Source organism: Gopherus evgoodei, chromosome 3, assembly GCF_007399415.2.
Source record: "Gopherus evgoodei ecotype Sinaloan lineage chromosome 3, rGopEvg1_v1.p, whole genome shotgun sequence".
NCBI classification, from domain to species: Eukaryota; Metazoa; Chordata; order Testudines; family Testudinidae; genus Gopherus; species Gopherus evgoodei.
In genome coordinates, this window is record NC_044324.1 from 54,530,043 (window position 1) to 54,674,221 (window position 144,179).

Here is a 144,179-nt window from a genome sequence, read left to right on the forward strand (position 1 = left end):
TGTATCTGAACAGTTTAATGGATAAATTATCCTGTGCTAATTGCCATGGTATTTAGGAGAAGAAAGTTAAGCCTATTTGTTTTCTCAGGCCAAAAGGCTGCAGGAAATGCATAAGAACCTTGGGATGCGATCCTTCTTGATCTCAGATCTGCTTTGTGTTTCAAAAGGAGGAACCTTAAACCATAAGGATAGAGATTCCCCAGTCACTGACTGGAGTCACCCTGAATATGGACATTGGACTATAACTCATAGATAGACTTTAGACTTTAGGGTCAGAAGGGACCAATATGATCATCGGGTTTGACCTCCTGCACAAAGCAGGCCACAGAATCCTACCCATCCACTTCTATAACAAACCTCTAACCTATGTCTAAGTTACTGAAGTCTTCAAATTGTGGTTTGAAAACCTCAAGCTGCAGAGAATCCACCAGCAAGTGACCCATGCCCCACGCTGCAGAGGAAGGCGAAAAACCTCCAGGGCCCCTGCCAATCTGCCCCGGAGGAAAATTCCTTCCTGACCCCAAATATGGCGATCAGCTAAACCCTGAGCATGTGGGTAAGACTCACCAGCCAGCACTCAGGAAAGAATTCTCTGCAGTAACTCAGATCCCATCCCATCTAACATCCTATCACAAACCACTGGGCATACTTACCTGCTGATAATCAAAGATCAGTTGCCAAAATTAAGCTATCCCATCATACCATCCCTTCCATAAATTTATCAAGCTTAGTCTTAAAGCCAGATATGTCTTTTGCCCCCACTACTCCCCTTGGAAGGCAGTTCCAGAACTTCACTCCTCTAATGGTTAGAAACTTCCGTCTAATTTCAAGTCTAAACTTCCTAGTGTCCAGTTTATACCCATTTGTTCTTGTGTCCACATTGGTACTAAGCTTAAATAATTCCTTTCCCTCCCTAATATTAATCCCTCTGAGATATTTATAAAGAGCAAGCATATCACCCCTCAACCTTCTTTTGGTTAGGCTAAACAAGCCCAGCTCTTTGAGTCTCCTTTCATAAGACAGGTTTTCCATTCCTCGGATCATCCTAGTAGCCTGTCTCTGAATCTGTTCCAGTTTGAATTCATCCTTCTTAAACATGGGAGACCAGAACTGCACACAGTATTCCAGATGAGGTCTCACCAGTGCCTTATATAACGGTACTAACACCTCCTTATCTTTGCTGGAAATACCTCGCCTGATGCATCCTAAAACCGTATTAGCTTTTTTAACGGCCATATCACATTGGTGGCTCATAGTCATCCTGTGATCAACCAATACTCCAAGGTCCTTCTCCTCCTCTGTTGCTTCCAACTGATGTGTCCCCAATATATATCTAAAATTCTTATTATTAATCCCTAAATGCATGACCGTGCACTTTTCACTATTAAATTTCATCCTATTACTATTACTCCAGTTTACAAGGTCATCCAGATCTTCCTGTATGATATCCCAGTTCTTCTCCGTGTTAGCAATACCTCCCAGCTTTGCGTCATCCGCAAACTTTATTAGCACATTCCCACTTTTTGTGCCAAGGTCAGTAATAAAAAGGTTAAATAAGATTGGTCCCAAAACTGATCCTTGAGGAACTCCACTAGTAACCTCCTCCCAGCCTGACAGTTCACCCTTCAGTACGACCCGTTGTAGTCTCCCCTTTAACCAGTTCCTTATCCACCTTTCAATTTTTATATTGATCCCCATCTTTTCCAATTTAACTAATAATTCCCCATGTGGAACTGTGTCAAATGCCTTACTGAAATTGAGGTAAATTAGATCTACTGCATTTCCTTTGTCTAAATAATCTGTCACCTTCTCAAAGAAGGAGAACAGGTTGGTTTGGCACGATCTACCTTTTGTAAAACTATGTTGTAATTTGTCCCAATTACCATTGACCTCGATGTCCTTCAAATTTTTTTACGAGACCTTACATACAACAGATGTCAAACTAACAGGCCTATAGTTACTTGGATCACTTTTTTCCCCTTTCTTAAAGATAGGAACTATGTTAGCAATTCTCCAGTCGTACGGTACAACCCCTGAGTTTACCGATTCATTTAAAATTCTTGCTAATAGGCTTGCAATTTCATGTGCCAGTTCATTTAATATTCGTGGATGAAGATTATCTGGGCCCTCTGATTTTGTTCCATTAAGCTGTTCAAGTTTGGCTTCTACCTCAGATGTGGTAATATCCACCTCCATATCCTCATTCCCATTTGTTATCCTTCCATTATCCCGAAGCTCCTCATTAGCCTTATATAACCTATGGACTAGATCTAAAAGGACTTTTGGCAACTACAACCTCATCTCTGGTATGGATCTGAACCTCAAGAACTGAATTCAAGTCCGTATGTATATTGATCTTTTAACCAACAATCTCTTTTTTAATAAATTTTAGTTTAGTTAATAAGAATTAGCTATAAGCCTGTATTTTGGGTAAGATCTAAGTTATAACTGGACCTGGGTGGGTGGCTTTTGGGGTTGGAAGAACCTTTTCTTTTATATGAGATAAGATTTTCAGTAATTATCATCATCTGACTTGTGTGTCTGGATGGAGGCCTGAGGCTAGGCATTTTAAGGGAACTGCATTGTTTGGACTTCTTTAATACTGGAGCTGTTTTGTGCTGGCTCGGTAAATCTAAGTATTGGAATATCCACCAGGTTTTGGGGTTTGTCTGCCCCGTTTTGTTTGCAGTTCACCCTAATTGAGTGACCTCAGCTGGCTCTCAGGGCAGAATCGTCACAGGGGAACCTTAAAATGCCTATCCGCTGACATACAACAAAAGGAAACATTTCCAAGTAGCATTTCAGTATCATTCTTTGTAAGTTGGCTGCACCTCTGACCTTCCACTCCTCCCTGCCATTTTTCTGATTTTATTCTTTCCCTTTGTGATGCTGTATGATTGAATAGCGGTATTTATATAATTGATATTACCACCACTGTTATATACAATTGCAACAAAACTTGTACAAAGTATGTCATAAGGTGTCAACGAAAAAGTAACAATTTGGTAAGTATGATTATCCTGTTTATATACACATATCATCTTTGTATCTAAAGTTATGAACATTGGCCACAGACTTCTATCTTATACATATGTTGTATTACTGGGTAACACCCACCAGGTAAGATTTCCATTAAGGCCAGATGGCTGTATGTTAATGGCCCATTAGGGGCACTTCACTCTAACAATGGGCCACAGAGGAAACTCATCTCACCCAGTAAGCCTTCCTGTGGATGCCTCAGCAAGAATGGGCAATGCAATGGTTGCACCTGTAAGTCAAAGCACATAAGGACATGTGATATGCTCACGTGACCCTGGACTCCATCTTGAGCCAGTAACTTTCCACAAACAAAGGCTGTGAGGTTTGAGACAGTACATTTTCAGGCACTCAGAGTAGGCCAAAAGCCTAATGGGAAGAAATTGTCTCAAGCAAAATTGTAATCCATTATGCTAGCTTTGAAATTAGTACAATAAAAACAGCATATTGCCTTATCCCCTTTTAAAAGATTCCATGTGCTTCCTATAAGCAAAACAATGGCAAAGGATATAAAAGACCCCTGAGATACCTCCATTTTACCTTTCCTGTCCTGATTCACATCAAAAAGGAGCATTTTGAACTATGGACTTTAGACCTTCCAATCTTTTGGAAGTTACTAGAGAGACTTTATAATCCTGAAGTCTATTCCATCACTGCTACAAACCTGATATAAGGACTTTGCAATTATTTGCATGTATATGATCTAATAACCACTGTTAACTCATTACTTTATTATTAAACCTTAAGTTATTAAAGGATTGGCACCAGTGTGATTATTAGGTCAATATATAACCCCAATTTTACCCAAGTGGCTGATCTCTTGAGATTAGAAGGACCCTTTTTGATTAAATAGGGTTTCAGTAACCACTCAGACAGTCTGGAATCTGGGTGGTGAGCTAAGAGCTGGAATGACTAAGGAAATAGCTTTTTTGTCTTCTTGTTAAGGGGGTGCTTGAACAATTTGTATGGGGGGGGGTACTTAGAGCCACTGAACCAAAATGTAACCCCTGTACATAATGGAAACTACTTCAAGCCAGGGAGTGCAGCAGCACCCCCAACACTTCTAGTTCCAGCACCTATGCTTGTTAACCAGTGTGATGAGTCAGAAGTTCACGTTTGTTACTGGTATAATCTAACGGTAGAATAATCACTAGATTAGGGTGAGTCTGCCCTACTTCTCAGCACTTTGTCCTGCATTTGGCACTCTCAGCTGTGACCCACTTGAGGCACGGTGACACCCCTCCAAGGGTGACACTAGTGTTGCTCTGTGTCTTCCCCGTCCCCCCGTTGTCTCATAAAACAAGGATCAAACTACATTTTACAGAACACAAAAATAGTTCGTCCAGCCTCAAAGCTAGAGGCGGAGACTGATTTGCTTTTATATGTAGAAAGGGCAAACTGCATTTAAACACCCACTTTTCCGGACAAGGAGAGTCGCAATAATCCAAGCCCACTAAAACGAAAGGGATTTGCAACGCAGTCCTAATAGCGTGCAAGCACCAGCTGCACAGAGCAATCGACCTGCACCTAACGAAAGGATCGTGCACCACTCCCCGCAAATGCTTCAGCAAGCTGAAGTGACCCAGACTCGCCAGCAGCTATTGCCCCGAACCAAACCCAGCCCCACACAAGCTACAAGGGGTGACACATAAAAGCAGGACTAGCTCCCCCGCCCTCCAGAGGGGTGGGGCGCAAAACCCTTAATCAGGACCAGCAGCAGCATCGCTGAGCGCCCAGAACTGCAGCTACCAGCTCGGGTCCCACGCACTAACCCGCCCTCCTCACGGTTTGCAACACCAGTGGGCGGGGGCAAGCGGGGAGAACCGCCAGTAGAGAGGATGGTAATTTGCAAATGTTGCAAAGGCTTATGGGAGAGAAATTTAGTGCAAACATTTGGGGCTGTCTTTGGATAGGATCGCTTTTCACCAGTCCTGGTCTGTTGCACACTAAAGTGCACTAGCTGTACTTAATTGGGCCCATAAGCGCCAGCTAGCTGGTTCACCGTAACTGAGAAATAATCATAGTATCAAGCTGTATATACCGAGCTAGCCCCAGCTTACTTTGGATGTGAGGGCGATCTGGCTGCGACATCTGTCACCCCATTGATCGCCAGGGTTGATTCGGCTGATCTGGCTGGCTAGGCGGGTGTCCCCTTCCTCCCTCACCGCTCCATGTGCGTCCCTCCCGAAGCTGCGCGCTCGGTCGAAGAGGACGACCTCCCAGATAGAGGAGTACCGTTCTTCGGTCAAGGGTTTACGGTAGCTGCGCTCCCCTGCTAGAACCTCCAAACAAGCTCAAGGTCCATTTGTAGGAGAACGTAGGGTAGTCAAGCTTCCAAGACTCCAGACACATCCAAGTGAGGCGCTGCATGTGGCAGTCTGCCTTTCTTTTTCTTCTGTTTCCAACCCACGAAATAATGCTGCCCATTTCTCAGTAGCACTTTACTTGGAAAGTACAACGGTTAATGAATTTGATCAGAATTGGCTTTTAGTTGATGCTATATGTGCAAGAAAAATGCAGGTCTTTTCTATAGTAATTTTACCATGGGGGACCTGAGGCAGAAATTGTGATTTGCCCCATGTCACACAATAAGCATGAAGTACTGCAGTAACAGAAATACAGATGGAATAATAGAGAAATAGTGAGTCTGCTGATATGTGGGTTACCTACATTTGCCTTGTAGTTCTATAGATAGCTGTTTAAAATGCATATGAAGATAGGGGATGTTAAAAGGTACATGGCCAACTTTACATGTCATTTCCTGACTTGAGTGTTTAATCAGGACACGTTAACATTCTGCTGATGTATTTTTTCCCCAGATGGAACAGTTATAATCTCTATTAGTAAAATAATTCTAGGATGTTTTATTTCACCATCCAATTATTAAAAATATGTTGCATTAGACAATTTTAGATGTAAACATTAAAAAACAAAAACAAAACAAGGAGGGGAGCCAAACAGCTCTAGATGTCCTAAAAAGTAACCAAACTTGCAGTAACAATGACCACCAGCAGCATTGAATGCTCAGCATTAACATTGAGCAGATGAGCAACTCAAAACCAGAAAAGCTTTTTCCTCTCTCCCAGGAACAAGCCTTTCAACCTTCCTCACAATCTCTCTCAGCTACATGGCTTTGGCACCATACCTAGAAGGAAATTAGATTCCGGCTGTGAACCAAAGGGTGGAAGGAGGTGGGAAGTAAGTTCCAGCAACCTGTGACTCTTTGAGTATCCCCCATCAACAGTCTCCTTTGCTTTCATAAGAAGGCAGATCCAACTGGAGTATCTCAATTGACCACAGCTGTGACAGTGCATCACAGGTAATCTCATATACGCAGGTCTCAGGCCATTTAGAGCTTTGTAAATCACGATGAACATCTTAGAAACTATCTAGGCAGGAGCACTGGTACCATATACTGCCAATGGTATACCTTGTTTAATAAGGATTCTGTACCAGCTTCAGTCTTTGAATGGTTTTAAGGCCAAGTCTCATGCTACATGCTTAAAGAGGCCATGGGGTGGGAGAGCTAGCTCACCCCATACACAAGACACAGCAGTGGCTCCTGAGATCGGCTCCATACTTTGGGCATTGCTTCTGCGTGGTTCAAGTTGCAGAGCCACTGAGGTTCGGCCCAGCCATCAATCTCTAACTCTCCAACACCTGTCCTCTTGGCTTTAATGGAGCAGATCCCTATGTTTAACTGTAAGGGACAGAAGCTTACAAAATGTCACATATTTGGATGAAGATCATAACCTGGAACTTGCAGGCAAGATCTTTGGTAGAAGCAAAATATTTAATGCAAAATTCAAAAGGGATTAAATGCAAGGGTTAGTTAATTATTTAAAAATATAAATTAATAATCCTTAGATATTAGCATCTGAATGAAAAACATAACACTTAAGTCAGTGTCTCTTCAAGAGTAACTTTATTCTGGGCAGGAGGCTCTTTACACAGAAGGAATTAAACAGTTTAAACATCCACCCTCCAACAAACATACCACCACCACCTACACCCAGAAAAACAAAACAAAAAACAAAAAAGAAAATCATCTGGGTTTTCATTTCTTTCAATAAATATTTTTCTCCCCATTTTATGGCATGTACTTCCACTAAAGCATTTCTAATTAATCTGTAAACAGGATGGGGAGGGTTTCAGTACTAATTTCATTTTATTTCTCTGTACATAACTTAAGAAAATCAAGATAATACAGATTAATATGCCAACCCAAGGTCTGACTCCTTCATATTAAGGTCATATTATTACACAGGGGTATGAGAAACTGTACATTGTAAAATAATTCTAAAAATAAAAATCATATACTTGGCATAAAAATGCTGCAGAACCTGCTAAGAGATAGGTAATATTTTGCATGAGATATGTTTTCTTACAAATATATTGCTTTTGGTCAGGTTTTCAATGTAATATACAGCCTCTACTTTTTTCCATCTAAATGGCACAAATCAGAGAAAAAACATTAAAAAACAAAACAAACAAACGATATAGCCCAACCTGCAGTCCTTATTCAAGCAAAAAACTCTCATTGAACTCAGTGTGAGTTTGCTTGAGTAAAGACGGCAGGATTGTTCCCAGGATACATTTGCTACTGAGTGAATCTGTACATTGTACCTGTTTAATTTAAAACTAGAGTAGACAATTTTTGAATGTGAGCTGTTTAGGTTTGACAAATAAAGGCCCCACATTTGCAAACGGGTTTGAATGCAGATCCTTATTCCTGCACCGAGTAACCTTACAACCCTTCTTGTGGATCCCTTTGCAGGACTAGCCAGGATTCTGAACCTTTTACTCAGGCAAATTACTTGCTTACCTGAGTAAGGGTTGCAGGATTGGGCTCTCTATTCTGACAATGATAGGAACTACAACCATTAGTGAGAATTAGGGTCATACGGTCACAGCAGAATAGACTATTTATAAACAGCTAGTTAGATATTTGTATAGGTCCAAACATCTCCCTTGTCCGTGTCAGTTCATTCATTATAAATAAATTAAAAATCTCTAAATATAAATGCAGATTTTGATTTCCAGAAAGGAAACAGTCAGTTCTTATTCTATATGATTTTAAGAAATGTAAATACACAGTTTTGTCCTTTTCCACTTGGCAAACACTTCTCCTCCCACCCCACCCCACCTTTTCTCACAAGTACATGCATCTAGTGCTGCATAATTCAAAATGGCTCTTTTACTTCCTTGTGTGTATACCAACATCACAGCTCTGTTAGCAAGTACCTATAGGTTTGAAATGAGTGTTTGTTAGTTAACTGGTAACAAAGCCTGGGTGGTGAAGGTTAGAGAGCCATGATGCGGTTCTGTGAAGGTCCTACGTACATATTAATTTTTAAATAATGCAGATCATTTTGCTCCTTCACTGCATCATGTGGAGAGCAGCATATGCTGCCTACCTGGTCACAGTGCACAAAACAAAGGCACTGGACTCTATCCATCATGCTCTCTCCGACAGCTGAGTCAGCAGCTGCTGCTCTCTCTCTCTACACATGAGTAAATCATATTTGATGCTCTGACTTCAAAAGGGGACTGGCAGAGAAATTGCTCTAGGGTATACTCTTCACCCAAAATTAAGTGGTTTTTGTAGGGAAGTCTAGCAGAAATTAGTCCACAGAATTACCTTCCAATCCAGCTGCTGCCCTTTGGAAGAGGAGGCAGCGTGTAGTTAGACTGGGGAATCCCATGAGCAATGCAGCTCCTAGGATAGCTCAAGGGAAAAGGGTCTTGGAAAGAGTGCAAAGAAAGAGGCACTCTGCATGGATATGCTGGGGTTGGTCCCAGGCCTACCTGTAGATTGTCAGGCTCCATATGAATACGAGGCCATTCCTAAGCCTAAAGAGAGATCAGGAAGGGTTTTCTGTGTGGTGAAATACACAGATGAATTTTTTTCTTGTGCACATTTTTGCTAGGAAATGGAGGTGGCCTTTTCCAGTGCACTTTGATAAGCTAAGCATTTAGAATGGAGAGAACAATCCCCACTCAGTTTTGTATCTGTGCTATTTGGCTGCTTTCCTCTGTCAGTAACCCTTGTAACTTCTCTACCATGTTACTTTTTCCCTCCTCCACAAGTCAAATCCCGGTCTCAATGAAATCAACTGAGATTTCACCATGGACATCACTGGGACCAGAATTTGATCCTAAATGCTTACTATAACAAAATAACCAATAAGACCTCGTTTATGGAAACCGATCTATATTTAACAATATGGGAAAGTGAGCTAAATCAGCACTGTAACTGTTAATTGAAGTTTACTTATTTATGAAAACTGAATCTGGATATATTAAGGGAATCAGGCTGGAAAACAAAGCAACTGAAATTAAATCAGCTGCATATATAGTTTCTTAAACTTCGCTGCTGGTGCATCATTAATACTGTGTTACTGTGCCTGTGAACCAGCTTTGTCATATTCAATATTGCCTCAAATATTTCTCCAGCTCCTACTTGCCCTATGAAAACAGGGCCTGACTTTGCTTCATGGAAGTCTTTAGGAAAGTTATAACTGACTAATAGGAGCAGCCCCCTATGCAGCATGTTTTATTTTCACTCTGAAAGACAACAACAGTTAAGGACAGACGAGGAAAACCCACAGAATACTTATTGAACGGAGATAGCATTACAAACAGGCAGAATGTAGTCAAACTAGCAGCCTGATCCTGCTGGTCTCATTCAGGCCAAACTCACAGTGTGGTTAGTGGGGATTTGGCCTTGGGATTGCAGGATCAACCCCAGGACTGAAAAACTGACAGGCAGCACAAACAGTGTGAAGACAAATTTACAAACACCAGCCAAAGCTAAAAAACACCCTTGATTAAGCCTGTGATTGATTTAGGGCCCAATCCACCTGCCATTGACCTCAAGGTGAGCAAGTTCAGGTCCTTAGTCTTTCATGTTAAGTCAGCCCCAAGCAGGTGAAAGACTGACAATCGCATCCAGCTGGTGCAGCATGGCACTAAAATAAGGCTGGGTTATTCAGTTTGATTGACCGCCTTGCCTCAATATATCCCATTCAGAGCATAACAATCACAAAACAATATTTGGTGAATGCCTCTTTCTTACAATTGCATCTCTTTTGCAATACTGCCTCAGTCTGCTACATTTTATTTACTTATATAAAATATTTGAACCTGACAAAGGAAATATTAATTTTGTATCAAGTTCATTACAAAGTTTATCGTATAAAATGCCAAAAACTTCAAGCCATATATACAAAGTGTATTGGTTTTAAGAAAAATAATTGGACCTGATCATATAACAAAACAATTTTATACAAAAAGGTATAAGATTGCATTCAAATCAATACAAATAAAACTAAAAAAGTCTTGAAATGTCTTGCTCAAAGAAGATAGGGTATTTTTTAAATCACAGGCTTATAAAGTCATGGCAAATGGTCTAACATTGGTCACCATTTCATGAGAAATGTGCACTGATTCAACAGAAAGTGCTTTCTGCAAGTCACCGGTGAGCTCCGTACTTCGAAGACCAGTCAGTGCGTCCATGGATGGGCTGAATTGGCGGTGGACGTGGCATTAATGCTGGTGTGCTTTTTGAAGGTGTATTAAATGATGGCCGCCCAATATGAGGTCTGACAGACTTCAGAGAAGCGTAATCTACAAATGAGAAGAAGAAAAGCCATTAGATAAAGTTTCAATGACTGTGTGACAGGGTGCTGGGCTGGAACCCCAGAGCCTGGCCTCTGTCACACCAGCCCCAATCCAGGAAGGTGAATTGGAGTTGGCTAGAGAAACCTGTGTCTCACTTGCAAAGGGGAAACAGCTGCCAATCTAATTAGCCATGGCTATACACAGGCCCAGAGCAGGGGAGGCAGAGAGTGGAAGGACAGGGGTAACTCTTCCCTCCTGGCTGAAACCTGCAAGCTGTATGTGGTGAGAAAGTGGTGGGATTGCACCCTGTAAATAAACTGCACTGGTGACTGCTGAGCCAGAAGGTCTCTGAGTGTTTTTTGGAACACAGCAGAGGCAGGAGCAAAGAAGGCCCTGCTACACCCTGTTACAGACTGGCTCAGCTGGAGGAGTAGCTCCTTTAAAAAGCCACTGGATACAGAATCTGGATACTCTCTCTGTTAGAAGCTGCAACTTTAGAGCCAATCTGTATTTAAAAAAATAAAGTAAAAAATTAGGATAATACAGCGAGCCATTTGCCAAGATCCCTACACAGGCCAGATTCTCTACTGTGCCTGGTATCTGCTGGATACAGCAAGAGATGGGTTGCAAAGGAACCAATTTGCAGATTTTGGGGCCAGTTCTATGCCTCACCCTAGCATACTTTAGAGCAGCCTCAAGGCTACCTAGTAGCAGAGAATAACTGGAGTAGACCTTTCACTGGAGGCTGCAATGGAGAAATGGTTAGAAGTGGACTACTCAGGTTTTGTGCCAGCAGTAAAGTCCCCATGCAAGGGAATCCCAAGCTGAGGAGATATGGTTATTCTCCAGCCCCTTTGCGTTGCCAAAAGGGGTACAGGAGGGATGGAGCAGAGTGTGAATCTGTGCCCCAGTGTTTACTCTGTCCTTACTCAAGTGAAAAATCAATTCAATTTCCTATAATGAATAGACAGTTTAGTGTGGGGGTTTTTGAGACGTGCTCCTAAATCACTAAGGTGATTCTGAAAATCCCACTGTGATGGGGCGTTGACCCACACTGGCAGAGAAGGGGTTAAAAGCAGCCTAGGGAGGCTGCACAGGGAGCAGCCAATCTGGGCCCAGCAGCCTTATATTAAAAAAGCCATAAGGCAGAGCAGAGTCAGCCTCCAACCTGGAGCTTATGAGGTGAAGTCTGTCTCTCTAGCAGGTGGAGAGACCTGTGGCACCTTGGACAAAGCAACTGCTGGGGGGGACTGGAGGAGCAAGAGGAGCCCCTGGCTGGCTGCTGAGACTAGGTAATTGCAGGCCCTGGTGAAGAGTGAAGATGGTGCAGGGGCTATAGAGAAGTGGCCCAGGGAGACATAGCAGTGGTGAGTGATGTACTCCGTGACACTCACCCTTGGTGGTAATAATAGCTGTGCATTCTGGGACGGCTGTGTTGTGGAGTACAGAATATATGTTTGTTTAACTGGTAAAACTGATGTTTTATAATAGTTTAAAGAAGTCAGACTAGACTTAATCCTGCAACCCTTGTAACAGGAGTAAGCGTTGCAGGATCAGGACCTATAGTTCTAGTGACTCACTTCTTTACAATACTGTCAAATATAAAAACTGAGAATTACAGCAGCTACAGACAGTAACTACAGACACTATTGTTGACTAATATGATGGCTAGCATGTATCATAGCTTATCAGGGATGGAAGGGACCTCAAGAGGTCATCTAGTTCAACCCCCTGCTCAAAGCAGGGCCAATCCCCAACTAAATCATCCCAGCCAGGGCTTTGTCAAGCCTAAACTTAAAAACCTCTAAGGAAGGAGATTCCACCACCTCGCTAGGTAACCCATTCCAGTGCTTCACCACCCTCCTAGTGAAAAAGTTTTTCCTAATATCCAACCTAAACCTCCCCCACTGCAATTTGAGACCATTACTCCTTGTTCTGTCATCTGGTACCACCGAGAACAGTTTAGATCCATCTCTTTGGAACCCCCTTTTAGGAAGCTGAATGCAGCTATCAAATCCTCCCTCATTCTTCTCTTCTGCAGACTAAACAATCCCAGTTCCCTCAGCCTCTCCTTATAAGTCATGTGCTCCAGCCCCTAACCATGTATCATAATATGCATTATCCTCACCATATATTAGTATACATTAAACACAAATATTGTAACAGTGATATAGCCTAAACTGTCCCATATCACAATCCTGTTCACTTATGCTAAGTATTTGATAACACCTTGCATTAGCTGAGGTAAGCTTTGGCTTAAGTAGATAGGAAAACTGTCAGTATCAGGAAATATAATTGTTTCCTCATAGCCACAGAAAGGGAGTTACCCTCAGACCTATTTATCTTGGTACAGGCCTAGGAGGGGGCCTTCACATCCCTTAGTACCTGGAATGCATGCACACAGAACAAAGATAAGGGTGCATCCTGACCTGGAAAGTGTGTGTTCAGAATAAAAGATAAAAAGGGTACCTCTTGGTACCAGAAACAAGGTAAAAAAGCTAATTAATTGAATCTAGTTTCAGGTGACATATGTAGTACCTTTTTTTTGGTAAACAAGCACAGTATAAGAAGATGGCTTTCGGAATGCAATTTTGAGGAGCAACCTTCTGTGTAAGGTGACTGTAATGTCGCTGCACAGGACTGCTCTTTGGAGACTGGAATCATATAGAACCTGTCTCCTGCATCATATTAATAAACCTGACTGACAGTGGTTATTTGGTCTCTTGAGTATACTCCATAATGAAATAAAGTGTGGTCAAGCAATTTTGACTATACAGTTTATCAACAGACAGCATTATTGCCCAAACAGGCAAACAACCAAGCTCAGAGTTATACTTACTAGAAGATGGATCTGCAATTGGTGCTAACTGAACCCTCTGCCCAGCAGAGCCTAGTTCCTTTTTCAGAAATGAAGGGATATAATCACTGGTCAACCTGCTCGATCCTGAGTGCCCTAAAAGAATTTGTAAATGGATGAGAAACACTTGAAATCAGTGTGAAATGGAACACACCCCCACATCCCACCTTCCTGCAGATCTTGTGAAAGTATTTCATAAATGGTGCATTGGTGGGGCACACCGAAGACTGGACCAAATTTTTACCTGGTGTAAGTCAGTTAACGGAGCTATGCTGATTCACACCAGCTGCGGATCTGGCCTGTTACGTACTTATCTGGAAGGCTGGCACCATCACACTGCATGAAACACTAAGCCCTGGTCTCACTTGGAAGTGAGGTTGACCCAACTACAGGCTGAGCGCCACACCTATACCGACCTAACCGCCAGCATAGACGCAGCTAGCTACCACTGCTTGGGGAGGTGTAGTTCCTATAGCAATAGAAACACCCCCCCACCCCCATCTGTCACTGTAGGAAATGTCTGCACTATGGCACTTCAGCAGTGTAACTATAGTGCTGTACTCTGCTGCTATAGCACCAGTTGTGTAGACATGGCCTCACAGAGAAGAGACATAGCTGAGGGGGCCCAGTTCCTGCAGTCTTTCCTTACAGCTGATCTTAAATGCGCTGAGCATCTACAATAGGGGCCTTTTATTACAGTGTAAGATTAGGCTCTTTGTTGCTAGGCAAAATTCTCATTGAAATCTGTGAGTTACACAGGAACATGTCCCAAAACAGAGTTGGGTGAACAACAGATTTTTTGCTTTGCTGTTTAAGAATAATAACGTTTGTTTCAACCTGAAACATGTTTTGTAATTTTTCAGCAAATTAAAGTTTAAAAAAAAAGAGTGTTAATATTTCAGTAATATAATCACCAACTTTTTCAGGCATTCGGACACAAACAGGCAGAGGATTTGTTGTGGTTACAGCTCCTGGATAAGCTTTGGCCTAGGGCACTCACTTCAGATGTGAGACACCTGGCTTCAATTCCCACTTCTGCTTGATGTGGAGAAAGGATTTTAACCTGGTTCTCTCCCATTGCAGGACAGTGTCCTTGCCAGTGGGCCATGGGATAGTTCAATGTGAGGCCTTTGCAGGCTCCTCTTGAAAGGATTCCACTTTTTATAAATAGTAATTGGAGCAGGAACTTGAACTGTGGTGATTACCCTGTCTATCAAACTGCAGAGTCATGCTCATTCTCTTTCCCAGTGACTATCATTTAGAGTGGTAATTCATAGTAATTGTTTAAATTAAAAAAAAAAAAAAAAAGGAAAGAACTCCCTCATTATTTACTACAAATCAACACCAGCATTGAAAGAAAAAAAAACACCATGATTTTTAAAGATTTTTTTTAAAAGGGACACTGAATTTATTGCTTATTAAAACAAACAATCTATAACGCACTAACAGATTCCCCACCTGCCTCTTTCATCTCTGACTGAAGGGATGTTAACAGGCCACTTCTTGAATAGTCCCTTGTTTAGCATAAGAGGTTGGCAGATATTTCAATCTGTTCCAGCTTGTATTTAGCTGTGATACTCTGAGGGCTTGTGTACACTTACAGCACTGCATCTGTGCCACTCTAGCCCTCAGAAGATGCTACCTACAGGGGTGGCAGGTTTGTATAATTTTTGGTGGTGCCCAGAATGGGTCTAAGTCCTGCCCCTGTCTCCCACACCTGCCTTATAAGCAGATATTATATATATATATATATATATATTTTAAATAATGTAAAAATGGACTGGAAACAGTATGCGTTTAACAGTTTCCCTATATTGCACAACATCACTATTGTAAGAAAAATGTATTTAAGTAAGACTATCAACTTTATTAATACTCTTTTGAATACAGAAACAACCAAGCACTCTTGTATCAATAATCCTCAAAAACAAATGCTTTCTAAAATTAAAACAAATTGTAGCCCCTTCCTTTGTGATATTCTTCAGTAGGCAGCAAACACTTTTTGTCATTGTTTGATTCTTGAAATGAAGTCATCCAGGAGACTTGTAATGTCCAATTCAGAGGTAGAGTTCTTATGAATGTGCAGAAATGCCAAGTGATTTAGACATTCTTGGCTCATTGTCATTCGCAAATAATTTTTCAGTCTGCACAGGCAACTGAATGATCGCTCAGCCGTGCAGGTTGTAGTCAGAATTGTGTAGAATAATTTCAGGAGAATTATAACTTTTGACATATTACTCAAGCCTTTGTTTTGTTTCAGAAATTGCTTCACTTTGCTCACTGAATTAAGCTGGCAATTTCTCGATCTGCAAATATCACTCAACATTTCTAAATGAAGAGATAGCCTCTCCGTGTTAATGTCACCATGGAAAGCTTCACTTACTGGGACAATGTCCTGTTTTGAGTCATTTGCTGCATCAGTTATACACTTATCCAATTTTATTGTGAATGTAAAGCTTTCCATTGAAAACCTCTGTTAAATGGCAACTTCTCAAGCATCAATGATCCCAACATGTATTTGATGAAAAGACTTTCTGGGGTCACTGAAGGTGTGAGGAAGGCTTCCATTGATCTCAATGGCTTACATTTTCTCAGGAGTGTGGGATCATCTAATTAAAAAGATTTCTTGCCTTATCTACTGTTGTTTCCCAGAAGTGACTGTATGATGATTCAGTGTGCATCCTGCACCTCTTGCAGCAACAGGCCAACTTTCTTCGTAACGCTTGCCAATGACACGTTTGGGCTTTGAATTTTTGCATTAGCTTCTTCTACAGGACCCATGGATTTCACAAGAACTGTCAGTGTAAAGTACATTGAAAGACTGAAGTTGATTCAAGAATCCACTACATTTTGAGCTAAATTCATCTGAAGAGTGACTAAATTCATCCAGGCAGTTCATCGGCATCGTAGTTTTGGAGCAGTGATTTAATGCTGCTGATCCTTTGTGCCCAACAAGATGGACATTATGGTCATAAAGAAGGCTCCCCTTCACCCTGAAACTCTCTGAATGCTGCTATACACTTCTGTGACTCCCTAAAGGCATTGATTAGATCTTTCACCATCAAAAACCTATTACAACATTCTGGAATATTATCCAGGGCATCCTGAGTGGCAAGGTTAAGGGAATTGTAGCACAGTGCACAAATTCCACTCTTGACTCTCAATCCTTCACTGTGGCTTGGACCACAGCAACTTTATCGGACGTGTTACTGGCTCTGTTGTAACACGGCCCCTGGCAATCAGAAAAGGGCAAATCACACCTGAGAAGTGGTATCTTCCACAATTTTGAAAAGAGAAGCAGCATCCATTGTGTCAGTTTGCTAAAACCCAGTACACTCCTCATAAATCTCCCAATCTTCACTAGAAAAGAACCTTAAGGAAAAACTTGCTTGTTCTTTTCTTGACAAATCAGTAGTCTCATCCATTATGATGCCGTAAAACTTAGAAGCCTTATCTTTTGCACAATTTGTCTTAGCACATCATTTCAATTATTTCCTTAATAACCTCATGTGACAGCCACTTGTATTTTGTGCAACTAAGCCACTGTCTCAGTTCCTCTGAATCTGTACTGCATAGCAACAAGAGCTGCATCAAATTTGAATCATTCTCATGATGTCCATGTAATGTTATTCCTTGTTGACCTAGGTACTGAACACTGGTAAAAATTTTGTGCAGTACATTCCTAGCTGATTGTGATTCTTTTCTGTAGCTGGCCGACAGTAGTGCAGAAACATTTACCTGTGACTGTAGAGCAGCTTACTTCATTACTGCTCCCTTGTGACAGGAGGATTTTTTGTTTGATGTAAAACCATGGATTGTGTGTCTCCAATCTTGAAATCTGGATGAAATAAACCTTGGTTTGGCCTTCGTAGAAAATATTAAGACCTTCTTGTCACAACAGTTTTTGCAGACAGAGCGAAAAGCTTTGTCTAATTCACTACTGGACTCCACCCATGTAAATCTTGATAGCCAAGATTGCTGAAAACTCCTTTTCTTATCTTGTAGATTTGTCGTATTTTTCTTTTTGTATAACTTTAGTTTGCAAGCTGGGTGTCGAACTCAGGCCATCACTTGATGAATTACCCTTTACTTTTTCTCTGGGTAACTTTATTAAGAATTTATCCATTGTTGATTATTACTACTGGTCCCACAAATCAAGATTTGTTGCTGAGATAAAATGAAGCTACAGTGCGCTGGTGTCACAAGATTACAAGGGCCAATTAAAAGTGGAAAGTAAGAAGCAACACTCACCTGCTTCAATACATTAAATTTTGTTGCATGCTTATAAAACCAATTATATACTTTAAAGAGTATAAAATAATCAAGTATTGTGCTAAACATGATCATACTCCAAACTGACTGCCGAATTTAAGTTGTGTGTTTTTTCCCTTCAGGCACTCACAGTATATGGCTGGGTTCCCTCTAATTTTTCCTCACTCATGTGAAATGAATCTTATGTGCACCAATACGGAGGTGATGTGTAACAAATCACCTCCATATTAGTGCATATTACAAAATTAATGGGGTGGGGCTGAGGGTTTGGAGTGTGAGAGGGGGTTCAGCACTGGGGCACAGGGTTCAGATGTGGGAGGGATGAGGGCTGCGGAGTGGGACCAGGGATGAGGATTTCGTAGTGCAGGAGGGGGTGGTGAGTGCTCTGGCTGTGGATGAGGGGTTTGAGAGAGGCTCAGAGCTAGGGCAGAGGGCTGTGGGGGTGGGGCTGGGAATGAGGCGTTCATGGTGCAGGAGGGGGCTCAGGGCTGGGGCAGAGGCTTGGAGGTGCAGGGGGGTGAGGGCTCTGGCTGGGGGTACAGGCTCTGGGGTGGGGGTGGGGCAGGGCTGGGGATGAGGAGTTTGGGCAGGCTGCCCTGGGGCTTGGGCTACAGAGGAGGATCCCACAGAGTCTCCCCAGCCTTCTCCCTGCCGCCAGCAGCGAGCTCTGGTGAAGGGCTCCCCTCTCCCCCTAGCAGAACACTCACCCAGCACCACCACTGCATGTGCTCCTAGAAGCTGGGCCCCCTCTCAGGTCTAGGAAGCCCCCACGCATTCCCTGTGGTGGATGTCAGGGAGGTAGGGGGGAGAAGGGCTGCCATCACGTGTGCGCCTCCTCCCTCCGCAGCTGCCACCTCAGCCTGCCGCCGGCATTGCTCCCTTTAGGTGGCAGTAGCCAGTGAAGGAGCACAGCGCTGAGCAGGGCAGCAGCCTGCTGTCCTGGGAGCGCAGGTGGGCGATGCTCCGGGGGGAGGCACACAGGGCATCAGGTCGGGCTGGGGGAGAGAGATGGCCCCAAACATTGGAGGAGTCAGGCTCCTGTGCCCTGAATTTCCTGGAGCATAGGCACATAGCTTGGTCTACACTACAAACTTAATGTCAGCATAATTAAGTCGCTCAGGGGTGTGGAAAATCCACATTCCTGAGCAATGCACTTAAATTGACCAAACTCCCAGTGTAGACAGCATTATGTTTATGGGAGGGCTTCTCCTGTCAACGTAGTTACGGCTCTCAGGGAGGCAGAGTCCCTGCACTGATGGGAGAAACTCTCCGTTGGCATGCATGGCATCTTCAGAAAGTGCTACAGTGCTGTCAGTATAGACAAACCCTGTTTTCCAGACCTGAAGAAGAGCTCTGTGTAAGCTTGAAAACTTGTCTCTCTCGCCAACAGAACCTTGTCCATAAAATATTACCTCACCCACCTTGTCTCTCTAACCACCAACTTAAAATCATGCTTCCCTCTGTATTTTTCTTTTTAGCTACAATTGTTCAATAGCATCTAATATACTAAAAGAGGATCAGTGAGAAAAACTGTTTGATTACTTTATGTATTTGACATCACTTTGTACAGTTTAATTCATTCTTCTATACAGTCAGCTCTCCCCATTTGTGCGACTTGTTTATATGGCAACAGGGAATAGGGAAAAATTGGAAATAAGAAAATGATTTCACAAAAACTGGCCCGGGAACTCAGGGAGTGGTGTAGTATGTGAAAAGATATTAAACTGATTAGATTTCAAGCTGTCAGTCAAGCTAAACATTGGATAGATCAACTTGGATTTTGGGAGCCTAAGACCCAACGTGGATTGGAGTAACTGGGAGGCCATTACAAAAATTCTCACCCTGTCCCATTCACAGTTCTCTTAGAATGTCTGAATACCACTTCTTACCTGAATTCATTCCATTGACCCCGCCTCCCACACCTGAAGCTTTTCCAGGCAAACTAGAAGTGGGCCATGGATTAGACGTAATAGAATCCTTGCTTGAACTGGAGACTATGCTTTTCCTTGTGCTTATCCCTGTTGGGAAAAGAAAGAGAATTAACCATTAAGAAATCCTTGTCAGATACAATTATTACGCAGCTTTGCACCTGCATATAAATGGAGCAAGTGTTTGCCCCAGTGACCTTAGCCAAAAATCTCTCCATATTCTACTATTCAGCATCTACTATACCTAGGTTACTTCGTATCCTCTCACACCAGTGGCTTATCACTGGTATTACATGGTCCCTCTTCCTGCAGAGATAACCACGTGTTTAGGCCCTCGCTACTGTACTGAGTCCCACTGAAGTCAGTGAGTCTATATCAGAATAAGGATCCAGGTATTTACATACTTGTCCTAATCGTACAAGGGGATCTAGAGTGCTTTGGTATCCTGGTGGGTGAACAATGCTACATGAAATGTAGATGATTCTTATTAAATACAGCATTTTATGCTAATATCTGGTTACCATTTTAAGCACTCAAATTAGAAAAGGCAATTTAATGTTTTCACAATACCCTATTCTATACCATATTCTACTTTGCTATCTGTGTAGTTTACACTGAAGTCAGTGAGAGTTGTGCATTGTAGGGTCTCTGAGACAGGGTCCATGTATTTTTTTTTAAAATTATTATTTCATGTGGAGTGCCTAATGCACATTTGGGCATGATACAATCAATTCTATAGGATAGAAGGTTTGGTCTGATTGAGTTTTAAGATCTACATCTAGAATCCTAACTAGTAATTCAAAAAATACCATTAAAACACCGAGTAATCAAAACTGTAACCTTCATCTTACAATTACATGCACATTTGTATTTAAGGGAAGAAAAAGAATAATTAAGACCCAGTCTGCCACCATCAAAATTAGAGCTGCACAAAGTTTCAGCCTTTTTTTTTTAGAACACCGAAACAATTCACAAATTCAGGTTAAATTTGGCAAATAGTTTCAACCACAAAGCCAAAAATTTCTGAAATGCAGAAGTGATTTGTTTAGAATAAAAACGGAAATGATATTCCATGTCAAACATAAAGCTCTACCAACTCAACATTCAAAACATTCTATTTCGACCCAAACAAGTTTTGTTGAGGGAAAAAACTGAATCAGTTGTGGTCTGAAACAAACTGAATATTTTTTGTTTGGCCTCCAAACTGAAAAATCAATTACTCATCTCAAAGCCGAACACAGTCGCTTTGCCCCCAGCATTCATGTGGAGTCCCACTGACTACCTGTTACGCTGATCTCTCTACTTGTTGCACTGTGTTCTGCCAGAGGCACATAGCTGAAATCTTGTAACTGTGGAATTCCACACTGAAACTCAGTTAAAATAAATTCAGTAAAAACAGCAAAGAATCCTGTGGCACCTTATAGACTAACAGACGTTTTGGAGCATGAGCTTTCGTGGGTGAATACCCACTTCCTCAGATGCATCTGAGGAAGTGGGTATTCACCCACGAAAGCTCATGCTCCAAAACGTCTGTTAGTCTATAAGGTGCCACAGGATTCTTTGCTGCTTTTACAGATCCAGACTAACACGGCTACCCTCTGATCAGTAAAAACAGGACATCATGAGCTGCTTATTTTCCTGCTGAATGCTCACAAACACATGCCTGAGGTTCCTAGAACCAGAGCTTCATTTGTACCAGTTCCTGCCAGGGCTGAGCCCTGGCACCTCTAGGCTTGGCAGTTCATTGCCTCAGCACTTCTAGGCTTGCTGCATCAGTTATGAAAGTAAAAAAATTGCTTGAGCCCTGGCACCTCTTTCATTACAAAGTAAGCACTGCCTAGAACCTTGTGACATGAATGGACAAAAGAGGGCCCAGTCTTAGAGTGACACAAAGAGGGACATCTTGTTCCCAGTGAAGCTTATGCCTCAGGAGAATTGTGTGCGCGCACATGCACACGATTCTCCTGAGGCATAGCCTTCACTGGGAACAAGATGTCCCTTGAGAATCGTGTGTGTGCACATGTACACACACTTATATTCTGCCTCATTGCTGGTGCCACTCACACAGAGGATGAGCAGACACACATGCAAGTGACTCCTCTGCATAAGAGTGAGCTTTGATTCCACACATTGGGCTGCTTTAATACACTGCAAGGGCACTTAGTTCCTGCCCTGGGCAACAGAAAAGTTAATGCCAACCTGCTATCACCTAGCATTTACTGCTGCTAGTACTAGTATTATATATTCACTAGTCAGCCTGGGGGTATGCGCCGCCTCCTCTGCCACTCTTGGGAACATAAGGCAGAGCTGGCGCATCAGCTGGACACATTTCCTAGCATAGTCTTGTGTGCTAAAGAGCTATTCTGCATAACTTCTCATGGTGCACGGGAAAGCTGCTCCTGACACCTTACCCCTTTCTAGCATACCAATGGGCAGAATGTATCTCAGTTTCTGGCATGCTAGAACCTTCTCTCTTTGTTGTAAGCCTCTTTCTGTTAACAAGTTAGCCCCTTCCCATTCCAATGTTCTCTGTTTTCTTTAAAGCAATAACCCTTCCTCGGAGTCAAAGACAAGGCCCAAAGTATCCATTACCATTTCCCACCACTATTAAAAGGTCAAGAAAATATTTCCTACTAACCAGGTAAATACCTAGAATGTTTCAAGTAATGCTGCTTGGCTGCAGAAACTCGCAAGGTGGGTGTGTCCTGACGTGGAAAGGATGCATGGGAAGGGGCACTGTTGCCAGAACCTAGATTGTCTGAAAGCTTCAGATCCAAAATGCTTTCAAACCTGTACCAAGAGAAATCACCATGCTTAGCCCCAAGCTCAAAGCTTACACTTCATCCACACAGTGTTCCTTTCACCTCATCTCCACAAATTATTTGTTCAAAATGGGTTTGGTGCTGTACAGATAAAGGAAGACATTGCATACCCTTAGGCACTTTGCTGATGGTATGTTTATGTTGCATTGTAAACCTGGGTCTGAGAGACCCAGGCTTGCGGACTCAGTGTTCCGAAAGCTGACCTTCAGCATTCATGCTGTTTTGTAAACCTGGGCTTGCACCAGCTGGACAAAGAGCACCCAGACATACTAACACTTCTGTACTGCACTATGCAGATCTTCGGTATGTGGCCTGAGATGCATACGCACTGCAGAATGACAAGGCTTGGATCAAAGTCCCAGTGGGTCTCTGGTTGACCCTCTCCTTCCTCTCCAGCAGAATCCTAGGACACAGGTCCTGCATACTTGTTGACACACGTCAGACTGATGAATGAGTGCGGATGTATGTACAGACGGGGGCTTGGGCTCAGTGTGCAATGTAGACATACCTTAGGTCACGTCTACACTACAGAGCTGTAATTGGTATAATTACATCACTCAGGGGTGTGAAAAAGTGACAGTTAACCCCCGCCCTCATGTAGACAGCGCTATGTTGATAGAAGAAGCTCTTCTGTCAGTATAGGACAGTAGGCCTCAAAATTTTTGCCTCATACCCCCCTTATGCCTGTCCGTGCCCTCCTCCCTGGAGCTGGGCTACAGCTCTGGAAAGCGGGGGATGTGGACAAGGTAAGGGGGCTGAGGCTGGGGCCACAGCTGGAGGTGGGGGCAGAGCTGGGAGCAGAGCCTTGGCCAGCAGGTGCAAGGCCAGTAGTTAGGGGCTGGCGCCAGGAGTGGAGCTGGGTGACGCTACCTCCCTGCCCCCTGTGGGGGCTGGTCCAGGCCCCATCACTGTCCCCCTGAATGTTCCTCTGCATCCCCATAGGGGGGCATGCCCCACTGTTTGAGGGCCTCTGATATAGGAGCATCTTCACTTAAATGCTACAGCTACATTGGTGCAACTGTGCCAATGTAGTGCTTTAAATGTAGACCTGCCTTTAGGGTGCTAAGTTTTCCCCATTGACTCTGATCCAAGGAAACTGGAAGCCTAATTCAGATACACATGATACAGCTCATAATACGTTACACACTAAGATGGATCAAACATGAACTGGTAAAGATACTGAAAGACTTCACAAACTAAGCATGTTTGTCAGAGAGAATATCAAACAGAAGGGTAGGACCCTAGTGCAAGAAATCAAAGAGGCCGTTCTAAGCATAAGGGACAGCATGGAAGAATCAAAAAGTCAGGAACCAAGAGGGAGTACAAACACAGAGGATCAGTTACCAGTACTATAGCTAGGCAGAGAGAGCACAGGAAGAAAGTGCTAAGGAGCAAAAAATGTAGGAGGAAATGAAAACAAATATCTAGCTGGGATGGGGTGAGAAGACGAGACAACAACTTACCTACAAAGAGCTTCATCGCTCTGTCGCCTCTTGTTTTTCAGATCACTTCTGGTGAGGGAAGAGCTAAAATCAAAGTCTTCCAAGTCATCCCACTCTTCAGAACCTTTCATTGTTCTAATAATGTGTCCCCATCTTCGCCTAGTCTTTGGTTTAAGTTCACCATTCGTGTTCTCTGTCCCAACTGATATTTTCTGTTATTATGAAGAAGAAAACCAAAACATTTGCAATACAGAGCTATGGAATAATGAGGAGGGAAATCAAAACAGTTTTTCCTTCACAAAGCAAGTGGTGATCTTGCTGTAGCAGCATAAATCCCCAATAGCTCCACTAATATACTGAGGACCCGCTCTGTGACACACAGGTGTTCATACTATCTTCTGCATCTCTTCCTGCCTTGATAGAGTCCTGCACTGGCAGAAGAATGGAGCTCTTAAGTCTCTTTCATCTCTAATTTCCATACTTCTTTCAATGTACAGGCTACAAAAAGTGATCAGCTTATGTTAATTTTTAGCCCCGGACTCCACTTGCAGGTGCATAACTACATGCACGTTCATGTGCCTGCACTTCAGCTGCCGGTGCCTGCATTAAAATTTGTGCCAGCAAAACCTATTTGTCTTAACAGATTCTGCAGCCACAAATTCTGACATTTGTGTCCTTGCAGCAGTTAAGGTGCATATGCATGTTTGAACTTTTGCAATTCTGCATATGCACAAGGTGAAAGTCACGTATAGGTTCTGCTGAAGGCTTGGCTCTTAGTTTCCATACTCGTGGGCCCAATTCTCTTCTACCTTGGGCCTGAGTCTCATTTACACCAAGACCACTTTACATCACTCTGGCAGTGTAAAATGGCTTGAAGTAAGCTACGGTTCCATCCTCTTTAAGGCCATTTTACAATACCAGAACACCATAAAGTGGTCTTGGAGTAAGTGAGAATTGGGCCCACCAGAAAACTCCACCAACTTCAGTGGAGCTGCTTTCACTTTACACCAGCATGAGATAAGAGCCAAACTAGTCTTTGTACCTTTTAATAAAAAGGAGAGAAATGGGAATAAAGATGACACTGTTGGTTTAAGGTACCAAAAAAAAAAAATCCAATTAAGGAAAAATGCACAAAGTCATCAGCAGGTTTAGCAGTTATCCCAGATTCCTCCTCACCTGCTGAGGAACTTGACTACAAAGTGCTGGCAGAAGCACCTGAGTGGGTTCATCCTCTCTTAACTGGATCCCGTGGTCAGTCACCAAGGAGTCTGCTTTATACGGGTACATGAGGTACTGGGAAGACTGGCTTTGCTGGAATGGTCTAGATGAGAGATGGGCATGGGGTTTTGGAGGGGGTTGTGCAGGAGGGACCGGTTTAACATGGTGCAGTGCAGCTTTATCATGGAGTTCTTTCGGCTGCTTGCCCAGTTCCTGAATGCAGAGAGAGGTGCCCAGTGTGTGCCCAACCTGGAAGTAGGGATATCGAAGTGCCTAAAACACAATAAAAGGCATCAGTATTCAACAGGGGAAGCCAGAGTTGCTGACTTAGCTTAGTCATATGGGACAGCTCCCACGTTACTTTACCCTCTTACCTTTCCCATGCGTTAGACTATCGCGATAGGACTCTGTACAACACATCCTACTGCTTCAGGTTAGAGTAAGTTCTAGTGACGGCTTAACCTCTATGCAAAAGCTTGTCCGTGTAATGCAAAAGCAGTTAAAAAACAGTTTCCATACTAGCCTTTTTTGGTACAGAGGCAATATACTATTATTTATGATGTAGTGCAATAGCGTGCAAAGGCCCAGTCAGGATCAGGCACTGCACAGGAAGCAAGAGAAATAACATCCTCCAGAACTGAAGACTTTTAAATGTGTAACTGTAATCAACAAATAATTGTCCCTACGTGCTAGCAGATTTTTTCAATCAATCACATGCCTAACTTGTATTGGATTCTGGGAGATACCAGCATTCCCAATTCTTGAAAGATATATCATGTAGCTATGACAATCTTGCTCCGCTTTACAGGTAATTAAGTAGTTGCTGCTGGGGGGTGCAATAGTGGTCTTCTCCCTAGCTTCTGCCAACTAGAACAGGCTTTCAACATCTCTCTTCCTCACAGATTCCCAACCACATTACAGTCTTGTCTCATTTGTTTCACAAGAAGTGCTATTTGCTTGTAATTATTACTACTAAATCATCTGAAAACAATTTAGCTTGTCCTTCCCTTCAAGTTTCCCCTCTTCCTCAATTTTACTTTGTAACTGAATTATTTAAGTCTACATACAGATTTTTTGAATGAAAGACTTCATGCAAAATAAGCGCCCAATCCTGCTCTCACTGAACTCCCTGGGAGCTCTGACCTAAGGTTGGGTCTATCCATCAAATGCTTGTTTCATTATGCAGGGACCTATCATGCACAGCACTGAATTCCCTTAATTGTCATTGAAGTCAGTGGACTAATATTGATTATGTAAAGCCCACCATTCAAACTGCTGAGCATCCTCAGCTTTTTCTGATTTGCAAAATCAAGCCCTTTCTAAGATTAATAGGTTGATCACAAAGCTTTTTTCAGGCTTTATAATCATCTAGGCCATAGGTCTTCCCTGAATTAATTCCTGTTTGAACTAGAGCACATATCTTTTAGAAAGACATCTAAATGCGATTTAAAAATTGCCAGTGACTGAGAATCCACTACAACCCTTTGTAAATTGTGCCAATGTTTAATTACTCTCATCATTAAAAAAGTTTAAACCTTATTTCCAGCCTGAATTTCTCTAGCCACAATTTCCAGCCTTTGGACCTTGTTATATCTTGGTGCTCTAGACCAAAGATCCTGGTATTACATTTCTGTTTCCTGTTCAGACTGATCAAGTCATCCCTTAATTTTCTCTTCGTTAAGCTAAACAGATTGGGCTCCTTGAGTCTTATTAGGCATGTTTTCTAAACCTTTAATCATTCCTGTGGCTCATCTCCACCCTCTCCAATTTACAGCCACAAGGGTAATTAATGACAGTCAGGGCAAAGACAGAGTGCTGTTGACCTCACAGATAATGCAACTATCAGTTGCACAAAAAGACATAGTAAAGAAAACGGAAAACAAACCTGACTAGCTGTTGGTCGCTTTTTGGGGTCCCATTGTAGCATGTCTCGCATGAGCTGAACAGCCTCACTGCCAGCATTTGGAATTAGGGTCTTTAAGTTGTTAGGTACACACTGGGGCCAGCGAAAATTCATGGTACCTGCAAGTTGGTAGCCTTCAGGCCAGTCATTCTGAAAGAATCAGTATTTTGATCACTGAAAAGCCCAACAATTAAGAGCTCTGATGTTTAAGTACCAATACTGTTCACTTTCAGCACCTCTCATCAACCATTTTAGAGTTCTTTACAGGCTTAATGAATTAACCTCAAAGCACTGCTGTAACAATTTTATTTTTTTTAAAAAGACACCAGGAAACCTGCTGTACAGGATCACACATCAAGTCAACGGCAGAAATGGGAGTGGAAGAGATTGTCCATCCCCCAGTTGTCCTGGCCACTGAACCAGAACAGACATGTGGACCCAACTGTAAATGAGGCTAATTTCATAGAAAGGGCCTAAGGACATTGGAAATTTCAAAGAATTGTTATCCGATAAAATTCTTCCTTTCTGGACAGGTCTTTTTTAATGTCACAATTTTCAAGGATACAGATTTTAACTGCTGACCTCACAGATAATGCAATTTTTATTATTTCACCTCTGAGATCAGTACTGGACTATGGCAACAAGAAGTATGAAGAGGATAAAGTAACATTCTATCTTATATCCTGGGCCAGAGATAGGCAAACATTTTGGCCTGAGGGCCACATCGGGGAATAGAAATTGTATGGCGGGCCATGAATGCTCACAAAATTGGGGTTAGGGTGCGGGAGGGGGTGAGGGCTCTGGTTCGGGCTGCGGGCTCTGGGGTGGGGTGGGGAATGAGGAGTTTGGGTTGTAGGAGGATGCTTTGGGCTGGGACTGAGGGTTCAGATGACAGAAAGGGGATCAGGGCTGGGACAGGGGTGCGGGAAGGGGTGCAGGTTCCAGCTAGGGGTGCAGGCTTTGGGTGGGGCTGGGGATGAGAGGTTGGGGTGCAGGAGGGTGCTCCATGCTGGGATCGAGGGATTTGGAGATTGGGAGGGGGATCAGGGCTGGGGCGAGGAGTTGGGGCATGGGGAGAGGCTCAGGGGTGCAGGTGCTTACCTCAAGCAATGGCACGTCCCTTCTCTAGTTCCCACATGAGTGGCCCCCAACCCGCAGAGTGGGGCCATGCCGCAGCTTCAGGGAGCCATGTGGTGTGGCTCCCGAGCTGGCACCCTGGCTGGAGCTCACAGACTGGCTTAAAATGGCTTTTGGGCCGTAGCTTGCCCACCCCTGTCCTAGGCGTAGTATCATCAATGCACGAAGCAATACACATTGAAAACGTGGATCTCACTTAGCTACCTTTTTCGGTGTCCCCAGTACTTGGCAAATCTTGAATATAGTATCGATTTCACTGGCACCAGGGAAGAGAGGCCTTAATGTGTAAACCTCTGCCATTATACAGCCGACAGCCCAGATGTCAATGGGAGAGCTATAACTGGTGGACCTCAGAAGAACTTCAGGAGCCCTATACCTATAAAAATAAGTTTATAGCATTCACAAATCAAACAAGTACTGCAGAACACGGTTACCTCAAGTGGGCCAGCCTGTGATTTTTCATTCTCTGCCTCGCTGGAGACAGAATGCATCCTTTAAAGGATTCCCAGCAACCCCCACCCAAGGCACAAGACTATCTTTTTTAGAGTCAGGGTTTGAAGTCACATGATATTCCCAGAATGCCCCATCACATCCTTCCATTATTTCTTAGACAGTGCACATCATGAAGCACTTTAAGAGCTGAAGGCCCGAACCTGTGAGGTAATGCTCAGCACTCCTCCTCCCATCAAGTCAATGAGAGTAGAGAGGGCCAAGCACTTTGCAGAATTGGGCCTTATGCACAAAGTAGAGATTTATTCTCAGCAACTGAAGTTGTGTGGCAATTTTCCTCCCACTTTCATTGCTTCTTATAAAGTTGATTTTCAGTGAGAACATTTGAGAAAAAAAAGTGGACTTAACACAAGCTGTGCTGAAGATTTTGGTCATCCGTGACAAGGTCCTAACCCTGCTTATCATGAAAAAACTCAGTTTTTGCCTATGGTTCTTTGTCTCAGATTCAAATTTATTTCAAAGTTCAGAGATGTGTTTGGCCAACTTCTCTTTGCTGAAGCAAGATCTGCAGTTTTGCCTCAGCCACCCACATGGGCTGATGAAGGAAGCTGACAAAGTATGGACGCTTTTGGTTTAAGATTAGAAGGATGAGTGGGGGGGGGGTCATCTGTTAGTATTAGGTGGACAGATGGCAGGAATCATTGATTAAACTGGGTTATTGTGTCTTCCTTTTCCCTGCTTGCTTTTATAGTAACTCTCCTCACCCCCAAATGCTATTTCTTAGTGCCAGTCAGAAGAGCACAGTGCTCTAACAGCCTTTTCAGTTGCTCTATAGTGATTGTGGTGGGCTCGGAGCACTGCTCGTTCTGGAGACTATTCTTCATATTCACAGTAGGTTAAGCAGTATCTATACATTTCAGCTATGCTACTGCCATTTGTTTGTACATCCACTGTCTTACACATTTTGAAGCCTTTTAATTATGCTAAATTAAAAATGTGATGCACTGGGTTTTATGGACCAACAATGACATTATCCTTAGCTTAAAGTTTTGTCTTATCTAAAGGCATGACTTCTAGACATACAATTTCATAAAACAGCCAAACATTTACATTGCATTTACCATCTTGTAGATACATAGTCTGTATAAGGAGGCCTAGATCGGATTTCTCGGGCTAAGCCAAAGTCCGCTATTTTCACAAGTTCTGGTCCCATGCAAAGGAGGTTTTCAGGTTTCAAGTCTCTGTGAAAGAACCCTGCAATTCAAATTAAACATCAGTCTGCACTGCAGTTTTACACCCATTTGTAGCCTTTATTTTTTTCCTACCTAGATGTCTTCACTTCAGTTGCTGCTATTGCAGGTCCAACAGCAGGTCACAACTGTCTAAAATAATCTTAACCGTGCTAGTCTACATATTTTAGTCAGCCCATGAGGGTAAGAACACAGATGTTGAGATTTTCAAAGCCGTGTGGCCAACTCCCTGCCCATCTTCCTTTAATGTTAATGGAAGATGTTAATTTTATTTTGTTTTAATAGGCAAGCGCCTAAATAGCAAAATCTCCCCCTAGTTTAATTTAAGCAAAATTCTGTGGGGGAAAAAAAAAAAAGAAGAACGATTCTTTATATTTCTAGTTCCTTCCATCTAAGGATCTCTAAACACTTTACAAAAGTTTGTCTTCCCAGCCATGGTGGAAAGTGGCAGGTGCACTTGAGCTACAGTGGATACAAATGAGGGAGTTGCTAGAAAAGTGCTCACCATAAGGAGTCTTTCACTATAGAATTTGCTTCCCTTCTTGTGCTGCCAAAGCCTGGACTTCTTAAACTTCCGGGCATGCTGGAAAGCCTGTCTTTTCTTGCAGGCATTAGGGGAAATGTGTGTGGGGGAGTGGGGCTGGGCTGTCATCTCAGACATGCAGTGACTGTAGGTTGAAGGAGGATTTAGGTAGGATTTTTGTGTTATGGTTGGATGGAATGGCTTAGGAGACAGCCTATTCACTAGCAAACTCGTAGCTAGAACAACTGAATAAAGTTCACTATTGAAAATTTTGGTTTGTGAGTTTTAAGTTTTGGAAGATGTTTAGGTATCTGGGTAAGCACCAAAGAAACTGGAAAAAAAAATCAATATACTTGTTTTACTGTGATGTAAAAATATCAAGTATGTGTGTGTTTTACAGTTGGTGAAAACAGAGACAGAGTTTGTGACTTGTTTCTCTGTTGCAGAAATACAAAGAGAACCCAGGTCTCAGGACCTGCAGTCTTATGCAATTAGCTACAAGACCATATTGCCTCTGGTGTGGCAAAATCTTCCAACTCTTCCTTGTGACTGTGATTCACAACATCTTAGTAGAAATCATTTACAATCCAGAGTGCAGGAGATCAACGTAACAATTCAGTGGTTTGTCAAGGACTGATTAGTTACATTTTGTACAGCAAGAATATGCAGGACAGAGATACAAAACATCCTGAATGCTTGTGCTTTCTTTGCTAGGTTGTACCAGTGAGGACTTAAGAGATTTGTCCACAGCTCATTTTACATTAATGTTTTAAAACATTTGATTTTCTGTAGTTGTGACAGGCAGAGATTTCTTGTTCCCTTTAAGTATGTCTAAGGCCAGCGGTGGGCAAACTACAGGCCTGAGGGACCATCCTGCCCAGCCCCCCCGAGCTCCTGGCCCAAGAAGCTAGCCCCCAGCCCCTCCTATCCCCCCCAGCCTCAGCTCGCTCGCTCCACCGCCGCCCAGAGCGTTGGGCCGGCAAGGCTGCGAGCTCCTGGGGCAGCATAGCTGCAGCACCCTACCTGACCCGGTGCTCTGTGGTGGTGAAAGCAGCGGCGGCACGGCCTGGCTCCAGCTGGGCGGTGCAGTTTTAGTGCCGCCAGCCACTGGTGCTCCAGGCAGCGAGGTAAGGGGGCAGGGAGGGTTGGACAGAGGGCAGGGGAGTTCGCGGTGGTGGTCAGGGGGCATGGATGCTGGTTGGGGGGAAAAACGGGTTTGAATGGGGGCAGGGGTCCCTGGGGGGCTGTCAGGAATGAGAGGAGGTTGGATGGGGCAGTGGGGGTCTGGGGGCCCTCAGGGAAGGGGGGGGATGGTTGGATGGGGCAGGGGTCCCGGGGTGGGGGACTGCAGATAGGGAGGGGGTTGTGGCCCAGCCCCCACCTCCTATCGCCCCCATACAAAATTTTCAAAATCCGACATGGCCCTCAGGCCAAAAAAAAAAAAAAAAAAAAGTTTGCCCACCCCTGTCTTAGGCTCACTAATGTGAATGGAGGAGAATAAGGCCATTAGCAGGAACACATCTTATAAAAGTAAAATCTAAAGCATGTGAAGTAATTTTCAGATTCCAAGGCCAGAAGGGACCATTGTGATCATCTAGTCTGACCTCCTGTATAACACAAGCCAGAGAACTTCTCCAATGTAGTTCCTAGAGTATATTCTAGCATTCCTAAAGATGGAGAAAAAAAAATTGTTCTATTGTCTCTTGTCCTGCCTCTGTGGCAAGAGGTTCAAATTACAACACAGCAGATTTAGATGAAATCTGAGGAAAAACTTCCGAACTGTATGAAAAGTTGGACAATAGAGCAAATTGCCTCAGGAAGTCATGGAAACTTCTTCACTGGAGGTTTTTAACAGGAATCTGGATAGGCATCAGTCTTGGATGATCCTGCATCTTGGCGGGGTTTACACTAGACAACCCTCAAGGTCCCTTCTAATCCTATGGTTCTATGATCTTTTTAAATCAAGACCAGATATTTTCCTAAAATAGTCAGTGATGGAGCATCTACCCTTTGTAACTTGTTCCAATGATTAATTATTCTCACCTTTAAAGTGTATGCCTTATTTCCTGTCTGAATTTGTCTAGCTCCAATTTCCAGCCATTGGATTGTGTTATATATTTATCTGCTCGATTGAAGAGCCCATTATTAAATATTTTGTTCCCCAAACAGACTGTACTCAGTTCATGCCTTAACCATCTCAGCACTATAAACCATGTTTTCTAATCCTTTAATCATTCATGTGGCTCTTTTCAGAACCTTCTCCAACTTATCGACACCCTTCTTGAATTGTGGACACCAGACCCGGACATAGCTTTCTATCATCAGTGACCAGTATTGAGGTAAAATAACCCTTTACTCCTACCTGAGATTCCCCTTTTTATGCATCCCAGGCCTGCCTTAGCAGTTCTGATCACATCATCACACTGGGAGTTCATGTTCAGCTGATTATGCACTATGATCTCCAAATCTTTGTCAGAGTCACTTCTTCCCAGGTTAGAATCCCCCCTCCTGTAAGTATGGCCAACATTCTTTGTTCCTAAAGGTGTACATTTATGTTTAGCCATATTAAAATGCATATTGTTTGCTTAAGACCAGTTTATCAAGTGATTCAGATCACTCTGAATCAGTGACCAGTCCTCTTAATTATTTACCACTCTCCCAATTTTTGGATCATCTGTAAACTTTATCAGTGATGATTTTGTGTTTTCTTCCATTGGGACGGTGTTCCTGTAAGCCCACCACCCACAGAGCTCCACTGATGGTGTTCTGCCTATGGAGGGTTTGCGGGACTGGAATCCACTGCTGTAAGTATATTAAAATTACAAGACAGTATTGCAATGCATAGGGAACACTAAGAGTAAACTCTAAATTTAAAAAGAAATAATTGCTTGATTCAAACATTGGTCTTATTAGTGCTGGCTGGCCAAGAAAGTCAGTTCTTATTGTTATCGTAAGACTATCAAAGCTATTTACCACAGGGATATTTTACCATAAGTGTAATAATGTATGAATATGTTTCACACATACACACTACATAATTGAAGTCATGAGAAGTGCCAAGTTATAAATTCTAGAGGTGGAAACCCTCATTTGTCCAGAGAACAGGTACAGCATAGATAGCACCAGTGCAAATCTTATCACACTGTCCCACCAAGACGCCTTAACCCTCACCTGAACTGACTGCCTGGAGAGGCTTTAGTCTCCATGCCCAATCTTTGGTGTCTTTTCTAGGATGGTCAACAAAGATGCCCATTAGTGCCAGTTGTGTTGGTAGTTTTGTGATGTGGAATCTTATGCATTAGGAACTAGACAAGCTGCCAGATTAGTTGAACATCACAGGCTACCAAGCAGATAATTATTTGTGGTCACTGGCAACCGTGTCCAACTTGGAATCAGTGACCTGAAAGTGAACAGCCCATCTCCTATTAATAGCACCCATGACTCCATTTAACAGAAGAATTTTATTATTTATTTTAAAACTAACATGCAGACACTATCATGCTCCAGTTAAAAATATTTAGAGCCAAAATACAGCCTACCATGTTTATGGATAAATGCAAGCCCTTGCAGGATCTGATACATAATATTCCTAATTGTAGATTCAGGAAACAGTTTGTTTCTGTAGGGTAAAAAGAAAAGAAAAAAGTTACTGATGCAGTGACAGAGGGGTTATCTTTGCTCTGTTGTATTCTTTAGAGCCTGGAGTGGTTGAACTGGCCTATGGACACACTGTAAAGGGGATCTGGGTTCCCAATCCCCTGAGACCACTCACCTTTTGCCTCATGGAGAACAGCAGTGGACTACTTTGAGGGCAGGAGGATTATTTTGTTGGCCTGTTTCATTTGGACTGCTTTATGCCCCCAGAAGAGGGTGCAGTCTATAAAATACACAGCTGGAGGACCACCCCCAAACCAGTTCTACTGATATGTCAGCATTCAGGAAAGGACATCAGTGGGAGACGCCTAAGGGAGTAGCCTATGACAGTATTGTATAATAAGTACTCATTTTCTTGAGGTACAGAACTTCATATAATAAAGGTCTAAAACACATTTGTCCATCTGATTTAGTGTACCTGACCACACCTGGGTATGCATATTGCTCACACGTGCAACCAAAATGTCATTTTAGTTTCTAAATATCCATTTGCGTATGCACAAATGCCTAGTTTGTGTATGCAATTGCAGTACCTGTACATTCACGGCAACAAATACATTCTAGACCTTTGTCTTCAATTTATGAAAGCCTGGTCTATCAGTTGAACTCTATTAAGGGCATGTCCACATTAGGGAGTTTTACTCTGGTTTTGCTATACCGATGAAAGCCGTAGTACATCCCTGAGCTGCATCCCTATGAAGAGGGGCTTGTACCAATATAACTTGCTTTGCTTTACACTGATGCAACGTGAGCACACTGGGAGGGTTGCATCAGATATAGTTATACTAGTGCAAAAATCCTTGATGTAGCTAGGCCCTTAAATAGAGCAAGGGCCACATTTTCTACTGTAATATACAACTTTAAACTAAGATTGTGTTTAGAGACTAAATATAACTGCAACCTTTAAAAGATATGGATGTCAAAGACAGCTCAGAAACATGAACTCATTACTGTTATAGTTAAGTTTGTATCAGGAATGTGTTTGTGATGTAATTTACATACCTTTCTTTCATCAATTGGTAAAGATTTTCCTTCATGTATTCAAACACAAAATAAAGATGATCATTTTCCCTGATAACTTCTTTCAGTTTTACTATATTGGCATGGTTTAATTTCTTCAAAGACTAGAAGCATAAAATACAAAAGGATGTCACACACATTGTTATAAAGAAGAATTCCATTTCACTTACCTTGAAGCCCTTGTTGCATAAGCTAAACTGAAATGCTGTTTAATTGTTTAAGTAGCAGGTAGCTACAGATTTAAAGACCAGATTTCCTAAGAAAGCAACTGACATATACATTTGCAAGTGCTCTGAGTTATATGTGCAGGCTGATTTGTGCAAACATATTGGCTTTTAATTGTGCTAAGCTTGCCAGCTAGACACACCCAACTGACTCACTGTTACACATCTGATTGGCTGTGTCTTCTCCCAACACAACTTCTCGCTGGAGGATCTTCCACTCTACTTGTGCACCTATGCTGCCAGATCAGATTTTGGAGTGAACGCAGTCCTTAATTCACCCTGTAGGTCTTTTCCCTCTAAAATGTCTCACCTTTTTTGATAACCAGTGGTAGAAACAGCATAGATAAATCCTGTTTTAAGCAGGGTTAGAGGAGATGTGATTAAAGTTTTCTACACTTGTGCTCCCACTGACACCACTGCTGTTGGAGCTGCATTATTTGTGCCTCTGGTCTAATTATCCAGGAACAGGACTACCCTGCATGGAAAGGAGTGTATGCACAGATACTGTTGGTAATGAAGAGCATATAAACCTTAAAATCCATACTGCAATGCTATTCCCAGCTCCTGTTAGAATTCTTGCAGTGCAGCCCTGCCATAGGAACAGCTAGAATTTAGATGGCTATCTTCTCCCTTGGGCAGCTGCTGCTGATTGCAGGTTTGCTGGCAGGAGCCTGCTCCCCACCAGCTACAATCTGGCACCAGCTGTCTACAATCAATAGTTTTTAGCATTACTACAAACAGCATGTGATAGTTTTAAGGAAGAATGAGGAAATGGCAAAGCTACCACAAACATACTCCACAGCTCTTACTGCAGGGACTGCTAATGAGGCTCTTCACAGAGCTAGAATGGGTCTATGTTACCTAGAAACACCAGGGAGAACTGTTCTAATGTAAAAGGCCATGTAAATGTTGGGTTGAAAAGTAACCATCCTTGGAATTAACAAGTACCTTAACCTCTCGAAGATTCATGCATTCCTCCCAAGAGTAGAACTTTCTCTTCATCCTGGGGGGGGAGAAGAGAAACAACAGTCAGTGCCATTACAAATCTGAACTCCATAAGTCTCTGCACCTCAGTTTCCCCATCTGTCAAAGCACTTTACATCTCTAGATGAAAGGTGCTATATGGGAGTTAGTATACAAAATAATACAATGCTGTAGAAGAAGTTTTTTGTTTTAAATAGCATTAAGAAAACACCCTACAATTCAAGGTAAGTGACTTTGGTCCCCACTTCCTTTCCCGAGCTAAAAGAAGTAAGCTGTTTACAAACAAACAATCAAGCTCTAACACTTATATCAGATTCAAAATGAACAAAAGTCAGTCTTTTATTTTAAAATAAACAAACACACACCCCTCCACACTTTTATAACAAGGTCTATTTTTGTTCCTTCTTTCCCTCCCTATTTCCTCCTTTTCTGCACCTTGATTTCTTCTTGTGCCCTCTATGCCTTTCCTCCTCTTCTATTCCTCAATACCTGCACTTTTCAGTGTGCAGGTTTCCCCACCCTTTTTAATTGCCCCCTCCCCCAAAAAGATTCTCTTCCCGACTAACTTCACCAAGATCTGTTTTCCTGTCCACTTTGGCCTCTTGCCCCAACCTACTAAACACAGCCAGTTTCATAGAGATGGTTCACTCTTTACTTCCAACCTGTAATAGAATTTACCATGTTACTTACTGTGTAAACATAGTGTGTTATGCGCCACCTAAGTAAAGCATGCTCATTTCTTTAAAATGCAGTTCATTTCCATAGTAGACAGTGTGTGTGCATAGAAGAGCTTTGTCACCTCAGTACAGAATCACTAACTGTTACTGTAGGCATTTTTCAACTTGGGGAAAGCACCCTGGTATTTTGATTTAAAAAATAACAACAAAAAAATCATTCCAAGTGGCTTGGTTTGTTTGGCAGTGACTGCGCTGTGCCTGAAGATGCCATGCTTTTGGCTATCACTTCTTCCACTGTGCTGGTTTGTTCCACAGATTCAGTTTGGCATTATGATGAAGCCTCAAAAGGAAGTAGTTGCTTTTTGCTATCCAAAGCCTTGCTAGCACACTGCACAAGTAGGAAACCATGCTACAGCTGTGGTGGCTACAACAATGGTGGACAATAGCTGTCCAACATTGCTTCTAACTCCTATAAAAGTAAAGTAATCTGTGTTATACTATAGCAAAGACAAGACAGTTGTAGTTTTAACCCACATTAGCAGGTTGAGGTAAAACCCTAGGTAGAGCTACCATGTGCCTTCACTAGAATGTAAAATGGGTTAGTTTAAACACATAAAATACACCTTTTTTCGCCTAGCGAAAACACAGCTTCAGCAGTCTTTAACATGGCTAGATAAGCACTGTCTATGCTAAAACAGGCTGTGTCTATGCTAAAACACCCTTTTTGTTATATAAAGTAGTGGATTGGATTGTTACACGGGGTTCTCAACCTTTTTCTTTCCGAGCCCCCCACCCTACATGCTATAAAAACTGCAGGGCCCAGCAGGGGCCATGGGGCAGGACTTTGGGCATAAGGTGTAGTTTGACTTCTATTTTGGGGGAGAGGGCAGGGGCCAGTGAGGCCTGAGCCAGTTCCGCACGGTGGTGTCCGCAGAGGGAATGCAGCCTCCACCTCCTGATTCACCTCAGGAAGTCACCCAGCCTGTCTGGGTTGGGGAAGGAGGGGGGTGTGTGCAACCAAAAAAAATAATAAATCATAACTCAAAAGGTGGTGGGCTTCGCACAAATTCTCAAAGTCAATAGGAGCTTTGTGAACACGGGGCCAAATTCTGCCCTCAGTTACCAGACATACACCAGTGTGTCAATATAGACTAACTCCATTGTCAAAAAACAGTTACTTCATGGTTATATCAAGAATTTGGCGCAGGGAGTCTATATTATTGGATCATTCTGCTATGAAAACGGTAAGAAATGTTTTCCAGATGAATAGTCTTAACAACCAAGGAGCAACAATAAGGGCTAATGTTCAGGACAGAATGTTTTCATCTGTTACAGAGAGAACACACTTAACTCTTGAAACAGGAAACAATGCATTTATGGTATTGGGAGATGGTGGTGGTTGTGGGGGTTTGAGGTAAATTCATTTGAGTCTTACCCTTTCAAGGGTTTGTGTACACCTGACTTTGCCAATTCACCTGAGGAAACAAGGCTTGCCTTACACTTAAAAGTTAGGTTGACTTAGCCACTTGGGTTTGGTGTATCAAGGTTTCTTCCCCACTCTGAACTTTAGGGTACAGATGTGGGGACCTGCATGGACACTTCTAAGCTTAATTACCAGCTTAGATCTGGTATTGCTGCTACCACTCACAAGCACTACTTTTCTTCCCGGGGTAGTCTTGAGAGACTTCACCAATTTCCTGGTGAACACAGATCCAAATCCCTTGGATCTTAAAACAAGGAGAAATTAACCATACCCCCCTCCTTTCTCCCACCAACTCCTGGTGGATCCAGACCCAACCCCCTTGGATCTAAAAACAAGGAAAAAAAAATCAATCAGGTATTAAGAAAAAGGTTTTTAATTAAAGAAAAGAAAGGTAAAAAAAAACCCTCTGGGAGAGATTAGCATACTAGCTACTCTCACAGACAACAGATTCAAAACACAGAGGATGTTCCCCTGGGCAAAAATCTTAATACACACAAGAATACCCAAATTTGATAATTCCCTTAATGGTACCAAGACAAGTTACAAAGAAAATAAACAAAAACCTATTTATCTCTTTCTAAAAGTTTACTACTCTGATAAGAGGCTGGTTCCTTGATCTTTTTCACTCCTCCTGAAACTGAAACTCTCAACAAAGGAAAACTTCCCTCCTTCCTTTTGAAACATCTTGTTCCCCCATTGGTTCCTCTGGTCAGGTGTCAGCTAGGCTAGGTGAACTTCTTAACCCTTTACAGGTAAAAGAGGCATTAATCCTTAACTATCTGTTTATGACAGGGTGTATGAAAAATATACACCTGACTGAACATAGCTATGCCAACCTACCCCCCTAGTGTAGACACAGCTACGTTGAGGCAGAATACATCCACTAGCATAGCTACCGTTGTTCAGGGAGGTGGTATTCCTACACTGAAGGCACAAACCCTACCATCAGTATAGGTTGTGTCAACATTAAGGAATTATACTGACATAGTTACACCAACATAGTTATGCAACTGTAGTCTCCGTAGTGTAGACATACTCTAATACATTAGTAAAGGCTAGTTTTGACTGGCGGAAACATTTGGGGAGTGTTCACAGTGCCATTTCACTCCACATAGAAAATGTAATCTATTAGCAAACCGTGCGTAGGCATAACTTCAAATACCTGATTTAATCACAAGATAATCTTTTTGCCTGTATCTATTCCCATGACAGATTTGCAGTAGTAACTTTGCCTTTCGCTAGCATGAATCTTTGCTCACAAACCCTGCAATGGCCATGAGAATACACAGCTGACCTGCTAGGCTACTGTAGTGTAGACACTTCCTATGGCAATGGAAGGGGGTTTTCCCATCACTCTAGGTAATCCACCTTGCTGAGCCATGGTAGCTAGACTGATGGAAGCATTCTTTCGTCATCCTAACTGCATCTACACCAAGGGTTAGGTTGGCATACCTCTGGCACTCGGGGGTGTTGATTTTACACACTCAGAAGCAACACAGCTACGTCAATTTACATTTTAAATGTAGATCAGGCCTTAGACAGGTGGGCCATTTAAAAACTCACTAAGAGGTCTCTGAAGCAATTAAGTGAGACACTGAAAATTAAATAGGCCTCAAACAATTTGGACTGTGTATTACAATTGGACATAAGTAACAGACAAAAGGTGACATACCATTCATTTTATGTTCCATATTTAGTGGCTGAGAATTAAGATGCAGAATTGTATATTGTAGATTCTCAGACCTTGTTGCAAAACCAATTGAACACATGATATATATTAGTTGGTTACATACCAGTGTAATACTATTACATTAAGGAATAAAGTGACTCACTTTTTAATGGCAATTAGCTCTCCAGAATCAATGCTTCTCCCTAGGAGGACGGAGCCATATGTCCCATCGCCAAGCTGTTTGATAGTAGTGTATCTATTCATGATGTGGATCCTTTGGCTGCAAATTCATTTCAGTCCTTAGTACATGCTTCCCTGCAGCTGACGTGTTTCTCCTCTGAGTGTAACCAGTTCTTTCTGTGGCAGCATAAATACAGAGTACTCAGGACTACACGAAGAGCCACAAGAGTCATGTTTTCAAGGCTCAGCCTCTGGTCTGAAATACAGAACACAATCCAGTGGATTTGGGTTATTTGCATTTTTCAAAGTTGTCTTGTTTCAAGCCTCCTTTCGTCCCAAAGACATCCAGGAGCACAAACAGGCATTTTTCCTGGTTGTCCAAAATGAAAGAGCCAGATTGGGTCTGGCCTTAAATAGGCATGTACACAAGGAGACCTCGCACTCCTTTACACGCTCCCATCCCAGCTGCCATTGCAGGGCCTGTAATTAGCATCAGACGTGACGGCAACCCCAATGGGTAGCAATAAGCAACACTACAGTTACCAAAAGCACAGAATGAGTTCTCATGGCCTGGAAATAGCAGCCCCAGCAAGGGAACTGAGCATCTCTAATTACGTGGCAGGGTATCTGTTTTAGCAAAACTATCTAGTCATATTGCAATCAGTGCAGAGCTCTGACAAACCAGCTTTCCTAACTTTCCAAGATGTCCCTCTGCATGAGGGGTAGAGTCATACCTATCCTTTAAAGGGAAAAGATACTCAAACCAGACAAGACCACGTTTATCTCAGGGTTCTTAGGGATAAAGTCGGGCTCCAGGAATACTTTATATACCCAAATTACCTACCAGACCCATCACCCGGGCACAGTGCAAATAAAAGAATAATAGAAAATAAAGATGAATAGTGCTTATTAGCTTCTCCAGTCCAACCCCTGACAATGATTCCTTAATGCTTAAATCAACTTATTACAAAATGGAACAAAATGTGACCTATACTATGTAAAGTAGTCAGACCTTTGAAATTAAGCTAAATAGTGGGAACAAGAATCACATCTGCAAGCTTGTCTGTGTTATGGTCAGTTCCATGCCTTCTTACTCCTCTTATTAAGAAACTTAATATCATCTCTGAGCAGAAGAGCAGTGGCTTTTTCCTTTGTAAGCTGTTTGTGTAGCCTGAATTACATGTCAACAGATTTGCTGCAGTACCCTTATGTCAGTACCCTTACCACATGCTCCCTGTGCTGCCTTAACTGGGAAAATATAGGAGTGTTTTAGTGATGGAGCGAGCTGCAAATAAATCTCCTGCATCCTCTTTTCCCAACAACAGGACAGGTTGCCCAACCACTGTCAATGTCACCAGTACATAAATACCTACTCTTGCAATGATGCTGGCAGCAACAGGGGTGTTTTACAGTAAGTTGGAATGGTCCGATTGAATTAAGATGTTAGCATTTTTTCCCCTTTTTCTTAGCAGTTAAGCCCTGCCTGAAATAGGCTGCTTCTGCATCCCACTGGGATCTGTAAACCTATTGCACTGATGTGGGAAAGAAATCCATTAATGTCAAAACAGCTTTTGTCAGTTTATGTATCATGTACGGAGGGGACAACCACTTTCCCTACCTAGAAGGCACTTAGACTCCACAATTCATCAGAATTTGCCTCAAAATCCACACTTTGCTGAACAATTGTTCTGCATCAAAGCTACCCTTAAACTTTTTTTAACCCTGAAACGGAAACAATGCAGATGGGCTGCACAGCCAGAACCAATGTTTCCGAGAGGTGTGAACTGCCCATTCATCCCAATAGATTACTAACTGAAACCTGAAGATAGCAATTTAATTGTCAACAGGGTATTTCACTCTATAATTTTAGAAGAACTATCCAGTAAATGTGTATAGCTCACAATCCCAGCCTCCCTCAAAAATTGGAAGTGTAAGATATATTTAAAACAAAATAAAAAAGGAGGGGCTACTGTACTGATTAATGTTAACCTAAAAATGAATAATACAAATACTGTAGGTTGGTCCATAATTTAAATGAAGGTGCCATAGAATTCCCAGCCTGCCATACCAGAATACTGCACAGTCAAGGGACATCGTCAAAGAATTTAGGTCCGTTATGCTTGACAACTTGCCATGGAACAGGCAAGACCTGGTCCATAGCAGCAGCACTTTGGGGAGCTCTGGAGAACCACTTGCTTGTTGGCCACTTTATTGGGTATTCAGGCGTGAAAGTTTTGGCTTAAGTGATTTAAACCAAGTCTGAGGAGTCGGTGGCAGACCAAGGATTTTAACTCTAACTCCTTGTTCCCAGACCTGTGATCGGACCAATAATTCAGGTCTCTCAATATCAAATTTAGACAACAAAGCAAGACTCCTTGTGTTTTTCCATCAATGAAAAGGTAATAAATAATAATGGCACAAGAAATGAATCTGTACAATTTTGAACTAAACATGTAAAATCTGGCAGACCGTAGAAGTCTCAGCAAATACTTTCCTCATGAAAGGGGCACAATGCATTAGTCAGGGTCATAATGCATTAGTCTACATAATGGAACAAATATTTAATGACAGGCTCTTCAATCTAGCAGCCTGTCATTGTGTAGAGCAGCCCTAGTCAGTTTCACTTTTATGTATAATCCGATTTATAATCTATGCAGAAAGTAAAAACTACAGGAAGTTTTTTTAAATGTTGAGCGTGGGGGTTTGGGGTTGGCTTGAAATTTAACAAAATAGTGGTTTTGTTGTAATAATAATAAATAATAATAAAAAAAAAGCCTAGCAATTTTCAGTTTTGTATAAGTTTTTTAAAAAAAAATCAAAATAAACCATAAATTTTGGGCCTAAATCAAAAGAAGAGTCCCATAAAACACACAAACAAAAACTTTATTATTGCGCATCACCCTGAAAACAAAGCGTTAATTATTATTTAAGGGCACTGTGAACTGAAATTCAGACCAACATCTTTTTTGTAAATTCAATAAAAATTATTCATTTTTGAGATTTTGTCATTGAGATTGTATTTGCTTAAATACTTATTCCCTTCTAATGTTTGAAAGACAAAGAATACAGCACTGAGAATCCAAAAGTGAAACTGATTATAAAACAAATTGAAACTGACTTCATTAATTTTCATTGTAAAAAATAAAGAGAAATGCAAAAAAAACAAACAACCCAGCATAAACAGTGACAAGTCAATTTTAAAAATTCTTTCAGTTGTGATAATCTAATTTGTTGTCAGTAATCTCTGCAAATAAATCTGTTGGTTTAGAATATATTGTTTTAAATTAACACTGTCTAGCTTTGTATCTGTAAAGCATTTTGAAATACAATATAAAGAACATTATATAAACTAGCTTGAAATAATCTCTTAAGAATGAAAAGCCCCCATTGACAATTTCATAAGTATGAGTCACATCATCTAAACTCATCTATATGCCTTTTGGCTACCACAGTGCCAAAAGCATCCAGCAACTGGTAGCCTCCTCACCCTTACCATCGCCCCCACAGAACGGACAAGAACTGATTCAGAGTGCCATCCTACAAACACGTATGCAGGTGAGTAATCCTACTGAAATCACCGACTTCAATAGCACTACTCATGCGTAAATTTACCCACATGCACAAGTGCTTGGAAGGTCAGGCTGTTAGAAAGAGTAGGGAAATTTTACAAACATGTATGATATTGAGCTGGATTCAAGTGATGATGGTATGTATCGATGGATTTTTCTTTTCTGTTTAACAAAAGTTACTTCTAAAAAAAAATTCTAAAGCAAACAAGACAGTGCTAATGCCTGTGACCGAGTTTCAATTTTATTATTTGTTTTTAAACCCTGCAAGGATGGAGGCAATAGCACTGTATTTATGAAATTCTAGCTCTCTGTAAAGAAGTTTATCTGAAATCTGGTAACTAGCCATAGAGCTAGCAGCATCCTAACTAACAGCACTTTCCATGAATACACACGTCATTTATTAGTAAAAATCAAAACTATTTACCTTTGATGAATCCAGCCCATTCTATGGTAGTCACTTGGTATTACGCAACTGTAGCAAAAGAATAATTAAACTCCATTATAAAAGAGTTTTCTGTACTGTTGTCTATACAGAGAACAAATTTAACATTTACCTTATGATTTCTGTAGGAACAGTCAAACTATCATTTTCAAAGCAAGAACAAAAGACAAATTTGAATTAATTTAACTGGTCATATTTGTAGGCCACAAGGCATGTTCCCCATAGAATAATTTTCATATACACTTACATAAATGAAGTCATACTAAATCAAAACACCATCTGAAAAATAAATGAAAAATGGTTGCTACTAAACAAGAAATTTGTATCTTGAAGTCCCTCCCATGCAGGCCTAGTCAGAAAACTTTCCCGTATAGCTCTACTTGAGATGTCAAAAGAAAAGGCCTTAAAACCATGGTGTGGGGAGGGGGATAGACAAATGATGTTAAAGAACCACAATGTAAACACCAATCCAAAGCAGCTGATATTCTCCATTTAAACCCAACTATTAGAATCAGGGTGAGAGCCACACGACTGCGGATAGAAAAAACTGAGGATTAACCACATTTTTGGGTGCCTCCAAATCTGTCATCATGTCTAGGGACATTTATATTACAACCTACTAATACTGCTCTAAAAGACAATTTGTAATTGCTCGTAGAGCCCTTAAAGAGGATTTCTAGCAATTTGAAAGTAATAGAAAAGCTGTTAAGAGGAGCAGTCAAACAGTTTGTACAACATACTGTCTACATGAGGAGAAAACTGCACTAATAAATCACAACATACACAGTACAAACCCAGCTACAAGAAACCATGCGGCAAGTCCATCTGAGGGAAGCCAGTGCTGATCTAGCTGGGAGAGGATCATTGCACTGAGGCCGAGAAGAAAAGGAGTTTTCCGCTCACCAGTCAGGAGAAAAACAAACAAAAGACAATGTGGCTACTAATCAAGGACAACCAGGAGCTTTCCCTGGTGAAAGCTGCGCAGCAGCTCCCCTCTCTGGCCTTTCCTTTGCACTGTGCTATCTCTCCACAGCATGGGATTCATTTACTATATAGACAGGGTTAGGTTTTTTTTTCCATTAAAAACAATCTCCACGTGAGATAATCTAGTAACTTTTTAAGACAAATGTAAATATAAAAAAATAACAAGCCAATGCAAAAAATAAACCATTAATAAATTGTTACTGAGCTCATATTCAGCCAGTAAGTGTAAATATCTTATAACGAGATCCTACAGTGAGCTGCCCAAAGATTCATCAACACAGAGCAGCTGAGATCAAGGCCTACAAATCAGAAGGGCCTGATCCTTCATTCCTTGTGCACTCAAAGCTCCCACTGACTTTAACATAGGGCTGAATTAAGAACTGGGAAGTGGAGGAGAATAATCAATTGGGCACCAAGTACTTAAGCACCAACACCTTTGCCAGGAGAGGATGTCTTCTCTCTCTCCCTTCTCCTCCACCTCAATTTATACTTTTTTTAAAAATGGGGAAACTAAAGCACATCTATTCCCCTCCCCCTCCCACCAACCATACAGGGTAATATCTGAGGGGGGCTTAGAACTCAGGAATGCCACCTGCTCAGACTTTCACTGTTACCTAACAATATATTCTGCACTGGAATACATACATTTTAAAAGCTTGACTTTATATAACTCCGTGACATGGAGTAATAGTTATTTCACAGTGGCTTTCTCAAATGACCTTAATTTGAAAGTGCGATAGAACTTCCAGAAATGTGCTTTAAGATCTGAGAAGTTAGATTTTATCCCAGACACAGATTTCAATAGATCTTGACCTTTGCAGCATTTAACTTTATTTTTTTTATTTAAAACAAAAAATGAAGGGTCAAATTCTGCCTGCATAGAAGCATACATAATTCTTAGTGAAGCCAATAGGAGTAGTGTATGCTTATTGAAGGGAAGAATCTGGCATTAAATCATTATTGTAATGTCTCACAACTATGTATATACATGTATGCCCCAGTTTTACAAAATTCTACTAGCCTATTCACTCGGGGTAATCTGTAAAAAAAGAATATTAGAATATAATTGTTTTCAGATTTATTATTGAGAAGGACACAAGTATATTTTGTTTGTGGGATGATGTATGTTCATGACAATTCTGAAAAGCTGTCATTTGCTCCTCAGTTATCCAAAACTCTCAGCTGTCTAAAACAGGGTCATATCCACTGAGGTCTATTTATATTTACTCTGAAAATTTCCACAGCTATTAGAAACTTCTGTTATCCAAATTCACTCATTTTGACATTTGGCTAATTGAGGCACCACTACATTTATTATTTTTAAATAACAGGTGACCTGGAGAGTTTTGCTGAATTTTTTTTTTAAAGTTCTTGAGAAAATCCATATAAAGCTTGGCTATTACTAAACATACTTAGCACTAAAAAAAATTAGGCCCGGATTCTGCAATTTGTTCCACATGGATACATCCTGGGGCCCATATGGAGCCCAAGAGAAGTCAGTGGGGCTATGTGTGGTTATAAGGGTCATCCTCCATGAAAAATGTTACATGATCAGAGCCTTAGAAATAATCTTTAGGGTCTCAGTCATATTCCTACTGAGGATTTTGGAGTTTTGCTGTTGACTTAGAGGGAAGCAGGATAGGATTCCAAGTCAGAGCTAAAGACAAGACTTTCTGTTTTGCCAGCCGGAGTAATGATATAATGACCTAAGTGGATTTCAAAGAATTTACACTGTAAGAAGCAAGCTTTGCCCTAAGATGCATTAGTGCAACAAAGGGCAAAATTTAGTTCTAGAACCCTGGATCCTGTGCAAGTCAATGGGAGTTTTGCAATTGATTGCAATTGAAGGATGATCAGGTTCAAAATTCATGTTTTCACTTGCTCATAACTTTTTATAACATTTTCCTTTAAAGTGGAAACTTCTCATTCTTATTCTTGGACCACAAGTGAGGAGAGAGAGAGAGGGTGTGTGTGTGCGGGTGTTTTCAATTCTACCTCCCTAGGATTCCCTATGCTACTTAAAGTGGAAGTCCACAAGTCTGCTTGGCCACGATCCTGCATCAAACTCTATTAGAAAACAGAGACTCCTGCTCCTGTTCACAATTCAAGAGTTCACGTGATCCAGATATCTGGGCTATCTGATACCAATTTAGGAGTGGGATCCTACACTGCTGAGTAGCATTGTCAGAGAGGTGCCTATTTCACTCCAGAGATGGCTGCATGTCAGTGGTGGATGAAGCGATTCACATACAATTATAAAGTTTGTTAGATCCATTGGATTCGATTGGCTGAAAATGGTGCTGTATTACTAGGCTATTATACGTTGTTCTTTGGTCCACACTGAGTAATTCTACGTATGGTCTTCAAACACACTGTCATACACCGTGGAGCAGCAAGCAGCAGCCCACGTCCTTAGCGCCCTACCTGCAGGGGTACGTACAACCCGCAGGAACTACAGGTCCCAGCAGCCACTGCTCCCATCTCTAGTTGAATAGCCCATGAGACTACACTTCCTAGCAGCCTGTGCTTCCTTTCCATTTGATTGGCCTGTTAAAAACAATTTAATTCCCAGCATGCACTGCTTCTCCTCGAGCGGAGTGGCCCACGGAGACTGCATTGCCCAGGAGGCAACGCTCCCTCTTGATCCAAGCGGGGAACCAGGCAGAATGCTGTGTTGCATGCTGGGACTTGCAGTCTTCATGCCGACGCTGCGTAGTTAAGCGGCCCGCGCGTCGGGAGGGCGACGCTCTGTCCTTTCTCTCAGTGCTCGTGGGGTCTGTCTGGGCCAGGGTCTCGGCTGCTCCCGGTCCTCCTGCCCCTCACTCTCCGGGAAGATGGCTGCCGTACGCAGGGCTCGCAGTTACTCCCGCTGCGTGGTGCGCTTCTCCGACCGAGAACTCTGTTAAGTCACCCTGCGGGGAGGAGACACGGACCGAGCAGGGGGCAAGGACCCCCGGACAGCGCCGCCTGACCGACCGCAGCATGGTGAGCAGCGCCCGGCCCGGCCGTGCCTGCTCCCTGCTGCTGCTGCAGTGGGGCCCTGGCGCGGGAGGGGGCTAGGGGCAGGGCGCGGGCCCGAGGCGGCGGCTGTCATTGGCTGCCGGAGGGGAGCGGGCTGGGGGCAGGGCGCGGGCCCGAGGCGGCGGCTGTCATTGGCTGCCGGAGGGGAGCGGGCTGGGGGCAGGGCGCAGGGCGCGGGCCCGAGGCGGCGGCTGTCATTGGCTGCTGGAGGGGAGGGGGCGTCCCCGGCAACCGTCAACGGTGGGTGTGCGGATGTTTACCGCTGAAGCCCGGCCCTGCTCCCCGCTGGGGCCCTTCCCCGCTCCGGTGTGGGACGGACCCTGCCTCCCCCTGAGGCCGTAACGCGGAGTGTGTCTCGGGCTTGCGCTGCACTGATCTCTCCCCTCAGCGCCTGGTCCGAGTGGGGCGTGTCCTGTCGGACGAGCTGCCTGGGACCAGACGTACCTGGAGTGGGGAGATCCCAGTGCCAGGTACTGGAGACTGGTGGTGTCGTGGCACCACGTTGTGCCCCAGGACAGCAGTGCGGCATCAGGTGGTTGCGCCTGCCACAAGGCAGCAGAGGAGCGGCCCTGCAAGCCCAGTTCGAAGCAGGACAGTCCCTCTCCCCCACACTCATTGGAATTATACATCGCTGTGTATATGACCATATCAATAAAACATATTACAGAGACTATGAAGGCTCAGGGCTGTTTTGAAGAGCCTAGTAGACCAGGCTTCTGCTTGGTGGAACTATTTGCTGCAGAGGTCAAGACCACTGCTGGCTCTGTGCAAAGCAATGGATACAGGGACTGTTTTCCTGAGGGCTGCACCTCCCTGTGAATGTCTAAGACACCAATCATCAAGATTATCTGGACACAGCCCTTTGTGCTGATAGTAGCAATCAAAATATCTCAAAATATCTCAAAAGACTTTACCCCAGCAACTAAGCTTTTATATTTCTGCAGCACAGAGAAGATTATTCCCCTTTAAGTGGAAACAGATAGAATCATAGAACAGCAGGGTTGAAAGGGACCTCAGGTGGTCATTTAGTCCAACCCTTTCTGAAAGCAGGACCAATTGCCAGACAGATTTTTGCCCCAGATCCCTAAATGGGCCCCTCAGGGATTGAGCGCACAGTGCTAGGTTTAGCAGACCAATGCTCAAACCACTGAGCTATCCCTCCCGGGCAAGGTTTTATTGTCTTATGTTGCCGAAAAGAACCCACTCACACTTGGCTTTTAGTTCTGTGCTTTAATCTCATCTTTGGATGGCTAGAGTCTACACTAATTTATGCACATTTCCCATGTACTTTTTAGCTGGGCACGGTATAGATGCCCTTTGGCTGGACCTGATCTGAGGTCTAGGTTTTTTTGTCCAATATTTAGGGAGAGAAAATATTTGTGCATAACAGATCTTATCTGTAAGGAACTATCCTGTGAAAAGTCCTTAATCTTCCCAGAGCTCTTCCGAAGTAGACCCAAATTATAATGCTCATTAGATACATGGAGAAAGGTAAAAATATTAACCAGAGGAAATAATAGGGCAAAGTCAAAGACTTTCCTGTCTCTAAGTCTGTAACATTGTAGGTGGAGGAAAAAATTTCTGCCAGCTCTGGTCTGAAGACTAATGATGTCATTTTTGCCTAAAGTCTGTGTAAACCCAAAGATGGTATGTTAGCTATGGAAAGATGTGAAGTGTGACTTTTTTGTTTTAGATTAGTTGAGCACATTAGCACCTGCTGAGTCAGGGAGGCTCACTTTGCACTGTTAATACTGGTTCTGTGAAGGTCTTTGTTCAGACCTTGGCTACAGTGAAACTTCAATGGAGTTTCCTCAGTAATTGGTAGTCTGCTGTATTGTCTCAGAAATTCACTGTATAGTGCTGGTTTGCAGGACAGTGATAACCAAGCTCTGCAAATAACAAGCTTTTGGAATGTGGCAAGTTCTTTGTAAACAAATGTGAATTAAACTGACCTAGCTGTTTTTAGATTTTGACATGTACAGCCAGTAACAAATTGACACTGTTTCCCTTTGTGGCTGTTTATTTCAGTGTTAAGGGAAATGGAAGATTAATGTAAACTCTGTATGTCTTAGTTATTAGTGCATGTTGAAGTGATTAAAGGTGAAAATACCTTTAAAGCAGCAGGGTGAAGTCTTTCACTGACATTACTTTACTTTCTTGTTTGTGTGGTGATGTAGTATAACCGAATGTGTGATAATGTGAAGCTAGTAGAGGAAAGATTGCTTGTGTAGAGAAGCAGAATAACTTCTCTCATTGGGTCAGTGTAAGTGTTAAGTGGCCATTAAAACAGTATTTGAGTGAACTTCACAAAAATACAGATCTTTACTGATTACACAATTAATTGGACTTTCAAATCAGTAGGAGAAACTTAAATTTACAGATTAGAAGTGACTTGTGTTCTAACATTGTACTGAGTGCAGACAAAAGAGAGACCAATGGAATTCAGAACTCACAGTTTATAACCGCAGCTTGAAGACTCAGCAGTTCTGACAGTTGGTTTTGGGCAGGACCTTGAAGTTCAGACAGAATGGCAGTCTTGCTTGCTTGGATTGAAGATGAGCAGTTATAGGACTCTCTCTTCTGTAAAGACTTCCTGAACTGCATTGAATTGCGCTCTGAAAGGCTACTTGCCAGAGTAAAATCTTAGTGGCAAAGCGAGGAGTTGTGTTCTTGGCACAAAGGAGAGTCAAAGTTGGCTCAGACACAAGCTTGGAGGAAAAATGATGATTCCACCAAAGACATCTTGTAGTAGGTTACTTAACACAGATTAGATCTAAAGTTAGATATTTTGTTCCAGACAATTGTCAATTTTAAGATTTAAAAGATCACCATTTTGTCTAGTCAAACAGGTAGTCACTTTTTAAGTTTTACTGGGATCATGCCCTCACTTCCTAGAAGATATCCGGGTTTTTTGGGTTTACAGAACACGACTAGATACTGAGATGCTACAGTGATGGGACACTGTAGACCAGTACACAATGTCTACCAGGAAGTAAGGGCAGAGTCCCATTATAATCCAAATTTAAGAAGCAGTGTTGCCAGCAGAGTGAAACGTGCATTCCAAGATGAATGTCTGGTTCAGACTAGGGTTTTATATTTGAGTGCTTTAGATAACCTGATTACTAGTACAGTAGTAGAGGAAGCAAGATTAAGAAATTAAAAACAAGTGCAGTTTTAAGATAAGATCACAGACTGCAGAAACAGACGTAGTATTATCTACTCACTCTGCCATGCTGCAGGTTGTGCAGTCTGCTATGCAAATCCTGAAAGATATCAGAGCAATCCTGGGACAGATCATTCAAATATTGATTAAAATCAATGCATATATGGATAACAAGCCAGCCCAGCTAACTTGTAGTAATTTGGGACAGAAGATACCCAAGTGGGACTCCAGAAAACAAAAAGGATCTTCTGGCCGTCCTTTCATCCATCATGTAAAACAAATATAGTCTTGGCATATTTCATTTAAATGGAGAACTGCAATGTGATGTAATTTACTTATCATAGTACTTTCAGTTGGAATAATCTGGTGATGCAAGTTCATGGAGACCTGAATTTTTGCATTTGTACTGTGAAGGAAATTAAATCTATACTGAAGAAGCCTACAGTATTTCCTTTAGGGCTGTCAATTAATAGCAATTAACTCACAATTAACTAACCCCCCCCCCAATTAATCGCAGTTTTAGTCACACTGCTAAACAATAGAATATCAATTGAAATTTATTAAATATTTTTGGATGTTTTTCTACATTTTCAAATATATTGATTTCAGTTACAACAGAATAAAGTGTGCCTTGTTCACTTTATATTGTTATTTTGATTACAAATATTTGCACTGTAAAAATGATAAACAAGATACAGTATTTTTCAGTTAACCTCATACAAGTACTGTAGTGTGATCTCTTTATTGTGAAAGTGCAACTTACAAATGTGTTTTGTTACATACCTGCACTCAAAAACAAAACAATATAAAACTTCAGAGCCTACATGTCCTCTAAGTCCTACTTCTTGTTCAGCCAACTGCTAAGAGAAGCAAGTTTGTTTACATTTGCAGGAGATAATGCTGCCTGCTTCTTATTTACAATGTCACCTGAAACAGAGAACAGTTATTCACATGGAACTTTTGTAGCCAGTGTTGCAAGGTATTTATGCGCCAGATATGCTAAAAATTCGTATGCCTCTTCCATGGTTCGGCCATCATTCCAGATGACACTTCCATGTGGATGAGGCTCATTAAAAAAAAAAAAAAAAAAAGTGTTAATTACTTCGTGACTGAACTCCTTTGGGGAGAATTGTATGTCTCCTGCTCTGTTTTACCTGCATACTGCCATATACACTTCTACCCCGATATAACACGACCTGATATAACATGAATTCGGATATAACGCGGTAAAGCAGTGCTCTGGGGGGATGGGACTGCGTGCTCCGGCGAATCAAAGCAAGTTCGATATAAAGCAGTTTCATCTATAATGCAGTAGCTCAGTGGTTTGAGCATTGGCCTGCTAAACCCAGGGTTGTGAGTTCAGTCCTTGAGGGGACCATTTGGGGATTGGTCCCCCTTTGAGCAGGGGGTTGGACTAGATGATCTCCTGAGGTCCCTTCCAAACCTGACATTCTATGATTCTAAGATTTTTTGTCTCCTGAGGACTGCATTATATCGGGATAGAGGTGATCTCATGTTCTAGCAGTCTCGGATGATGAACCATCGTTCGATTTAAGAACAGTTTCACTGCATATATGACAAAATACAAAGATACCAATGTGAAGTTTCTAACAATAGCTACAGCACTCAACCCGGGGTTTAAGAATCTAAAGTGCCTTCCAAAATCTGAGAGGGACAAGGTGTGGCGCATGCTTTCAAAAGTCTTAAAAGAGCAACACTCTGATGCAGAAACTGCAGAACCCGAACTACCAAAAAAGAAAATCAGCCGTCTGCAGGTGGCATCTGACTCAGATGATGAAAATGAACATGCATCAGTCTGCACTGCTATGGATCTTTATCAAGCAGAACCCATCATCAGCATGGATGTATGTCCTTTAGAATAGTAGTTGAAGCATAAAGGGACATGCGAGTCTTCAGTGCATATGGCACATAAATACCTTGCAATGCCGGCTACAAAAGTGTCATGCAAATGCTTGTTCTCTGTTTCAGGTGACATTGTAAATAAGAAGCGGGCAGCATTATCTCCCATAAATGTAAACAAACTTGTTTCTCTTAGCAATTGGTTGAACAAGAAGTAGGACTGAGTGGACTTGTGGGCTATAAAGTCTTAAATTGTTTAGTTTTTAAATGCAGATGTTTTTGTCCATAATTCTACATTTGTAAGTTCAACTTTCATGATAAAGAGATAGCAGTACAGTACTTATTTTAAGTGAATTGAAAAATACTATTTTTGTTTTTTACGCTGCAAATATTTGCAATAAAAATAAAGTGAGCACTGTACACTTTGTATTCTGTATTGTAATTGAAAATGTAGAAGACATCCAAAAATATTTAAATAAATGGTAGTCCACTGTTGAATCATGAGATTAAACAGAGTAATCACACAATTTTTCCCCTTACTTTCCTTTAAGACTGCCGAGAATCCCACTAAGAAGTACAAAAAATGTAATGCTAAGTCTCTTTGGCATGACAGAATTCTAGCAACATCTAGGGGAGACCTACTGTGCAATGAAAAAATGCTGAATTCCACATCTTTCCCTCCCCCAAAATCAGTTTAAAACTCAAGTTAAAAGGTGAAGTTTCATCCTATCAAACAGGCTTTTGCAGAACTATACATTTAAACAGCTCTTGTAATCCCTCTAATCTTAATCAGAGTGGAGTACAATTTCTGGGATACTTCACCTGCAACAGCAGCTTTTAGACAAGACCAAATCTGCTGCTTTCTCAGGCAGTCAGACTTATCACTGAGTGACAAGTCCGTTTGTGTGCTGTGCTACATGATTTGTAGAAATTTGTCATATTGGTATTCAAACTTAAACAAGACAGAAGTTTATTAGAATAGCTTGTTTACAGTCCTCTGTTCTAGAATTGGCTCTCTTGGGGGCCGGGGGGGGAGGTTGTTCAGCTTTGTTCAATTCCATTCATGCTCCTTAAATATAAAATATTGTAAATAAGACTTTCATTTTAAAGTTACGGGCAGCTCCCGTTCCTTATCTTTTTATCATCAGCAAAGGTTGTAAATCTGTATTAAACATTGTCTTCCAAGTTTTCTCACGTTATCCACATAAGTGAGGCTGTTATAGTTTACACCTTATAACTCTAAGCAATAGTCTCTCTTAATGTGCAGTATATAAAAAATATTCAAACTACAGTCTAAAAAAACCACAAGTTTATTTTTAAATATAGCAGTTAATGTAACTCTAAGGGCATTTTAAAATCGCACTGTGTTCATGAAGCAGAGGCTGCACTTCATGTTTCTTTTGGCTCTGCTTGTATGCTTTGATTTAATAAAGATCCATGTGCTTAATTCAGTAATAGTAAATAGAATGTTTACAGAAAGCTTTACTACAGAGGACTGCATGATGGCACAGACTTTCAATCTAGAAAAAATAAGACTAGACTGAAAACTTGTTGCATAAGTTTATGTCTAGATCAGGGGGACACTACCATAACTCTACGAAAATCCTAGATTCGCGTGTAAAAGACTGTAAAGTTTCTATTTTGATTAGCTGTGTTTAAATACCCCACCCTCCACAAATCAACTTACATGGTGAATATCTGGTTTTACCAGTACTTAAACAAAATTGACTCTTGAAAGGTTTGCAACCTTTCAAACTTATTCTTAGTATGGCTGCTCCTGTCTGTTTCCAGTAAGAAGGTCAGCCAACAAGATCAGATGTGGCTCTTAACTAAGTCTCAACTTTAAATGTATCTTAATACATGACAGAGGAGACAAATAGCCACTTCATCTCATGATGTTAACTACAATATGAACAACAAGATAGTAGGCAGAGTAAACGCTAGCATTTCAGTGTTCTGATTCCAGCAGGACCTCTTTTCTTTCCCTGTCTAAATATTCCAGCAAGTATCATAGTAACTTTGGGACATTATCTTATCCTGTTGAACAATGTTGTAGATCAAAACTATAGCTTCTGTGACTCAGATATTGAAACATCTTTAGGGTGTAACCGCCGTAGCTTAGCTATCAGCTTCATACAGTAGAACCTCAGAGTTACAAATTGACCAGTCAACCACCACCACCTCATCTGGAACTGGAAGTACACAAGCAGGTGGCAGCAGAGACAAAAAACCAAACAAACAAGTACAGTACTGTGTTAAACATAAACTACTAAAAAAAAAAAATGGAAAGCAGCATTTTTCTTCTATGTAGTAAAGTTTCAAAGATGTATTGAGTCAATGTTCAGTTCTAAACTTTTGAAAGACCATAACGTTTGTTCAGAGTTGCGAACAACCTCCATTTCCAAGGTGTTCGTAACTCTGAGGTTCTACTGTAGTTGTAGCATCACAATACCTCTAGCATTGCTGCTAGTACTATCTTAGAGTAAAACTAATTTAACCTGCTTAGTGACCACAGAAAATGTGTGACTGATATGTATCTTAGGGACTAGCAGATTTCCTTTAGTGAACATTTTGCTTGCTGCAATAAGTCTTAAAGTATGTTGCTGTTAGTGTGACCATATATTATATTGGAATATTTACTATAATTTTGAGGTACATATCAGTGTTTTTATAACTACATCATGTTTGAAATCTGCTTAAGTTTTCCATCCAAGTTCTGAAGAATTCTGCAAACTCTCTCAAACGTTAAAGGGACAGATTTCAGTATAAATAAGTAGGCCTAGTCCATTGAGATCAGTAGAGCAACATCAGAGCTGTATTTGGTTCCAGCTTTTTCTGTTTGGCATGGTTGCTTCAAATGCAAACTGGTAGACTGTGGTGTTCATTTGCAGCCCAAACTGGAATAGCCCCAAGAGATACATACTAGCTGCATTTGTTAAGCTTCAGAGTTAATATTATTTATCACTTCACGGCTGAATGATGTACCAGTTATATTCAGCAAAGACATCGTGGCTGAAAATCCCCTTTAATATAGAAGCTGCTTCTGTAACACCTTTCAGCAACAAAAGTTTAAATAAGAAGTGGCACCATTACAACAAACTCCTGATTTTACCTGGGAGAAGACAGTATAAGGTGCAGTCAGTTGTCTAAAATATGTTTTTATAAGTGAAATTTCAAAGTCCTCTTTTTATGGAGTTAGGTTCCCCTACAGTGTTTTCAGTCCAGACATTGCAGCAGTGCACTGATGCATGTAAAATGGCAAATGACATCTAGCTGGACTCCGCATTACCGAGTTTAAGTGAAATACAAAATGCTTATTTCATTATCAGTTTCGATAGCGTGGTGTAACAGGTAATGCCACTAAACTTAATTTAGCCAAATGTTAAGTTGATGTCAACAGGGACATTATTTTGAGGGGGAACATTTTTTTTTGTAATGAGTTTGTGCATTTTGCACACATCAGAGTAATGTATGTACATATACAGACTATATATTCATGTCTAACTGTTCTCTTTTAGGCAGAAGCTGAAGAAGATTGTCACTCTGATCTGATAAGAGCTGATGACAATGAAAGGCCTGGTGCCGCAAATCTTCAGGTATGTCTAAAGTTATGTTATTTTGAAATGAAGTTCAGTTGGCTTTTTTTTCTGTAGTAGAAATCTGATATGGTGCAGTTAAGCCATCTCATAAGTAAAAGCACATTCTGTGATATGATACTTTTTCCTATGGTACTTGTTGCCATATATTAATACAAAAAAACCTTGGCATTAAGGTTAAAATATACTTTCAAATATACACTGAAGGCAAACTTCAATGAGGGAAGCGTCATATGGTGACTTCACCTTTGTTTTATACCACATTACCCTCCCCATTAAAAAAAAAACAAACAAACCCACACAACCAAACTATAAATTCAAGTTATTACCTTGATTGTATTTAGGGCTGTCAAGCGATTGAAAAAAATTCATCGAGCTGTTAAACGTTAACAGAATACCATATATTAAATTTTTTAGATGTTTTCTACATTTTCAAGTATATTGATTTCAATTACAACACAGAATACAAAGTGTACAGTGCTCACTTTCTATTTTTTTGATTACAAGTATTTGCTCTGTAAAAAAACAAAAGAAATTGTATTTTCAGGTCACCTAATATAAACACTGTAGTGCACTCTCTATCATGGAAATTGAACTTGCAAATGTCAAATTATGTTCAAAAATAACCGCATTCAAAAATAAGAATGTAAAACTTTAGAGCCTAGAAGTCAACTCAGTCCTACTTCAGCCAATTGCTCAAACAAACAAGTTTGGTTACATTTGCAGGAGATAATGCTGCCTGCTTCTTGTTTAAAATGTCACCTGAAAGTGAGAAAAGGCGTTCACATAGCACTGTTGTAACTGACGTCACAAGATATTTACTTGCCAGATGCGGTTAAAGATTCATATGTCCCTTCATTCTTCAGCATCCATTCCAGAGGATATGCATCCATGCTGATGATGGGTTCTGCTCAATAATAATCCAAAGCGGAGCAGACCAATGCATGTTCATTTTCATCATCGGAGTCAGATGCCACCAGCAGAAGGTTGACTTTCTTTTTTGGTGGTTCGGGTTCTGTAGTTTCCGCATCTGAGTGCTGTTCTTTTAAGACTTCTGAAAGTACGCTCCACACCTCATCCCTCGATTTTGAAAGGCAGTTCAGATTCTTAAACCTTGATTCAGGTGCTGGAGCTATTTTTAGAAATCTCACATTGGTATCTTCTTTGCATTTTGTCAAATCTGCAATGACAGTGTTTGTAAATCAAACAACATGTGCTGGGTCATCATCCGAGACTGCTATAACATGAAACATATGGCAGAATGCGGTTAAAACAGAGCAGGGGACAGACAATTCTCCCCCCAGAAGATCAGTCACAAACTTAATTAACGCACTTTTTTTAAAACGATCATCAGCAGCATGGAAGCATGTCCTCCGGAATGGTGGCTGAAGCATGAAGCAGCATACGAACGTTGAGCATATCGGGCACGTAAATACCTTGCAATGCCGGCTACAAAAATAGTGCAATGTGAACTCCTGTTCTCACTTTCAGGTGACATTGTAAATAGGCAGTAATATCTCATATAAAGTAAACAAACTTTTTTGTCTTAGTGATTGGCTGAACAAGAAGTAGGACTGAGTAGACTTGTAGGCTCTGAAGTTTTACATTGTTTTGTTTTTGAGTGCAGTTATGTAACCAAAACAAAACAAAAAGTCTACATTTGTAAGTTACACCTTCAGGATAGAGATTGCACTACAGTACTTGTATGAGGTAAATTGAAAAATACTATTTCTTTACACTGCAAATATTTGTAATTAAAAATATAAAGTGAGCACTGTCACTTTGTATTCTGTGTTGTAACAGAAATCAATATATTTGAAAATGTAGAAAAACATCCAAAAATATTTAATAAATTTCAATTGGTATTCTATTGTTTAACAGTACGATTAATCACAATTAATTTTTTGAATTAATCACATGGGTTAACTGCTATTAATCGACAGACCTAATTGTAATCAAAACTAATTTACAATAATGTATTCACAAGTGTAATAAACCAATTTTTCTATATAAAATTGAAATTAATTTAAAACATTTTGAGCTGACATTTTCTTAAACTGAATATGAATGAGCAAGTAGACATATTCTAATATCTTCAGAAAGAAGACAGTGAGATTATTTCCATGAATTTAGGCCAGTATTAACTATATCAAGATCACTTCTTGCTACAACCTAAATTTTCTTCTGCATACTGAATCGTCCAAACAGAGGTAATTGCATTGTTGGAACTAAATTGTCCATAAGCCATAGCATTTTCTTGTGTGATTTTTTCTGGGAATTCCACTGTAAGTGAAGCTAGAGAAAATGCCAATTCTAATCTGAACCTGAGTTTGCTAAATAAAGTCCCTATATTTATCATTGTATAGCTAGTATTGTATGTGCAATGTATATTCAAAGTTCTTATTTGTAGATTGGACCTGTAGAGCTGTGTAATCTCTTGTACAGGAGATGTACTATCTGCCCAGAAGTTGCTAAATCAAAGCCTATTAGGAGTTAATGTTTCTGCATTTTTAGGCAGAGCTCCAGATGTTTCGAGCTCAGTGGATTTTTGAACTTGCCCCAGGCATGAGTTCTGGTGGTTTGGAAACTGTGCCACGTGCAAGAGGCCCTGGAGTAAAGGTTATAGATACCAAAGGAAAGCAGGAGCTAGCAAAAGAGGAGAAGGTAGGAAAGAGATCACTTATTTTACTAATGGGCTGTCTTTGTTAGCATTCCATTAGCTTTTAACATTGAATGTTTAGGTTCTGGTTAAACCGGAAGGAGATCAGGCAGATAACTTCCTCTCTGTATGCTAGATTCACAAAGGGATGGTGTGGTGCCTAACTTTTAGGAGCCTAGAGATTTGGGTTTCACAACTGAGTTAGATGCTCAAGCTCCCTATGTAGTGCATAGGGGAGATAGGTACCTAAGGCTACATAGAGTACAAGCACTACATGTGTAACCACTTGCTACAGAAAAAGGCAGGCTGCATCCACACTTGGCACTGTGGTGTGAGCTATATGCTTCAATGAAGGACTGTGGCAGAGGGGAGCTGTTGGAGTCTTTCAGTGCAGTAGGGAAAGCCTCTGGCAGTGGGACACTACACTGCTAAAAATAGCATTGTAGATGTAGGAGGCACTACTCAGTTGTGTAGAGAGCCCTCATAGGTTGCATACCCGGGGAGGGGGTGGGGTTCAGGTGTGAAGGGCATTTTCCTCACAAACTGTACCCAGTCTACGGTGCTATTTATACTCATGTTTGCTGGGTGTGTGGTGTCTGTACTCTGCTTAAGTGTATTCATATGCTAAGAATGGGATTTCGAAAAGTCAGCATATTGAGTGAGGAGCTGCCTTAGCTAACCATTGGGAGATGCCAAGGACAGGGTGTGTCCTAAGTCTCACTCCTTCCAAGGAATTAGGGTCTTACATCTGGGCTGCAGGAATGTGCTGCTTTCTGCTTGGGATTCTGCACTGTGAAGCGTCTCCTGCATATGATAGAGAGACTATAGTTTGGTTAAGGTTCTCACCTGGAAGGAGGGAGACCCAGGTTCCAGTACCTTTGCTCCAATGACCAGTTATACAAAGTGCAGCAGCTTCATCAGGAGAGACTGAGGGCATTTTCTTCCTTCAGCCTGAGGGGAGAATTGAACCAAGGTCTCCCACATCCTAGGTGAGTGCTTTAACCACTAAAGTTATAAGGTGGGCACTACTGCTACCACCTCCTCTCTGGCCAAATTTTGAATGGGCCCAGGTCCGGTAAGTGAATTCCAAGTTCAGCCTACTGGATTGGGCTCTGCAGCTGAGAAAGGCAGAAGAACTCCTATCTTCCCCTGCTTTGTGGATTTTGCTGGGGTTTAAGTGTTCATATGCTTAGTGAGACATCGGTATGTGTGCATAGAGGCAGAAACTTAGGCACCCAGAGAACGTTTACTACAAAAATGTAGGGGCAGTTTAGTCACTTACAGGTTTAGGTGGTAGCCGAGCAGTGATTGTGAATGCCAGTGGTGCCAAACTGTTGAAGTTGGGTATATAAGTCCCTTTGTGAATCTAGCCCTGTGTTCCTTACCTTTTGCCACCTTCCCTTATGCGTGGCTTTGCCTCCTTCACCAAATATAGGTATTGTGAAGTGATAGTGGTCTACCTCCTTTAACCCGGTGGGTGTTATGTATGTGTGTGTTCCAGCTGAATGAAGTCACAGCGGTAAAATGATGAAGTTTGTCAATCATATCTTCTTGTAGTGGATATGGACAAACAATAAGAAAGCTAAAGAGCTTCTGAACTAGGTCAATCACTAATGTGTTCTGGTTAAGTTCAACTGGCATTTTCTCTCCCAGTTAAAGAAAAGGAAACAGCAAGAGCTCTCCTGCCTTCCTTCCCCTGCCTCTCCTGACTTCTTGCACACGTTTCCATTTTTGCTCTGGCGATTCACCTGCATTTGTGAAAGTTCTTTCCAACCATAGTGTAGCAGTATGGGCTCCACAATACTCTTGACTTTTTGGATCACTTAGTACTCTTTTGCAGATTCGACTGTTCTTTATTGTTGCAGACTGGATTTGCAATTGATATGCTTTTGTTCCTGTAGGTCAACTCTGTGGATTTGACCCTTTAATATCAGCCAGATGCTTTCTGTATCACTTCCTGAGCATTGCTTTCACAAGTGCTGTGCACAACACTTCCAGAATTGCCCCCCCCTTTTTTCTTTTTTTTTTTAAGAAAACAAAACCGAGTTAGAGCCAAAGTGTCTCTAGGTAAAAGTGTGATATTGGAAATAAATTGAAGATCTTCACTCCCCTGCTAATTTTGGTGACATGGACATATCAATCCTTCTTTGCAAAGCAATAAAATTTAGAAAGCTTGTTCATTCCTGAGATAAGCTTCCATTCAAATGGTAAGTTCAATATGGCACAGTTAGACTCCTTTTAAAACACAAAGGAATTACTAGTTTAGAAACCTATGAAAATAGGTTTATCATGTGAGTGCTATATCAGCCATGGCTATAGTGGTGCTAGAAGTTATGCAATTTCTTGTTTATAAAGGCTTAATGCCCTGATTTAATTAAAACTGGTGTAAGCAAGATTTAGGATCAGGTTCTATGTTGGCTCAGAAGTTCAGTTAGTTAGTAGAACCTGAACATCACCTCCATGTTGTTATATGCAATTGTGCTTTTACTGTTTTCCTTACCACCTCATAGTATAGAGTTGTCAACTTGGATGAAAATTCTGGTAACTGGATTTGCTTGGGTGCTTGTAACACATTTTTTAAATGTTCTGTGTAATTTATTGTACAGGCAAGAGAATTGTTCCTGAAGGCTGTGGAACAAGAACAAAATGGGGCTCTTTATGAAGGTAACATGCAGTTCTGAGATTACAAATCTAGTGCCTAGAAAAATTATACGGTTGATCAGGAGCCATTTTTTATTAGTTCCTACTGAAATGGTGAGAGCTGTGCGCTTCTAAGTAATAGCTGAAGAATTATAAGTAGGAATTTGAGAACTGGAGTCCTTGGGTCACTCAAGCACTCCCAAGACTAAACTAACCTAAGAAAGGACAGACTATAATGCTAAAGAAGCTCATTACTATAGTTAAGATTAAGCAAAATTATGAATGCAAGGCAGACTAAAAACAACCCAGAGTCTTCCTGTCTTTGGGCAAGGAAATGTTTTGCCATCTTTAGCAGTATCCACACCAGTTTCAGTAGACTGAAATTTGTCTGGAGCAATTTTTCCAGGGCCCTGGACAGCTTCTTTAATAGGAAGGAGCAATTCTTAATTATTTTCTTTGCTGTGCAGTTACACCTTCAGTTTAACTGTAAACTAGCTTCTGTTTTTTTAAAACAAACTGTCACATTTAACACGTTCACAGCTTTCTAGTAGATACCTTCTTAGAAGTGTTAAATGGTTGACACTTAAATCTGATAATCTTTAATTTGTCAGGATTGCCCCCCAGATTGAAAATTCCTATGTAATGAAAGATTAAAGACCACCTTTAGACAGCCTTCCTTGCTGTTCTTGCCCCTATTGGCACACTTCTGGAAGTAGAGGTTCAGAATAGTTGGAGGGGAAAAAGAGGTTTACCTAAGCCCCAATTAAACAAGGTACTTAATCATGTGCCTATCTTTAAACACATGGATAATCCCACTATAGTCAGTGGAACTACTCATACTTAAAGGTAAGCACCTGATTAAGTACCTTGCTCAACTATGGTGTCAGAACTTGAGTCAGGGTTTCCTACATTATGGGTCACCACTTCTGAGATCATGCAGTGGCTTAGGGCAAAGGGACCTCACAGGTGGCAAGATAGTAAAACTTCGCAAAAATGTTATTTAGTATGCTTAAAGGATAAACCCTTAGGCTTGAACAGATAAGTACTTATTTTGGTATAACTTAAATTGCTCAGGGGAGTGGAAAAGCCACCCCTCTGAGCAACATAAGTTACATAGACTTAATCACCAGTGTGGACAGCGCCATGTTGGTGGGAGAGGTTCTCCCGCTGACATAGCTACTTCTTCTTGGGTAGGTGGAGTAATTATGCTGATGAGAGAGTTTTCTCCTGTTGGCATAAAGCATCTGCACTGGCAGCACTACAGCGACATCAGTACAACTGCACTGCGAGTAGTGATTCTATTGTAGACTCCCCCTTAGTGATATCCTTTAAGACACAATATTACTATAATCTGAGAACTCCAATTAGCAATTTAGTCTAGTGCAGTATGAGTGAGCAGGAGACTGCTCAACTCTCTGTTCCCAACAGTATTATAACCTATACTTGTGTGCCTGCATTCTGCTGCATCTAAGCTGTGCATGCAGACAGCCTGTTAGCTGTAATTGCTGAGACCCAAGGACACTGAACCTCACTTTACTGTTACATCTGTATAGGTAAATTCTGGCTAACAAGCAAATTAAAGATAGTTTCATGAAGGACAGCAAATTATTCTAATCATAAAACTGGAAGGGATCTTGAGAGGTCATCTAGTCCAATCCCCTGCACTTGTGGCAGGACTCAGTATTATCTAGACCATTCCTGACAGGTGTTTGTCTAACCTGCTCTTAAATATCTCCAGTGATGGAGACTCTACAACCTCCCTAGGCAATTTATTCCAGTGCTTAACCACCCTGACGGTTTGGAAGTTTTTCCCCCCCAATGTCCAACCTAAATCTCTCTGGCTGCAATTTAAGCCCATTGCTTCTTGTCCTAATGATTGCTAAGAGCACAGAAAAAAAAAAAAAAGACTGCTTTATGTTGACCCAGCAACTTTGAAGTCTTCATACTTTGAGACAACTTCAGAACACACAGTATCATGAAGTTGTCTCAGAACATGAAGCCTTCAAAATTGTTACAGCATTTAAAAGTCCAATAACTCAGTGAAAGATAAACGTGAGGCCTTGACAGAAGCCAGCAAGTGTTGATTTAAACTAAGCATCACGCACATCGCTTTGGCATGAGGCACATATTATTGCAGAAAGTTACATTTCCCTATGCAACAAACACAGCTTCATAAGCTATAGTGCCTACAGTGACTACCACATTGAAAAGTGTATGTTATTAATATATTGTACAGTATTGGTAAATCTGAGCAATTGCTTTCAAAGCTTAGGAAAATTGACTAAAGAATTCAGTTTGAAGATTTAATCGCTGTCTGGTGCTGCACAGCCTTCAGTCTTTGCAGTACTGGTACATTGGACTGTTTTGTTGGAGACTTCCTCTCTTGAAAAGCTGTACCAAGAAGTAGTTGAAGCTTTACACCACCTTCAAGGAGAATGATTTATTGTAAATGCTACAGTTGCTGTTATGGCAATGACAGGTGAGAACAGCAGTCTGATCAGAGAGCTCCAACGCATTGCAACTGATGCCAGGATGTCACCTTCTACACTAAACTGTTGCTACTAATGCACCTGTAAAGCAGTACCTGGATCTTCAGGAAGCTGTTGCAAATAGTGAATTGAGTTAAGATGTCCAGTGAATTGACTTTGTTCATTGTTCTGATGACAGGTTCCTTTTACTGGTAATTTTCTCATTTAAGTGAGGTGACTCATGAGGTAGAGTTTAGGTTTTCCTGTATAATAAAACATGCTCTATCTTTGCTCCCCCCCCCTCAAAAATATTAGGTTTGGCTACTTAGACTGCGAGCATTTTGGGGCAGGGATTATCTTTAATCTCAATTATCAGTAATTATTTTTGCTGATGCCAGAGATGAAGTTATTGAAGGTGACAATTTACGCATCTTTGGTAATCTAAATGAGCCGGACTCTTCTCTGGGAGCAGAATAGGAGTGTTCTGTCCCTGCATGAGAAGGTAGAAATATTCACTAAACACTTTAAATTGGCCTTCTGGACACAAAGAAGAAACTTGTGAACCTGAAACTTGAAGACTGGTTTCAAATTTTGAAGGAACCGAGGAGCTGGTCAGGAACTATCAAATTCAGTCAGTCAATCGGAGTGAACCCCAGCCCAGCAGTGGCACTACTAGCCTGGTATCCAACAGAGGATAAAGAGGTGGACCATCAACCCCTTTATTCAGAAGACAGTTTTATCAGTGCTGAATGTGCCATTGCAAGCTAGACTGACAGACCTGAGACTGGTTCCTGCACCTAATTGCAGAGGAATTTTGTACATTGACAGATTATCTGCCTTAGCTGCAGAAATCTTGAAAAAACTTTCCATCTTGTAGCTCTAAGTGAGGTTTCTCTGTGATGATCAAAAATAGTTGCTAATCACCTGTGGATAGATAACTCATTTCAACCTCATGTGGAATCTCCCCCCAGAAAGACAGGCTCATGAGTTCTTAAAAGGAGAGTATAAGTTTACTCTTCAGAATTAGTAGTTGCCGTTGATTATTGTAACAATTTATTCTGCATATAACAAGATATGGGAGGGTGGGAATAATGAAACAATTTAACATGAAGGATGGCGCCTAGTGTTGAAAGTTCTGAAAATCCTGCATTAGAGAATTTACACTAGTGTAAGTGACTCAAGATAACTGAAGGGGGCTAGATTGCTCAGAAGCTTGGTAATAAGAATTAGAGCCATTCATAGAGCCAGTAACATCTTTTAGATATTTGGTAACAGAGTAAGACCACTAAACAGTTGCTAAATATTCAGGTCACATCTATCACAGTAGAACTTTAACTTTCTGTAAGTGGAAGACTCTTTGCAAGTTAAGTTTTGCACATTAAAACATGGTTTTAATTTGCTAAAGTATACTCTGATTTGACAATTGTAGTAGATTTTTGATTAAGCACTGTAGAATATTTTACCAGATGCTTAGAAAAGAGACTTCACTACAGCATGCTAAAACCTTAACTAGTTTTCGTACTGATTAAAGTACATGGATTATTTAGGTTGTACTATACCTGAAAGTTCTAGCTATACAAAAGATCAAGAAGATTGAATTAGAGTGGATCACTTAGAACAAGCCATCACCAGTCAATGGAAGACTTGCTGGTAGGATGGAGATCTGCTATTAGTTCACTTTCTAGTTTGTTTTTTTAAAACACTATATTACTTTTCCCACTAAGCAACTGCTGTGTGGCTGCCAAAAACCATGTTATGGTTGATCATGGGAGAAGAGGTCTGTACTATCGTAACTAGGAGAAGTATCCCTGAGACAGACCAAGTGACCCATGCCATGTAAAAAGGTTTCAGAATCCCTGCTGTAGGAATCTAGGTAAAGGGTGCACTACACTGACAGACAAACCTGCAACAGTGCTACATTTGCTGTGGATAAAAAGGTGTATAGGCTATCACTTCAGTACCTGTTAAATCCTATTTTCATTTTTTTTAGAAAAAGTTCATGCTTTCCTCCCTACCTAATCAGTGACTTGTGTAGGAATGAAGCCTTGTCCTGAGATAGCTTCAAGTGACAGAAGATGCAGCAGCCTGTCTGCATAGCAGCAGTGCTCTGCTGTCTCCACTCACACCCTATTGAATTGAGTCCAGTTAAAGATCTGAGTACTAATATTCAAGACTCAGTCAACTGATACATGTTGATAATCAAAATCAGATGAGATACTGTATTACACTAAGAAAGGGAAATTTTGGACAGTACATTCCTTATTTTGTAAGGCATGATGGCTCTGATTAAGGAAAGCACTCATGCATGTACTCAAATCCTTTAACTAGTGGGAAGGTCCTGAAATAGGGCTTCTATGGGGTGTGACATTGCCCTTGAAATGTCACAAGTCCACGGCAGCTCTCAAAGTGTGTTTCAGATGTACTGAGGAGTTACTTTCTCATGGTGGTGGCTTCATTTTTGTACCAACCTTGCACCAAGTAGTTGATAAGAATCAACTATAAATCTACTAAGTTCTTCTTCTTTCCAACATGGACACATCTGTGATGGATTTCTGTGATTCAACCTCCTTGGGAGCTGCCAGCCGATGGGCCAAGACTACTACTGCCCCTGCTTTCCCTGCCAGTTTGGGACCCCAGCACCCTGTTTTGCTGAGGCAGACCCAGCTGTCTGCTCCAACACAGACCCAGGGTTAGAATTATTTGCCCCAAGACTTGACTGAAAGCAGCTAACAGATGCGCAACTCCCAATGGGGTCTAAAACCCAAATAAATCCTTTTACCCTCTATAACGCTTACAGAGGGTAAACTCAACTTGTTTGCCCTCTAGAACACTGATAGATATGCACAGCTGTTTGTCTCCCCCACTCCCCATGTATTAATACATACTCTGGATTAATTAAGTAAAAAAGGTGATTTTATTAAATACAGAAAGTAGGATTTAAGTGATTCCAAGTACACCTCTACCTCGATAGAACACTGTCCTTCAGAGCAAAAAAAAAAAAAAAAAAAAAAAGTGTTATAGGTGAAAATGCATTATATCGAACTTGTTTTGATCTACCAGAGCACTGCTTTACCACGTTACAGCCAAATTCGTGTTATATCGATGTATAGGTGTAGTAACAGACAGAACAAAGAATTACCAAGCAAAATAAAACAAAACACGCCAGTCTAAGCCTAATATAGTAATACAACTGAGTACAGATAATATCTCACCCTGAACGATGTTTCAGTACATTTCTTTCACAGACTAGGTGCCTTCCTAGTCTGGGCACAATCCTTTCCCCTGGTACAGCCCTTGTTCCAGCTCAGGTGGTAGCTAGGGGATTCCTCATGATAGTTCTCACTTTGTTCTCTTCCAGCCATTTAATTTATTTAATCTCTCCTCCTCCCCCTCCCCTCCCCTCCCCCCCTTCTTTCTCCCTCCCCCTCCCTCATATATATAAGGTGGGAATCCATTGTCCCTCTGGGTCATCCCCCCCAGTGGAAAGCACCAGGTTAAAGATGGATTGCAGTTCAGGTGACATGAACTCATGTCACTAAGACTTCATTACCCACTTGCCAGCACACACATATACAGGAATACTTATAGGTCAGACAGAGCCATCTGCAGTCAATTGTCCTGGTTAAATGGGAATCATCAAGATTCCAAACCACCATTAATAGCCCACACTTTGCATAATTACAATATTCCCTCAGTTATATTTCATATTTCTACTTTCAGATACAACAGTGGTACATTTATACAAACAGGATGATCACACACAGTAGAATATAAGCTTTGTAATGTTACCTTACAAGAGACCTTTTGCATAAAGCATATTCCAGTTACATTCGCATATTTTCATAAAATCAGAGTGCAACATCACAGCATCAACTCAGGCTAAGTTTTCCTCTGCATTCCTTCAATAAAGAATATCTACTAAAGCTTGACATTCTCATTTGAAGAAGAGGTATTTAATCAGTGATTATTAGGTTGTTGGAAGAACATGATTCTAGTACAGTCAAACCTCGCAATAACATGCCCCACCATAACGCGAAATCGCATATAATGCGATCATAAGTTGGCTCCCCTTTGAGGCCTAATACCAGTGGTCCCCAATGCCATGGCGTCCTCCGGGACATTGATGTGCCCCCGCCTAGTGCCCAGCAGGGGAGAGAAGCTGTGGTCCCGCACCTGCCGGGGACAGAGAACTCCAGGGCTGCGGGTGCCGGTGCTCTCTGTCCCCGACAGGCGCGGGGTTGCGGCTCCTCTTGAAGCCAAAGAGAAGCCGTGGCCCCGCACCTCCTGGGGACAGAGAGCACCAGCACCCACAGCCTCCGAGTTCTGTCCCGGCAGGCATGGGGCCGCGGCTTCGCTCCCCTGCTGGGCAGTAGGCGGCGCACATCAATACAACGGGTTGGGGACCACTGACGTAAACTGACCGGCTTGAAACCGTGCTATACCGCAACCCTGCATTTAGCACAAGGAAAAGTTTTTGGACCCCAAACATCGTGTTATAGCAGGGTTTCACTATACTAGACAGTAGCAGGGCTTTACTGCAGGTTTCCCAGCAAGCTTCCACTAGTATAAACAGGTTACAATAGTAGTCTTTATTTTGACCCAACTTAATATTTTCCGGACTATTGTTATAGCACATTAAATTCTCTTGCTCAGTTATTTGGCTTTTGTACTAGTGCACCTCTACCCCAATATAAGGTTGTCCTCGGGAGCCAAAAAAATCTTACCGTGTTATAGGTGAAACCGTGTTATATCAAGCTTGCTTTGATCCACTGGAGTGTGCGGCCCTGCCCCCTCAGAGCACTGCTTTACCATGTTATCTCCGAATTTGTGTTATATAAGGTCACGTTATATCGGGATAGAGGTGCACTTTACATGAACAAGCAAAGGTTAGAAAAAAATCCTGTACAGCCTGTCATGCTTGACATGTAATATTAGTATAGCTCCTATCTAATAAAACCTTCATTACAGCCACTTGATCTATCTGATCTCAAAATTTATAGGGTAAGAATTCTATTCCTGGTGGCTGTAACTTTAGCTCCTATGTTCAGGGAGAGTAAAGCTCCAGTAACTTATCCTTCCTATGTTAAATAGCAAGAATGATTACCCAGATGCTTCAATCAGGAAATGAGCCCCAGCTGAGGTGTTCAAATACTAAACCATAAAGCCCCAGCACAACTATATCTAGGTGCGGCATGAACACAGGAAGAGATACACAGGTCAGAACCCTATTGATTTTGGTGAAGAGTATTTTCCAATTTTCAGCAAAATCAATAGGGTTCTGATTAGGAGGCGGCTGTCCAGGAAGGGGGGCGGGGGTGGGTGGGCAGGGAGAGAAATGGGAGGAAGCAAAGGGTCCACTAACCCTATACTTTAGATCATTGCCTCACCCCGGTATCCTGAGTATCACAGGGTGCACCACTCACCCCTGGTCTGGTGCCACCTCCTGGTTGCTCTGGGGATTAACTCTAGAGGTAGATGTGCTCTTCCACAATTTGCATGCTGTCACAGACATCACTCTCTTTCTCTCAGGTCAGCAACTCTTCTCACTCCAGAGCATGCAGCAGTCTCTTTATGATTCAGCCCTCCGGCCACATCACTCACTGTTCTCCCTCCATGGGTTCAGTCCATCAACAATCCTAAGCAGTCTTTCCATTTACCACCCTGGTGCCACTACTTCAGTGGCTGGTAGGGGAACACAGGTCCACCCTCTAGTCTGAGTTCTAGTCTAGGGATCCTCAGCTCAGTAGTTGTGGGCTTCCACATGCCACACTCTTCTCAGGGATCGACTGTCCTCTTTCAGCCCCAACCTGTACCCTGCTACCTGACTTTATAGGCCCTCCCCATCTGTTCCTGTACAGGTGAGCCTCTCTAATGAGCTGCCTCCAGCCTAAAGCTCCCCTGTTTGTAGCTTAATTAACTGATTGGGCCCACATGACCTAATTCTGCTCTTGCCAGGCTAGTAGAAATCATGCTTTTCTGATTTTCACCAAAATCAAGAGAGTTCTGCCCAGTAGTGCCTAGAATGTTTCCTGAAATTCTGGAGTTGGTAATTTTAAAACGGCATCAAATCACTTACATACATACAGACAAACAGAGAAATGCTTTTGTGTGTAGGAATTTGCTTTGCTCAGGCAATAAGTATCGAAGGTACATGGCTGAGGTTTTATTAATATTTCCCTAGCCCTCTACCCTCAATGATCTTACAGGTCAAGACTGATCTGTACCACTGTTGTTTATTCCATGTGTCCGCCCCCCAGCCCCTTAGAGAAAGATTCTGGGTCATCATAAGCATGTATTAAGCAACATAATCTCCTGTTGGATGGTGTCTGTGTAAATTCCTACTGAAAGCATGAAAAAGGAAATCTTTGCTGGAACTCCAGAAGCCCCTGCATCAGAAAGAGTAGAGAAAGCTCCTGCCTCACCTTGGGGTTGGGTTTCCAGCATGCACCAGAGGTCTCAGAGTTATTTCATGAGTGGTCCTCAGCTTTACGTCAGTCATCTTCCAGTGTTTTTAAAAAGACCATTTCCATCCTTCACCCTAAGATAATTCTTTGGTCAGCTAATTTTGTTGGAAGAATATTGCATTTTCCCCCTAAAGCTATCAAAAAGTCCAACTATTATAGTAGGGCAAGCTGTTTTTCTTCTGAGTCCAGCTCCTTGGCTGACTGCTTAATGGAACCGTGTCAAAAATGACAAACTTCATCTCAGCTGTAGTTTAGTGGATTATATGCCAACTAAATAGCGTAAAGCTAATTCATGCAGAAGTAACGAACCTCAGTTCTGCATAGGAGTGTCATAGAGTTCTTGTAACATCCAGGTTTACATTCATTCCAGTAAGATGAGATATTACCATACCGCTAATGTAGTTTGGGAACTGTGGCCTTGAGGGGTCAACCTGAATCAGGGTGAAAAGCAAGGATGGAGACTAAGGAACCTGCTACTTTAATTTTAGAAGTAGTGTTTCTTTGAAGTACTATAGCATTTTAAGAAGTTGAACAACATAACCCTTCACTAGTTCAAGTATTAATATCAGCAGTTACTGTCTAATGGCACTTTAAAGGGAAGAGGCATGCTGTACAATCTAGTTAAAGTCCTGAACAGGCTGACCTCTGAACTGGACTCTGTTGTAAAGACCCCTGGCTTTTCCCAACCAAACTCCCATTTTTCCAAACCTTTCTGTTGCCTCCATTAGAAATAGGCTAATCAGTGTAAGTGACAGGAGACTCAGTCCAGTATAACTTCTTAGCTTCCTCTGGCCAGATGCCAATACCCACTGAAGAGAAGACAACCTTCAACAATGTAGCCTAATTCAAAAGTCTAAGATATGTCTATGCTACCAGCACTAGAGTGGCACAGCTGCAGTGCTGCTGTTGTAAAGCTCTATAGTAAAGAGTTACTACAGAAGGGATTTTTTTTGTTGCTGTAGTAAATTCACTTCTCCCAGAGGCAACAGCTAGATCCATGGAAGAATCCTTCCATAGACCTAGCTGCTGCAAATGTTTCTATAGGGTACTCAGGGTTGTGACACACTGTGCTACCCCCTGCACTTAGCATGAGGAAGTCATGTCTGTACCTGCTGTGAATCACCTCCCTGAAATCACCAGCCTCTGGCAACAAGCACTGCCTTGCTCTCTCTCTACGGGTTAGTAATAGGCACACACCAACCCGAGTCCTCTGAGCATTCTTCTGGAGTGCTCTGCCCCTCTTTCACTGAACACTCACAGCACTCTTGGATCCATTGGTCCTTTAGGAATAATGCATACCAGCTTGTAAGATTCAACTCAGGATCACTGCTTTGCTTAACATACAGGACTTACATAGTGAACACAAGAATAAGTTTCAGAGAAAAGCAATTCAAGTGATAAAAGAGAGTAGTGGAAACAAATGGTTACATATCAGACAAAATCATAACATGCTTTCTAGAGCTCAAACTTAACAAGTTATTTTCTTATCTCCTGCAAGATAGTTACCTCAGGTCCCTTTCCCCCCATATTTTCCAACCAGTTTGGTTGAGATCCCTTCTCATAAGATCAAGCTTGCTAGCAGCTTGTCTTCACAGATTGAAGGAATGAGGTTGTACCTCCATACCCCTTATACCACCCCCAAGTTCTTGTCCTTTGTTGTAAACAGAGCTCTCCATTGCTGTTTCACTTCTTCCTGTAAAATTTCCTCTTTGAAGATTTCATAATTCTTCATTAGCATTTGGCTCAGATTGTAAATGGATGTCCATTGTGAACTATAGAATATTTAATTTACATTTAAACAGATAAACATTACTTGCCTGAAAGAAAACCTGCTTTTTACATATCTGGTGTACAATCCCTAAATATAGACCTTAAAAATGTGTATTTATAGATATATATATTACACACACACACACCTTACACAGCATCTGTGCATATTGTTTGCAGTGATACTGATGAGCAGTGTGATGTAAGCTTTCATTAGAGATCTTATAAAACATTCTTTTGGTGAACCCATGAATCCTTGTACCCCTGTGCCCTCTGGCAGCTGGGATCCAGAGGTTCTTGGGTCACAGCTGCATCTACAGTGGGGGTTAGGTCAACCTAATTACATTGCATAGGGTGTGAATGTTTTCACAGCTCTGAGTGATGTAGTTAGATTCACTTAAGGTTTAGATGTAGACAGGCCTCAATCACAGATTTTTGCCCAGGGTCTTCAGTTCCCACAGTTAGGAGGCTTGGATGAACACACACACTTTACAGGTATTGACTGCAAAATTATTTTTGCTACAGCCAGCAGACAGTTCTGGATTTGGAAAGTTCTCCAAATTTAAAACTTTTGTCCTTATTGTAATACAAAACATTGGAGCTGCTTAAGGCAGTCTTCAGAGGCACATGCAACATTTGTCTTGAACTTTTCTGAACAGACAGAATGATCTTTTCACAAACATTGAAGTTACTGGCATTGCAGGTGCACATAATCCAATGATTGGTTTCAGTTTTCCAGTATTCAAGTGCTGTTATAGAGTCAAAGGGCACTTCACATGTCATGTACAAGCCAAATTCATGTTTGAACTCTTCTGCTAGGCAAGGAAAAAATGCACAGAATATTTTTTTATAGTCGCTAAATTGCATGGCATCTGTGCCTGGACAAATGGTTGGCAAAAGAGATCCTGTTCCATAGAGTCCATATGCTACATTGTGGATATGGTTGCCTTCAGTGTGCTTTGAAATTCTGATGCAAAAGCCAGCCTTGCAGATGAAAGGAGTTGCCATTTGGAGCCCATTGACTTGAGGTCCACTTCTTTTAAGGCATTATCTACATCAGAAGTAACTTGTTGAGCAGTGTATCAAGGTGCATTTGTCTCCATTTGCCAATGAGCCCTGTCCATTTCCCCCCAAAAATAAAGAAAAAAAGATAAATCGCAGCACAGTTTTCGCTGGTTTCCAGCGTCTTCAACCATCTGGCATAGTTTCATTGTCTTCGAGGTAACTGTATCATCATCTTTAATGAGAAAGTCTGTCATGCTGTCCCAATGCATATGAATGAATTTTGCAGCCTTGAGTAAGGAAAACCAACATAATGGCACAACATGAGGGGCATCCGCAAACCCATTGGGCTCATGTTGTTGCTTGCACAGACTTTAAGAAATGCTTGCTTTTGCATGTTGTCACTTTTCAATATCACTGGAAAACATTCCACAAATGTTGAGTATGCAGAGTGTATTAGTTTTGATTGCATGATTAATGGGTACATGCAAAAGATGCGTGTGATGCAATATCCTGAACAAAGTTTATGGGATTAAGAAACTTTACTGAATTAAATTAAACTTTATTGAATTATAATCTACACCAAAGACATTAACCATATTAAAAATGCAATTGTGTATGGGTTTTTTGGCATAATATATTCCTTTAGTAGGGAGGGGGATGCTAATGTACTTCCTCCATTATCAGCCCTTTGAAGCCACCCCTTAGAAGAGGTATACATTTACTAGTTCAAACTGGATTCTGCAGGGACCAACAGACAAGGGATTTTTGGATAAATAGCCTAATTTTAAACAGATTTATGGTCTTCATGATCCAGCAAAATACTCAGGATCTGTGGAGGACCCCAGTCCTTAGGGAAGAATTAAAAAGACCAACTGTCTCAATTACTCTTTTTAACTATCTCTGAAGAGAGAGCAGACAAGTCTGTTTAGGCAAACTGTCTTTGCTGGAGATAATACAGTGAAAGCAGAGAATTGTTCAGTCTGGACATACGCCAGTCAGAAGGGAGTAACCCACTAGAAGTGATGGCCAGGAGAGCCGGAAGTCTGAGAGTGGATGTCTTTGCTGGACCACGAGGGGGAAAAACAGGTGTAGTTACCTGAAACTATGACAATAAGTAATACATGGAACGTGAAGCATATGCAAATACATTTCTTACATGTCTTTTACTAAGCATTGCATGTACATCGCAGAGTCACTGTTGATTAACACTATTTTCTCAGATTTGGCTGTACTTTTGCAACACATCAAATTCAAATGATCCCCACTGAAGAACGGAGGCTTTCAATAGAATAGTATTAATGATTTATTCTTGTCAGCGTAGAACAATGATGTTCATTGCTGGCTGTCCAGAAAACTCTGGAGTTTTAAAGAGAATTTCTAAGTCTTCAAAAGATCCTTCATTGCAAGCTTGAGGCTGAAAGAAAAGTTCAGGCAGGCATTTTTTTTCCAGCTGAAGAAGTTCTGGGCCAGTGCAGGCTTGTGAAGCAGAACTATTACAAAGTTCAAACCACAGACATCATTCATTGGAATCATGTTAAAATACTACACCTGTACTAGATTGTGTGGAAAATCTGAAGTTTCTTCCTTCTTTTGTCTCATTCTTCCAAACAGGCTTCTGTTGAAGCATGGCCTACCTTTGCTTGACTTTAATTCAATTTCATATGAGATGTTGTTCAAATGTTCAGCAGTATGATCTGCCTTTCCAGAGATTTCTGTTTTACAAACTTTGCAGTGCAAAAGGTCCTCTTCTTTTCCAGACTTTCATTTTGAATTTGAGGTCAGGGTGTACATTGCAGTATTCCTCTAGGGTTTTTCTTTTGATTCATTATGAATATAAAATGACAAACATTTACCCTCTGTTAGTGAAGTGGTGCAGTTGAGCCCCATTGTACCCCCCCCCCAATCATAAGTGTCATTGTTTTCATGCTCTTCATGAACTTTGACTCCAGTACACTATGTTAATCAGTCAGATCTGCAACTCCAGCACTGTTTGGCAACTGCTGTAGCATCTACTCCTCCCACCCTGAATGATCCTGGCCTGGCCACATATCCAGCCTCACCAGGAAGGTGTCCTGGTCCTCCCAGGATCGCGATGGATGAGGATGAACCTCCTGCCTTTAGGCAGGCAACCTTGCTGCTGAACAGCACCAGTCTGGGGGCTGCCTCCACGCACATTCAGCTGGTGAATGAGGGAGTGAGGCCATGAAAGCGTGGCTGCAGAAGGCTCTCCCTTAGAACCAGTGACACCTGATGTCTGGAGACACAAGTTTCAGAGAAGGCTGTAGACATGGGGGGGCAGAGCAGAGGTCCCTGACCAGGACTGTGGGGAGGAAGAGGACAAGCCCCCTGCCATTGGAGAAGCCACTCTGCTGTTAACTCCTGAATGGGGATGGTCCCCGCACTCCCAGCTAATGAGGGAAAGAGTGGGGTGGTGATACTGGATTCCTACAGGTGCAAGGAAGGCTGCACTCATGCCAGCTGTTACCAATGGATATTTTTTCCATCTATTTCAGTATGTCAACTGACAGTAACATTTATTAACATGTATCTAAATTGAATCCTGTCAAGCCTAGCTATAATGGAGTAATGGGTCTCCCTCGCTCTCATTGTTTGTGAAAGAGGGCTTACCTGGCTTAGGCATCTACATCCAGGAGAGGGATCACAGCTGTGAATCCCCAGCAGAGATTGGCGTCTAACTACTGGCTAGCTTATGGGTTACCAGCTCAGCTTGCTGCCTTTTGTGAAACCCTTTCTTATGTACCTTCCTCTTGCCATGTATTTTATAAGAAGCCTGGGTGCCTGTTTAACCCACACACCTCCTGAGCAGTGGCACCAAGACCATTTAGAGAGAGATTAATGAGTCTACTAAAGCTTTTAGCTCATGCATTTAGCGCCTGAGGTCCCAGGTTCAAGCTTGCCCATGGATGACCAAAGTCTGTTAGTGTTACACCTGACTCCAGGGTAAGGATCTCACTGGGCAGCAGGTCACTTAAAAGTTAGATTTGCAATGCTCAGCATTGCCACACAGTCCCTTTATGTATATAGCCCAAAGTGCATAGTGCACAGGAGAATCAAGACTAGCTCTGCAGGTCTGCTCTAAAGCAGGTTCTTGCAATCTCTCCGTGCACGTCAAAGCAGGTTCTTGCAATCTCTCCATGCACGTCAGAGAAGTTATCTGATCTTTGGGGTATCCTCCTGGGTTGTTTTAGTAGCAGTCTTTTCCTCCCATTCTCCTACATACCAGGCCTTTTCCTTCTCTGTCTTTTACTTTTTCAAGCCCCAGAGAGGAGTGGAACTATATAAATCCTAGTCCTTCACTCAAGAAGTGTTAAAATAGAAACAAGTGAAATATACACATGCTAAACTTAACTAGTCAGTCACTTTTGGCTGGGTGCATTCCAGCTTTCGCACTGTAAGCAGACACTAACACTCATAGACTCTAGGACTGGAAGGGACTTCGAGAGGTCATCGAGTCCAGTCCCCTGTCCTCATGGCAGGACCAAATACTGTCTAGACCATCCCTAACAGACATTTATCTAACCTACTCTTAAATATCTCCAGAGATGGAGATTCCACAACTTCCCTAGGCAATCTATTCCAGTGTTGAACTACCCTGACAGTTAGGAACTTTTTCCTTATGTCCAACCTAAATCTCCCTTGCTGCAGTTTAAGCTCATTGCTTCTTGTTCTATCATTGGAGGCTAAGGTGAACAAGTTTTTTCCCTCCTCCTGATGACACCCTTTTAGATACCTGAACACTGCTATCATGTCCCCTCTCAGTCTTCTCTTTTCCAAACTAAACAAACCCAATTCCTTCAGCCTTCCTTCATAGGTCATGTTCTCAAGACCTTTAATCATTCTTGTTGCTCTTCTCTGGACCCTCTCCAATTTCTCCACATCTTTCTTGAAATGCGGTGCCCAGAACTGGACACAATACTCCAGTTGAGGCCTAACCAGCGCAGAGTAAAGCGGAAGAATGACTTCTCGTGTCTTGTTTACAACACACCTGTTAATGCATCCCAGAATCATGTTTGCTTTTTTTGCAACAGTATCACACTGTTGACTCATATTAAGCTTGTGGTCTACTATGACCCCTAGATCTCTTTCTGCCATACTCCTTCCTAGACAGTCTCTTCCCATTCTGTATGTGTGAAACTGATTGTTCCTTCCTAAGTGGAGCACTTTGCATTTATCTTTATTGAACTTCATCCTGTTTACCGCAGACCATTTCTCCAATTTGTCCAGATCATTTTGAATTTTGACCCTGTCCTCCAAAGCAGTTGCAATCCCTCCCAGTTTGGTATCGTCCGCAAACTTAATAAGCGTACTTTCTATGCCAACATCTAAATCGTTGATGAAGATATTGAACAGAACCGGTCCCAAAACAGACCCCTGCAGAACCCCACTTGTTATACCTTTCCAGCAGGATTGGGAGCCATTAACAACTACTCTCTGAGTACGGTTATCCAGCCAGTTATGCACCCACCTTATAGTAGCCCCATCTAAATTGTACTTTCCTAGTTTATCTATAAGAATATCATGCGAGACTGTATCAAATGCCTTACTAAAGTCTAGGTATATCACATCCACCGCTTCTCCCTTATCCACAAGGCTCGTTATCCTATCAAAGAACACTATCAGATTAGTTTGACACGATTTGTTCTTTACAAATCCATGCTGGCTATTCCCTATCACCTTACCACCTTTCAAGTGTTTGCAGATGATTTCTTTGATTAACTTCTGTGCCAGGGAAGATAATGGAGCAGGTAAACTAACTGGTCTGTAGTTTCCTGGGTTGTTTTTATTTCCCTTTTTATAGATGGGCACTATATTTGCCCCCTTCCAGTCTTCTGGAATCTCCCCCGTCTCCCATGATTTCCCAAAGATAATAGCTAGAGGCTCAGATACTTCTTCTATTAACTCCTTGAGTATTCTAGGATGCATTTTATCAGGCCCTGGTGAAAGCTTTGTCTTCAGTATCTTAACACTTTTCCTTCTCCCTCTCCATTCCCTTTTCTCCCTTCATTCCACCCAGACCCAGTCTCCCTGCTCTCTCTCTGTACATTTCTATCCAGGGCATGGAAATTCTCAGACACCCAGTAGCTAGAGGACTAAACCTCTAGGTAAAGAGAAATACAAAATACAGAGGCCTTGGGCCCAGCTTCATATAGGTACTGAGGCACTTAAATCCCAGGCACCTTAAACCTCTGCAGGCACCTAAATGTTCACTTTAAAAGTTCCCTAGGCACCTAAGTTTCTGCCTCTGGGCATGAACACTGCTGCCTCAGATTAAGTGTCTGCCCACTTACCGCACACCTGCACCCCAGTGTGACCCACAAAGTGGGTGAAGATAGGCAGAGGAGCACCTGTTTTAGCCATGAGGCCTGATCTGCTAGGTATGCTCAGAGGCCACCTATGGGATTGAGTCCCATTCAGAATCAAGGGAGTGGGGCATGAGAGAGAGAGAGAATAACTTTATAGCCTGGTGGTAGGGCACCCACCAGGGAGGTGGGAAACCCATGTTCCAGTCCCCCTGCTCCAGTGACTATTATTTACCTAAAGAGGAACAACTTTAACAGGAGTGATTGAGGGAGCTCAACATCAGAGTATCCTATATCTCAGTGGTTAGAGCACTCAGAGGTGGGAGACCCCTTTTCAAATCCTCTGCCCCCCCCCCCCAAGTGGAGCGGGGAATTGAATTGGTCTCCCACGTTCCATATAAGTGCTGTCACCACTAGGCTAAAAGTTATAAGCTGTGCAGCAGCACCTCCTTCACCCATTTTGTGTGGCGTGAAGGAGACGCCTAACTTGTTCTCACAAGAAATAAGCCATCTGACTCCAAGAGAAGGGTTCCCAGGTGTGGATCACAAGCAGAGATAGGCACCTGGACTTAGGTACCTATCTCTGTGAGAGGGGCAGGGTTGGGTTTAGGACACACCTCTCTCATTGGTATCTCCTGTTGGCTAATTTGGGGGTCTCCCCGCTACCATGCTGGCTTGCAACACCTAAGTCCCTTTATATAGTTGGTCCTTACTCCCTAAAGACAATACCCACTTGGGAAAAAAAACGAAAAAAAAAACCTGCTTTCTCTCCCCCCACCCCACCATGCCCTGCTAATAGAAGAGATGCAGATTCTAGTATCCCTATTAGGGTGCTTTTCCCAACTCTTATTCAGGAAGAACTCAATCTGGATATCAGCCTTTGGTTAGTAAATATCTGAAATTAGAAGCATCCTCTCTCTGGATGCTAGAAACAGATGGAGAATTCTCTGTTCCCCATCTCATTGCAGAGCTTGCAAAGATTTTGGGATGGTTTCTGCTCCTCTATATTTCTTTCAGCATTCAAAAGTGCAGAGGTAGCGAGAAGGAGATATCCTTCCCAGTGACTAGCTCCAGTGCCTGCCATCACTGCTGCTGCTTTGCCATTGAGCAGCAAAGTGAAATTGACCGGATTCTTGTCCATGTCACTGATGCCTACAAGGTTCTGGATAGCAGGGTTTTTACTCTGCTTTACCTTGGTAAAGTTATGAGCATCTGAAAGACTGATCTGAAAGCATCTGATACTGGAGTCATCTGTCTGCAGACTTCCAGTGCCTTGTTGTCATCCTTTCACGCTCAGTTCATATTTGGCAAAGCTCTTTGCAACCATAAAGAAATAGAAACTTTATGGATGTTGGAAGCAAGTAAGAGTTGTTGGGTGCCCAACAGCTTTAGGAAAAAAAAATAAAAATCAGGCCTTTATAAAATTTAAGTGTATAAAACACCCTTACATATCAAGTCTTAACTGGCACTCCCATAGAAGATATTGAATGAAAATTAATTATGTAGAAGCTGATGGTATGTGTCCTCCACAAAAGGGATAAGTGGATTTTCAAGCCCTGATAAGTGTGTCAAATAGGTCTCTCTTCCCTGCTAAGATTACCATTTTTATTTTAATTAGTTTAGGTTTCTTTAATATCCAATGTAACAACTGGGAAGGATGGGATTAGCGTCCAGTCGGGCACCCTGACGAGCAGCTTTGCCACTTGAAAAAAAAATGATTTTTTAAAAAGTGTAATGCTATAGAAGCTTCCTGGCCTTAGTTACGGCTAAAGTTATGTCTCGGGAAAAGCTCAATTTTGATCACTAGAGTAGGCATTACATGTGTTCCAAGTTGTAATATTACCTCTGTTTTCAGCCATCAAGTTTTATCGTCTAGCCATGCAACTTGTACCTGATATAGAGTTTAAGATCACCTATACGTGGTCTCCGGAAGGTGATGGTGTCGGAAAGAGCTAGTAAGTATGACAGGTTTACCACTGAGCAGCACAGGAGTGCACAAATTTACACATTTTGTTTCTAATCCAGAGACATTCATTAAGGTGCCACCTATCTGTTTGTAATATAGTCACCTAATGTTTGAGAAGCATCTTTTTGTTTAAATTCAATTTAATTAGTAGCATGCATTATGGAAAGTTATATCGATCCTTTAATGGGCCTGGGAACACATTTTATACCAAACAGTACAATGAGATGCAGTTCTTAATTTGTTTGGTGCCAACTCAAACTTCAATTGAGAGATTAAAATAATTTAGCAGAAAATAGTTACTAGGGGATTTAAAAATACAGAAACCACCATATTACTTTTTACTTGGAGATTCAGATCTATAAGCTATGCAGGCAGGATCATTTTTAGGCTACTAAGAGCTGACATATTGATTCTTGAAAGGTACACTGTAGTATCAAAAGAGTCTGCACTCATAGGCTTGTACATACGTAGCAGTTAGACTCTTAGGCTAATAGCCAAGTATAGGACTGTAGAAGGGCTCAGCCAAGGCTCGTCTCTCCGCGAGGCTGTGGGGGATCCCACCACCTCGCAATAGTTCGCTATGGGCCCTGGCCCTAGGTCAGAGAGGGGCAGTAAACAAACAGTCTGGAGCTCAGGCCCTTAGGCAGGGGCTGAGCTAAGAGTCCAATAGGAGCCCAGGCCCTGGGTCAGGGTGGGGCAGCAAACAAATAGGAGCTCAGACTTCTGAGTGTCTGGTGTGAGGGGGAGATTGCCACCCGTGAGTGGGGTAGCAAGGGGGACACAGGCCCACCCACTCCACTGCGTCCCAGCCCAGGGCCCTAGCAGCAGCAGGCGGCTTGCTGCTGTGTCAGTGGGGATCCTGACTACAACACATTGACATGGATTCTGGCTGAGCTGTGGCCACACCAGGGTCAGCTGCCCCCAAACTACTTTCAGACTCCCCCTTAGAGAGTACCTGGGTTAGAGTGGTGTCCTTGGAGGTTTCCAGCACCATCGGCTCCTCAGGATAGCTGGCCAGGAGTAGGTTGGGCTGGCCAGTCCTCATGTTGGCCACAGCCTGCCAGCGTGTCCCAACCTGGAGCTAGGCCACAGGCATCTGGCCTCTCCAGCAGCTGGCTCTCAAGTGAGTTCTGCAGTCGGGCTTTTCTACTTCCTGTCCTGTGCCCTGCCCTCTGGGGGGCAGGCACAGGATCGCTGGCTCCGCTCACATTGGTGCTAGGGGAGGCTCATCCCTCCATGGGGCTGTGGGGGATCCCGCTGCCTTGCTGCAAAGACTATCTGGGTATTTAAGTGAACCCTCCATTAACATCACGCAGTGAGGTAAGAAAAATACTAGACTATAGAGTAGAATTTTATAAAGTTCTTTTATATTCCTAGTATTCCCTCCCTCCCCTCATCTTTGAGCAATTTTCCATTAGTCAGTTCAATCTATTGATGAGGACATGAACTTCCATGTGGTCTTTCAAAAAATTTTTTTCTTATTGCCCCTCCCCAACTCCAAAGTAATACTAGGGCTGGAGCCAGCTTTCTTATCCTGCCCCCTTATTTATTTTCTAAAGTAGCATCTTCTAGAAAGGCATACACTCTGCAATGTTTGTTAGCACTATTATTACTTCTGCTCTCTACGCTCTAAACAGTTGTAGAAGTTCTCTATGTCACTCTAGCAAAAATGTATAACAAGCTACTATAACAAAGTTCTGTAATAGTTGTCATCTCTTCCCATAATACAAGGTAAGTAATTAACACTGTTTTATCAATTATCACTCCCTTTCTCCATAACATCTTACTAGAGTTTTAGGCCTAGAAGGCTAAAAACAGAATTCTGTCTTCTCTTTACAGTATTTTAAAGATCCTTTTCTAGCTTTTTCAACTGTAGTTGGTGCTTTCTTTGTTCCATCACTTCCCTTATTAAACCCATCCCAATTAAACTAAACATGCACAAGATAAATATAAGTAAGCTTTTGGAAGTTCTACACAAACTGTGTGTTCTCAGAGAAAGAGCCTGTTAGTATTAGGGACAGTAAAATATATATGCAGCACCTCATGAGTAAGGTTAATTAGAGTCATGTGGTTTGAGTGGCTACTTGTACACACCTGTGTAGAATGGTTGCACCTGTTGTAGAGAACGCAAGTTTAATCTTTATGTTGCAATAATGTAATTTTATAGCATATTAAACAATGTTCATTAACCCTTTAGCATAGGGAGCAATCCATGAAGGCACTTAAGAACCTAAGTCTTGTTTTTAGGCACCACTGTGATCCACAGAACTCCCTCTGTACCCTGTAGGCACCTGAAGTCACTCAGTGCCTAAGTTTTTGTCTCTGAGCATGCACTCTGATTTACAAACCAAAGAAGGAAAAACAACGAGGAGTCCTTGTGGAACCTTAGAGACTAACAGATTTATTTGGGCATAAACTTTTGTGGGCTAGAAAACTGAGGAAGATAATTGTTCAGCCTCCTGAGTGGCATGCAGGGACCTGATCTGGTGAGCATGCTCAGAGGGTGCCTACTGGGTTGGACTCCTTGTTGAATACACACAAGGGTTGGGCGAGGCATGTAGGAGGACCTCTGCCTGGTGATTAGGTACTCATCCAAGATGTGGGAGATTCCCAGTTCAAGTACTCTCTCCTCCTCAGGGTGAGAAGGGATTTGAGCAGTGATCTGCCACCTCTCAGGTAAGTTGCCTAACCACTGGGTTATGGGGTATTCTGATGCCCCCTCCCCCCAATTTCCTATATTGAAGTTATTCCACATTAAGTGAATAATTGAATAATATTAATTGGGCCAGAGAGAGTTAGAATGACATTCTAATCTGTTAGAGAGACCAACTGGGTGAGAGAATATCTATTATTAAACAAGCTTTTGTTGGTAAAAAGACAGGCTTTGGTGCTTAAGGTATTTACTTCCTCGCTCAGGCTTTGTGCATTAGTGTTGTTCCTGTGATTTTCTAGATACCTAACAGTTAGGTGCCACAATGCTCAGTGTCATAGTGTGCAAGTCCCTTTCTGGATCTGGGCCATAGTGTCTTTGTTGCCATCTTTTTCATTACTTCATAAAACTAATTTCCCAAATAATGCCAAATAACAGGATTTGTCCAAACCACTTCTTCTAAAAAATCAATATGTTGATGAGGAAAACCACAAAGGGATACTATTAGTTTTAAAAAGTGACACTCTCCCCTCTCCAAAAAAAAATTCTTATAATTACTATAATGAGCTCTATAAAATATAATGTACTTTTCACTGGTAATGCTACTGTTTTATTTCTTATGTGCTGTTCATTTTAGATGACAAAAATAAATTAATTTTGTTAATATTTTGCTGCTCATAGACTAGCACAGTTCTTCAATGATTGTGTTGCACATACTGCAGGTGAATGTAAAAATCCAAACAGTGAAACTGCTTGGTTTGGGATTAAAAGAAAGATAACTACAGAAATGTTTCTGTTAATATTATACCCTCTTAAAAAGACATCCTTGTTTTAACAAAACCTAAATAAACCTGATTAGGCCTCTTTTTTTCTTCACAAATTAGATTATCATTATGTGATAAGAAATCTTAATGACTATACTTTGATCTTAAGAAACACAGTAATTACAAAGTACAAATCAGAAATCATATCAAATGAGAAGAAAAGGTCAGTGTGAATACTAGATGTTGGCATGTTTTGTTCCAGTCTCAGGTTTTGTTTTATTTTTCTTTACTTTAGCATTGAGGATGGTGATGATGATGGCAAGATGGCTGATCTTTTGTCCTACTTTCAGCAGCAGCTCGCTCTACAGGAATCCTCAGTCAAACTTTGTCAGCCTGATCTTGATGTCAGTCAGACTCATATCTCAGGTGTGAGATGAATTATGTCATAAGTTTGTAAGGAAGGAATTCTTAGAGGTATATTTTTGAGCTCAGCTTTAATAAAATGTCTTGTCTCTTTTTATTCTAAAATATAAATTTAAAGAACTTTCTTGTAAATGATGCAAGGTATCTATTTGTTCATTATTATAACTAGATGTATGGGAAGAAATCTCATCAACTGCTTTAACAGCTCTTTATTCATACCTATTCTGGCCTTGTTCCTGTAGGCTATTCCATGCAGGCAGACTCATGCAGGCTTGCAGGATCAGAACTTCACTTTGAAATTTACTTTGCTTGTTCCCTGGGAAGAATGTTCACATGCTACTTGTCTTCCTTGCCTCTGACAGTTTATTGGGATTGGGAGAGGGAATAGGCTGACATTGATTTATTTTTGAAAATAATATGGAAGGACTGTCTTAGCACTTAAGCTGCAATCCTGAAAAGACATAAGCAGGTGTTCAGTCCTACATACTGTGGAGTAGTCCTATTGACTTCATGGGACTACCCCTAGTGTGTAAAAGTAAGTACTTGTATAAGTCTTTGCAGGAGTGAGTCCTAATAATCGATTTCTTAACCTTTATTATTGTGCCTCTGGCATATTTTTTTCAACACTGCCGTATATCTTTTCTTAACAGTAGATTTGTGTTTGGAAAAATGAAACACTTTCACATTTTCTGGTACACATGAGTCTGCTACAGTTATGTGAATGAAAGTGATTTGTTTTATGGGAAGTGGATATTTTATATTTGCCGATGGAGAGTATCAGATTCCTTTCAGTGAAAGCAAACATTTTTCACAATTGTTATTATAAATGAATCCATTCACATGCACATTAAAAAACTCTGGCCACCCTATTTTAAAATGGCCAGTGATTTTTGGGTGCCTCCATTTTGGGGCACCCAGCTTGACATCTAAGGAGGGGTCTGACTATCAGTGGGTAGGTGCTCAACACTTTCAGAAAATCAGACCCCTATGAAGCATCTCATTCTGGCTCCCCAAAATCACTGGTCACCTTTTGAAAATCTTAGCCTCACTACTTTTCGACGGAAGCAAAATAGAGTAAATTTATGGAACTTCAGAACTTTGGCACTGTTTCTATTGTCTTCTGTGTTTAACTCAGACCATTTAGACCATTTTTCTATTTGATTTTTTGCCAAAAGAATTTGGAAGCTTGCACTTTGTATACCGTATATATCCCAGGCTGAGTGGGGGAAAGCCCCAAGCCCTCCTCTCCTGTTGGTATTTCTTCCTCAGGGCTTGGTTACACTTGAGAGTTACAGCAGTGGTAGTGGCTTTACAGTGCTGTAACTTACTCCCCGTCCACACTGGCAAGGCACATACAGCGCTATATCTCCCTCTACGAGAGGAATAAAGAGAACAGCGCTGCTCTTGCAGTGCTGGGGAGCCAGTGTAAACCGTGATTAATCTTACTATGCTGTAACTGACCTCCGGAACCTTCCCATAATGCTTTTTAAGTAAAGATAAACACTCTTTGTTTTGTTGTGATGCCTCTCTTGGTTTTGTTGTGAACTCGGGGCTCTTGGAGCTGCTTATCTAAAAACAAACACAGCTACTGTTTGCTGTGAATGATGCAGGCAGGGGGATAAATGTCCACAGCTAGTGTTTTCTTGAGGAAAGCAGCAGCCCGCAGGGAGGATGGGGTCCGTTTTGGAGCAGCTGCTTATGTGGTCTGAAGGCTATTTGCATTTAGTGAATGAGAGAGGGGTGGGGGAAGGGGTCGAAACTTTTAAAATGATTGAAGGTTGGTGCTGTTGTCATAAACAGATAGCTAAGACCACTTTTGGATAGCATCCACCTTGGCCTGTAGGGGGTTTATGGTTCCTCGACCCACCTGGTGTCCCAGGTAAGTCACTCTGTTTTGGCCTATTTGACACTTTTTGGCCTTAACAGTTAGTCTGGCCTGCCTGATGCGCTCTCTCATGAAAGTTTCCCAGAATCCACTGGTTGAAAGTGTCTTGTCTCCTGATTGGTCCTCTGGTCAGGTGTTGCAGGTCACTGTTTGTTAACCCTTTACAGGTGAAAGAGACATTAACCCTTAGCTATCTGTTTATGACAGCTGTGTATCTTCAAGTCTTTATAACTTGCAAGGCAGCTGCTGACACAGTGTCAGCTCCAAAAATCCACTCTCTCTGTCTCCCCCACGCTCCCTGTCACACTCCACCCAACCCTCCTCTTTTGAAAAGCACGTTGCAGCCACTTGAACACTGGGATAGCTGCCCATAATGCACCACTTCCAGCACTGCTGCAAATGCAGCCACACTGCCACGCTTTCCCTACACAGCTGTATGAAGACAGCTTTAACTCCCAGCGCTGTACCGCTGCAAGTGTAGCTAAACCCTCAATCTCCATGATATTTCTGCATTTTACTATTCAGCTGCTCTGCTCAGCTCAGCTTGTAGTAGAGTTGAAAGTCACTAAAATCTTGATCTGTAATCCATTTGTTAATCGGGTGAAGGATCACTATTGATCATTTCTGCAGCAGTCACAGATCCACTGGCCTAGGGAGAAAAGCAGCCTGGATGTGAAAGACAATTTAAAACTGTGTGTGTGTGCGCGCGTGTGTGTGTTTGCAAGATGCTGTAAACACATAAGACACTGTCTCTGCCCTGAACTGACATTACTTCCTTACCTTTACAACACTGAAATGCCAGCAAAGAGTGCTCTAGCTGTATTTCTGTTGTGTTTTCCATAACTAGGGTCCAGCATACAGAAATAAATTAGAATGTGAGTGAGACCCAGAGAATGAGAGAACGCTAGACTAATCAAGGATGGCAGTAGCATACAGATTTTTTTTTTTTTTTTTTGCGGGGAGGAGTGATAATTAGTTCTTGGTGCGAGACAGCAGGGGAAGATCAGACTTCTACTACATAACATAAGTATTCCCCCCCCCCCCCCCCCATCTATCCCACTACTCAAATGGCTAAATGCTGTTTGCCCAGATTTTCCAGGAAAAAAAAAAGTCACCTAGAGCTGAGAGCAAATATCCAAAAACTTCAATTCAAAAGAACTTTTTTTCCAAAAAACAACATATAAAAACAGTTATAATTCAATAGAAACAGTTTTGTAGCTTTAACTACAGCATCTGTTACTAGTGAACACTACACTTTTCTAGCTGTTTTTACTAAAAAGTGTATCAGAGCACTGAATAAATCTAACACTTGTCTTTTGTGAAATAGGTGTAAAGGTTATTTAGGAATCACTCAGCCCCATGCAGTAGAAACAGCTGCTGCTTAATAGCATACAGCAACACTCTTAACAGTAACGGTTAAGTAGTAAAGATGATTATATCCAGCTAAAACTGCAGAGAAAATTTAGGGAGCTGGACTGCAAGTAGATGGAATACTGGCTAAAAACCCCAAATTTTCTTACTTTACCTTTACTGTTATGAGAATTTTCCTAGTATCTCACTTGTCAATAACTTTGGTCAGGATCTTGATTTATTTATGTTTAAAGTCATTGGAAAGGGTCCTCAACAGTACCATACCATCTGACACCTGGGTCCCATTGGCTCATTACTGACAGAGGGAGGAGTGATACAGTATTGATTCAGCAGCACTACTTCCTGCAGGTTATACTTGTTCCTAGTGGTGACCCATCCAAGTACTGACTTGCCTGAACCTACTTAACTTTTGAAGTCAGTGACTCACATCCTGGCTTCCACGCAAGATGTAAAACGTTGTGTAAGAAATAAAATGTTACTTTATATGTGTGATGTGCGCAATGAGCTCTCTGTACATTAAAGCCGCTGGAGCACCATTGTTTCATAAAATCAGTGATATACCTGTTGTGCCCTGTAAAGATATGTAGCTTTGTCTTCAAGACCACATCTAAAAAATATTTTGTTACCATGTTGTGTCTTTACATTTGTATATTATGTGAAGTTCTTTATAGTGCATTATGTATTTTTATGTTAGGTATTTGGTTGATTATTCCCAGTCAAACTTGTTCTCTAATTTCCTGTGAAAAACAGGATTTTGGTAGCTATCAAAAATAGGATCAGGGAAATAATTTCTTTGATTATCATCATCTTACCATGTGATCACTTAATTATTTTCTGTTCACAGTGCTGCCTATGGAAGTGCTAATGTACATTTTTCGATGGGTGGTTTCCAGTGATCTGGACCTAAGGTCATTAGAGCAGCTATCTCTGGTCTGCAGAGGATTTTACATTTGTGCCAGGTATAATTGAAACGTTATCCATAGAGTGAGAGATTCACCTTCTGTTCTTTTGGGTGGAGAACAAGGAGCTTTTCTTAATCTGGTACTTATAACCAGTTTAAAGACTAAGATTATAGCTGTAGACATTTATTTAGGTAGAAAAAGTCCGTGTGGGAATTAAATGTCACCAGCAATTTTTTATCTTAATCAGATTGTCATTTTCTTGAGAATACAGTTTGTTTACCTTAACAACATGAGCAGAGACTGTATATTAGCTATATAAACAGTTAAATGTATTTTTTGGGCAATTTTGTGTGTAAAAACCCTGCCTCATAGATGAATGCTGTACTAGGACTCAGGATACCTAGGTTCTATAGCTGCCTCTGGCATTGGCCTGTCGGTGACCTTGACCAAGTCTTTTTGCTTCCCATGCCTCAGTTTCCCCATCTGTAAAATGGGAATAATGATACTGACCTTCTTTGTGAAGTGCTTTGAGATCTGCTGGTGAAAAAACACTATATAAGAGGTTGGTCTTATTAGTATTGGTATATAAAGACTGGTAGTGAATCCATAGAGGAAAGCTGCCTGTATTAAGAAAATGTTTTTACTTTTAGGCTGTTACATCTGTATATTGGGCTAAATCCTGCTCTATTTATTCATGAGTAGTCCCAGATTAAACTCCTGATAATACTAATCAGGTGCTGGAATACACCAATGATGTTTGTGGTGTAAAGTTTTGGATAGATAGAAGCAATTAGTCTAATATAAGCTAATATGTTTTGGTGATATTTAAATGATGTTTACGAGCAAGGAGAACCTTTGCTCACAAAAGAGAGGACATATTGTTAGATGGAGTTGAGTCCTAAAATATTAGCAGCCTGACTGTGATCACCATGTAGACATCACAAAGCAATGCCAGGTTGACACACACACAGAGTTCTGTGCTGTATTGTCACTGCGTCATATATTGTACTTTTTGATGAGAAAATGGCTTTCTAGCTCCTCAATGATTCCAAGTTCTGTGTGGTTTAATTATTTAGTAATTAAGCAGTCTAAGAAAAGCGCCTTTAACTCTATCCACACCCCATCTACCACTACGTTCTTAAAATTCCCCACTCGTCTTTTGTGCCTTAATATTGGAATTCACCAAGGTGCTGTAAAGCTATGGGTTTTGCTTTTATATCTTCACTAGGGATCCTGAAATCTGGCGTCAAGCTTGTTTAAGGGTTTGGGGCAGAAGCTGTAACAAACTTGTTCCTTATGCCTCCTGGAGAGAAATGTTTCTGGAAAGGCCCCGTGTTCGATTTGATGGTAAGGAGTATTTTTGGAATCAGATTGCTTTCATTGTTATGTATGATTTTGCCAGAAAAAAGTTGGGTAATCTTTTATTTCTGTCTAATCATATAGTGCCACAAATGTTAGGCCTTATCTGAATTCAGTTGGGTTTTGAATATGTATATCATCACGTTTAGAAGAAACTTCTTCTCTTCTTTAAGTAATAAAAATGTAGCTGAAAACCTATGCAGCCGTAATTTTTAATTTTGTATGTTTATACACTTAAAAGATGCTTAAATAAATATTTAGGTACATATTTTCTTATTTGCTTCATTTCTGTAGGTGTGTACATCAGCAAGACAACATACATACGTCAAGGAGAGCAGTCTCTTGATGGTTTCTATAGAGCATGGCACCAAGTGGAATATTACAGGTAGAACTGTAGTAAACTGAGTGAGGGAAGTATTTCCCCCTCTCTTCAAGTACTGTTCATTCAAATATAGATCTCAATACTGCAAACACTAGTAGTTCAGTTGAGCTCAGTGGAATGCCAAGTGTGTAAAGTTACTTAAGTGTAAGTATTTCCAGGGTCAAGGCCATAAGGAATACTGTTAGATCTGATCAATAGAGGTAGGTTTAGAAACAAATTTTCCTCCTCAGATGCACCTTCTGCTCATGTCGGTAAAACTAGAGCTTTAAAGATGCCACTGATTTCTCCCTCTCCCCAAATCATTCCTTCCTTTGTGTCCATCAAAATAGTGCTCAGAAAGAAAAAAATGAGATCAAATAAAAATTACCTTTTAAATTTTCTCATAACCAAGCAAGTAGATTTAAAGGCTGGGTTTTTTAAATCTGCCTTTGAACTCTTTCCAGTTACTCATTCACTGCCTTTCTTAGTCTTCTCATTCCACTATTCACATAGCTAATTGTTCTACTCTGCTGTCCTCTCCTGAGTCTAAAATGAGCTACAGGATACCAGTCAATCTCATAATCATTCATATGATGTGGAAAGTATCAGCCTGTCTTTCTAGATTTGGTATCTGATCTTAGCATCTCAAATCTGATACTTAAGGTAGAAAAGCACCAGCAAACAGACTTCTTCAGATTAATATGAGTTAAGAGCTAATTTATACTTATCGCAGTGGGTATTGAGTAGGAAGAAGTTTCCCAAAGTTTATATAAGGTTCATCTTGACTTCTGGTCAGTAGCTCCTTTTCTGTATTCCTCCTCTGAAGTTCTTAACTTCTGTGCTTTTGCAAAAGTCTGCTTAGTTTCATCATGTGGTCTCCCAAACCAGGTCTTTTGGTTTCTGATGATCTGTTTCTATGCTTTTGAAAATATGTGAAAATCTGTTTTTAAATGCCAAGAATTAGCACCTCTAATACTATACCTTTCTGTGAAGGGATCCTCTGAGAAAACAATGTCTACTACTTTTTCAAGGTTTTTATTGTATAATTGTATTTTTGCAGATACATGAGATTCTTCCCAGATGGTCAAGTAATGATGCTAACAACTCCTGAAGATCCTCAATCTATTGTTCCTCGTTTACGAACTAAAAATACAAGGTATGTTGAAATTGCACATTTGTCTGCCTCACTCCTTGTTTTTCACCCTGCAGAAAAAAAGGCATGTTTCATAGAATCACAGAACTGGAAGGGACCTCAAAAGATCATCTAGTCCAGTCCCCTGCACTCAGGGCAGGACTAAGTATTATCTAGACCATCACTGACAGGTGTTTGCCTAACCCGTTCTTAAAAATCCCCAATGATGGAGTTTCCACAACCTCCCTAGGCAATTTATTTCAGTGCTTAACCATGTTAACTCATGTTAGCCTCTAAATTTAGGAAAAATAAGAACACAACGGTAACATCATTTATTGTTTCTATTGTGCCAGAGATATTCATAGTTCTTTACAGGAAAATACAAGACCTAGTCCCTGCTTCAAGGGACATTACAATTTAAGACCCCGATTCTGGAATCAGGCATCTGATTGTAAGATCAAGGCCTGGGACAATGTCTGGAGAAACTCAGAGTGAACAGATGTAAGAGACCGGCACAGTTGGTCTCGTGATTATAGGATTATTCCCCCCCCCCCCCCCCCCCAAGAAAGGCAAGGAAGTAGGAAAAGAGGGTGAACAGTGAAAGGCTATCTGAACAGAAGTGAACGTCTAGGAAGGAGTTGAAGGAATCAAGGAAATATATTCATTTCTCTGGGTCAGGGAGGATGTTTCCTCCTTGAAATGTTCCCATGAACTTGTTAAATTATTGTGGAAATGTGTTTGCATCTCTAAAACAATGCAGTTTTGAGCTATTACATAAGAATTTGAAAGTGAAAATAACTAGAAATTGGATTAAAAAAAAAAATGACTAGCCAATCTACTCCGTCCTACCTAAGAAAAATACTAAAAAGCAATTTTATGAACATCATAATTCATCACCCATAACAGGCCTGATGCTTTACAAAACACAGAAATATTCCCTGTGCCAAAGGCTCACAATCTTAAAATGGGCACACAGGTCAGTAATGGAAGGAAAAATAGATCTTACAACTATTGTCAGTCTTAATGCTTAGGTGTTTTTGCAACATAAATAAAAACTAGTATCCCTAACAGTACATGCTTGACACTATCCCTTTAACCTTCTAGAACTGATGCAATCTTGCTTGGCCATTATCGCCTCTCCCAGGATACAGACAATCAAACCAAAGTATTTGCTGTATTAATGAAGAAGGAAGAGGTAGGTACCAAAATAAAATACAGTGCAATAAGAGAACAAGAGGGTAAGGAGAGTGGGATTTTTTTTTCTTAAGGCTTCCCCACAATTGTGTCTTTAAAGAGCATATGGAGGTGTGACTGTACCAGAGACTCGCTAATGAACTTGGTGCATGAAGTGATGTCAGATAAATTACCAGACTTTAGAGCACTTGTAAAATATAGCAACTTACTTGTCTCCTTCCAAAAATATATTACCTTTCTGAAGCAAGAAAGCAGTCTCTCTGAATCAACATTATTGTGCCACGCCTATTTATTTGCTGTAAAATGACTTTGTTCACACTTAAACACCATTTCTCCCCCAGTAAGCGCTCTTCTGACAACTGTTCCCCAACCTTGATTGCTACATAAGGCCTGTATTAATTTATAACAGCCTTGCTAAGTTTAAAAAGATGTGTATCCCCAGCTCACAAGATGGTGGCATGAGAATTAAGTCAGAGGAAGAACAAAAAAGTGGGAGGAACAGCAAAGATTTTTTATGACATCACCCTTCATCTGTAGGAAACTTCTGTCTGCAGCATTAAATAAGAGAATCTAAATAATCAATACCTGGTCAAGAATTTAACTAGGAATAACTTTCAATAACAGATGTTGCAGAAAAAAAAATACCTATAGTAAGTAGCGTCAAAGTAATTACAAGGGTTGTGGTATTGTACATGCAGCTAACTTAGTCTCAGTTTTTCAAACTCAATAGAGGTTTGAGGAGAAATTTTATTTTCTATGAAATCCTGCTCCATGTGTAGCTTGGTATATGTTAAACAGTTTTTCAAGTAATATTACTACTTAATTCTAGAGTTTCTTATGTATGAGACATAGTGTAGGATGTGTGCTAAATAAGGAAGTGGTAAAACGTGCTAAGAGTTCTGAGGTTTAAACAAATGACTTGAAAATAAAATAATTATGGTCTTAGTTTGGCATTTTGTTATCACTCTTTCCTTCTAAGAACTTAAAGGATCACTACTTTTTGGCAATGTAAATAAAAGTATCCTATATATGAAGGCATGGAGTTTTTGCTGTTTCAGGATCTGTCTTCACGCTTATTTAAAGTGTTATGATGAACCATGGTAGTGCTGTATGTTCTTTGTGTGTCACTAAACTTTGTGTTTATTGTACAGAAACCAATTGACTACCACAAATACAGGTATTTCCGCCGTGTTTCTGTACCAGAAACAGAGCACAGTTTTCATGTAGGACTACAGCTGTGTTCCAGTGGCCGCCAGAGATTTAACAAGCTTGTTTGGATACATCATTCTTGTAACATAACTTACAAGTAAGTTAAACTGAGAACAAGAGCAAGGAAATATGTTTGTGTGTAATAAGGCCGGAAGCATTCATCTATCCAATGATAAAATGTACTAAGAGTTTTGTGGTTTAAACAAATGACTGGAAAATAAAATAATTATGGTCTTGGTTTGGCATTTTATTAGCATTCTAAGAACTTATAGGATCACTACTTTTTGGCAATGTAAAGTATGGGAAAGTATCCTAAACATGAAGGCATGGAGTTTTGGCAGTTTAGTAAGATTTGTGAATAGTATTTGATCTACTGTACTCGGCAATCCTAAGCAGAAATATTTTTGTTCCTAGTACAGAGGTTTTGGAAAACTTCTGCTCTCTAGAGCTACACCTTTTCCTTTCTATGGGCTTGTGAAGCTTTAAAAGCAGAGTATGCTGCAAAGAGCCTCTGCAAGGATACTCTCCAGCCCCCTGTGAGCTGTGGAGTAATGTGCCCAACTACTATGTCTGGCTGTGAGAGAGATGAGCAGATGGCCAGTGGCATACCCACTAACCCAGACCTTCAAGTTGTAGGGGCACAGAGGGCTGTGGTCACTACTCTTGCCTGTTGACTATAGTAGCAGCAGCTGCCATAACTTGGCTACTCAGATGTTCCTGAAGCTGAATGGTGAGGGAGAGAGTGATGCCCCCCAACTCTTTTATACTACCCCATGTATAGGTTTTCTGCTCCGGGTTTGCATAGGGACTAATTCTTAGTGCAGTGACCCTGCAGTTGATCATGAATGAGCAGAATGATGGTCTCTGTGGTGTGGGGGGAAAAAAAAAATCCCACTTCAGGGAAGTCAAGTAGTTTATTTTCAACCTGAGTTATCCTTAAAAAGATTGTAACTCTTGCACTGTGACATTGTGTTTTATAGGAGTTATTAGTTGTTGGACAGCACAAGGGCTACGCACCATTTAGGTCCCCATTAAACCCTCCAAACAGGGCTTACATGGTGTATAGCCATTTATGCTAGATTTCAGCCAACGGGCAAATTTCACACTGGTGCAGAACAACAGTGTTGCACAAATCAATTTGTATAGGTCAGGAGGCTATCCTCATGTGCTGGAGAACATAACTGGGAATCTAACTCTGTGAGCATTAAATAGGCTAATAGATATGATATCACTTTACTGTAGTAGAGAGTCATGATTCTCACTGAAGCATGCAAATATGATATTTTTACATTAAACATTCCTAGTTGCGGCTGCTTTACTACGGCAATATCCTCCTTCTTGTATTCCAAATTCTGAATCCTGTATCAGGAATGGAAAGTATAATGCAGTGTGGAATGTCATTGCTTATCTTGATCATCATTTTATTAATAATACAAGCACATACTAGATAGACAGAAGATAGCCAAAATACAAGTCACGCTTTCAACGTGACATGGCATTATATATATGAGGTTAGCTTGTGTGTCTGTGGCTTTGTGCACACTTTGCATTATGAAAATACTGGATTATTCCTTATCACTCCCCTGAATACAGGATTGAAGGATTTAAATGGCAGTTTATATTTGATGAAGGTAACTCACTTTTGTAACATTCTTTGTAGATCTACTGGTGAGACTGCAGTCTCTGCTTTTGACATTGACAAGATGTACACCCCTTTGTTCTTTGCACGAGTGAGGAGTTTTACTGCATTTTCAGAAAAGCCTCTGTAAGAAACACATCTCTCCTTTTGCAACTCTTGCATGATTAAAAGATTAGACAAATGAGCACTTAAGTTATACATCTGTATATATTTGAAACTTATTTTAAAGTTCTGGGAATCTTTTTGGAAGAATATATACTGGTAATACGTTCTATTTGATTTAGGGTGGCTGGGTTTTTATTGTTTTGAAATCAAGCTTATGAATTGTTTAACATTTATGTTGTGAAAAGACTTTGATAACATGAAAAGTTTTTACATGTCACTTTTCATACAGCTTTATGAACCATTCTCTAAAATGCGAGTCTTCATCTGCCTATGCACCTTAATGATATTTCAGTCCAGGAAGAATTATAATAGAAAAACATTTACTGTACATGTGACTTAGTTTGTGTGCGCTTTGGTGAAGGCTCAAAATGTGAAATAAGTTGTCCTACATCTGTTTAAAACTGTGTGACTTGAGAAAATAAATGTTTCTTTTAAAGTAAATGTATTTTGTTTGCCTTTAAGAAATGACAAATTAAGTGCAAAGAAACCTGAAAAAGTTCAACCATAAAATTCCTGTGAAGTTCAACCATAAAATTCAGCCAAACCATGGTGATAGTGCACAATAAATGTAATCTGATCTTGATAGCAGCCCAGTAGAGCCTACCATCTCAGGGTGGTAGACCACTGTCAGGATCTCTAAGCCAGCCACAGGGGCAAAGGGCTGGCTTTCTCCTCTGTGGTCTAGGGAAGGGCTCCTGGAATGCATGGTTCTGCTGGGATGGTGTCATAGTGCAGATGTCACTAGTGTGCTGAATTTGAGTATGCACTGTTCAGATTTAATTGTGCAAACGAGAACAGGGCTCACTCAAACATGTTTGTTTATTTTGTTGTTAATCCTTCATCTAGCCTTGCTGCAGAAACTGTAAATTCATTGGGCATTTGTCATTCTTATTAAGTTAACTTCTGGGGCTGCTACAGATTTTCAGGTACCATGTGTACCTAAAATGTTCCTTGGATTTTCATGCAGATACTGTATGCGGCTTCTCCTGCATATATAACTTGGGGATTTGGTGCAGATACTGTATGCTGCTTATGATAAATACATACTTTGGGTTCTCAAACAACTAAAGCTTCTAAATGTTTTTGTTCTACTAGATTCATGTAAGATTTTTTTTCTTAAAAGTAATTCCTTATAAATTTACCTTCTGAACAACTCATTTCACAATACTGACTAGGAATTAAAGAGGATGCAAGTACAAAAAAGGTGTTGAAAGAACTTTACTTGTTCCGTAATTTGTAAAGTGTACCCTTGCATGGAGCTACACAGTTAAAATACATCAATAAATTAGCATTTTTCAAACAATTAATTGCTATTTCTTAATGTACCCATAAGTCACTAACTTTTTTTCACATAGTAAAACATTCTGCATTCAGTAAGGAGCCTATACAATACACTATATTCAGTAAGGAGTACATTTTGTTACAGCATGATTGAGAGAAGTAAAAATATCAGTTGCTTTAAAATCTCAGTTTTTGGTCTTCAAGATAATGAAGTTCTGTCAAGTACATAAACTAGGAGTGCCTGTTATGAAGTTATCCATTGTACGGGTTATGATTAAAGCTCTGATTTTTAGATTATCTTTAACTAGTCCACAAATACCATCTGTACATAAAGAAATATCAGTTTGACTTGTATAAAAGAGGTTAAAGATGATACCAGCTTTTTATTTAGGTGACATCAATAGTTCTTGATTTGGTAGTTTAGTGATACTTCAAGCTTGTTGCACATATGCACTGTGTAATAATGTATGTAACCTAACCCTGTTTGAGTCTTTAGCCTGCACAATAAAAGCAATCTGAGGCTTACAATCCGAGGCTTTAAAAACACTATATCTGACATTTACCTGCTGCTTCTGATCTTTTATTTGTTAGATTTCTTGTACACATATACTTCTGAGGCTTAAGTCTGGGGGTAATTTCAAGGCTGGCACATGTCCTGTTGCACAGTAACCATGGCATGGTATAGTTTCACAGTCTAATCACTAGGGCAGCTTTACAGCAGAGGTTCTCATTTTTTTCCATACTAAAGAAACACCAGGACTCATCTCTCCACCTAGGTGGGAAGTCGCTAGTACTGCCTCCTCCACACCCCATTTAGTAATCTCATAGACTCAGACTCTAGGACTGGAAGGGACCTCAAGAGGTCATCGAGTCCATTCCCCTGCCCTCATGGCAGGACCAAATACTGTCTAGACCATCCCTGATAGACATTTATCTAACCCACTCTTAAATATCTCCAGAGATGGAGCTTCCGCAACCTCCCTAGGCAATTTATTCCAGTGTTTAACTACCCTGACAGTTAGGAACTTTTTCCTAATGTCCAACCTAAATCTCCCTTGCTGCAGTTTAAGCCCATTGCTTCTTGTTCTATCATTGGAGGCTAAGGTGAACAAGTTTTCTCCTTCCTCCTGATGACACCTTTTTAAATACCTGAAAATCTGGGAAGGTCAGGGTGGTTTGCCAGCAACAAAGGCTACTAATACTTCTTCACATGCAAGTATTGTATTGTAGTATATATGTGACCAGCAAAGATATTGATTATTTGGTCCTATATTTTTACTCAGCCCATCAATAATGTTATTGTCTGTCTACCGATTTCTAACGACCCATGGTGTGGCCTCCAGCTATTAAGGAAATATGCTCTTACATCTAGTATTTCAAAAGAGTTGTTCCTCAAGACTTCATGTGCTAAATCAGCAGTTAGGGACAATAGTAAATATAGTCAACATGCTGAAGGGACATGTGGTTTTCAAGTTTACTTGTACATCAGTAGCACCCAGACAGGGGCCATTCCCCCCGTGGGCTTTCCTGCTGAATTAAGACAAGATGTGACAAGGGGGTGTAACAAACAGAGGGAGGACAGTTATAACAATGATAATGAACATATTGTTGCATGTGCCTATAAATGTATCATTGTGGGTTGGATGTACATTGGCCAAACCGGACAGTCTGTTCGCAAAAGAATAAATGGACACAAATCTGACATCAGGAATCATAACATTCAAAAACCAGTGGGAGAACACTTCAGCCTCTCTAACCACTCAGTGACAGACTTGAAGGTGGCAGTTTTGCAACAAAAAAACTTCAAAAACAGACTGCAAAGAGAGACTGCTGAACTCGAATTAATATGCAAATTGGACACAGTTAACTCAGGCCTTAACAGAGACTGGGAATGGCTGGGTCATTACACTAATTGAATCTATTTCCCTATGTTAAGTTCTCCTCACACCTTCTATGCGTCATATTAATTATCACTTCAAAAGTTTTTTTTCCCCTGCTGATGATAGCTCATCTCAATTGATTAGACTCTTCCTGTTGGTATGCGTACTTCCACCTTTTCATGTTCTCTGTATGTATAAATATCTCCTGTCTGTGTGTTCCATTCTGTGCATCTGAAGAAGTGTGCTGTAGCTCACGAAAGCTCATACTGAAATAAATTTGTTAGTCTCTAAGGTGCCACAAGTACTCCTGTTCTTTTTGGTTGGATCAACGAAACCCACATTCAGTATCTTAAAGGAAATCTGTGCTCCTCAGCATTTTGTCCACAAAAAGATTTTCTGATCACAAAAGGAACAAGAACCTTTATTTTTTTAATGGCCTGGGAGCTTCTACTAAATGCTTTACCACAGGGGCCAAATAAGATTGAATCTTAACTGGTTGACTTGATCTGAGTATTTTCTCTACCATGTTTTGAGTTTACCTGTTGTCCACAGTTTGCTGCAAAGTGCTCCCCCCACCCCCATGTCTGACAGATCTAATAGAGAATAAAATAAATTAGTGGTTCCACTCTGTTATACAGTCAGCATACTTTGTATCTGTTAGAGCAGTGTTTTTCAAATTGGGGTCTACAAGGGTACTCCAGGGGGTCTGCGGGCCCTGCTGATCAACCCCCCCCCCCCCCGCAACTCCTCCTGCACTGTGGGGGAACAGCTGTTCAGCGCATGCAGGAGGTGCTGGGAGGGAGGGGAATGAGCGGGGATGGGGCATGCTTGGGGGGGAGGGGGGCAGAAAGAGGCGATGAAGAGGAGAGGCAGGAGTGGGGCGGGGACAGGAAGGGATGGGGGCAGGGCTTGGGGCTGAGCCGGGGGCTTGGAAGTCTGAAATTTTTTAAATCAAAATGGGGTTCCTCGGGTTGTTAATGTTTGAGAACCACTGCTTTAGAGTGTAGAGATAGTGTGGTCTAATGGCTGGAGCACAGGATTCAACTTTAGGGCCCCAATCCATAAATGTGTTTGGGTGCCTAATCCCCAGATTTAGGCACCGAAATCCCATGTTTAGGCACCACTGCACTTCATTATAGAGTCACTTGCGTCCATCTTCTGCCACTTCATGGATCACTAGCTCAGGCTTAGGCATCTATCTTTATGTCAGGAGTGGGAGTTAGGGCACATCCCTTTTGTGCACACTTCCCTGTGGCTGCCTTCGGTAGCTTCCCCTTGGCACGCTGGCTTTGTGGGTTGCATTCTTGGGTCCCTACCTCCGGCTTTGTGGATTGCAGTGGTGTTCCTGTGATTTTTCTAGGTACTTAACAGGCATTGCAATGCTCTGCATTACAACACCTCAGACCTTTTATGGATTCAGGCCTACTTACTTCTAAATCCTCAGCTCTGCCACTTACTGTTGCGAAGCAATGTGATATGAATTAGGCCAGTGCTGAGCTCTTATGAAGATCCCATCCTTAACTTTTGTCTCAGTTTCTCCATTTGTAAAATATGCAGTGTTACCCTGCTTCAGTGGATGGTGCAAGGGTTAGTTAGTTAACATGAGTAGTGCTTTATGAAACGTTAAGCATTGAGTAGTAGTGCTAAGTGTTACTTCCTGTACATAAAATATTACACTAATTGCAAAAGCTAATTCAGCTATTATGTACAGATCAAATTTATTGCATTAAAAGACAAAAGCTTTCTGCAATTGGATGCACTATAGATCCTGTATTGCATCAGTGAAAAAAAAATACAAAAACATTTTAAAGGGAGCATTATCAAGTGTACTTTGGCCCACTTAAAATTTTTGAAAGCAAGCAACAGAGTAGCAATAGAAATGGATACATAATTTAAAAAAAAGTTGCAGTGGAATCAGTTTTGATTAAAATATATTCCCCTGCAATGGATGTAACAACAATATTTGCAACAGCTCACCAGTGCAAGAGAATGTGAAAATGGTGAAACTGACTAGACTATTTATTTTCATTGCCCAAGCAGAGGAAAATACAAAAAGAAAACTAAAAACTAGGGAGAAGTAAGGTTTTTGAAATTAGGCCTACTTTTCTAAGATTATTAATGCATGTAATTAAATGTGAATTTTAACTTTGATTGTACTGTCCAGGCTCTATTTAATTCTGAATTGCAGCTTTGCTGCCTCAGGACCAGTCTGGCTGCTTTTCAAGGTAAAATAACCTCTTTCACAATAGTTGACCTAAAAGAAATAGAACAGTTAATGCTATGCTGTAAACTTTTATCTTGTTGGGAATTTAGCCATGGGGCTGTTATGTAGCCCCTAATTGAGCCTTTAAAATCAATTCAAAATTGCTAGTCCGTCCTGAGGAATAGCAGTTCTATTGCTTCAGCTGGGACAGAAAAGCTGGAAGCTACCATTAAATGGAGTCTTTGGACATGAATAAATATTGCTGGTTTTGTACAGTTTAGCCCAAGATAGTTTTAGATGTCTGTGTTTGAAATTCCTTTAGAAACCCTTTACGCTAACCCATACACACAGGCAGAAAAGCACTAAATGTGTTCTTTAAAAGGGACACGGTCAAAAGGGTAACCAGCTATATCTCAAGGAAATAAAGGACAAAGCTTAGTTTTAAGGAATGCTATTACACAGTATTATTTATAGCAAAAATCACAAAATGAAAGATAATTGCATTTGAAAACATACTTTTCACCTATTCACATGCATCAGGTCTTAGAAGAGATAGGTAATGGGACATTCTGTATTTGAAAAGAAGGGCGATTTTGTAATTAAGTTGCTGGACTGGAAATCTGGAGGCAGCTTTGCCACTGACTTTGGGTGACCTTGGGCACACCATTTAATCTTGCTGTCTCACTATTCCATATATACTACCTCTCTACCACACAGGTGTTCTGCGACTCAGTTAATGCGCGGGAAGTACTCAGATACAGGAGTGAGGGGGACCTAGATGGAACATACAAAGAGCAGTCACCCTACTATCTAGTATCAGAGGGGTAGCCGTGTTAGTCTGGATCTGTAAAAGCAGCAAAGAGTCCTGTGGCACCTGATAGACTAACAAACATATTGGAGCATGAGCTTTCATGGGTGAATACCCACTTTGTCGGATGCTACTATCTAGTTAAATATAACCTAATAGAAATGTTTCTACCCATATATTGTTTTTAAACAACTAAACATCACTTTAGATTGTTTACAGCCCAAACATTGCATGCTGAGGACCTGAAGGTGGGACTGTCTTCCTTGATATTTGATTGGCCAAGCTGAGAGAAGTGCAGAAAGTGAACAGCCAACATCAGTAGTGACTGATAAAAATAAATAAAATGTAAACTTTCCAATAATGAGATTATTGTCAAAGAAATTAGTTAGTTTACAATATATGACTTTTAAATTAGCATTGTCCTGTTTTAATCATCTGCTGCAATCCAGCAGTGGACACTGCCCAGTGTGGTTTTCTGACCTGAGCCATTATTGCAAAAGGAGCATATTGCTTTGCTGCCACTAGTTGGTGCCCAAAACTTTTAAATTCTGTTTTGTACAGTATTTGATAAAATATAAATATACATTTGTTCATGCCCCCCTCCTTTGAAAATAATTGAATGTTCCACTAATAATGATAACACACAGCAAGTTATGGCTTATCATCTGATCTAGCCCTAGGCAAGTGCCAAGTGTCTAGATGGATAGCAAGGTGCATTGCGAGGGTACTCACAGTGTTGCAACCCCTTCAGCACAGAACTACACCTTCCCCACTTATCATTCCTCCTTACTGGAGTGGAATAAATATAAAACAGTGCAACATCCTGCAGCTGCCAAATCCTCCCCCTTCTAACTATATTAATAGTGAGAGCTCCCACTCCAGATACCTGGTTGTCAAGTTCTTCCCCTGAAAGTCTGCTAAGCCAGTTACAGAAATCACGAAGGTCTCCAAACTTTACTTTGCATACAGTGCAACAAATGTTGGGTCAGTCCAACACAGCCTTAATGCACAAGTCTCCCTTTGCATTAGTATAAAGGGAGAGAAACTGCCACTGAAGGCAGTGGGGTTACACTACTGTCAAACTGTGAGAGAAAGGCAAATCAGGTCCAATATGAATAGCTAGGCAGAGATGCTCGAGTTCCTGAGAAACCAGAATACAAAGGAGCAAATAAACAGAAACAGCAAAAGTTTTTTAAAAGTTAAAGCACGAGGTGGGGGGGGGGTGGGCACTAGGTCTCCAAAAGTGTCTGCACTAGACTTTTTCAGACATGTAATTCCCGCTTTTTCACCAGTGGTACCAGCAATGACAGACCTCAGGTTTTTAACCATCATGTCATCTAACCGTGCACAGAGTAGTATTAACAAACTTGGTGGTAAAAAATGCACAAGCTCACCTGAGCGATGGCATCAATCCATCTTCTACATGTACTAATAGTGGTGGAGTTTCACCTATTGGGAATTGTGGCTAAAAAACTCTGCTGAACACAAGGACCCAGCATGGCAGGTACCAAACTGTGTTAGGAACAATTTTAGCTGCAGATGTAGTTAAGCTAAGTTTAATTGCTGTTCTCTGACATGAGTAAGAGGCTTAATAGGCGTAAGGATTAGTATATATAGTGGTGTTGTAGCCGTGTTGATCCCAGGACATTATATTAATAGCAAGCACTCCCAGCCCAAACATTGGATGTCAAGTGACATCCTTCCCCCAGAAGTCAACCTACATAACGCTTTCAAAAGATGATTCGGAGCTTAAATTCATACTTTTGCTAGACACTGAAAATCATGGCCTGAATAGAAACACTGGATGTATGGCTTATTACAACAAGCTGTAACCTACTAACAACTCTCCCACTCGGGTTCCTCTTCCCAACCTCTGCTCCCTTCCTCCCCTATGACTGGAGGGATGAAAAAGGCCTCTTCACCTTGAATGGTCCCTTAAAAATGTGTACTTATGCTAATCAATCTGTTCCACCTTGTATTTAGCTGTGACACTCTCAATAGGTTTCCCTTACTGAACAAGAGCTCTGTGTAGCTCAAACAGTTGTCTCTCTCACCAACAGAAGTTAGTCCAATAAAAGATATTACCTCACCCATCTTGTTTCTCTTAAGGATTAGTTCACATTGCTGGGGCAATTAGCTATCAGGCTGATTCCATATAGGTCTCCCACATCCTAGGTGAGTTTTCTGACGACTGAGCTATTGGCTATTCTGGGGTAGTTGGTCAGTCGGTCTCTTCCCTCTCTTCCAGAAATTCTACTCAGGACCAGAGAAACCTTCCCCACAAAATTGTCATCAAAACCAATACATTTCCTTGAAAACCATCAGTTTCGATGAACTGGCATTATGAGATGAAAAAAACCATTTCATTGAAAAATTCCTGACCAGCTCTACTGATAATAGCAGTGGGAAGGTTGTTCTTTTAACTGTCTTTATATGAATAAAAAGTTGCCAACAAGTGAAGTTGTTCAGTCTGAAGCTAGTTCCCTTCTGTAGTGTAGCCTTTTAAAGATAGATTAAAAAAATCTTGAAGAACCTGAAAAACTACAGAAAATATGAAGACAAGATGAATGTTTGTCTGGGTATGTAACTATACAGGGAGGTTCTGAATCAGGTTTTACTTCTTTGTTTTCAAGGGGCTCTAATTAAGAGGTCTTTTATGGTAGCAAGATCATACACTGGACAGTAAATGTATATGATTACCACACTTCACTAGTGTAAAATTTCATCTTAAGGGCACTGTTTGTGCTAATCAGTTTGTGATCTTTGAGTTTTAGAAACCACCATTTCTGATTATTTTACACTGCGTCTGGCTCTGTTGCCCCATGAGGCCTTGAAGATCTCTTTGCATTTGACACATATACATGAATTAAGCCTCACAGCACCCAGAAGTGGGAAGAAAAGTCCTGTTTTACCGACGAGAAACCGGAGGCACATGTTGGGATTTTCAGAAGAGCCTAAGGAAGTTAGGTGCCAACCCCCTTTAGCTTCCAGGGGGATTTGTGCTCCGACATCACTTGGGCACTTTGGAAAATTTTACCCACAGAAAGGCTAAGTGACTTTCTAAGGAGCCTGTTTCTCAACTAGGCTTCAAGTTCAAGGGTACTGGTATTTTGCAGTTATATAGTTGCAGAATGTTGCCAAAAAACTGAAATATTGTCCCAGGATTCTGACACTATTTCCCTCTGAGTGTTCTCTAGAAATCTCCATTTACTGCTCAGTGCAAGAGAAGACTAGTTGGCACATAGCATAAGCACAATCATTAGAGGATGGGAGACTGTTTTGAGGAAAAACTACAAAAATGTATGATTTGTCTGCAAGATGACTGACTATTGAGACCAGTCAAGAATCCACCCTGACATGGTCCTCTCTTAAGTTGCCCTGCTAGTACAAGTTTGCATCAGTTGTTATGGTAAAGTTAATCTCTGCACGACTGAGGTTGAGAAAATTAGGTCACTCAGTGCAACCATGCTGGGGATGTTACATTCAGTTCTGGTCACTGTATTCCCAGAAAGATTACCACAAACAGGAAAGTACTCAGAAGACAACAGCAAAATGTCTAGGGGGTTGGAGGAAATGAGTTATGAGAAAAGTACTAAATATGTATTCACTTACAAGAAACACTGGAGTTAAGACCACTGCTGCTCAATACTGCCTTCTCCCCACCTCCTTCTGGAAGGTACAACTTCAACCCCCCAAATGTTAGGAAACCATAAAGTTTCAGAACACTGGAAGAAGGCGAATGTTGTGCCAATATTTAAAAAGGGTAAACAGGCTGATCTGGGTAATTATAGACCTTGATCCCGTGCAAGATAATGGAGCAGCTGATACAGGACTTGATTCATAAAGAATTAAAAGACGGTAATGTAATTAATGCTAATCTGCATGGGTTTATGGAAAATGGATCAAAGTAACTTGATATCTTTTTTGCTGAGAGTACAAGTTTGGTTGATAAAGGGCATTGTGTTGACATAAGATACTTAGACTTCTATTAGGCATTTGACTTGGAACCACGTGACATTTTGATTAAAAAACTGGAAAGATATAAAATTAACATAGCACACATTAAATGGGTTGAAAGCTAGCTAATAGGTCTCAAAATGTAACTGTAAATGGGGAATCATCACTGAATCCAGTGAGGTCCTGCAGAGACCAGTTCTCGGCCCTACACTATTTAACATTTTTACCAATGACCTGGAAGAAAACATAAAATCATCACTGATAAAGTGTGCAGGTGACACAAAAACTGGGGGAGAGATAAATAAGGAAGCAGACAGGTCCCTGATACAGAGCAGCCTGGATCACTCGGTGCAAGCAAACAATATGCATTTTAATATGGGTAAATAACATACCTCTAGGAACAGCGAATGTTGGCCATTCTTACAGCCAGGGGGTGGGGGTGAGGGGCAGTCTATCCCAAGAAGCAGTGAGGTTGAAAAAGATTTGAGGGTCATGGTGGATAATCAGCTGAACAAGAGTGCCTGGTGCAACAGTGATGGGGTGCGCCAGGCTTTCCTGCCTCCCTGATGGAGGCCCCATTGTTCCGCTACACTCCACCTCAGGAAGCAGCAAGGTGAGAGCAAAAAAGCAGTAAAGTTGGGTCTTCTAGGTCTGCCTAGAGAGGCATCCCTAAAGCAGCCATTTTAAGAGCTAGAGTGGTCTGGTTCTCCAAGGGCCATAAGGGCTAGCAAAAGCCAATCAGAGCCCTGCAGGCTCAAATAAAAGTAGCTGAAGGATCTTAACAGGTCAGTGCCTGGCTGGGACTGGAGGAATGAAAAAGTGTGCTCCTCTGTAGTTTAGTGCTAGAGAAGAACCTGAGCCAGGACTACAAATAAGAGCCATGGTAGGAAGGAGCCTAGAGAAATCACAATGATGGATGGGACTAAACAGTATATGGCTGCTGTGTGCAGGGTCCCTGGGTTAGAACCTGGCATAGTGGATGGGTCTGGGGTTCCCCCACAGGTAAAGTTATATAAACCCCAAAAGGGGACAGGGCTTATCTGGGAGCCTGAACAAAGTGCTGAATTTTAAGGGCCCGGAGCTAGGGCTGACGATGTTAGCAATGTAAAATAGACCATTTAGTTATCGCACTCTTTGGTACCCCCCAATGGAGTTCATTCAGCCTTGGTAATGTTACTAGAGGGTCAAGCCACTGAAGACCTACCAATGTCAGCCTTCAAGGGGCGCCAGGGGTGAGAAAAGGACTATAATACTGCATCTCACTGCTTGGAAAAGCTCAAGAGGGTGATTGCCCTGTTACAGCAATATTGTGGCCAAAAGCACTAATTTAATTCTTGGATTTGTAAACATGGGAATCTCAAGTAGGAATAGAGAGGTTATTTTACCTCTGTAGTTGGAACAGGTATGGCCGCTTCTGAAATACTGTGTCCATTCTGCTGTCCAAAGTTCAAGAAGGATGTTGATAAATTGGAGAGGGTTCAGAGAAGAGCCAAGAGAATGATTAAAGGATTAGAAAACATTGTTCAGTGATAATGTTCTCTTTGAGTCTAAAGGGTGGCTTGCTTACAATCTGTAAGTGCCTACACAGGAACAATGATTTAATAAAGGATTCTTCACTCTAGCAGAGAATGGTATAACAGGATCCAGTGACTGGAAGTTTGAAGCCAGATTAATTCAAACTGTAAATAAGGTGAAAATTTAACAGAGAGTGTAATTAACCACTGGAACAATTTAGCAAGAGTTGTGGTGGATTCTTCATCACAGACCATTTTAAAATCAAGATTGGACATTTTTCTAAAACCTCCTTTAGGAATGATTTCAGGGGAGTTCTCTGGCCTGTTATACAGGTGGTGAGACTAGATGATCACAATGTTCCTTTCTGGCTTTGAGATCCTGGCCATCTCCCCACAAAACTCCAGGAAGAATGTTAGTGTGACAGGAAAGGCCAGATTACCCACAAGGAAAAGCTGTGGTAAGGTGCTTCACACACAGCACAATCTTCACTCTAACCATGTGCAAATGGCAACAGAAAAATTCTCCACTCCCAAAAGCCTGATACAAAATGCAGGCATTCTGCCTGGGAGAGAGCCAGGTTAAGGGTGGGTTGTGTGTGAAACAACACTTAACTGGGCAGACTTGATTTGGTGTTTTTATTTATAGCATTAACATTTTTTGGGGGAGGGAGATCTTAACTCAGCCTCACCTGGTTTTCTAACATTTAGGGGTTTGAAGTCCTATGTACCAGAAAGGTTCAAGAAGACTGTTGTGTGGCAGCAACTTTAACACTACCTGGATTAGGGTTTTGTATGTGTGCTCAGTTTAGCTGAAGGCTCTTTTATGACTCAGGACCCCTCTGTTAAAGTAGTGACAAACCTACTGTTAATTAAAATGCTTTAAAATCAAAACAAAAAGCAGAACTTAGGCCCCGTCAACTGTGCAAGTCTCTGGTTTTCCTGCCTTTTCCAAAGCTGTGTTGCCTTTCCTGTGTCATAACCCACACAGCCAGGCAAGCAAGGAGCAGCTTTCTGACAGCTAATTAAGCTTCTAAAAATAATTGGCTTCAGGAAGTTTTACTTTGTTTTGTTGATTTACTTCTCTCTATAATTTAGATGTAGCCCCTAGAGGTGTGTGTGTGAATGGTGTTTTTTTTTAAAATCATACTGCGTTTTGCTGTTCCCAGCATGCTCTGCTGGGGCTTGCAAACCCCACACCAGTAGGGAACCAATGTGTATCACCTATGTATGACCCACACTTCTCTGCAGATCATTGCAACCTGACCTGATTCCTGCATTCAAGTGCTGAATACCTTTGAGGATGTTGGCTGAACAAATGGACTCTGCAGAAAGAGAGAGAGTCATCATTTGGACCCACAAAATATTCCCCCAGTCTGGGACAAGCAGGTCAGTTCTGCTTCTCTTCCTGTCCTCTCCTCCCTGCTGACATCAGCTCCTGAAAGGAGGGGCCTGGAGTTTCCATTCCTTCAAAGACATCTGCAAGACAGGATTGGGTGCTGAAGTGACAGATGCAATTTGGTGAAGTGTAGAGGTATCAGCAGCACCTACTTTGGGGAAAATGAGGTAGGTCAGAATGAGATGGGAGGCTGTGCTGAAGTGTACATGGTTGGGGATGTGTAACAGAATTGTAGGGTCAAAACCTTAGCCGCTGCAAATTGGTGTAACTCCATTGACTTGCTTTTTTTTATACACACTTAGTTCAGGCCCTGATTATTCATCCCAGGTTTCACCTAATATGTGCCCATACACTCCTGCTCTCTTTCTACACCTGCCATTGAAGACTTACCCATACCTAGTCAGAGTTCAGTGATTCCCCAAAACAATCAATCTCCCCCTGTCTCTTGCCTCTTCCCTACACAGTGTCCTCCAGCCTCCTTCTCAGCTCTCCACCTACCTCCTTTCCCTCAGCAAACAGCCAGCTGGGGGTGCTGCTGTCAGAAGTCCTAAGGCAATGGGTGTGTAATGACCTTTTCACTCAGTGCTGCTTCTGCTGATCTCAGTTGTGGAGTTTTTACCTCCCAGGGAACCAGGGTCACACCTAAGGCCTAGTAGGATCCTCAAACCTGCCTATGGTGTTTCATGGCCTGATCTGGTAGGTGTGTTCGCTGGGCCAGGGAGAGTGAGAATGACTCTGTAGCCTGGTGGTTAGGGCACCATCTGAGAGAGGGGAGAGGCAGTGTCCAGTGCCCCTGGCTCCAACAACTATTTAATGATGTAGCCAAAGTGAAACAGCTTTCACAGGAGAGACTGAAGGAGCACCACGTCAGCATATCCCATAGCTCAGTGCTTAGCTAAGTGCTGAGGGGTGTGGGAGATGCCTGTTCAAATCTTTTCCACACATCAGGTGAGGGAAGAATTGAACCTGGGTCTCCCACCTACTGGGTGAGTGCTCTAACCCCTGGGCTAAAAGTTATAAGGGAAATGGCAGCATAGGCAAGAGATTCCTGTTGGTGGATGGCAAGCTGAGACAGGTGCCTCCTTGCTACCCAGACTTAGGCACCTAGCTCTGTGAGAGGGGTGGGATTTAGAACGCACCCCTCTGGGTCAGCAGCTCCCATTGGGTATTTTAAATGGCTCTCTGCCTAGCATGCTGGCTTTTGTGAATTGTTTTTCTCCCTCCATGCATTGTACAAGTAGACTAGGCACCTAACTCAGCCTCTGTGGGAGTCCAGTGATTTTTCAAGGTGCCTAAAAGGTACGTGTCACAGTGCTCAGTGTCCCAATGCCAAGTGGGGCTGATTCTAGGGGCGGATGTCCTGGATGTCAACTTTAAGGGGGTGCCTAGCTGCTTTGCTAGTCTGCCTTTTTATTTTGTTCTACTCCACTCTGGCTGGATGTGTAATTTTTTCCTCCCAGCTGACTGGCAAAATAGCAAGGGCCACTCCTGATACCAAAGTCTGTTTGTGGAACGAGCCTTTAGTCGCTCTGTGCCTCAGTTCCCCATGTAAATAATGGGGATAATGATACTTTTACTTCACAGAGGTATCCTGAGGATAAATATATTAAAGATTGTAGGGCACTCGTACTATGGTAGTAGGGGTCATGTAAGTACCTACAATAGAGTGATCCCTCTAACAAATTGGTTCATAGGGTTTCATCTTTAAATGCTGCATGAGATTAAAAAGTTGTGAAAGATTTGTGTATCTATAAGATAGTCACAGTCTGACTGTATGCAACATGTGGCACAGCGTGTTGTGGCAGTAGAGATGGTGCCTGTAATATCCTTAAAACAGCTCCTGTATAGTCCTGACCAGAACTTGCTTTGGAGCAACCAAAGAAGAGAATGCACCCCAAGAATCCATCCTACGTTTTATACCGAGTCCAACGCATTCTTGGATAAGACTATGAGATTTCAGCATAAGGAGAGTATTCTGGCAAAATAAGCATGTTTAGTAAAGCTTAAATAGTAGTTCTGTAGCTCAGTGCTTTGATCCTAGGAGCACCCAGTAAGCTGGAACCTAGCATTGTCCTTGAAAAACACACATGTCCCTAACCTCCTTGTATTTCTGCTGCCTGTATTTACTAACAATATAGCTATCCCTGGCATCTCTAAAACAATTTTCTGTAAAAAGCAGTAAGTTGCAGAGGGCTTGTGCTGTGATGTTGCCTGGTGAATGTAATCCAAGCAGGTGTCTTCATGCTGCCTCTATTTCTATTGTCAGACCAACTTTAACATTCAGTATGTTTTGTTCTAGCTGCAGGACAAAAATAGATCTTGCTCCCATTTTCACCACTGAACCCCTACAAGTGTGGGCAAATTTAAATTTACTTGCAACCAACTCTGAGGTATTTGGCCAAGGAAGTAGAAACAAAGAAATATGTTTCTTTTTGCAACATATGTCACTATTAAATGGTGCTTTGCAAGGCTCACCCATGGGACTCATATTTCCAGACCATGAGCCAAGTAATTGCAAAGTTGCAGTGTAGTACTCCCAGGTACTGATCATACTGAAAGTGGTGTGATTTCCAGTCTAGAAGTATGGAAAGGCTGAGTAAATGGCTTGGGACTGGGAGCTTACAGATCTGAGCAGACTGTGTGACTTTAGGAGAATCACTTAACTACTCCATGTCTCAGTTTCCTCATCTGTAAAATGGGGTTAATAATACTTCCCTTCAGGCATCTTCTGAAATCCAAGTCTTTAATATTGTGATGCATTTTGAAAACATCAGATGGCAGGCACTGTATCAATACCAAGTATTAACTATAGTAACAGTAGTACTACCGACTAAGCAAATTTAGAGGATCTGGCAAAGAACACAGGAACTGCAATACAGCATCAGACCAGTGGTTGTTTTAGCCCAGGATTCTGTCTCTGGCAAGGACCTGCACAAGAAGCTTTTGAAGAAGATTCCCAGCAGAAACAGTTATAGAATAACCAGCTCAAAAGAGAGCGCCTCCCTCACCCTCATCAATTACTTGTTGGCTTATGTCCTAAAGCAGGAGGGTTTATAACCCGTCTTAAATATTTTTATCTTATTGAATATAAATGTGGCTATTGTCATTAATAAAACTTAGCATAGAAATCTTCAGATAGATTTGATGAATAATAAAAATAAAAGGTGCCAAATTATATGTTGGAGCGATAATGGTTGACAGACTAAGTAGGGAGGTTGCTGAATTAGCCAACACCTAAAAAGATGACTACCAGACTGGGATATATATTAGATTTGTACAACATACCTGGTCATGAAAGCTGCTTCAGACCCTTATATTTCACAAACTGCAATATACATTTTGAAACATTCTATAAATATACTTTATCCTGCTCTTGTAAATGTCACTAAACTCCACCCTTACTGCTGATGGTATCATTTCCATAGCAACTAAAGTACCTCAAAGTAGAAAAGGCAGAGAGACTCTAATGAAAGGAAACATGCAAACAAAAGACAAATGATTAGACTGACCCTGTTTGACAGACACCAAGTATTTCATGGTGTGGAGTACTATAACATGTTTACTGCCACTTATTTTGTAATATTCTTGACCCAGGCTAGTACCAATAAAAACTTTATGGCATCTCACATCATAACATATTGTCAGGGCATTGCTTGGAAGACTAGAGAGTAGAAATGAGCTCAAACTACAAAGTTTGGATCTGGATCCCAAAGCCCAAGGGTGTTTGGATCCAGGGTTTTGGTTCAGCCCATTATATTAATAGGAGCCAGCCATGAAATGTAGATCTAGATCTGAACTTCCTCAGAGTATCTGGGTCCAGAGCAGTCTCTTCTAGTGATCACTGCTAAGTTCCGACTTAGTCCAGAGCTTTGAAATACTGTACACTTTGCTGTGGAATGGAGAACAATGAAACAGAATCCAAAGAGCGACAGAGATTATATAGCTACCAAAAAGAGACATGCTCCAAGGGAAGTTTAAAGAAATCTGCCAACATTTTCAAAGTTGGTCACCTAAAGGTAAGCAGCAAAACCCATATTTAGGCACCTACATATTTGGCTTGATTTTTCATGAGTGGTGCCCTCTGATAGCTCTCATTAAAATCAAGTTTGCATAATTTGAATGTGGAGTGGAATAAGGGACATACGTATTCAAGGACTGTTGCAGCCTTAAACTAAAAGTAGGGCAAGTTTTGCAAACATAAAATGGCTAATGTTAAGAACAATTCAAGAGTGACAGGAGATATCAGTGATGCTCCATGAATGGACATGTCCACAGACAGGGAGTAGATACACCCCAGGGAATGATGTAGGGGATAAAATGAACTGGAATTGATTATGGCTCCCCTGTCCTGCTGCACAGGGGAGATGAGAGGCCTGCAGGGAGGTGAAGGGTGGCTGTGCTCCCTAAGCCTGCTTATCTACCCCCTGCACAGTCTTCTGTGCCTATGTAGAGTGAGGGCTGGAGGGCTGCCTAATCAGAAAGGCAGCATTTTACATCCACGTTACACAGAGCAGAAAATCAGGCCCACTTTTACAGGTGCAGGGAAGAGGGGAAATAATAAACATGATCATCGTAAAGGATAGAGACTAAAAATCATTTCACTGTTGCAGTAATCCAGATTGGTGTATTTTCTTTCTTCTTCAAAGTCCCATTCGTTTCCTTTCGTGAGTGGTGAAGGCTGTTGATGGTGATGTGCAGAATTCATAATGAGGTAGGGATCCTCCGAAGAGAGATGGTAGAAAGAGGAAGGGATGTAGCTGCTGTTGTAATTCACATGCAATTTCCCTTCATAAAAATCATCTCCAGACAGGCCTGGGTTAGGCCTGGAAGGTTGGTAGCCAGCCTTTGTTGTAGGTGGTATATTGGGAACATGTTGGATACTGGAGTCCATACAGTTTTGTGGAGAAACGATTTCACAATGCAGATCAGCCAAAGATAAAGTAGAGCCATTGCAACACTTGTCAGTACATGGATTCCTTTCTAGGGTAGTGTTCTTATTCCAGGGTTGTGGCTTTCTATAGTCAGCATACATATTGCACACAGAAGGTCCAGACAGGTCTCTACTGTCATGCTCCCTGCTGCCAATTTCTTTGCACTTCTCATAGTATTTGTCAGATCCTATGTCCTGAGAGTGTTCTGTTAGGTAAGGGGATCTTCCAAAACCACAGTTTTTGGCAAGAGACAGACAACTATTTATTTGCTCTTGAGGGTTTTTGTCTAGTAAATGTCCATTAAAACTACAGGGTGATATGTAGTTTTCCTGATTGGAAAGAAGTAAAGGCCAAGCTTCTTGACTTTGCATCTCACCTGTCAGGGACTTAAGAAAGAAAAATAAAATTTAATAATTAACTCAACAAAACAAACAAAAAAGAAAAAGAAACCCTTATAACTAACGCAGACCAATTAATACTCTTAATGTAAACAATAAAACAGATCTAGTCAGAGTACCAAAGGTATCTGAGTTTATATTTCTTCTCTCCTTGCATTATGTTAATATCGTGCATCGTAATGGTGAATCTTAGTAGGCCGATGGTACAGTATAAGAGAAATTTAAAATGGAAAGAAACCCATCCAAGTCTGGTGTCTCTTCCTTTGAACATGTCTGTTTCTTCATAATAGAGGAGCACAGTTGGGGCCCCAAATGATAAACAGCAAATGAAAGTCAAAGTTCAGAGAAAGGGCCATCTTTCTTCTAGTTTTAGGATGCTAGCCTGGACTTTTAAGACTTGGGTTCTCTTCTCTGACACAGACTTCCTGGTAACCTTGGGCAAGTCACATAATCACTCTGCCCTGTCTGTAAAATGGAGATAATAGTACTACATGGGGGGCTGTGAAAATAAATATATTAAAGGTGGAGTGCTGAGATGCTATGCTGATGGGGAGCCTTGTAAGTATAGCATAGTTCAGCCTCCAAAGTCCTTCCAAATGCTTACTAGAAAATATACCTTGAATTGAATACTAGAGTATATCTAAATAATACTTATTAATGAAATTGCAGTTTCAATACATTTACTATCACAAATGATAATTTACTTATTTCTGTGGAGCTTGCTGCAATTGGATACGATGTTTCTTAAAATGGTTGTTACATTTTAAGTTGATTTTTTTTTCATCCCAATAAATATGATTCTTCAGACATTTTTAAAGTATTTCCCCTATTTTAGTTGACATTTTTATTTCTTTAAAATTCAGAGCTTCATAAATGTCAGTTTCATTCAGTGAAGGCACAGCACACTGGAAGTATTCTGCTAAGAATACTTTCTGGGTATTTTGCAATCTCTTTAAATACTCTAATTATTGGATTATAATTTTACAAGGTTTAATTCCTTGCAGAACACCTTCTTTTTGTGTACATTTAATGATTAGTGCTTACAGTCCTCTGTTCTTTGTCATTTTACTTTTGCATCCTTTTCATTATTGCAACTTTATGACTTGATGGACTCAACCGCAGTAAAACTCCCTTCACGTATTCTTGAACTATCTGTATGAAGAAATTCCACTGACTGTACATTCTTTAGGGCCCAGCCCTGCCTTAGTTAAAGACCAGTTGATGCCATATGGAAAAGTTTGAAAACATTCTATTGAAAATTATTCTATTTCTAGATCATATATTTTCTATAGTTCAGCTTCCAGGCATGATATAGTAAGACCTATTATTTGAGAGTTTTTTCTGCTTCAGCAAATTATTCTTCATCTGAAGTCAAAATCTTCTGTGACCTCACAACTACTTGTGGGAATTATCAGTCTGTAACAAGGGATCATGATTTCAGGGAAAGAAAAAGCAGAGAAACAAATGAGCTTAAGAGAAACGGAGCCAAATTATGATTGGAGCAGTTATACTGATTTACACCAGCTGAGGATCTATCCCAAACAACATGTATTTATGGAGTCTTGGGCGCAAACTCTCATTGACTTTAATGGGAGAAGAGTTGAGAAGTGGACAATGGGAGTTTTGCCTGAATTAGAATATCAGGATCAGGACACAGGAAAAATGGCAAATGGGACCCAATCTTGTTACATGGGGGAAGAACTGCACCTGTGCAAATAAGGACAGACTTGAAACCATATGAGAACAGCTGTTGACTCATTGGCTTTTTCAAAAGTTCTGACCCCTTGTTCTTGTATCAGACATTAGCTGCCATATCAATGCATCATATATTCGCTCCGTTTCCTGAGAAGTCAGTATCTCCCACAGAGAGTCACTCTTGAGCGCCACTTTCTCACACCCTCCCAGCATATTTTCACTAAAAGTCATTTAGGTCTTCGTTGTTTCATTCTGGTTGGTTTAACCTCCGCTGTTCTATCTTTGACTCATTCCTTGGAGCTTCAAGGATTCTCTGATTCCCCACACATTCATACAGAACTGAGAGATCGGTGGGTAGTTACCCCCCTCTGAAAATTATTAATACCTTCCTTCAGCAGCCAGAAGAAGCCTCAATGTCAAGCGCACCAACCTGTGATAAGTATCACTGTCTTCCATCCACCAAACGGCAGATGCAGCTGAGTACTTGTGACCTCTCTCAAAGAATGCTGATAATTCACACCCGGGATAGCTCTGCTGACCAACCTGATTTCCTTACACAGGGCTGGATTACAGTCATGAGACCTGTGCATGCACATGCTGCCCACCGTGTGTGTGATTCTCACCCTTTGCACACAGTCAGGACAGGGAGAAGCCATCTCTGTATCATCCTCCTCTTGGCTCTGCAGAGAACTCTCCATGGGTCTAGAAATGCTCATGTGGGAAGGGGGCCAGAAAGGACTAAGCATGAAGGATGCACATTATCCCTCACCAACCCCGGAATTCATAGAAACTGAACTCAAGCTAAGGCGGCATTAACTTTTCTGTGATGGCCCCTCAACATCAGTGGTAGGACCTACATAGCAAGTGGGATGTCTTGGCAGTACAAGTCCCATTTGGAGTATCATGGCAGCTAGATGGAGGTGGTGGTGGGTGGAAGCTACTGCAGAGCCTACACATGGATAATCCTATGCTTCTAGTGGATCCTTGATATCTACACATCATGGGGATTTGCAGGTTATTTTGATAAAACCCCAGCTCATTCTGCAGGGTGAAAGTCCCCACAACAGTCTGAGGGGAGAGTTATGAGGGGAAAGCTGCAATGACAGATGTCTTCTCTCCTGTGGGCTTTTCTAAGGGAGGGGAGAATCTGGCCATAATTTTTATTCAGTGGTAGGCATGCCAAGGTTGCTGACTCCCACACCCAAGGTCCAGGTAACCTGAGCAGCATGGCACATAGGACAAGAGACTGTTGAGCCGTCTGTGTTTTGTATATTAATAATAAAAGTTACCTCAACCTCCCGGCATCTTTTTAGTCTTGGAGAGGTGGGAGAAACAGCTGTCTGTGCTTTTTGTATTGATCTTCTTGCTTCCGCTTCTAGTTTTGTTTCTGGCCTGGGGTGATCATGGGCCCCCTTAGACTTTAGAAAGGAATAGGTTAAGTTCAAGTTAAATCAGAGCCCAAGCAGTAACTTTAGGAGTTCAGCATTTACGGTACATATTTAAAATCCAGGTAGGGGCTGCGTGGCCCAGTGGGTTAGAGCCTTTCACCTCACATGGTGTATTCAACTCAGCAAAACAGAATAGGATGGTCTGCTGATGATGGACATTTGCAGAAATCACAAAACCATTGCACAACATTTACAGCTAGGGCTCTTCTCAACAGAGCCCGGACTTGCAGGGTTGCTGCCAGTCAGAACTAAGCTGTGTGAGGAAGCTTCTCTCTCTGTAGTATGTGTGAGAAGCCAGTTCCATTAGTTCTTTAATGAATGACATGCATCTGACAAAGTGGGTGTTCACCCACGAAAGCTTAAGCTCCAATACATCTGTTAGTCTATAAGGTGCCACAGGACTCTTTGTTGCTTCTTTAAGGAACGCACACATCTTTCAAAACTGAGAATCTGTGTGTGTGTATGTGTATATAGATAGATAGATAGATAGATGGTATGCTTAATCAGAAAATTAATTTCCATCTCTATTTCTTTGAGAATTAACTTGATATAAGCATGTTTGTAAATACAATATGTTATTAAAACGAAATATGTTTGGCCAGGTCCCCAGCAGGTGCAAAGACCTGGAGGAGAGGAAGGATAGTCCAGAATTTAGCCTTGGACTTAAGAGACATGGGTTCAATTCCGTATTCTGCCCCAGATTTCCTCTGTGACTTTAGGCAAGTCATTTAGCTTCTTTGTGCCTCAGTTCCCCATCTTTAAAATGTGGATAATAGCACTATCTTGCCGCGCAGGATAATGTTGTCAGGAAAAATATGTTAAACATTCTGAGGTGCTCAAAAATGATGGTAATGGAAGTATAAGTACTTACAAAAAAACCAAAACAACCCCCCTTCCAAATTTCTCAAAGGGTCACAGTAAAGCTTTAAAAAAAGATCTGGCCCATTATCTAACTGTTTGAGCAATTGGTACTAAATGCTAAAAAAGTATAGTGTGTATATGATGGGCTACCGCAGACACATGCTTAGGTATGACTTCTTTCTGCTCTAAGAAATCCTTATTCCTGGATGGTGCATTCTGGGAAGGACGTAACAGCAAAATAGCATTTCTGAAGCTGTAAGGGTCAGGGCTTTGTCTTAGTCTTTTAGACTATGTCTGCACTGCAGCTGGGAGAGCATCTCTCTCCCTGCTCTAGCTAGCATGCTAAAAATAGCAGTGTGGATGTTCAGTACAAGCCCGCCTGACACACAACACCCCCCGCCCCTGGCCCATACTCGAGTGGCTAGGCTGTGCTGCCACCTGTGTCCCAACATCTACACTGTTATTTTTAGTGCACTAGCTCAAGCAGATCTAGGCCATGTCTGTCTACCTGGGCTGGGAAGCATACTCCCAGTTGCAGTGTAGACTTGCCCGCACGGGTATGATGCAGTACAAAATAATGATAATATAGGATTCTTATTAGGTAGAACAAATAAATGTCTTTAGTTAATTGGACCTCAATACCTTTTTTAATTGGTCTGGATAAAACTGTTTTACACCAACCTGAAAAAATATGAATGGCCCTTCATGCCTCCAGAAGTTGGTGACAGGGTACCCACCATGGCCTCGACAGGAAATAAGCTTTAACGGTCCACTGCAGTTTGGACAGCATTTCCCTGTAACAAGGGTAGGAGGATACATTTGTATCTGTGCAGGAGATTTAGCAGTCAGATGAACCATTCTCACAGATTGGATTCATTTGCAGTGGATTGTTACCTTATGGTGCTTGTGTGCTCAGAAGATGCATTGAGTAGAACTGTGCAAAAAACCCTTTCATACATATAGACAATCAAATACTGGCAATGACCTTCCTCCTGTTTTATAGTTCAAGGTGACCTGCAAAGTATATTTTTAAAAATTGTATTTTTTTTGTACTTAGTTTGGTTTTTCATTGAAGTATAAAAAAAGAACTGAAAGGCTGGGCAATGAGGGTTTTGGTTTTCTGATTCTTTTTCAACTTAGAAGTAGGCCTGGTTAAAAAAATTTTGATAGATGTTTTCCACTGGAAAATACTGATTCAATACAAAAAGCATTTTGCCAAACTGCACCAATTTCATCAAAAGGTTCAATGAAAAATTATCATATGAACATAAGAACCACCACACTCGGTCAGATCAATGGTCCATCTAGCCCAGTATCCTGTCTTCCAACAGTGGCCAATGCCAGGCACTTCAGAATGAACAGAACAGGCAATTATCAATTGATCCATTGCCTCTTGTCCACTCCCAGATTCTTGCAAACAGAGCCAGGGACATTCGGAGCAGGGGGACATTCAGAGCATCCCTGACCATCCTGACTAATAGCCATTGATAGACCTCCATGAACTTATCTTGGTTTTTTTTGGAACCCTGTTATAGTTTGGCCTTCACAACATCCCCTGGCAACAAGTTCCACAGGTTGACTATGCATTCAAGTGCCTTGTTTCAACTTTATCATTTCAACTAATACAATACTTCAACCTTATCAAAACAAAAAGTTTTGATCAGGTCATTTAGATAGTTCTGTAATCAATTATTTTGGCAATTCTATTTTGTGGGAAATTTAGAAATGTTGACTTTTCATTGGGATTTGGGATGAAAGGAAATTTTGAAATGCCAGAATTTCCTGAGGAATGGAAATGCCAAATTTCAACCAGCTCTATCTTGAAATATCAGGAATTTCAAGTCTGATCTTCCTTGGTTCAAGAGAGCTCAGGGATGTTTATTATGGGCTCCAACACTTCAACTAGATTTGGCAGAATTTGATTTTTTTTTAAAAATTGTCAATGGATAATATAAATGTTTGTTTAAGCATTTAATTTTTTTTTATAGATTTAAATTTTCACAGTCGTGCAAAATTATCAGGGGGATAACATCACATATAACAATATGCTAAGTAAATATCCTTAAACCAAACTCTAATAAGTTCTCAACCAGCATTTTTCTTTCTTTGCCTATCTGTAAGTTTTGATTATTATTGAAGGATTTTTTTTGTCAATTAACTTGTGCACTGTGAAATCAATGCTTGCTGACATTTACCAATAAAATTTAATCCTTCCAAGTCTAACTTTAACTGAAGTCTTTAACAAAATCTTCCTTTATCCAAAATGTTCATTAGTCACCATTAACAAAACCAAACAATCAAAAAGAATTTTAACAAGTCTAGCTAAAAATCTCTTCCCTTCTCAATTACTCAAGTTTAGATTGCTTAGTTTTTGTGTTGTCACTTTTTCAGTAATTTTCCATTCATCATAGTCTTCTAGCATAGACAGGCTGAAAATCTAACACAGACACAAGTAAAAAAAACAAATACTTTTCTTTAGAAAAATATTTTTTCTGCATCATAAAAAAATCAACTCATTTTTTCCCTTTGGAGGTCACCTTTAAGTAAAAATATTTCCTCACCTTTAAGTGAGGTTCCTGTGCAGATTAGTATACTAGGAATTCATCTGTACCAAGCTGGATATCAAGCCTTAGCTAAAGCAAAATAGACAGTATATGCTGACTTTTAAGACTATCCAGGCTGCAAAAGAAAGTTTTGAGACGCCAAATTAGTAAAAATAAAAAGGAATCAATATTCATTAGAATTCTTCTGAAATATGCAAGTTGTATTAAATAATAGGGAATACTGTTGTAATGGCAGTGGGAAAGACTGGATGATGCAGTTAGTCTTTTCCATCTCTAATGTCTATGATATTATAATAATTTATTAACTAGGGAATTAATAACAGAACCAGGGCAGGTGTTGCCATTTCCACATAGCCATACTTACTTTGCTGCTTTTGCCTGGCTTTATCACATATGGCTGGTCTCAGATAGATCTTCCTCCCATCTGCGGCTGAGCAGTCATTGCTGCAGACCACTACTCCAAGGCAAGACTTTTTTAAGATGCGCGAGTTGTGGTTATTGGTGTTTCTCATTGCCCAGCTACTCAGGTGCCTCTGAGCATTTTTATCATCCGAGCTATAGATATGCTTTACATAGGAATCTGGCCATTCCTGAAACCAATCTGTTTGTTTCACATCCTGTTAAGAACCCAAAGAATGCCACATTTTAGCCAAGGAAAGAAAGTAGTTTCTCAATATGAAGACAATAGGCTAGATCCTTGTCACTCTGACAGTGTGTAACAGGCCTAAATCCAGACTAGCCAGTAACAGGAGGATTCCTTCAGTATAGGCTTGGGGGATGGCTGGGGAAAGGGACTGTGGCTTCAGTTCCCCTTTGCTCCAATGATCTGACCAGCTGCCAGAACAGCCCTTTGGCCTTCAGGCTGCTCTAACTCATTCCAGGGCCCAGCCAGGTGCAGAGCAGCCTCAGGAGTGGAAGGTGAGATGCCAAGTGACTTTAAGCTACCTACTTTAAATGAAGTACCCTACACAGCCATCAAGCTTAGCAGTTGTTAGCTGGTTAATTTCTTGTATGCTCCATGGCTTATTTCACCATTACTAGATGGGTCTGTGCTGCAAAGTTTGGAAGTGGAGACAAGCATTTGGTTTGGGTTAGCCCCTCCAATACAGCATTTCAGTCAGACCTTATTTTTCTATTAGAGATTGAGCCAAAATCTATATTGTAACCAACAAATATAAAACTACACAAACAGAATGACATTTTAGCAAGGGGCCACCAGACATCCACACAATGGCTACAGTTAGTAAAAGAAGAAAATGTAAATAGTTTATAAAGAACCAAACAACACTCTGATGCCTTAATGGGAAATAGTTTGGTGACAACATGAACAAGTCTCAGCAAAGCACTGGGATTTTTTTTCTTGAGCGTAATGAAAGCAAAGAAAGGAGAAAAGGTCAAAGGAGACTGAGATCCACAAAAGCAGTACAGAAGCACCTTGCTAATTTGCACTGGCCGGGAGATCTATTGAGAGAGACTAGCATCAGGCCTATTCCTTTGCCATCCCTGTGAAAAACTACCCAAGTCTGACAAGTTCTGTTCCTTTGAGAAAATCTTGATTTTAGAGCTGGCCAGTAATTTTCTGACAAATCTGAGTTTAATCAGAAAGTATCAGCTCAGCAGGGCAAAATGTTTCACTGAATCTATTGCAGATTTGATGAAACTTTACTTCAAACTTGATTTCCTGGATGGCTGCTGGGGAGCCCATGTTGTGGGGCAGCCCCACCATGCAGACTGCCCTGTGCTGGTAATTGCAGGGTTTCCAGACTCCCCTTTCCACAGAGAGCTTGACAGCTCCAGAAACCCCAAGCACAAAAGCTCAGGAGCCCTGAGCCTAGCACCCCCAGCTGGAGCTCTCAGGGCTGCTATGCTCCCCTCATTTGCAGCAGCACTGCCCATCTCTCTGCCTTGGAGCAGGAATTATAGAACTCTGCAAGCTTGAGCTCCAGCTCGGGCTCTAGGACAACCCCATCATGGCAGGCTTCAAGTTGCCTTGACTCTAGAGACAGCTCAGCTAGCAGATTCAGAGTCTGGAAGCCCTGTGAACCCCCACTCAGAGTAAGTTAATCTACTCCTGTTTCAAAGTTGGGTAGGTCAAAGCTCACTACAGAACTTTTAGTGTGCAGTAGCAGGGTTCACATGGACACTTAGTGTGCCGCAGGCTCATGTGGAGTGGATTTATACCCCAGCTTTTTGTGAACCATATATTGTATAGACAAGCTCTCAGGTCTTCCAGGCTGCCTGCTGCAGAATTGGGTACCTGAAAGTCCTGCGTCCGGCTTCCAGTGTTCATGGCTGCCACCGGGCAGCTCTTTCATTGCAGACAGCTTCCCGCTAGGGGTGGGGGGGGGAGGTGTGCACAGTTTCCAGATTCCCAGGCCAGCTGGCTCCCTGGTCTATCAGACACCCGAGTAGGTAGCCAGGGAGTCAGCTGGCCCAGGAATCTGGAAGCCCTGGGGTCCTCAGCACTGTGACAAGCTACATGAGAAGCTCAGGAAGGGAGATTGAGACTTGATGCTGACATCTACATGGTGGTGCTGCCCTGGACTAGCGGACCCTGGGAGCCCAGATAGCTGCTGAATAAAAGTGACATTCTGCTGCTATCTGTGCTAACAGCAGTGAAACTGACAAGAATGTCAATTTCACATATTTAATTTTGGTTCAGTGCTTCCAAGATGAAATTTTTCTGGCTTTGTGGGTGCAAAAAGAATTTGGTATAATTGTTTTTGATTCAGTTCAGAACAAAAAACGAATTCCAAAATACTGAAATTTTTTAAGAACTGAAAATCCTGAGTTATGGCCAACTCTACTCAGTTCACACATGCTCAGTAGAGACTTGTTAGAGTTTGGCAGCTAAATTCCCTGAAGATTTAATCTGCACTGCACATGTTCCAGCCCAGGAATCCAATGGCTGATAAAAACTCTCCCAGAAATCACTGCTTCCAGCTGCAGGGAGCTGCTGTGGCTCCAGGCTTGGGAACTGAGACAGGGAGACATTTCTTCTATGTTCTCTGTGCTCCATCTGCTGGCTCCTAGGCAGTGTGGAGGTCGAATCCGCCTGATTCAAATGCAGATGGAACTAGAGACGGACCTACAGGAGAAGGGCCAGTGATGGCAGTAGATTTGGACAAAGAGCCTTTGGTGTGGAAGGGGAACTGAGACAAGGAGCCTGGGTGGGGAGGGAGATTGTGAGTGGGAGCCGAGGTGGGGAGACGGATTGGATGAGGAGTTGGGGTTGCGTGTGTGAGGGACTGGCTTGGTTTGATAAGGAGACTGGGACAAGGAGCCTAGTGGATATTGGGATGAGAAGCTCAGGAAGGGAGATTGAGACTTGATGCTGATATAGTGGAAGATTGGGACTCAGAAGGGGAGCATGAAGAGGGAAACTGGAACTGGGATAAAGAGTTTGGGGGTCACCATCATCTGCTGTCAACAAATATCTCTTATACCTCCAGCCAAAGTGTGTGTCTCATGCCCTACTAATAGCTGGTCCACATACAGGATGACAACCAGCTCGTGTCCTCTGTTACTCTGGTAGCTCAAGTTGCAGGGGCTTGGGTCTAAATGTTCCAACAATGCTGATGACCCATATTAGTGTCAAGATGTTGCCACTTACTGGAGTTTCACCATTTTTCAGTTAGCTTTTTTAAAACACCTAGAAAACTACACACATACAAAACTACATTAAAAGAACTTTAAGGCTGCAAAGTTTCTGGGTACCTAGCGTAAATCTGGGCTCTGATTTGCAGAAGTGTTAAGAACTCACATCTGCAACTGAAAGCAGTGGCAGCTGTGCTTCTTGAAAATATAAAATACTGTATAATGCAAAATACTCCGAAAAATTAAGTCCTAGGTATCGCAAATTGGACACCTAAAGTTACTGGGCACTTTTGACCTTAATCTCTGTGCCTCAGGTACCATCTGTAAATGGGATAAAATACCATCCACTCACCTCACAGTGCTGCTGTTAAAAATATTCACTAGTGTTTGTGCAGCACTCACATATTATAGTCCTACACCAAAGAGAAGATTAATAATTGTGTGTTCAAAGCACATTTGAATGATATGCAGTAAATAAGACATTCAAGAGAGATGACAAAATAAAATATTGAATAGCTGCATCATCCAACCATTGAACTAGAAAACTAGTGAAACTATAGTATCACTATTAGTTCTAACACAAGACAGCTCTTTCAGGTGTATATTTCAAGGATAAATGTATGAATGCTTAAATGGTTTACTGAATAATTTTCTAGCTGTTCAACAAAATGTCTCATTTTGCCATCTACACCAGGAATACCGGGAAAGTGGCAAACAAGGAAAGATGATAAAATATGGATGTTTCAGAAGGTAATGGCTGAACTTCTAAAATACCTTCTAAAACAAATGCATGTACCTGAGGCAGTTTGATGTCATTGATATCCCAGCTTGTCATTTCTCCACTTTGAGAAGTAGAATCCTCCTGGTCCATAATGTCATCTGCAGCTTTCAGCATTTCTGAATTCCTTCCCAAACTTAGCAAGCAAATCTGCACTGCCTTCTTTTGAAGTTAACTAGCTGTCACCACTCTCAGGCAGTTTACAATGAGGAACCTGTTTCCTGAAGCTAAACGATACAGAGGCTGCCCATTAAAGATAAAAATCAGTGTTCTTCTGCCAGAAAAACTTGTTCCATTAAAAGTTTTGCAAGCAGACAAAGCAATGGAAATATAGCTTAGAGATAGAATGTGATCTTAGGGAGGCATTATTAACTGAAAGCACACCATGAGTTTATTGACGGATTTGTTTTGTTCATTCTCCTTTCAGACCAAATTTATGTTCATATAACTCCATGCCCAGACCTCTTTGTAAGTGAGATCAGAATCAGGCCCTATATTTTCAGAGCCAAAATGACTGGGAAGCTCAGCACTTGCTAAGGCCTCTTTTTTCTTGTTGGTTACACAACAGGATTTTCTCATAATGTACATTACAAAGATAACGTGCAATAGGTGACTCTGTCATATCTAAGGTGACCAGATGTCCTGATTTTATAGGGACAGTCCCGATATTTTGGGCTTTGTCTTATATAGGCACCTATTGCCCCCCACCCCATCCCGATTTTTCACACTTGCTGTCTGGTCACCCTAATAATGTCATTTAAATTGAAATGGTTCTCAGCCATTTCCTAAATTGCACGCACCTCTGAGAGCCCATCAGTTACAAAAATGGATGGAACTGGGCAGGCTTCATCCATTTTCCTATCTCAGCTAGTAGGCAAACAGAAGAAAATTTGGTGATGTTAGTTAAAAATTATTGTGTTTCCTTATGCTTTCCAGTCATAATTTCAGTATCAGCTAAGCATAGCACCACAACAGCAGTGTGCACACACATAAAGTTATTTTTTCTTGAATGAAATCATTATTATTTCTGAAGAGAGAAGGTAAATCTGAAAAGTATCAGCTGGAGCCTCAGCGGTGGAAACTGTCATAGCTTCATATCTTCAGTGGAGTTACTTTGATTTACACCAGCTAAGGATCAGCTGCAGCATGCTGAGTGGTCAAATATATAACATATATAGCATCAAATGTATTAGGGCAGTTTTGTCCAGTAACTGGAATAGGGAACTGGGAGCCATTATTTTATTATTATTGGCTATGCAAGTGACAAGATCTTGGAGAGGTGCCTCAGTTTACCCATCTAAGAAATTGGTCTGATAATACTTCATGAGGCTCAGTGAACATTTGTAAACCATGTTGAGATCCATGGATGAAAGGTACCATAAACAGTATATTCAAAGTATTACTCCCCAATAAGTAAATCAGAACATATCAATGGTAAAACAATAAGGGAATTGCAGCATACTGTGATCAGATATTCAGAGCAAAATGCATGCAGAAAGACACTAAACATGACACTTGGGATTTAACATTAATTGCTTAGAGATCTGAACTGGCAATTTAATTCTTACTAGGCAACTAAGTCATTTTTGTTCCAGAAAAGATGTTATCAGAATGATCTTATTCCAAGAAAAGCTGCTTTACTACATAGAACATACAAAAGGCTATAGAAAACATCAGGTCTTCATATACTCTCATATTACACCATGAGGGCTAATATAGTCACCGCGGCAGACAGGGACAGTAACATTAAAACAGACAATTTAAAATGGAAGTTGCACTGGAAAGCTGTGTTGAATTTATGAAACAAATTACCCTTGAATATTAAATGACCTGTTATATAATTCAGAAAGACAGTCCAAATCTTTCTTCAATTACTTTTCAAAATGAACCGGCTTGAAAATTGATTTTTAATTTCTTTCTTCATAAGAATTAATTATTAACAATTTATAGTGGAGCGTTTTCCTTTTATATTGGCTTGCCAAAGGAAAAAACATAATTAAATATTACTTTAAAATCCAGTGAATGACAAACGATGGCTGATTAATACAGCACAGAAGACAGTTGCAGAGAACCATGTTTGTACAATTAGGTGTTGGTATGGACTGAAGTTCTTGCAAAACTTTTAGTAATTGAATTGCATGGTGGCTTTCAAAATATTTTGATTGCTATTTGTTTATCTTCTTACTGGTTTATATCAACTTTACAAAATCTAAGTTTTGCTTTATGGCAAATAAGTTTGTATCCTTCTGTTTTTTTTTAAAGCAATCCTTTTAATCAACCACCAGTTAGGACTTCTATGTCATATCTTACCTCCTTAACTTCTTATGTGGATGAAACTGAGGTAGTGTCATCTGAATGAAGAGATTCTTTGAGGGCAGAACTCTCAGGCTTCAACCACTTACCAGTCTCAGTAGCTGTACTCTATTCCATGATCAGATATTATATGCTAATGTGCTCTGGCTGCTATCCAATCAAAACTTAGATGTTCACAGCCAGAGACAGGTAAGAAAACCTGTAAAGAGTCCTATACATTAACTCATTTACAGCATTAGTAGGATGGGAGGTTGGGGTCTGGCTTCCAGCTCATATTGTCCCTCACATAAATTGTACCACATTCCCTTAAATATTCAGATAGTCAGTCTGTTTTTGTGTGTGATACAATGCCAACAGTAAGGTAGCAGAATTTGCAGATGACAAAGTTATTCAGGTTAGTCAAGACCAGAGAGGATTGTGTTGAAATTCAGAGGAAGGTGAATGGATAACACAGTGGCAAATGAAGTTTAATGTTGATAAATATAAAGTAATTCACATTGCAGGGAAATATCTAAATATTTAATATGCACACCTTACAGGGTACTAAATTAACTGTATCAGTTCAGGAAAGGGACTAGAGGATCACTGTGAACAGCTCAGTGATGACTTCTGTTCAACAGTCAAAGAAGCAAACAAGATGTGAGGATACATAAGGAATGGGGTGAAGAATAATACAGAAAATATTATAATACCATTATATAAACCAATATGGTGGTCTCATCTAGAATACTGTGCTGTACTGGTTTCATCTCAAAAAGGATATTGTATAATGAGAAGGGGTTCAGAAAAATCGAACAAATAGAGCACGGGAAAACTCTCATCATAAGAGATTGGAAAAACTGGGGTTGTTTATTTCAGCAAGGAGATGAATAAGAGGGGGTATAATAAAAATGTATAAAATAGTAAAAAGTTAAGAGAAGTTAGAACAGAGGTTCCCAGTCTCTCTTACAACTCAAGAACAAGAAGCCATTCAATGAAATTAAACACGATAAATTCAAAAATTGAGAAAAGGAAATACTTTTTTGTGCAATGCATAATTAGACTGGAACTCATTGCTCCAGGATGTTGTTGAGATGAAAAATGTAGCAAGATTTTAAAAGGGAATGAATATGTATATGGCTAACAATAACCAGTGTTATAATAGTTAATATGAACATCTGTGGAACATCTAAGAGAAACTAACGGACTTTTTGGAAGAGATGTTTAAACCTCATGCTTCAGTGTTTAAGCCAATCTTTAATTTCTAAAGGGACTAGGCGCTTTCTTGTATCTGCCTCTGAACCACTGTTAGAGACAGGACAGTGGATTAGATGGACCTCGAGTTTGATTCAGTCTGGCAACTCCTACGTTACTACATACACACTAATTCAATGCAATTTGTGTTTCATTGTTTGGAAGGACATTCTTTAAAACCATAGCCACAGCAAATCTCATGTGCTCTCCTCTGATATTTCTTCTGTCACAAGAAATCACAAGTAGGAGAAAAAAATCTGGAGCCTGGAATGCTTTTGACAGGAGGATCACAGTTCATCGAAATACTATGTAATATTGCTAAACAGCACTTTGGGAAATCAATGTAACTTTTTGTAGAGTGTCTTTTGTTCAGGTGCCAGAGTGTGATGAAACCCAATAGCTGATCACAAGAATGCATGGATGTAAGCTATTACAGTGTTCAGAAGATCAAGCTCCTTCCTGTATTGACTTAATGCCCTGTGAAGGAGCTACTCTTGTCACTGCTATCATCAGCCTTCCTTATTCCCTCTTTGGTGTAATCTTTCAGCCGGTAACATTACTTGACTGATCTCAAGTGCCACCATTGGCCCTTTACATAGACACTGATTAATGCTATATTACACACCATATGGTTTGTGCCAAATGGAAATTGTATTGGTTTAGACAAGACATGCAGTTAATTATTCTAAGTTAGCTTGTACATGACACCTCATATGGATGCTGTCATTTTTATTCCACCTACTGCAACATGAGAGGCAGCTGAAGGAATGAGGTGAGACCACATAATAATTAACATATTAAAAATCCAACTAACTTTAATGGGGCCACAGCCCTCACACAGCAGTATCTGCCTCCCCTAGGGCCAGTGACAGGAAGCACCACCCACCACAAGGACACTTTCCACCCAGTCTCTGGATAAAGATAAAAGGGGAAAATAGGAGTGATGCCATGAAAGACGGTCTACAACTGACAACCAAATCACGAAGAGGTGGGGGATGAGGCATTTCTAGAACAAATAACAGAAATACTGAAAACATAAGAGTTGGTAGCAGTGGGGGTCTTTAACTGCCCAGATATCTGTTGGAAAACTAATACAACAAAACACAAAATGTCCAGTAAGTTCTTGGAATGTATTAGGGGCAACATTTTGTTTCAGGAAGTGGAGGAAGTAACCAGAGGGACAGCCATTTTAGACTTAATTCTCTCCTGTTGGTCAGAATCAAAGGCAAATGTGAAACTGGAAGGCAATTTGGGTGAAAGTGATCATGAAATAATAGATTTCATGAATCCAAAGAAAGGAAGGAGAATAAGAACAACAGACTTAAAAAACAATTCCTGAAACTCAGAGAACTGATAGATTGTCTTCCCATGGGACTTTATCTAAGAGATACAGGAGTTCAGGAGAACTGGCAGTTTCTTAAGGAGACAATATAAAAAGTACAACTGCCAACTATTCTGATGCGAAGAAAGGAAGAATAGTAAAGGGCCAATATGGCTCCATCAGGAGCATTTTAATGACTAGAAAATCAAAAGGAATCCTACAAAAAGTGGAAACATGGACAAATTGCTAAGGAGGAGTACAAATAGCACAAGTATATAGGGACGAACTCAGAGAGGCTAAAGCACAAAATGAGTTAGTGAGGGACGTAAAAGGCAAGAAGAAGATATTTCAAGTACATTAGGCACAAGAAAAAGCCAGAGAAAACTAGGTCCTCTACTTAGTGGAGAAGAAGAGCTAATAACTGATGACATCAAGACAACTGAAGGGTTTAATACCTATTTTGTTTCAGTCTTGACATGATACTCAACACAAATAATATTAACAATAAGGGGGAGGAATTCAAGCCAAAATAACAAAGGAAGAGATTAAAGAATATTTAGATAAGTAGATGTATTCAAGTCTGCAGGGCCTAATGGAATTTATCCTATGGTATTTAAAGAACTAGCTGAAGCAAGCTCTGAATCATTAATGATGATCTTCGAGAACTCATGGACTCCAAGATTCCTTTCTTGAGTGGTAAAAGCTAATTTAGACCTCATCATTTTATATGTATAGTTAGGATTATGTTTTCCAATATGCATTACTAGAGGATAATAGGACTAAAAGGAAGAGCCAGCATGTGTTTGTCAAGAACATATCATGCCAAACCAACCTGATTTCCTTCTTTGACAGGATTTCTGGCCTACGGTACGCGGGGAGTCAGTAGACATGACAGATCTTGATTTTAGTAAGGCTTTTGATGCAGTCCCACATGACAGTCTCATAAACAAACTACTTCATCTAGATCATAGTTTTGTAAGGTGGGTGCACAGCTGGTTGAAAGACCATGCTCAAAAGAGTAGTTATCAATGGTTCCCTGGTGGGCATATCTATTAAGTTCCTTCGGGGGTCTGTTCTGGATCAGATATTATTCAATATTTTCATTAATAACTTGGATAATGGAGTGGCGAGTATGCTTGTAACACCAAGCTGGGAGGAGGTTGTAAGCACTTTGGAGAACAGGATTGGAATTCAAAAGGACCTTGACAAACTAAAGAATTGGCGTGAAAATCAAGAAGATGAAATTTGATAAAGAAAAGTGCAAAGTACTACATTTAGGAACGAAAAAAATCAAATGCCCAACTACAAAATGGGGAATAACTGCCTAAGAGATAATATTGCTGAAAAGGATCTGAGGGTTTTAGTGGCTCACAAGCTGAATATGAGTCAACAACTTGATGCAGTTGCAAAAAAGACTAATATCATTCTCGGTGGTATTAGCAGGAGTGTTGTATATAACCTGCAGGAGATAATTGTCCTGCTGTGCTAGCCATAGGTAAGGCCTCAGCTAGAGTATGGTATCTAACACTTTAGGAAAGATGTGGACAAATGGGAAAAAGTCCAGAGGAGAACAACAAAAATGATAAAAGATTTAGAAACATGACCTATGAGACAAGGTTCAAAAAAATGGGCATGTTTATTCTTGAGAAAAGAAAGAAGTCTGAGGGACACCTGTTAAGTCTTCAAATATTGAGGTCTGTTAGAAAGAGAACAGCAATTATTCTCTATGTCCATTTAATGTAGGGCAAGAAGTAATTGGCTTAATCAGCAACAAGGGAGATTTAGTTAGATACTAGAAAACACAATCCTCTGGTATCAGAGGGGTAGCCGTGTTAGTCTGGATCTGTAAAAGCAGCAAAGAATCCTGTGGCACCTTATAGACTAACAGACATTTTGGAGCATGAGCTTTCGTGGGTGAATACCCACTTCTTCAGATGCATGTGGTGGAAATTTCCAGGGGCAGGTATATATATGCTAGCAAGCAAGCTAGAGATAACGAGGTCAGTTCAATCAGGGAGGATGAGGCCCTGTTCTAGCAGTTGAGGTGTGAAAACCAAGAGAGGAGAAACTGGTTCTGTAGTTGGCAAGCCATTCACAGTCTTTGTTCAATCCTGAGCTGATGGTGTCAAATTTGCAGATGAACTGAAGCTCAGCAGTTTCTCTTTGAAGTCTGGTCCTGAAGTTTTTTTGCTGCAGGATGGCCACCTTAAGGTCTGCAATAGTGTGGCCAGGGAGGTTGAAGTGCTGTCCTACAGGTTTTTGTATATTGCCATTCCTAATGTCTGATTTGTGTCCATTTATCCTTTTCTGTAGAGATTGTCCAGTTTGGCCGATGTACATAGCAGTACATGTATGTATGATGTATGTACATCGGCCAAACTGGACAATCTCTACGGAAAAGGATAAATGGACACAAATCAGACATTAGGAATGGCAATATACAAAAACCTGTAGGACAGCACTTCAACCTCCCTGGCCACACTATTGCAGACCTTAAGGTGGCCATCCTGCAGCAAAAAAACTTCAGGACCAGACTTCAAAGAGAAACTGCTGAGCTTCAGTTCATCTGCAAATTTGACACCATCAGCTCAGGATTGAACAAAGACTGTGAATGGCTTGCCAACTACAGAACCAGTTTCTCCTCTCTTGGTTTTCACACCTCAACTGCTAGAACAGGGCCTCATCCTCCCTGATTGAACTGACCTCGTTATCTCTAGCTTGCTTGCTAACATATATATACCTGCCCCTGGAAATTTCCACCACATGCATCTGAAAAAGTGGGTATTCACCCACGAAAGCTCATGCTCCAAAATGTCTGTTAGTCTATAAGGTGCCACAGGATTCTTTGCTGCTTTTACAATCCTCTGGAACAGGATTCCAAGGAAGGTTGTGGAATCCCTGTCACTGGAGGTTTTAAGAACTGGTTGAACAAAAACCTGACTCAGCAGAGAGGGCTGGACTTGCTGACTTCTCAAGGCTCCTTCATTTCTATGTTTCTCTCTCAAATCACACACAGAGGATGGCAGAGAGGAAACCTGTTACACTGTCCCCTCACACATATTCACCTGTGAGTTTGGTGTGCTGCCCTCCCACAACAGAAGCATTAGTTCCATCTCTGTGGATAGGCGGGACCATAAGTATCCACACAACACGATCAAGCCTTGGGTGGCCTGTAAATCCCTAGGGGTTGGCCTGAGGGACAGGGTGTCCACTTATTGAGAGAATTGGCAATATGATATCAGGGACGATGTTGGGTACCGCAGAGACCTGATGACTTTGGATAGGACTAGTCCCCTCTTCCTTAGTGTTGTCTTCTTTTGGGGACCCATTGAAGATCTCATGATCCTTGTTGGGTCAACATAGTGCTGGCAGGTCCTGGTGTAAAAATCACTCTTCTACACCCAATTCACCATATCTGACAATCTGTCTAAGACAGTGCAAGGGCTTTCCCAGGCACTGGTTAACTTTGGACACCTATGCCTCTTTCTCTGTGGAGAGTATACACATACCTTGTCCCCAGGGGTAAGGTGTATATCCCTTATCCATACATCTTACTGCCATTTCTAGTACTTTGACATCTCCTGGAGTCAAAACAATGAATCAGGCCCATTCAGTCCTCCAGCTGTTGAATATACTTGGGTTCTAATCCTGTCTTGTTCTCCCTAGGAAGTATCCTTAGCTCCTTTCCAAACATGATGGTATCAAGAATACACTCAACTGGTTTGATACACAGCTGCCCAGTAGGCCATCTGTTAAAAAAAAAAAGGGGGGGAGGGGTAATATTTCTCAGTCCTATTTCTTTTGCTCTACAAAACAGCTGTGCCACCAGAGTGCAGTTATGCTGCTCCCCCATCTCTTCTCTTTAAGGATGCAATTCTATCCTGTGTTTCCTGGCTCCACAGCAGGGCCAGCTCAGGCATTTTTTGCTTCCCCAAGCAGCGAAGAGGGAAAAAAAAAGCTGGGCCGCTCCATTCCTTGGCGGCAATTCAGCGGCGGGTCCTTCCCTCCAAGAGCGACCGAGAGACCCGCTGCCGAATTGCTGCCAAAGATCTGGACAATCCGCCCTATCCCGTTGTCTGCCCCAAGCACCAGCTTTCTGCACTGATGCCTGAAGCTGGCCCTACTCCACAGTAGTCAGTGGATCTTCTGTAAAATTTGAATCTTAATTGGTCACTGCAGCTCTGGAGGGAAACCAAATCATGAGAATAAGTCATTCATCTGAGCCTCAGCAACTTGGAGAAGTTGTCTGGGGCAATTAGGATTAGTTGATTTCCCCTTTCAGTCTCATGCAGGGGGTATCAGCCTGTCAGTGGCCCCTACATTGTACTGGTGCATTGGTGCTCTGGACTTCCAAGAGGGTCCCCTTTGTGCCATGCATTCATCACAACTCCAACCCCAACTAGCCACATCTCTCTAGCATCGGGCCCAGTAGAATCTCTGCTGTCTCTGACCGTAGGGGTCTTTGTAATCCAAAGGGACCTGCTGTCAGCAAATCACGTCAACTTCAGAACCTCTGGTGGTGGAGTCTTTGGTACAATCAGCTGACAATGCTGTTCCATTTAATCCCACAGTGGGGTGGACCACTTTCTGTAGAATACACCCTCCTGCAGCTCTAAGAGGTTCCACAGAGTCCAGAAAGCCTTCACTAATCCAGTGCAGTACACGATGCTGTCTCCTCTCACGAAGGCTCTGCCCTGCCTGTTTCCAATGTAAAAGGGGTGCTATGTCCTCATCCTCAGCTTGCATCTGTGCCAGATGTTCTGCTGTTCACCCCCAAGTAGCTCCTCAGCTTCTTTCTGAGAACTGCAACCTCCTGGATCTCTTCCTTCTGCTTCTGGTGGAGCGAGTGCTGCCATTTGACTTCCTAGCATGAATGGTGAAATGGGATATCCACATTCCCATGCCGGGCCCTGAGTCAATGCTATGCTTTGAAATGACACCGTTGGCACATTGGCTGGGGAAACGGCAATTTGTCCTTCAGGTTGCCTGAAGCTCAGCACCTACCAGGGAAGCACGGTTAGTATGTATAGGTGCAAGTGGAATCGCTCAAGAGCTCCGATAACTGCCAAGAGCTCCCTGTGGATCAAGGGTAGTTCCATTCCAGTGTCTTGAGGGTTTTGATTATATTAGGATATAGTCCACTCTGCATTTGGAAAGCACCCCTCCTATTCCAGTCTTGCTGGTATCACTATCCAACACAACTGGTCATCCTGGCAGGGAGTATGCCACACTGATGCAGAGGTCAAAGCATTCTTCATCTCCTGGACTGCCTGGCTGCGCTTGGCTACCCAACTGAATGCAGAGCTCTTCTCTGTTAGACTAACCAGTGGAGAAGCTGTCTCAGCAAACCCCCATACAGACATCAAGTATAGGAGGCAAGTCCCCATGAATCCCTGCAGTAGGTGGGACATCCTTGTGTTTTGGCCACATGCAATGCAGCATCCCTACATACAGGGGGCCACTAGAGTCAGGGAAAACACAGCCCATCCATTGAGACTATTCCAGGTCTCCGACTGAGTATTGCCCCTTATTCCTGGCTCTGCTTAGTCTCCCTATGGCTTGTTCAGAGTACCTCCCTTCTTGAGTTTCCTTCTCCATTTTTGGGGAGCATTTCCAAGCAAAATGGTCCAAACTCCCAGATACTCATCTCCGCTGCTCTCCTGGGAACTGATCCAGCCCTGTAGTTACAACTGACCCTGTAGTCGGGTTCTGGATACCACCGTCGTGCTCCACCCCAACAGGCACACCACCACACTGTGTGAATCATAGAAATGTAGTGCTGGAAGGGACCTTGAGAGATCATCTAGTCCATCCATCCACCCACTCTGAGGCAGGACCAAGTATATCTAGACTGTCCTTGGCAGGTGTTTATCTAATCTGTTCTTAGAAACTTCTAATAATGAGGATTCTATAAACCTCCTTTGGCAACCCATCCCAGTACTTAACTATCCTTATACTTAGAAAGATTTTCCTAATATTTGACTTAAATTCTATGATTTTGTAAGATTCCTTTTTGAATTTCATTAAAGAGCTTCTGATGAAGCCATAACGGGCTCTTACTATTCTTCCTATTTGCTTCAGGATAGTTTGCTATTGTGCCTTTAATATTGTCTCTTCAAGCAAACTGCCAGGTCTCCTGAACATCTTTTTTCCCCTGAGATTTTCTTTCCACCTTCCTTCTTGCCTTCCAGTTCTCTGAGTTTGGGCTTCCCAATCTGCTGGGAATCTAGTGGCCAGCCTGGGACTACACCTGCATTTGCAGACCTCAGGTTCATACACTTGCATTGCTGTGCCAGTATTCCTCTGGTTTCTTCCACAGGTTCCAGGCTCACAACCAGTCCTCACTCACCAGACAGTTTGACTGTCTTATCATCTGTATGCCCAATATAGGGCCTCTATATCCAGGCCTCCTTCAAGGATTTGGGTCCCCTCAGTGTCACCACACTCTCAGATATGAATAGTCCAGCCCATGCAGAAGCTGCTCCAGCACTCTCTGCTAAAACATTTGGATAAGTCACCCACATCACCAGATGCAGCTCTCCAGGGCTAACACAAAGCATCTCACTGTCTCTCTCCTTGGTACCTAGAACAGAAAGCGAGCCACCTCTGTCTGCTTATCCGCCTTGAGGCAGACAGCAAGGCCTCACACTTAGCCTGGTTAACTGGAATACTCCTGTACCCCGACTGATAAAAATGGACGGGGCTTCCCCCGTCAGACTTGTGGGCAAATATGCCCATCTCACCCTCTAACCAGCAGTTCAGCTTCCTTGTGATTTCAGACAGTCAGGTATGTTTCCTCACTCACCTTGTCATCAAATTCAGGTGCTTTGTACATCATCAAGGGCCTCTGCTCTTCCCCACTGCCTCATCTGGTGTGCCAGCAGGATGCACTCCTGTTCCTATTGTTCACTGGGCCTCTCTTGGTTGGTGATCCCTGAAGTTTCTTTGTCCACCTCTTTCAGTCTTCCAGTCTCTGCCTCCTTCTATTTACTGTCTGCCTGTGACCCAGTCTGCTCCAAGGTGGCTCTTCCTGGTTGTAGCTGTAACAGCTGCTCAGCATACCCAGGTTCTGTTTGCTGGCATTGGTTCATTTCATCAGCAGCCCACAAGTCTGACACCAGCATAATGTCAGGGATATCTAAAGGAAGACAAGCCCACGCAGTCCAAAAAGCCAACTACCTTTAATGCAGCCAGAGCCCTCATCCATCATAGGGTGACCAGGTGTCCGGTTTTCGACTGAAACACCCAGTCGAAAAGGGACCCTGGTGGCTCTGGTCAGCATCACCAACCAGGCCGTTAATAGCACCCCAACCCGCAGCCATGAGTCCCCCTAAACCCAGAACCCCCTCCTGTACCCCAGAGCCTGCAACCCCAGCCCAAAGCCCTCATCCTCCCTGCACCCCAATCCTCTGCCCCAGCCCAGAGTCTCCTCCCACACCCTGAACCCCTCATCCGCAACCCCACCCCTGAGCCCAATAGATGGGATTAGTTGTGAGGCTCCTGACTAATGACTTATGGGAGAGACCCCCCCCTAAATCAAGCTAAATAGGAGTTCCTAAGAAAATCTCATTTGAATTATTGGCTATGTCTTTTCTGCAGGCTAACTAGAAAACAGACAACAAAAGACTGTCAGAACCACTAAACATCCTCTTCAGATGTCTGTGGATTCTCTGTGCACAGCTCACCTACTTGAACTGTGTGCTGCAGATAAGACCTTGGTCTAAACCAGGATAATATAGTAAGCATGTGAATGTTGAAGAGGCAACACTTTATGGGATGTGTGTAACAATAAACAAAATCAGCATGTATAGATGTAAACATACAACACACACCTTGAAAATAAGGCACAAGACAGAGAGCCAAAACTTTAAAGAGTCATTTAACGCTTTTGAAGAAAATATAATGTGCCATATGCACCCTGATGACATTAGTGAGATTATAAAACTAGTGATCTTAGCCTAATTACTTTAAAATGAACCAACTGACTGTATTTATGAAAAAAGTCTTACTTTGATTAATAATAAAATTAAATTATACCACTAACTATAGTTGTAGCTGGCTGCGTCCGTGTGACTTATATGTGGTCTCTGGTTGCTTTAATGCTTTGTTGGCACAGTAGATGGCGCCAGATAAATTCTTTTCTTTAGCTTTCTGTAGCCTGCTGGTGGTAGGTAGCAGGGGAGTGTTCTGAGTCAGTGTATCTAAAAAAATCTGTGTCTGGAGTATATTTCTCAGTGAAAATGCCACCCAGTGTTTTTCACATAATGTTACTGATCAGAATAATGCCTCAGCCATTCATCCCCGTCACTTGTTATTTGCTGAAATTCAAGCCACTGTGATGGAATTAACATGAGGGTTCTGACTGAGATGGCAGCCAAATTAAAAAAAAACACCAGTTAAGGCCCTGATAAGACATAAATGTGCAGGTTAGCCCATTGAACTCAGAGAGCCTATTCACATGTGTAAAGTTGCTCGTGTGGAAGTGGCGAATCAGGGTGTAGTGGTGGAACAATGTGCAATGACTCTGGCTACATTGTCCTCTTCTGTTCCTTTGACTCTCAAGTCACCTTATAAAGGTCATTTCAGAGTTCAGTTTTTTTGTTCTTTTTTATTTTAGGCTCACTTTTAATTAGTCTGAGGCCTTCACATGCGAAGGTAATGGAGGCCACAAGTAAAAGCCTGGCCCCATTGAAGTCAATGGCTGGAGATGGGACACTGGATGTGGGGCCAGGGCTCTGAGGTTTCACCAACCAGTTTTTCTCTCTCAGGTACTTGGCTGGCTGGTTCTTTCTCATGTGCTGAGGGTCTAACTGAGCGCCCTATGTGTGGTCAGGAAGGAATTTCTCCCCAGGTCAGATTGCTAGTGACATTCTTTTCTTCCACTTTCCTTTGTAGTACAGATTGTGGATCACTTGCTGGAATTAATTGGGTAATCCTCACTCAATCCTTCCCTTTCTTTATCTGTGGCACTTAATAATCTAGTCTTCTCTGGGCTTGTAATTCTTTGGTCTGATTTTGGTTGTCAGGTTTCGTGTGCAGGTGTTGGTGGCCTGTGATATACCGGAGTCAGACTAGAAGATCTGGCGGGCCCTTCTGGCCTTAAACTCTATGACTTCAATGGGGCCTGGATTTCACCCCTTATCTGTTATTGATATTTAAATAATTATATGAAATCGTTCACATTTTCAATTTTCCACATGTCCTATTGATCATGCCTAAGATTTTTGGCTTTCATGTTATTTTTCTCTGATTTAACTCCTTCTTTCTCCTGCTATTAGAGGGATATATTTAGGCCTTGATCCTGCAATGTAGTCTGTGTGGGTGGATCCATCATGCAAATAGAGTCCCAAATGAAGCCACAGAGAGGGTAATAATCACTGAACAGGTTGCCAAAGAATGTGATAAATTCTCCATCACTTGGAGTTTTGATGTTGAAGTTAATGGTTTTTTCTAAGTTATCCTTCAGTGCAACCAGTTACTAGGCTAGATGCAGGTATCATTTGGTGAAATTGTACAGCCTGTGTTTTGCAGGACATCCAAGTAGGCACATCGATTGGTAAGGCTACGATACCACATGGATCACACTGCAGAATGAGAATCATAGTTTTTAAAGTTGTTTTTATCTGAGCTGTTGTTTCCTGACTGCTTTCTTCTCTATTTAACACCATTTGAGTTGGTTTCTATCAAATGAAAATATTTTGATGATTGAAATTATGTGCTTGTGTTTATTTTCTGTGTCAAAAATTGACTTTTCGTACAAAATCTTAAAATGTACTTAAAAAAAATCACAGAAACCAGGATGTTAAAATATTATCCGAGGTTCTGAGAGAGAAATTACCTCATTGGGAGAGAAATGAATGGCATAGAGAGTTGGGATGTACTTTTGTAGTCTATTTTTTTTTCATAGTACCTACACAGGTTCCTGTTCACTTTTCACAAAGAGGTTAAATACATCTGGAAAGATACAAAGAGGTAATTCCACATTCAGAAGTCCAGCTAAAACACAGCTGTGTCCCTGTGCCTTCAGCTAGGAGCATTTTCTCTGGCTCCTGTATAAGCATGCTGTCGTAATTTTAGTCAGGAACAACCCCCATCCCATCCCTAGTCCCACCTCCCCCGCAAAGTGGCCCATTCTGTGCTCACTATTAATTGAATATTGTTTAGTCATTTGAATCTGGGTGTGCGGGTCTCCATTCTGACCAGCAGTTTATCCTTTTGCTTTTAGGGATCTTCCCACTTAGGAATGCAACTGCTAAATTGACAAGAGGTTATATACATGCAGAGGTTTAAGATAGATGTAGGCTCGAGATTCTCTTATAAATTCTCTCAGTGGACTCGCCTTGCATAAAGAAAATGGTTTGTAGTGCAGATGCAGCTGTGCATATTTTTGACACATGTCAGTTCAAGCATGTGTTCTCTCGTTAACCAGCTAAATTACTTAGGTGATCTCCAACAGATGTTTCACAGAATGACAAAGCATGTGTAAGTGAACAGGAGAGGGAATATTGTCCACTAATATTTAGAACTAGTCCTACAACTTTTCTTAAGAAACGTGAGAAAAGTGTCGATTGGGGGCTAGTTCTCTGACGAAGAAGCTAGCAAGTAGTACATGGATGAGCAGTGCTGTTGTAAAAGAGGGACTGAGGCATTAGATGTTATTGGAACAATTTATTAAAAAACTGTAAAACTTTGTGGGTTTAGAGTTTGTGTAAAAGGACTCTGGTCAGATATTATTACCATAGCAACCACACCATAAACATCTTCTAACACTTATTAATCTTTACATGACAAGAAAAGCTAAGCAGAAACATTACTTGGAATTCAGCAGTTAAATGGTTATTCATTCTGAGAAATGCATTCAGCAAAGTGCTTCAAAAGGAAAGATATTGATTAAAAAGTCTCTGGCTGGAACCAAAAGGCTTTCTAGGGGGGAAAGAATCAATCCACCTTTGGATTTTGGATCAACATTTCTTGTTAAGAGTAATTCTGCTGTTTAGACAAACAGGACAAACATATGAGTGCAAAGAATAAGGAAAACATTGGTCTCACTGATGTTTGCTTCATTCATGTGCAAGCAGGATATGGTAAGCTCAGAGGAATTAGCGATGAACAATCACTGTCCTAAACAAACTCAGTTCACACAATTCCTTTGACTTCATTTATGTTTGTTGTCCTTACAATTTTACAGGATGGGTTCACAAGTACAGATGACTTCCTACTCCCCTTTTACCCACTTTGGCTAAACACAACCTGTAAGTGCCTTAGCTAGCTACCATCTTCTCTTTCTTTAATTGGTCCTAGCTCTATAACAGCATATGAGCTGGAGCCTTGTAACTGTTTATACACTGGAGAGAGACCAGTCTGCCTTTGAGAATGATCACCAGTTTTCACAGTAGCAATACAGAAAGTAGCGTGTTGCCGTTTTCAAAGCTAGTAGACGATATCAGAATGCAGACATGCCAACACAGCACCTAAAGTCAGGGACTACTTCAACTTAGCTTTCCACCAGTACACACAATTTCACACCAGGATGAGGATGAGGAAAAAGAGGCAATGATTCCTATGTACAGAGTTGATAGAAGACCCATGATGGGCATGGGGTGGACAGACAGTCTGGCCGACCATAGTTTTACTGGACCTTAGGTTAGTTTATGTGCCTCCATATTTGGCGCAACTTATGAGGTGAAAAAATTACAGAACCATGAAAACTGAGAGAGAAAAACAATCAAATCACCTAACTGCCTTTGCTCTGCAGAATTGCACCTCTCAGCATGTCTCCAAACAAAGTATCTGTGCACATGTGTGTGGGGTTCTTGCGTGAACACTGAAACAGATTCATGTTTTTCCAGTTCTGCTTCAGATATTGTGGGGAAGCGTCTCCTTTTATTTCAGTGCTGTGGTATTTTTCTGGAGTGCCCTCGTATGTGGAAACTTGTGTGGTTACAAGATGAAAAAATTCAGACCAGAGTCTCATAAACCAATGTGGTTTTAAGGCTCTCACTAACACCTTTACTGAGAAAACACAGACTCTGCATCTAGGTTGTACATTCTACTATTGGCCTCAATGGCAAGATACCAAACTGAGCCCTTTTTTAAGTCCCAAGGCAGACAAAGAGTGGGAAGGAAACCAGACACAGACAGATGAAGATGGTTGCCTGAGGCAAGGTCAGCTGCAAAACCAGGAAGAGAACTCAGATAGCCTGCATCCCACACTAGGCCATATCCACTGGACCATGCTGCCTCTCTAACTTTACTCACAGCCCAAGCCTTTAGCTGTTCTTTCAGTCAGTTTGGTTTATTTTAACCATTCCTTAAGATATTTTCATCACTCTAGATGATTTGTTATGAAATTTCTCTTGCCTTTGAGCCTTTGTGTTGAGTTTTTTGAGTTTGTCATTTTAATCCTGACCTTCATTAACATCTTTCTGCACCTACCCTGCCATGTAACAATGTTTTCTTTTCTTTTGATTTCCTTATAGAGACAAGGGAATCAAGCTCTCTCTCATGACCAGAAGTTGGTCCAATAAAAGTATTATCTCACCCACCTTGTCTCTCTAATATGCTGGGACCAACACAGCTACAACATTGCGGACAACAATGGAAGATTCTTTTATAGTTGATTATCTGTTAAACAGATTTGTACATCATACAGCGTTCCAGACAGAACAACACCACAGATCCATTCACTCAGTCCCTTCTCATGGGGATTAGGGCCTTGTCATTAGAAGACAAAATACCAAACTAATTAGCAGCCTTTTTTTATGGCCTCTGACAGAACAGAAGTATGATGCATCCCGGGACAGAAAAGAAGTTGCATTCAACTCAACACAGAAGTTGCAGGCATTTGAAGTCAAGCACCTTTAAAGACTTGTTAGTTTAGAGAGAATCATATAATTAGACTGGCATGTTTATTATTCAATGAATAGCAGCAAAACCACTGGATCACAAAGGAAACTACTCACCTAACTCTGCAGAATCCCCAAGATGTAAACAAAAAGATCCCCATGAGCCAAGCAGGCCCATGCATCCTTCAAGGCAAGAGTTCACATGGTCTTGCTTCCCTTGATAAGGAAGCAGAGCCATCTTACATGTGAAACAAACCCCAAATCATTACCTGCTAAACCACTATAATGTTTTTTCTTCATTATGCTACAGCTTCTCCAGACTTCCTAGAAGCACTGTACACAAGCATTAGTTTTCTGTTTTGTTTATGATTTCATCTTAATGACTTGCTTTGTATTTTAAAGTTGAGCTCTCTATTTGAACTGAACACTGTGGGACACAATACACACGGATGTAATATATTGCTTATTAGTAAATTTATATTCTGATAGCACCTGGAGTCCTCAACCAGGTTGGGCTGGATTGTGCTAGGTGCTGTACAAACATATATAGTAATTAACAATCTCGGCGCCAAAGAGCTAGGAGTATCAAAGACAAGACATACTGGGAGATGAGACAATCAACTCTGCTGGGGTGAAGGCAAGAGTGATGGGTAGCAAAAATTATAATGCTTAATGAGTCAGTAGCACAGACCACACCAATCTTTACCATTATCAGGTTGCAGTTTTCTGTAGCCATTATGGCTCAGGTGAGCTGTGAAGAGGGTCTTGAAGACACGACGATGCTTTTATGGATTTTAACTGGGAGCTTGTAAGGGGAGGGACATG

At 41.4% G+C, this 144,179-nt stretch overlaps 3 protein-coding genes across 15 annotated transcripts; 1 reads left to right on the forward strand and 2 right to left on the reverse strand.

Annotated features, from left to right (window-relative positions):
• Window positions 1-6,938: 6,938 nt before the first annotated feature.
• On the reverse strand, window positions 6,939-48,111 carry ICK (intestinal cell kinase). 11 transcript variants are annotated; one of them, XM_030555599.1, is made up of 16 exons: window positions 45,158-48,111; window positions 44,611-44,642; window positions 44,346-44,393; window positions 40,336-40,608; window positions 36,308-36,362; window positions 35,118-35,239; window positions 34,001-34,080; window positions 29,810-29,942; window positions 28,443-28,614; window positions 27,084-27,251; window positions 25,157-25,471; window positions 24,002-24,192; window positions 22,355-22,506; window positions 19,678-19,806; window positions 13,499-13,612; window positions 6,939-10,665 (listed from the first exon to the last, which is right to left on the reverse strand). In XM_030555599.1, exons 4-16 carry the CDS (start codon window positions 40,434-40,436, stop codon window positions 10,511-10,513), a joined length of 1,887 nt encoding a protein of 628 aa, XP_030411459.1. In that variant the 5' UTR covers window positions 40,437-40,608; window positions 44,346-44,393; window positions 44,611-44,642; window positions 45,158-48,111; the 3' UTR covers window positions 6,939-10,510. The 11 variants fall into 11 exon arrangements, 10 of the variants coding, with proteins under 10 accessions (XP_030411459.1, XP_030411457.1, XP_030411453.1 ...); XM_030555597.1 differs by having other exon boundaries at window positions 45,147-48,111; XM_030555593.1 differs by having other exon boundaries at window positions 44,346-44,502; window positions 45,147-48,111.
• Window positions 48,112-48,148: 37 nt separating this feature from the next.
• Window positions 48,149-98,140, forward strand: FBXO9 (F-box protein 9). Of its 3 annotated transcripts, none has more exons than XM_030555603.1 (13): window positions 48,149-48,332; window positions 56,910-56,987; window positions 59,502-59,651; window positions 62,253-62,310; window positions 81,167-81,266; window positions 84,987-85,117; window positions 89,215-89,329; window positions 90,501-90,619; window positions 90,926-91,016; window positions 92,053-92,148; window positions 93,229-93,319; window positions 94,470-94,624; window positions 96,188-98,140. In XM_030555603.1, the coding sequence occupies exons 1-13, from the start codon at window positions 48,330-48,332 to the stop codon at window positions 96,294-96,296; spliced, it is 1,296 nt and encodes a 431-aa protein (XP_030411463.1). In that variant the 5' UTR covers window positions 48,149-48,329; the 3' UTR covers window positions 96,297-98,140. The 3 variants fall into 3 exon arrangements, with proteins under 3 accessions (XP_030411463.1, XP_030411466.1, XP_030411465.1); XM_030555605.1 differs by lacking the exon at window positions 48,149-48,332 and adding an exon at window positions 53,991-54,104; XM_030555606.1 differs by lacking the exon at window positions 59,502-59,651.
• A 15,797-nt stretch (window positions 98,141-113,937) lies between these two features.
• On the reverse strand, window positions 113,938-125,759 carry GCM1 (glial cells missing transcription factor 1). The gene is made up of 5 exons (XM_030554206.1): window positions 125,661-125,759; window positions 121,632-121,884; window positions 119,385-119,497; window positions 117,684-117,812; window positions 113,938-114,687 (listed from the first exon to the last, which is right to left on the reverse strand). The coding sequence occupies exons 1-5, from the start codon at window positions 125,757-125,759 to the stop codon at window positions 113,938-113,940; spliced, it is 1,344 nt and encodes a 447-aa protein (XP_030410066.1).
• Between the last annotated feature and the right edge of the window lie 18,420 nt (window positions 125,760-144,179).

Bases quoted from the DNA above. Each gene is read 5' to 3' on its own strand.
- ICK (XM_030555601.1), bottom strand. From the start codon at position 40,436: ATGAATAGATACACTACTATCAAACAGCTTGGCGATGGGACATATGGC. The intron at 22,507-24,001 runs GTAAGTTGTTGT...CTCTTGGTACAG, and splicing joins AGCGATGAAGCTCTTTGTAG to GTTTGAAAGCATTTTGGATC. The intron at 19,807-22,354 runs GTTAGTAGGAAA...TTTTCCCAACAG, and splicing joins ACATTCTAGGTATTTACCTG to GGATAAGCACAAGGAAAAGC.
- FBXO9 (XM_030555603.1), top strand. The intron at 81,267-84,986 runs GTAAGTATGACA...TCTTTACTTTAG, and splicing joins GATGGTGTCGGAAAGAGCTA to CATTGAGGATGGTGATGATG. The intron at 92,149-93,228 runs GTATGTTGAAAT...TTAACCTTCTAG, and splicing joins TTACGAACTAAAAATACAAG to AACTGATGCAATCTTGCTTG.
- GCM1 (XM_030554206.1), bottom strand. From the start codon at position 125,759: ATGCTGAAAGCTGCAGATGACATTATGGACCAGGAGGATTCTACTTCT. The intron at 117,813-119,384 runs GTTGGTGTAAAA...TCCTTTCTAAAG, and splicing joins GGCCATTCATATTTTTTCAG to TCTAAGGGGGCCCATGATCA. The intron at 114,688-117,683 runs GTAACTTTTATT...TTCTTTCTTAAG, and splicing joins AAAGATGCCGGGAGGTTGAG to TCCCTGACAGGTGAGATGCA.